Source organism: Rhinatrema bivittatum, chromosome 11 (assembly GCF_901001135.1).
Source record: "Rhinatrema bivittatum chromosome 11, aRhiBiv1.1, whole genome shotgun sequence".
Lineage (NCBI taxonomy): Eukaryota > Metazoa > Chordata > Amphibia > Gymnophiona > Rhinatrematidae > Rhinatrema > Rhinatrema bivittatum.
In genome coordinates, this window is record NC_042625.1 from 100506631 (window position 1) to 100649767 (window position 143137).

The 143137-nt window shown below is 49.2% G+C and overlaps 5 protein-coding genes across 8 annotated transcripts in view; 4 read left to right on the forward strand and 1 right to left on the reverse strand.

The window, feature by feature from the left end:
* The window catches only part of LOC115073384 (myotubularin-related protein 9-like), a 17508-nt gene extending 6362 nt beyond the window's left edge, over positions 1 to 11146 (reverse strand). For 2 of the 3 annotated variants that reach the window (XM_029571768.1, XM_029571771.1), the window contains exons 1-7: positions 11050 to 11146; positions 10645 to 10894; positions 7648 to 7707; positions 7216 to 7324; positions 6732 to 6857; positions 6082 to 6255; positions 5496 to 5713 (exon numbers count right to left, since the gene is read on the reverse strand). In XM_029571768.1, the coding sequence (XP_029427628.1) occupies positions 5496 to 5713; positions 6082 to 6255; positions 6732 to 6857; positions 7216 to 7324; positions 7648 to 7707; positions 10645 to 10835 (878 nt within the window). In that variant the 5' untranslated portion in view covers positions 10836 to 10894; positions 11050 to 11146. The remainder of the gene's footprint in view (positions 1 to 5495; positions 5714 to 6081; positions 6256 to 6731; positions 6858 to 7215; positions 7325 to 7647; positions 7708 to 10644; positions 10895 to 11049) is intronic. The other variant, XM_029571769.1, reaches the window with a different exon arrangement.
* Positions 11147 to 16396: 5250 nt separating this feature from the next.
* On the forward strand, positions 16397 to 20680 carry FAM167B (family with sequence similarity 167 member B). 2 transcript variants are annotated; one of them, XM_029571563.1, is made up of 2 exons: positions 16397 to 16904; positions 19809 to 20680. In XM_029571563.1, the coding sequence occupies exons 1-2, from the start codon at positions 16641 to 16643 to the stop codon at positions 20070 to 20072; spliced, it is 528 nt and encodes a 175-aa protein (XP_029427423.1). In that variant the 5' UTR covers positions 16397 to 16640; the 3' UTR covers positions 20073 to 20680. The 2 variants fall into 2 exon arrangements, with proteins under 2 accessions (XP_029427423.1, XP_029427422.1); XM_029571562.1 differs by having other exon boundaries at positions 16641 to 16958; positions 19809 to 20677.
* LOC115073266 lies at positions 20450 to 23205 on the forward strand. The gene has a single exon (XM_029571561.1). The coding sequence runs from the start codon at positions 20484 to 20486 to the stop codon at positions 21870 to 21872; it is 1389 nt and encodes a 462-aa protein (XP_029427421.1). The 5' UTR covers positions 20450 to 20483; the 3' UTR covers positions 21873 to 23205.
* A 2199-nt stretch (positions 23206 to 25404) lies between these two features.
* LCK (LCK proto-oncogene, Src family tyrosine kinase) lies at positions 25405 to 71166 on the forward strand. Its single transcript, XM_029571463.1, has 13 exons — positions 25405 to 25582; positions 36041 to 36147; positions 36392 to 36467; positions 37453 to 37543; positions 39801 to 39899; positions 42238 to 42341; positions 42670 to 42819; positions 42913 to 43065; positions 50986 to 51165; positions 54831 to 54907; positions 63700 to 63853; positions 68031 to 68162; positions 69419 to 71166. Exons 2-13 carry the CDS (start codon positions 36046 to 36048, stop codon positions 69619 to 69621), a joined length of 1521 nt encoding a protein of 506 aa, XP_029427323.1. The 5' UTR covers positions 25405 to 25582; positions 36041 to 36045; the 3' UTR covers positions 69622 to 71166.
* Positions 71167 to 81362: 10196 nt separating this feature from the next.
* HDAC1 (histone deacetylase 1) lies at positions 81363 to 130619 on the forward strand. The gene is made up of 14 exons (XM_029619842.1): positions 81363 to 81511; positions 83843 to 83955; positions 84405 to 84522; positions 99865 to 99939; positions 105896 to 106034; positions 106135 to 106276; positions 106364 to 106456; positions 106586 to 106694; positions 106836 to 106976; positions 107446 to 107554; positions 116303 to 116433; positions 116662 to 116808; positions 120626 to 120674; positions 129862 to 130619. Exons 1-14 carry the CDS (start codon positions 81463 to 81465, stop codon positions 129887 to 129889), a joined length of 1443 nt encoding a protein of 480 aa, XP_029475702.1. The 5' UTR covers positions 81363 to 81462; the 3' UTR covers positions 129890 to 130619.
* The last annotated feature ends 12518 nt before the right edge of the window (positions 130620 to 143137 follow it).

Consider the following 143137-nt stretch of genomic DNA (forward strand, 5'->3'; position numbering starts at 1 on the left):
GGTGTTGCAGCTGGATGGCAGTGATAGCTCCGGGGCTGTTTCTAGGACATGCCTGGTGTTGCAGCTGGATGCCAGTGATAGCTCCGGGGCTGTAACTAGGACATGCCTGGTGTTGCAGCTGGATGGCAGTGATAGCTCCGGGGCTGTTTCTAGGACATGCCTGGTGTTGCAGCTGGATGCCAGTGATAGCTCCGGGGCTGTTACTAGGACATGCCTGGTGTTGCAGCTGGATGGCAGTGATAGCTCCGGGGCTGTTTCTAGGACATGCCTGGTGTTGCAGCTGGATGCCAGTGATAGCTCCGGGGCTGTTACTAGGACATGCCTGGTGTTGCAGCTGGATGGCAGTGATAGTTCCGGGATGGTTACTAGGACATGCCTGGTGTTGCAGCTGGATGCCAGTGATAGCTCCGGGGCTGTTACTAGGACATGCCTGGTGTTGCAGCTGGATGCCAGTGATAGCTCCGGGATGGTTACTAGGACATGCCTGGTGTTGCAGCTGGATGCCAGTGATAGCTCCGGGATGGTTACTAGGACATGCCTGGTGTTGCAGCTGGATGCCAGTGATAGCTCCGGGATGGTTACTAGGACATGCCTGGTGTTGCAGCTGGATGCCAGTGATAGCTCCGGGGCTGTTACTAGGACATGCCTGGTGTTGCAGCTGGATGGCAGTGATAGCTCCGGGGCTGTAACTAGGACATGCCTGGTGTTGCAGCTGGATGGCAGTGATAGCTCCGGGGCTGTTTCTAGGACATGCCTGGTGTTGCAGCTGGATGCCAGTGATAGCTCCGGGGCTGTTACTAGGACATGCCTGGTGTTGCAGCTGGATGGCAGTGATAGCTCCGGGGCTGTTTCTAGGACATGCCTGGTGTTGCAGCTGGATGGCAGTGATAGCTCCGGGGCTGTTACTAGGACATGCCTGGTGTTGCAGCTGGATGGCAGTGATAGCTCCGGGGCTGTAACTAGGACATGCCTGGTGTTGCAGCTGGATGGCAGTGATAGCTCCGGGGCTGTTACTAGGACATGCCTGGTGTTGCAGCTGGATGGCAGTGATAGCTCCGGGGCTGTTACTAGGACATGCCTGGTGTTGCAGCTGGATGGCAGTGATAGCTCCGGGGCTGTTACTAGGACATGCCTGGTGTTGCAGCTGGATGGCAGTGATTGCTCCGGGGCTGTAACTAGGACATGCCTGGTGTTGCAGCTGGATGCCAGTGATAGCTCCGGGGCTGTTACTAGGACATGCCTGGTGTTGCAGCTGGATGGCAGTGATAGCTCCGGGGCTGTTACTAGGACATGCCTGGTGTTGCAGCTGGATGGCAGTGATAGCTCCGGGGCTGTTACTAGGAGATGCCTGGTATTGCAGCTGGATGGCAGTGATAGCTCCGGGGCTGTTACTAGGTCATGCCTGGTATTGCAGCTGGATGGCAGTGATAGCTCCGGGGCTGTAACTAGGACATGCCTGGTATTGCAGCTGGATGGCAGTGATAGCTCCGGGGCTGTTACTAGGTCATGCCTGGTATTGCAGCTGGATGGCAGTGATAGCTCCGGGGCTGTAACTAGGACATGCCTGGTGTTGCAGCTGGATGGCAGTGATAGCTCTGGGGCTGTTACTAGGACATGCCTGGTATTGCAGCTGGATGGCAGTGATAGCTCCAGGACGGTTACTAGGACATGCCTGGTATTGCAGCTGGATGGCAGTGATAGCTCCGGGGCTGTTACTAGGACATGCCTGGTGTTGCAGCTGGATGGCAGTGATAGCTCCGGGGCTGTTACTAGGACATGCCTGGTGTTGCAGCTGGATGGCAGTGATAGCTCCGGGGCTGTTACTAGGACATGCCTGGTGTTGCAGCTGGATGGCAGTGATAGCTCCGGGGCTGTTACTAGGACATGCCTGGTATTGCAGCTGGATGGCAGTGATAGCTCCGGGATGGTTACTAGGACATGCCTGGTGTTGCAGCTGGATGGCAGTGATAGCTCCGGGGCTGTTACTAGGACATGCCTGGTGTTGCAGCTGGATGGCAGTGATAGCTCTGGGATGGTTACTAGGACATGCCTGGTGTTGCAGCTGGATGGCAGTGACTGCTCCGGGGCTGTAACTAGGACATGCCTGGTATTGCAGCTGGATGGCAGTGATAGCTCCGGGATGGTTACTAGGTCATGCCTTGTGTTGCAGCTGGATGGCAGTGACTGCTCCGGGGCTGTAACTAGGACATGCCTGGTATTGCAGCTGGATGGCAGTGATAGCTCTGGGATGGTTACTAGGACATGCCTGGTATTGCAGCTGGATGGCAGTGATAGCTCCGGGGCTGTTACTAGGACAGGCCTGGTGTTGCAGCTGGATGGCAGTGATAGCTCCGGGGCTGTTACTAGGACATGCCTGGTGTTGCAGCTGGATGGCAGTGATAGCTCCGGGGCTGTTACTAGGACATGCCTGGTATTGCAGCTGGATGGCAGTGATAGCTCCGGGATAGTTACTAGGACATGCCTGGTGTTGCAGCTGGATGGCAGTGATAGCTCCGGGGCTGTTACTAGGACATGCCTGGTGTTGCAGCTGGATGGCAGTGATAGCTCCGGGGCTGTTACTAGGACATGCCTGGTGTTGCAGCTGGATGCCAGTGATAGCTCCGGGGCTGTTACTAGGACATGCCTGGTGTTGCAGCTGGATGGCAGTGATAGCTCTGGGATGGTTACTATGACATGCCTGGTGTTGCAGCTGGATGCCAGTGATAGCTCCGGGGCTGTTACTAGGACATGCCTGGTGTTGCAGCTGGATGGCAGTGATAGCTCCGGGGCTGTTACTAGGACATGCCTGGTATTGCAGCTGGATGGCAGTGATAGCTCCGGGGCTGTTTCTAGGACATGCCTGGTGTTGCAGCTGGATGGCAGTGATAGCTCCGGGGCTGTTTCTAGGACATGCCTGGTATTGCAGCTGGATGGCAGTGATAGCTCCGGGATGGTTACTAGGACATGCCTGGTATTGCAGCTGGATGGCAGTGATAGCTCCGGGATGGTTACTAGGACATGCCTGGTGTTGCAGCTGGATGCCAGTGATAGCTCCGGGGCTGTTACTAGGACATGCCTGGTGTTGCAGCTGGATGGCAGTGATAGCTCTGGGGCTGTTACTAGGACATGCCTGGTGTTGCAGCTGGATGGCAGTGATAGCTCCGGGGCTGTAACTAGGACATGCCTGGTATTGCAGCTGGATGGCAGTGATAGCTCCGGGATGGTTACTAGGACATGCCTGGTGTTGCAGCTGGATGGCAGTGATAGCTCCAGGACGGTTACTAGGACATGCCTGGTGTTGCAGCTGGATGGCAGTGATAGCTCCGGGGCTGTTACTAGGACATGCCTGGTACTGCAGCTGGATGCCAGTGATAGCTCCAGGACGGTTACTAGGACATGCCTGGTATTGCAGCTGGATGGCAGTGATAGCTCCGGGGCTGTAACTAGGACATGCCTGGTGTTGCAGCTGGATGCCAGTGATAGCTCCGGGGCTGTTACTAGGTCATGCCTGGTATTGCAGCTGGATGGCAGTGATAGCTCCAGGACGGTTACTAGGACATGCCTGGTGTTGCAGCTGGATGGCAGTGATAGCTCCGGGATGGTTTCTAGGACATGCCTGGTGTTGCAGCTGGATGGCAGTGATAGCTCCGGGGCTGTTACTAGGACATGCCTGGTGTTGCAGCTGGATGGCAGTGATAGCTCCAGGACGGTTACTAGGACATGCCTGGTGTTGCAGCTGGATGGCAGTGATAGCTCCGGGGCTGTTACTAGGACATGCCTGGTGTTGCAGCTGGATGGCAGTGATAGCTCCGGGACGGTTACTAGGACATGCCTGGTGTTGCAGCTGGATGGCAGTGATAGCTCCGGGACGGTTACTAGGACATGCCTGGTGTTGCAGCTGGATGGCAGTGATAGCTCCGGGATGGTTACTAGGACATGCCTGGTGTTGCAGCTGGATGGCAGTGATAGCTCCGGGACGGTTACTAGGACATGCCTGGTGTTGCAGCTGGATGGCAGTGATAGCTCCGGGGCTATTACTAGGTCATGCCTGGTATTGCAGCTGGATGGCAGTGATAGCTCCGGGGCTGTTACTAGGACATGCCTGGTGTTGCAGCTGGATGGCAGTGATAGCTCCGGGATGGTTACTAGGACATGCCTGGTGTTGCAGCTGGATGGCAGTGATTGCTCCGGGGCTGTAACTAGGACATGCCTGGTGTTGCAGCTGGATGCCAGTGATAGCTCCGGGGCTGTTTCTAGGACATGCCTGGTGTTGCAGCTGGATGGCAGTGATAGCTCCGGGATGGTTACTAGGACATGCCTGGTGTTGCAGCTGGATGGCAGTGATAGCTCCGGGGCTGTTACAAGGACATGCCTGGTGTTGCAGCTGGATGGCAGTGATAGCTCCGGGGCTATTACTAGGTTATGCCTGGTATTGCAGCTGGATGGCAGTGATAGCTCCAGGACGGTTACTAGGACATGCCTGGTGTTGCAGCTGGATGGCAGTGATAGCTCCGGGATGGTTACTAGGACATGCCTGGTGTTGCAGCTGGATGGCGGTGATAGCTCCGGGGCTGTTACTAGGACATGCCTGGTGTTGCAGCTGGATGGCAGTGATAGCTCCAGGATGGTTACTAGGACATGCCTGGTATTGCGGCTGGATGGCAGTGATAGCTCCGGGATGGTTACTAGGACATGCCTGGTGTTGCAGCTGGATGGCAGTGATAGCTCCGGGGCTGTTACTAGGACATGCCTGGTGTTGCAGCTGGATGGCAGTGATAGCTCCGGGGCTGTTACTAGGACATGCCTGGTGTTGCAGCTGGATGGCAGTGATAGCTCCAGGACGGTTACTAGGACATGCCTGGTGTTGCAGCTGGATGGCAGTGATAGCTCCGGGGCTGTAACTAGGACATGCCTGGTGTTGCAGCTGGATGGCAGTGATAGCTCCGGGGCTGTAACTAGGACATGCCTGGTATTGCAGCTGGATGGCAGTGATAGCTCCGGGGCTGTAACTAGGACATGCCTGGTGTTGCAGCTGGATGGCAGTGATAGCTCCGGGATAGTTACTAGGACATGCCTGGTGTTGCAGCTGGATGGCAGTGATAGCTCCGGGGCTGTTACTAGGACATGCCTGGTGTTGCAGCTGGATGCCAGTGATAGCTCCGGGGCTGTAACTAGGACATGCCTGGTGTTGCAGCTGGATGGCAGTGATAGCTCCGGGGCTGTAACTAGGACATGCCTGGTGTTGCAGCTGGATGCCAGTGATAGCTCCGGGGCTGTAACTAGGACATGCCTGGTATTGCAGCTGGATGGCAGTGATAGCTCCGGGGCTGTAACTAGGACATGCCTGGTGTTGCAGCTGGATGGCAGTGATAGCTCCGGGGCTGTTTCTAGGACATGCCTGGTGTTGCAGCTGGATGGCGCTGATAGCTCTGGGGTGAATACTAGCATGTGCCTTGCCTTAGATTTCTAGACTCCCTAGCACTTCTTGCTCTTACCTCTCCAGTGGCCTGTGTAGTCTCTTCCAATGTGGATAATTTGCCTTGGACTCAGTCCCGCCACCTCTTATTCTTGCCTGCTTGGTTGCCTGAGTTGATCGTGTGTCAATGATATATCCCCGCTCGCCTCCATCGAGCACAGCACTGAGCAGCATTTCATCCTCCTTACATCGCTTTCCATTGGGGCCAGTCATGGGCTGGCTGCTCCGCAGCAGGACCTGTGAATTCACAGTAAAAGTTGTGTAAACTAACATCCTGTTCAGGTTTCCTGTGGATGTTGTCTCTCAGACCTTCTCAGTTATTGTAATATTTTCCATACATATCTTCTTATCTAATGTCAGGAAGCTGAGGTTTGCCCTTACAGTGGTGAAGATGGCACAATTCAGACTCGCCGTGCCCTTACAGTTGTGAAGATGGCACAATTCAGACTCACCGTGTTCTTACAGTGGTGAAGATGGCACAATTCAGACTCGCCGTGCCCTTACAGTGGTGAAGATGGCACAATTCAGACTCACCGTGCACTGATGAACTGAAGAGAGGATTCGGCTGAGGAGGAGGAGGCTCTCATCACGTGGATTGCACTTACCGTTCCATTTCTCTTGTGGTAATAACTAAGAACAGGAAACCGGCCCCCATGCCGGAAGCTGGCACATGCCCTGAGGGACTCATCATCCATGCACTTAGGAACAATAAGAAGAGGAGCGTAAGTCGGGCTGATGGTGAAGTCCCTGTTAATGGCACTCAGCCTCCAAGCATCTGTCTGGGAAAGGAACACAGGTTGGTTATCACCACCTTTGGGACAAACACAGGAAGGTTATGTCTCTTAAAACCTTTTTAGGGAGCCAACCCAGATTTAATTCCTGGGCCCCGACTCTGCTCCCTGGGCCATCGGGGGCTGGCAATGCTGCAGAGACCCTAGGGATAGGAGGAGGGAGTCTCAGTGAATGCTCAACAGCAACCCCTAGTGGCCAGACTTGGGATGCACATGAACAAGGCTCCAAAGGAAGCTGGGATCTGGGACCCCTGGCCAAGGACTGCCTCTGCTGTGGCTGTGCAGAAGCATTTTTATATAAGGGGAAAACCCTCTGTACTTGCAAGCAAGGAGCAGGAGGGAACTGCCAAGCCAAAACAAAGAAATCAGCAACTAAGACATGCAAATATTAGGATAGTGCAGACATCACCTAAAGTCTTGGGAGGGATTTTTAATGTAGTGCCATGCTGGTGCCACCTACTTACATCTGCAGCTATTGGCTGGAAATAATCCTCTAAGTGGTACAGGTGCCAGCCGGCCTCTAGTTTCAGACCTTCAGGTCTGAAGAAAAATGGGTACATCAGCATAACCGAGTCCAGAGATGACAGGGCCTAAGGGAAGAGCAGACAGCAAGGGGTGGATTTTCTCACAAGGGAATGTAAAATCAATGACTTGCCTACTGCGAGGCAGCAGCTAAAGCTGTTCAGAAAGCAAAGGGGTTTTTTAAAAAACAAAACAAGGCTTTTTCCATTCCAAAAATGCTAAAACAAACACCCGAGTATTGACTTGCCTTAAAGTAAACAGCTGCAGAGAGAGCTGCCAGCCTGGGACTCTCTCCTGAGAGGGCTGACATCATGTGCCGCTCTTACCAACTCAGGCCTCTGGAGAAAAGTGCAGGAGTGCTCCTTCACACTCACAGGACTCACCTCCGTGGTGGCTGAACTGCTGCAGACTCTCAGTCCTACTCACCTCAATAGAGTTGGCGATATTTAGACACTCCTCCATGCCAGGAATATCCAGCCGAAGCAGCTGCAGATCTTTACATTTTAAAGTAATTGTTCCAGATGAACTTGCAAACCTGCAAAGAAGCCCGAGGAGCAGAGTGAAATCCCCAAATTCCCAAGAGAGCGCAATCCGTCTGTGGCGCTGTATGTTTGTGCACTCATGTGAGAGTGGAAAACCACACAAGTGTTAGGATCAAACCAGAATGTGCTCATGGGGGTGTACTAGGGCTCTCTGTCCATCCCAGAAACAGTGGGAATCCTCTCTCCAAGGAGAGCTGCACAGCTGGAACTGCAGCCCTGGCAAGGGGAGCAGAAAGCCGAAGTCTGGTTAGTGGCAAAGCTCTCTATCTGGGAGTCTGACCGAGGTTATATTGCCAATTTGGGAAGAGATGCAAACCTGTTCTCCTGCTGGAAGCCTTTTGTCCGGCAGCTTTGATACAGACCTAGATTCTGAACACTGATTCCAGAAAAGAAGAGAGGTCAGTAATGAATGGTCAGATAAAATCTCCACCTTATCATCATCACATTAATGGAGGCCAGCAGAGAGAGAATTGCAAGCCAGTGTACGACCCGTCTCCATCATGAGAGGCATTGTCAGCAAGTGGCAGAGAGCACAGAAAGGTCATCACTGAACATTAACTGAGGGACAGAGACAGAGGGAGGACTTTTACTATTCTGGGCCTAAACTATATCTTGATGGATTAAGATCCATAACCTGTAGAAAGAATTTGGCTCTTGATCACATTCTGCGTTTTCAGCAGGTGGAGTCTGCAATATGCTCAGGTAGAATGAGATGGTGACTAACACAGGAGCTGTTCACAGCTACAAGGAATGGATCTGCAATAAATGACCTCAGGGGAAGTCTGGAATCCAGAGAAAAAGAACCTTAAAGAGAATCTACAGAGATAAATAGAAGAGTTTACTTTCTGCCTATCCAAGCATCTGCTCTCTACATGTGTTCCTTACAGCAGGGAAGGCCACATTTTATCAGCCCATGGGCTCAAACTACAGTTCTGTTAAATTTTCAGAAGCCATAGCTTGACTCCTGGACCACATGACCTAACCAAATGCTATATATGCACATACAGTACTATATATGCTATATATGCACATACTATATATGCTATATATGCACATACACTATTATATATGCTATATATGCACATACTATATATGCTATATATGCACATACAGTACTATATATGCTATATATGCACATACTATATATGCTTATATATGCACATACACTATTATATATGCTATATATGCACATACTATATATGCTATATATGCACATACAGTACTATATATGCTATATATGCACATACTATATATGCTTATATATGCACATACACTATTATATGTGCTATATATGCACATACTATATATGCTATATATGCACATACAGTACTATATATGCTATATATGCACATACTATATATGCTTATATATGCACATACACTATTATATATGCTATATATGCACATACTATATATGCTTATATATGCACATACAGTACTATATATGCTTATATATGCACATACTATATATGCTATATATGCACATACTATATATGCTTATATATGCACATACAGTACTATATATGCTTATATATGCACATACTATATATGCTATATATGCACATACTATATATGCTATATATGCACATACAGTACTATATATGCTATATATGCACATACTATATATGCTATATATGCACATACTCTGCAGTTCTGCTTTACAAATCATCAGAGCTTCCTTGTACTCAGCTTCAATCATTTCCATTCTGCTCTCTCTCTCTTTTCAAGTCATCTCCATATTTCCATCTTCTAAAGGTTTTCTTGTCTTATCCCCTTTTCATTCATTTATTTCTTTATTTAAGGTGTTTTGTATACCATCATTCGGTTTCGCCATCAGAATGGTTTACAGAATTGTGAGACAAGGTTAGATAAACATCATCGCAGCAACTTATCATGCATATGGGCTGCGGTTTTGGGATATCAGTGTTAGTTAATTATAACATCTTCTAAAGGGTTTCTTTTCATCTCACCTTTAATTTTTTCCCCTTCTCTTACAGGCAGAGACTTACTTAGGTAAACCTTTATGGCAGACACCTGCAACCACAGCTCTATTCCTGCACACACACAAGCACCCATTCCTGGCCAAAGCCCGATCCCCTGATAGGATATGCCTATCAGGGCATCGGGCATCCCCTGGTGGACCGATCGCTCCAGTCATGGGGACGGCTGTGCGCGGCCGTGACGGAGCCTCGCTCGGCAGACCACGTGACGTGTCCTGGGCGGCGAATACCCAGGCCGGTCCGACATCGTGAGTCTGCCGCTGTCTCACTCACATGCACAGCCTCTCTCTCTCACATTTAGACACACCACAAGCTTTTCTCAACATGCCCAGTCACCTAATCTCCCTCTGTCTCTGTCCCTCTCTCTCTCTGTCTCTCTCTCTCACACACACACACACACACACACACAGTCCAGCTGCTTCTGCTACACATGTACACATATACAAGTCTCCCCTCTTACACACATTTACACATGCCCAGAGTCTCTTTCCCTCTCATAGAGCCGCAGCCTCTCTCTCTCACACACACACACACACACACACAGTCCAGCTGCTTCTGCTACACATGTACACATATACAAGTCTCCCCTCTTACACACATTTACACATACCCAGAGTCTCTTTCCCTCTCATAGAGCCGCAGCCTCTCTCTCTCACACATACACATACAGTGTTGCTCTCCCTGTTGACTCTGCATTCTCCTCCTGCTGAGTCGTCTTCTCCAGCCATTAGGTTGACAAAGTGGCTTGAGAGCCACCAGTCAACGGTCTGTGTCTCACTTTCTGTACTTCCTACTGTGAGATAGATAGGGAGCAAATTCTTAAGATCATCAATTTGGACAAATTACAGGCAAATATGCAAATTGTTATCAGGTAAAGGCAGACTCTGCTCCTTGTGATCTTGATCAAGTCGCTTAAACCTCCATTGCTTCAGCCACAAACTTGAGTGCATGATCAGCAAATCTCATTTGATCTTCTGTCAGGGTTCTTCCACCTCCAATCACCTCAAACTCCCATTTTACATCATATTCTTCTCACTAACGCACTAAGGGATTCTTCCACAAACACAAATGGGAGAAAAGCCTTAATGAATCTGGCCCTTAGATTGTGAACCCTCAGGGGACAGGGAAATACTTTGAAATGCCTGAAAAGTGGAATATTAATCACATAAATAAAATCAGACTTATCCGTGTTTCTATGTCAGAGCTGCTGCTGCTGGCGTCTGACTGGAAGGGGCTGGGGAGAGGGGCTTGAGGGACCCAGCAGCTGAGCGGGCAGCAGGGGACATCCATGGTGGGGAAGGGTCATGCCCTCACCTCTTTTCGATGGCATCCACGTTGCGATGCAGAAGCCAGAGCTCCAGCTCCTCCTCTCCCTCCCCGGGCTGAGGAGAGAGCAGCAGGTGGTGACTGGTGATGCAGAGGGTCCCCTTGACCGGTGGCCCGAGGGGACGGGAGAGCAGCACATTGTCTACCTGGGTGGTCTTGATCAGTTCGGAGAGTTCCATGGCTGTGGCCAGGGACCACTGGTCCGGCGGCTGCAGTCGCCCAGGGCGACGCCTTGTGACTGTGGAAGGCAGCGAGAGAGCGAGAGTGTAAGGGAGAGCTCCAGTCCCTCGGTCTATGAGGAAACAGCTGGGGGAGGGGATGGATCGTCACTGCCGGGCTGCAGACCTCGGCACCGGCACGAATGCGCGCGCACTTCACCGGCCGCTGCCCTACCTGCTGAGGATTGCGCTTTACGCTGCTGCTCGCCGAATATCCGTTCAGGACTTCCTCCGGGGCTGCGGATCGCTCGGGTCCACCTTAAACGTGACAAGCCCTGAGCACAGCTGGAAGGCGACAGCCAATCCGCTTCTGAGAAGGGAAGCCCTGACCAATGAGCCCCCAGAAGGGGCGGGGCCTGTAAGCACAGATGGACGCGGACGTGCGGCGTCGAATTTTAAAACCGCAGCTGTCAAAATAAAGTGCAGAAAAGGTCTGTGCGGGACGTGGCCCTGCCGGACGGGCCTTAGGCGCTTTACCTGCCAGAGGCAGGGGCTGCCTATTGGCACTCAGTCCCCCTCCCCACCCCCTGATTGCTGCTCTTCTTATCCTCCACCCTAGCTGAGCCTCTCCACACTTGTACTTCACTCATTTGTTGTGCCCTGGGCAGCTGCCCCTCTCGCCCACCCCTACTTACAGCCCTGTTGTTTCTTTCATATTAAGCAATGCAGCCCAGAGCTGAGAAGGAGTCCTTCCTGCCCGAGAAGCTGGACAGCAGTTAGGTCCTGACACCCAGCCCCAGCATGGCCTGAGCAGGAAGATTAAATCTCTTACTAAAAAGGAAAAATAAATGTCCCTTTCAAGTGAGCTGGGCAAGTCATCCTCAAGCAGAAAGTACAAACGCAGGAGGCTTCTATCTGCCCTCATCTTCTAGCAAACTGGAAGATACTCACTCTTCCCAGTTATGTCATAAAGAGCACTTTAGAGAGCTGAGTTTCATGTGCAGCCCTCATGTCCCCAGATTCTGCACAGCCGCTCAGGCACTTCTTCCCTTTTGCCTGCCTCCATTACACAGCAAAACAGTAACAGTAATGGCAGCGAAGGGCAAATGATCAATCCAGTCTGCCCAGCGACCTTCTTATGGTAGTAACTGCCGTTCCGTGCAGGTTACCCCCATGTTTCTGTTAAGGGCAGTAACTGCCGCTCCGTGCAGGTTACCCCCATGTTTCTGTTAAGGGCAGTAACTGCCGCTCCGTGCAGGTTACCCCCATGTTTCTGTTAAGGGCAGTAACTGCCACTCTGTGCAGGTTACCCCCATGTTTCTGTTAAGGGCAGTAACTGCCGCTCCGTGCAGGTTACCCCCATGTTTCTGTTAAGGGTAGTAACTGCTGCTCTGTGCAGGTTACCCCCTTGTTTCTGTTAAGGGTAGTAACTGCCGCTCCGTGCAGGTTACCCCCATGTTTCTGTTAAGGGTAGTAACTGCCGCTCCGTGCAGGTTACCCCCTTGTTTCTGTTAAGGGTAGTAACTGCCGCTCCGTGCAGGTTACCCCCATGTTTCTGTTAAGGGCAGTAACTGCCACTCTGTGCAGGTTACCCCCATGTTTCTGTTAAGGGTAGTAACTGCCGCTCCGTGCAGGTTACCCCCATGTTTCTGTTAAGGGCAGTAACTGCTGCTCTGTGCAGGTTACCCCCTTGTTTCTGTTAAGGGTAGTAACTGCCGCTCCGTGCAGGTTACCCCCATGTTTCTGTTAAGGGTAGTAACTGCCGCTCCGTGCAGGTTACCCCCATGTTTCTGTTAAGGGCAGTAACTGCCACTCTGTGCAGGTTACCCCCATGTTTCTGTTAAGGGTAGTAACTGCCGCTCCGTGCAGGTTACCCCCTTGTTTCTGTTAAGGGCAGTAACTGCCACTCTGTGCAGGTTACCCCCTTGTTTCTGTTAAGGGTAGTAACTGCCGCTCCGTGCAGGTTACCCCCATGTTTCTGTTAAGGGCAGTAACTGCCACTCTGTGCAGGTTACCCCCTTGTTTCTGTTAAGGGTAGTAACTGCCGCTCCGTGCAGGTTACCCCCTTGTTTCTGTTAAGGGTAGTAACTGCCGCTCCGTGCAGGTTACCCCCATGTTTCTGTTAAGGGCAGTAACTGCCACTCTGTGCAGGTTACCCCCATGTTTCTGTTAAGGGTAGTAACTGCCGCTCCGTGCAGGTTACCCCCTTGTTTCTGTTAAGGGCAGTAACTGCCGATCCGTGCAGGTTACCCCCATGTTTCTGTTAAGGGTAGTAACTGCTGCTCTGTGCAGGTTACCCCCTTGTTTCTGTTAAGGGTAGTAACTGCTGCTCTGTGCAGGTTACCCCCATGTTTCTGTTAAGGGTAGTAACTGCTGCTCTGTGCAGGTTACCCCCTTGTTTCTGTTAAGGGTAGTAACTGCTGCTCTGTGCAGGTTACCCCCATGTTTCTGTTAAGGGTAGTAATGTAGGTTCCGGGTGAGACCTCACTTGGAATACTGAGATCGCACCTTCAAAAGGATAGAAACAGGATGGAGTTGGGCCAGAGGGAGGCTACTAAATTGGCCAGTGATCTTCCTTCTAAAGCATATGGGGATAGACTTAGAGATGTAAACATGAACACCCTAGAGGAAAGGTGAGATGGGGAGATGTGATAGAGACATTCAGATATCTCAGAGGTTTCCATGCACAGGAGGTGAGACTTTTTCAATGAAAAGGAGGCTCTAGAATGAGGGATCATGGGATGAGGGAGAAAGGAGGTAGACTCAGGAGTAATCGTAGGAAATATTTCTTTACAGAGAGGATGGTGGATGCATGAAACGGCCTCCCCGTGGAGGTGGTGGAGACAAGGACAGAATCTGAATTCAGGAAAGCATGGGATACATACAGGGGATCTCTAAGGAAGTGATGAGAATTATAAAGCTGAATGAATTGGATGGATGGGCATTCGATCTTTTTCCTTCATCATGTTTCTATGTTTCTCAATTAACAATCAAAACCAAGCAACTGTCAAATCCATAACAAAACTACTGCTAGGAACAATTTTACTGGCTGAGGAGCCTTCTTGATAATTCAGTCAGTGCTGCATGTCGTGCTTTGCTTATGCACGTGACCTCGAAGCAGTCCCATGCCTTTTCTCTGAGGTCTGCGTATCAGTACCCTGGGGCCCAGCGTTGGCTGCCATCTGAATCCACTTCCTCTTTTTTCTCTGAATATTTTCACATAATAGCAATGCACGTACTTTCCACAAGAGGGATTCACTGCGGCACTTAAATCTACAGCAAGCCCCTGATTCTCCGAGGGGTGCAGCCTGAACAGCTGCTTGCTGGGATTTCTTTTCTATCGGGCTGCCATGGCTCATCCAGCAGTTCCCTCTGCTTTGTCCCCTCCTGCTGACCTTTCCTGCCTCCAGACAAGCTGCAGGGTACAGACTGCAGACATTATTAATAACTGTAATTATTAATAACATTGTTAATAACTGTAACAGGTTCAATTTTAAATAACCTGCTGAATTAGAAAACTGTATCACTGCATATCATTGACCCTAAATCATTCCTGCTTTTAATCCTCGCTGTATCTTGAGAGTCTCTGCAATCAAACCATTGCAGAATTGAAGCAGACTCAGGGCAGACTTGGAGCAAGTGATGGGAGTAAACTACCGTCCACCTGGTCAAGATGGTGAGACGGACAGTGAAATGCTAAGAGAAATCAGGGAAGCTATCCAGTTTGGCAGTGCAGTAATAATGGGAGATTTCAGTTACCCCAATATTGACTGGGTAAATGTATCATCGGGACACGCTAGAGAGATAAAGTTCCTGGATAGAATAAATGATAGCTTTATGGAGCAATTGGTTCAGGAACCGATGAGAGAGGGAGCAATTTTAGATCTAATTCATACTGGAGTATAAGATTTGGTGAGAGAGGTAACAGTGGTGGGGCCGCTTGGCAATAGTGATCATAATATGATCAAATAGTGATCAATATGATCAATAGTGATCATAATATGATGAAATTTGAATTAATGACTGAAGGGGAACAGTAAGCAAATCAACGGCTCTCGTGCTAAACTTTCAAAAGGAAAACTTTGATAAAATGAGAAAAATAGTTAGAAAAAAACTGAAAGGTGCAGCTACAAAGATAAAGAGTGTACAACAGACACAGACATTGTTAAAAAATACAATATTTGAAGCACAGTCCAGATCTATTCCATGCATTAAGAAAGATGGAAGGAAAGACAAACAATTACCGTCATGGTTAAAAGGGGAGGTGAAAGAGGCTATTTTAGCCAAAAGATCTTCCTTCAAAAATTGGAAGAAAGATCATAAGAACATAAGATATGCCATAATGGGTCAGACCAAGGGTCCATCTAGCCCAGCATCCTGTTTCCAACAGAGGCCAATCCAGGTTACAAGTACCTGGCAATTACCCAAAATTAGTAGATCCCAAGCTACTATTGTTTATTAATTAATAGCAGTTTATGGATTTTTCCTCTAGGAACTTATCCAATCCTTTTTTAAACCCAGTTACACTAACTGCTGTAACCACATCCCCTGGCAATGAATTCCAGAGTTTAACTATGTGCTGAATGAAAAAGAAAGAAGAGGAAGGATCCATCTGAAGAAAATAGGATAAAACATAAGCATTGTCAAGTTAAGGGTAAAACATTGATAAGACATGTGAAGAGAGAATTTGAAATGACGTTGGCCATAGAGGCAAAAACTCATAATAAAAACTTTTTAAAATATATCTGAAGCAAGAAACCTGTGAGGGAGTTGGTTGGACCGTTAGATGACCGAAGGGTTAAAGGGGCTCTTAGGGAAGATAAGGCCATTGCAGAAAGACTAAATGAATTCTTTGTTTCTGTGTTTACTAATGAAGATGTTGGTGAGATACCAGTTCCGGAGATGGTTTTCAGGGGTGATGAGTCAGACGAACTGAATGAAATCACTGTGAAGATGTAGTAGGCAAGATTAACAAACTGAAGAGTAACAAATCACCTGGACCGGATGGTATGCACCCCAGTGTTCTGAAAGCACTCAAATAATGAAATTTCAGAACTATTACAAGTAATTTACAACCTATCATTAAAATCATCCATTGTACCTGAAGACTGTAGGGTGGCCAATGTAACCCCAATATTTAAAAAAGGCTCCAGGGGCAATTCGGGAAACTATAGACCAGTGAGCCTGACTTCAGTGCCAGGAAAAATAATGGAAAGTATTATAAAGAATAAAATCACAGAGCATATAGAAAGACATGATTTAATGGGACATAGCCTGCATGGATTTATCCAAGGAAAGTCTTGCCTCACAAATCTCCTACATTTTTTTGAAGGGGTAAATAAAGGGCTCCTTCAGATAATCAGATATGATTACTCCCAGATCCACTCTTGTTTCAAGATTCTGCTGTACTAAACCCCTTCTCAAGGCCTACAGATCATATGAAGGCTCAGAGTTGTGCAATCTCAGGAACTATGGACTCTTCCCAATAATTCTGGAGTGAGGCTGGAGTTGTGAAGCGGTGCCTTTTTGAAGATGTTTTGTTTGGATTGCTGCTGGCTTTAACTGACTGTGCAAATGTTATTTTCATGTTGTGCAGATCATGGGTGGGAAGAGAGATTGTCCGGAGAAGAAATTACTTTGCATTGTGACAAACTTTTATCTCACCCTTTACAACTTCCTTTTTAAAACTGGGAGGCTCCTTCCAGTTAGCAACAATAAAATAATGCGAAGCACAAGGCACTGCCAAAGGGAAAAGAGCTCACACACACCCTGAGGATTTATTTATGCTCTCTTGGTGCTGTATTCAGAGCCTTTGTGCACTCAGCAATGTCCTTCTCTAACCTGAAGTTCAAAGAGTTGGGGGAAGAGGAGACTAATTATGATGATGACAATCTGGACATGGTGAAGGCTTTGACAGCAAAACTCAAATTACAAACCCGACGCCCTTCCTACCTGGAATGGAAAGACAAGGTGCAGAGCCAGCCTTGGAGCAGAAAAGAGAAGGGGGCTGCCATTTGCCCTCTACCTGAGGTGGTGGACAGGGCCCTCGCTCATAAGAGCAGCAAGAACCAGGACATGCAAAACAGGAAGGTTTGTGGTTTTCGAAGCATGAATGAGGCCTTGGAGTGGTTACGAAAGGAGCTGGCAAGTATCCAAAGACATTTACCAACATGCGGACTTTGGCATGAAGTGGGCATCAAAGGAGAAGGAAAATATAGCAGAGAGTATGAGGAGAGGGGGTGAGAGGGCAAATAATATATGAGGAGGGGGAGAGAGGGCACAGAGTGTAAGAAGAGAGGGGTAAGAGAGGGCACAGAGTGAATGAGGAGGGGGAGAGAGGGCACACAGTGTAAGAGGAGAGGGGTAAGAGAGGGCTCAGAGTGTATGAGGGGAGGGGCTGAGAGAGGGCTCAGAGTATATGAGGGAAGGGGGTGAGAGAGGGCACAGAGTATATAAGGGAGGGGGTGAGAGAGGGCTCAGAGTGTATGAGGGGAGGGATGGGAGGGCTCAGAGTGTATGAGAGAAGGGGGTGAGAGGGCTCAGAGTGTATGAGGGAAGGTGGTGAGAGGGCACAGAGTATATGAGGGGAGGGGGTGAGAGGGCTCAGAGTGTATGAGAAGAGGGGGTGAGAGGGCACAGAGTGTATGAGGGGAGAGGGTGAGAGGGCTCAGAGTGTATGAGGAGAGGGGGTGAGAGAGGGCACAGAGTGTATGAGGGGAGGGGGTGAGAGAGGGCACAGAGTGTATGAGGGGAGGGGGTGAGAGAGGGCTCAGAGTGTATGAGGGGAGGGGGTGAGAGAGGGCTCAGAGTGTATGAGGGAAGGGGGTGAGAGAGGGCTCAGAGTGTATGAGGGGAGGGGGTGAGAGGGCTCAGAGTGTATGAGCAGAGGGGTGAGAGAGGGCTCAGAGTGTATGAGGGGAGGGGGTGAGAGAGGGCTCAGAGTGTATGAGGGAAGGGGGTGAGAGAGGGCTCAGAGTGTATGAGCAGAGGGGTGAGAGAGGGCTCAGAGTGTATGAGGGGAGGGGGTGAGAGAGGGCTCAGAGTGTATGAGGGAAGGGGGTGAGAGAGGGCTCAAAGAATATGAGGGGAGGGGGTGAGAGGGCTCAGAGTGTATGAGGGGAGGGGGTGAGAGAGGGCACAGAGTATATGAGGGGAGGGGGTGAGAGAGGGCTCAGAGTGTATGAGGAGAGGGGGTGAGAGGGCTCAGAGTGTATGAGGGAAGGGGGTGAGAGGGCACAGAGTATATGAGGGAAGGGGGTGAGAGGGCTCAGAGTGTATGAGGAGAGGGGGTGAGAGGGCTCAGAGTATATGAGGGGAGGGGGTGAGAGGGCTCAGAGTGTATGAGGGAAGGGGGTGAGAGGGCTCAGAGTGTATGAGGGAAGGGGGTGAGAGGGCTCAGAGTGTATGAGGAGAGGGGGTGAAAGGGCTCAGAGTGTATGAGGAGAGGGGGTGAGAGGGCTCAGAGTATATGAGGGGAGGGGGTGAGAGGGCTCAGAGTGTATGAGGGAAGGGGGTGAGAGGGCACAGAGTATATGAGGGGAGGGGGTGAGAGGGCTCAGAGTGTATGAGGAGAGGGGGTGAGAGGGCTCAGAGTGTATGAGGGGAGGGGGTGAGAGAGGGCTCAGAGTGTATGAGGAGAGGGGGTGAGAGGGCTCAGAGTGTATGAGGGGAGGGGGTGAGAGGGCTCAGAGTGTATGAGGGGAGGGGTAGATGGAGTGGCTGTGTGCTTTGGGAGGGGAGCTCAGAAAACTGTTTTGGGGCAGATCTGAGGAGGTGAAGAAAGGATCTGCCTGAGTTCTGCAGCAGTTTATATTTCCTGATTTGTGTGTGTGGAAGAAGTTCATAGGGAGAGATTAATTATCCTTTTTTTTTACCATGAGGCTGACTTGGTAGCAGGTTTAAGAAAGTTTTACAGTATTCAGTGATTGCACAATTAAGCTGCATAGTTTGTTGCTGGAGGATGTGATGAAGGTTTACAGTAAAGAGAGCTGGACACATTTCTTGGGGGCACTTATTAGCCAGATGGGGATTGCCAGCTCTTACTTCCCATTAGGACCTGCCGCAGGGACCCCCGCTCCGTGGCTCTTCTGATTTCCAGCGCACACTCAGTTTCCTTTCTGGAAAAGATTCATCCAGTGCTTTCACGTCCATCATGGGACCCCATATTTCCTCAGTAGTGGGACTCCCTTATTCTAGTAAACCCCAGTACCATCCTTTCCCGGCCCTGCTTCCCTGTAACCTTGCTAGAGGTCATTGCTATCTGCAAATGTCACAAGGGCAACAGCCCAGACAGCTACCAGATAAACTGACCAGCGCTGCGTCCAGCTCCCAGCAAACCACAAGCCCCACACCAGAACAATCATTCAGTACTGAAAGGAGGCAGGATCCCTTTCTCTCTGTGCTACAGCCCAGTTCCTTCCTGGCGCTGGCACCTGGGTCTGGTTCCAGGTTTCCACCTCTGTTTGTCCAGTCTGCTCTCATCCTGGCTGTAGCGCGACATGAACCGGAGCTGGGATGATGCAATGAGCCTTCTCTGAGCTGTAGCAGGTGCACTTCATGGCACCGGGACTGAATTTGCTCGGTTGAGCACAGTCTTTCTGCTTTTGGGGAGGTGTTTCTTGGCTTGGTGCTGTTGCTATTACATTTATATTGCAGCTGGATGAGCTGTCTTATTTTGCAATTTGTACATTTTGTCTTGCTTGCCTGTTCTCTCTCTCTATATATATATCATTATTGCTATTTATACATTTTAACAGATCTCTAATGAGAACACTAATTGTATTAGTGCAATATAAATAATTGGAAATCAATAAAATACACGGATAAATGCTGGTGCTTTGTGGAGGACTTTGCTTGTCTGTACTGTAGGGAAAGCTATTCATTGAGCTGGCACTGGCGGGGTTTTTTTAGTTGATTTGTTTTCTGTACACTGAAGTATTTCAATAATTTATGTGCACTGAGACCGTTTAACATTTCTTTTCCAACCACCCACAGCGGGACATGCAAGTCGTGGATCACAAACTGGCCCATCAGCTGATGAGACTGCGGAGTCAGATCCACCAGCTGAAGGTGGAGCACGTTTGCCACCAGCACAAGGAGATGCTGGATGATGCAACCTTCGGGCTGGAGGACTGTCAGCAGGACTCGGATCTGCTCTGCAACATTCCTGCCAAGGCGGCCTTCTCTCTCTCCAGCCCACTCAAGCACATTGGACTTACACGCATGAACATCAACTCCAGGCGCTTTTCCCTCTGTTGACGAGCAGAGGCCGAGCTGCTGCTTTGAATGGAGAGAGGAGGAGGAGGATGAGCACGTTACAGTGAGCAGTGGATCTTCCAGGGCAAGGATCGGTCCTCCTGTGGGAAGTGGTTAGGATTTCATCCTTTAGAACTGTAATTATTCCCAAATATTCCAAATATGATGTGTCTGATGCATGGAACGGGAATATATCATCCTATGTGTTAAGACTAATTAACTTTATGGGGAGTTTCCAGGACCTGTTTTGTACATGTGGATAAAAATCAAATTCATTAAATGTAACGAAAACAAAACCAGTTCCCTCATCTGTTAGTGCAGGATTACACGGAAGACAAGTTTCTATATAGCTAAATGTATAGATAAAAGGTAAGGTCTGTTGCAGGCATAGGAGATGTTTTGATTCTGCCTGTTATGCAGCCTCCCAACCACCAGAGGCCCTCAGGGAGCTGCTCTTACCCTCTCTCCTCTCAGAGTCACTGTGGTCCCATGACTCAGCAGGGTCCAGACTATTTAACCCTGCCCCTGGTTATGCTCAGGGTCTTGTCTTTGAGTCTACTTGCCCCCACATCTTTGAGTGCTCCATGGCTTTCCCCGAGCCTTCTTGTTCCGGCTTTGGCTCCGTGGCTTTCCCAAGCCTTCTTGTTCCGGCTTTGGCTTTGTGGCTTTCCCCAAGCCTTCTGTTCCAGCTTTGGCTTCGTGGTTTTCCCCAAGCCTTCTTGTTCCGTGTTTGGCTCCGTGGCTTTCCCCAAGCCTTCTTGTTCCGGCTTTGGCTCCGTGGCTTTCCCCAAGCCTTCTTGTTCCGGCTTTGGCTTTGTGGCTTTCCCCAAGCCTTCTGTTCCAGCTTTGGCTCCGTGGCTTTCCCCAAGCCTTCTTGTTCCGGGTTTGGCTCCGTGGCTTTCCCCAAACCTTCTTGTTTCAGCTTTGGCTCCATGGCTTTCCCCAAGCCTTCTTGTTCCAGCTTTGGCTTCGTGGTTTTCCCAAGCCTTCTTGTTCCGGGTTTGGCTCCGTGGCTTTCCCCAAGCCTTCTTGTTTCAGCTTTGGCTCCGTGGCTTTCCCCAAGCCTTCTTGTTGCAGCTTTGGCTCCGTGGCTTTCCCCAAGCCTTCTGTTCCAGCTTTGGTTCCGTGGCTTTCCCCAAACCTTCTTGTTTCAGCTTTGGCTCCGTGGCTTTCCCCAAGCCTTCTGTTCCAGCTTTGGCTTCGTGGTTTTCCCCAAGCCTTCTTGTTCCGTGTTTGGCTCCGTGGCTTTCCCCAAGCCTTCTTGTTCCGGGTTTGGCTCCGTGGCTTTCCCCAAGCCTTCTTGTTCCGGGTTTGGCTCCGTGGCTTTCCCCAAACCTTCTTGTTTCAGCTTTGGCTCCGTGGCTTTCCCCAAGCCTTCTTGTTTCAGCTTTGGCTCTGTGGCTTTCCCCAAGCCTTCTTGTTCCAGCTTTGGCTTCGTGGTTTTCCCCAAGCCTTCTTGTTCCGGGTTTGGCTCCGTGGCTTTCCCCAAGCCTTCTTGTTTCAGCTTTGGCTCCGTGGCTTTCCCCAAGCCTTCTGTTCCGGCTTTGGTTCCGTGGCTTTCCCCAAGCCTTCTTGTTTCAGCTTTGGCTCCGTGGCTTTCCCCAAGCCTTCTTGTTGCAGCTTTGGCTCCGTGGCTTTCCCCAAGCCTTCTGTTCCGGCTTTGGTTCCGTGGCTTTCCCCAAACCTTCTTGTTTCAGCTTTGGCTCCGTGGCTTTCCCCAAGCCTTCTTGTTGCAGCTTTGGCTGTTTCGCTCTCCAGCTTTCTGTAGGCCCTCTGTTTTGCCTTGCTCACTGGCCTCTCTAGGTTTTCTGTCTTGCCTGCCTGGTCTAGTCATTGTCTTGGCTGTCCTGTCCTGCTTCAGTGTCCCATGCCTCCTTGTATCAGGTTACAGACTCCAATTCCATGCCTGCCTTGGTTCCAGCCTTGCCTTGGCTCCAGTCTGCAGTCCGGCACTAGCCTCAGTCCAAGCTCCTATCTAAGACTTGCTGGTCGCCAGAACCCAAGGGCTCAACCTGTAGGGGACGTGGCTGGTATAGGCTGAAGATTCCCTAGCTTAGTTCTGTCTTGCCCTGTAGGCCTGGGCTGTCCCATGGAGGTTCCCCAGGTCCTCAACCACAACAGGAGACAGACAGTGCCTGAGAAAATATCAGACTGAACAAGTGACTGCCAACAGAAGGAAGCCACAAGCCAAGTCTCAGAATGTAGGAACTAGTGAGTCATCTGCAGGGCGCTGGCCAATCACCCCAATTTGTGTCCTCCTCTCTTCCCCCACCCCCCACCAGACCAAGGATTGCTCTGGTCACTGCTACACAACTGGAAATACCACTTGGGATACTCAGTGGCCTAGAGGTTAAAGCAGTGGGCTAGGATCCAAGGTTCAGAGGCTGCTTCTCTCACTGGCAGTTTCTTAGTGTTTGGATAATTGCCAGGTTCTTGTGGCCTGGATTGGCCACTGTTGGAAACAGGATGCTGGGCTTGATGGACCCTTGGTCTGACTCAGTATGGCAATTTCTTATGTTTTTATGTTCTGAAGTCTTGGGCATGACACTTCATCTCCCATGGCCTTAGACTGTCAGCTCTTTGTGGCAGGGACTCACCGTACCTGTATGGAATTTGTGGTAACAGGTCAGTGGGGCTTAGGGCAGGTTCAGCCTGGACTGGAGACTCAGGGGTGTAAGAAGCTGCGCGACAGCAGGCTCCACTCGCAGCAGGCGTTAAGACTTCCTTGTATTTCAGGACCCACACACGCCTGTGCGGGACGGACTGCATGGCCCGACAAATCTTTCGCTGGAAAGTTTCAGTTTACATTTTCCAAACAGTAAGCAGTTCGGCAGTGTCTGAGCGCGGTCTTCCTGCCGGCATGGCAGCCCACGCAGAGCTGAACTGGCATCACCGGCAGAGGCTACCACAGCCTGCACATCCGCCCCCCCTTCCCCCCCCTGCAGTAACCTCAAGCCCAGGGGAGGCCTGATGTACCTTACCTTGTGCCTCCCCTCAGGGAAAGGTTAACATGAGAGAGAGGCAAGGAGAAGGAGACAAGCAGACTGTGATACATTGCAGAGGGGAATGGAACAGCTCCCCTATGAGGAAAGGCTGAAGAGGTTAGGACTTTTCAGCTTGGAGAAGAGACGACTGAGGGGGGATATGATAGAGGTGTTTAAAATCATGAGAGGTCTAGAACGGGTAGATGTGAATCGGTTATTTACTCTTTCGGATAATAGAAAGACTAGGGGGCACTCCATGAAGTTAGCATGGGGCACATTTAAAACTAATCGGAGAAAGTTCTTTTTTACTCAACGCACAATTAAACTCTGGAATTTGTTGCCAGAGGATGTGGTTAGTGCAGTTAGTATAGCTGGGTTTAAAAAAGGATTGGATAAGTTCTTGGAGGAGAAGTCCATTACCTGCTATTAAGTTCACTTAGAGAATAGCCACTGCCATTAGCAATGGTTACATGGAATAGACTTAGTTTTTGGGAACTTGCCAGGTTCTTATGGCCTGGATTGGCCACTGTTGGAAACAGGATGCTGGGCTTGATGGACCCTTGGTCTGACCCAGTATGGCATTTTCTTATGTTCTTATGTTCTTATGCAGGAGGATCTTGCGAGACTGGAAGATTGGGCGTCCAAATGGCAGATGAAATTTAATGTGGACAAGTGCAAGGTGATGCATATAGGGAAAAATAACCCTTGCTGTAGTTACACGATGTTAGGTTCCCTATTAGGAGCTACCACCCAGGAAAAAGATCTAGGTGTTATAGTAGCACTTACTTCTTCCTCATTGTAATTAGTTCATGAGTTATCTGTCCCCCTCTATGATCTTCCTTCCCAGTTACATTGTAACTGTTTTATTGTAACTTTAAACTTCCACTAGTTAAGGTTATGTTATTTCTTTGTTCCTTGTAAACCGATATGATATGATATTTTTTCATGAATGTCGGTATATAAAAATGTTAAATAAATAAATAAATAAATAAATAAATAGTGGATAATACTTTAAAATCGTCGGCTCAGTGTGCTGCGGCAGTCAAAAAAGCAAACAGAATGTTAGGAATTATTAGGAGGGGAATGGTGAATAAAACGGAAAATGTCATAATGCCTCTATCGCTGCATGGTGAGACTGCACCTTGAATACTGTGTACAATTCTGGTCGCCGCATCTCAAAAAAGATATAATTGCGATGGAGAAGGTACAGAGAAGGGCTACCAAAATGATAAAGGGGATGGAACAGCTCCCCTATGAGGAAAGGCTGAAGAGGTTAGGGCTGTTCAGCTTGGAGAAGAGACGGCTGAGGGGGGATATGATAGAGGTGTAACGCTGCCTGTTTGATTCTCCTCTCCTCTTCTTTGTATATCACCCAGTTAACCCCTCCCCTGTTCATTGTAATTTCCTTTCCTCTCTCAGTTATTTGTAAACCGACATGATGTGTCCTACGAATGCCGGTATAAAAAAGTGTTTAAATAAATAAATAAAGAGGTCTTTAAGATCATGAGAGGTCTTGAACGAGTAGATGTGACTCGGTTATTTACACTTTCGAATAATAGAAGTTAGCAAGTAGCACATTTAAGACTAATCGGAGAAAATTCTTTTCACTCAACGCACAATTAAGCTCTGGAATTTGTTGCCAGAGGATGTGGTTAGTGCAGTTAGTGTAGCTGTGTTTAAAAAAGGTTTGGATAAGTTCTTGGAGGAGAAGTCCATTAACGGCTATTAATCAATTTTACTTAGGGAATAGCCACTGCTATTAATTGCATCAGTAGCATGGGTTCTTCTTAGTGGTTGGGTACTTGCCAGGTTCTTATGGCCTGGTATGGCCTCTGTTGGAAACAGGATGCTGGGCTTGATGGACCCTTGATCTGATCCACCATGGCAATGTCTTATGTTCTTATGTTCTTAAGGAACGGAGCACGTTCTGATGCTTTGTCTTTCTCTGCCCGCTCCCTGGCAGTTTAAGCTGCAGGTACTCAGTGGGTTGGTGGTTTTTAGGTTTCCTCTGCCAGCCCTTCCAGCACGGCACTTGGCTCTTAGCCCCTTCACTTCTTCTCACCGCCAGCCTGGCCTGCTTTCTTTGCTGTGCTCTAGAATAATTAGCTAAAGTCTTCCCTTTCAGCCCAGCTAATTATGACCCCATACAGGGAGAATAAAACAGGGTTATCCAGGCCTCTGCCTTGGGTTTACCAGGACTAACCAGGTTAAGAGCACTGCCATGTGTCAGAGACCCCAGCAGCCGCTGCCTGAGCAAAGCTTCAGCGTCACTGTCTGTGGTTGTGCGAACACCTTTTGTGGAAGGTTAAGACTGAAGTGCAGAGTCTGCAGACAAGAACGTAGGGCAGGAAGTAAAGAGAGGCTGCGAGAAAGAAAGACACGCACACAGTGCTCCTTTTTTTATTCTGATATGAAAGCTTTGCATTTCTGAGCATCCCAGGACCTTGAAGGACGATGCTCCCAGAGTGTACGTTGTGAGGACTCCTGCTGGACATGGGACTGTGAAAGGAGCTGTCAGAGTGCTAGCAGGTACACCCATCGGCTTGGGATACTTTCTACTTTGTGTTTCATGTGTTTGTGAGCAGAATGGCTGCTCCAACGCCATTAAGAACCTTAACGAGCTTTTATAATGTCACTGACATCCACCCAGAGGGTGAAGTCACAACTCGGGGCAAATCAATTGTTCTGTAGGGTGGTGAGATGTGGGGTGGGACATTGAGAGAGTTCCCTGTCCTGTGGGGTGGTGAGATGTGGGGTGGGAATGGGAGATACCCCTGTGCTGTAGGGTGGTGAGATGTGGGGTGGGAATGGGAGATACCCCTGTGCTGTAGGGTGGTGAGTTGTGGAGTGGGAATGGGAGATATCCCTGTGCTGTGGGGTGGTGAGATGTGGGATGGGAATGGGAGATATCCCTGTGCTGTAGGGTGGTGAGATGTGGGGTGGGAATGGGAGATATCCCTGTGCTGTAGGGTGGTGAGATGTGGAATGGGAATGGGAGATATCCCTGTGCTGTAGGGTGCTGAGATGTGAGATGGGAATGGGAGATATCCCTGTGCTGTAGGGTGGTGACATGTGAGATGGGAATGGGAGATATCCCTGTGCTGTAGGGTGCTGAGATGTGGGGTGGGAATGGGAGATACCCCTGTGCTGTAGGGTGGTGAGATGCGGGGTGGGAATGGGAGCTATCCCTGTGCTGTAGGGTGCTGAGATGTGGGATGGGAATGGGAGATATCCCTGTGCTGTAGGGAGCTGAGATGTGGGGTGGGAATGGGAGATACCCCTGTGCTGTAGGGTGGTGAGTTGTGGAGTGGGAATGGGAGATATCCCTGTGCTGTGGGGTGGTGAGATGTGGGATGGGAATGGGAGATATCCCTGTGCTGTAGGGTGGTGAGATGTGGGGTGGGAATGGGAGATATCCCTGTGCTGTAGGGTGGTGAGATGTGGGGTGGGAATGGGAGATATCCCTGTGCTGTAGGGTGGTGAGATGTGGGGTGGGAATGGGAGATATCCCTGTGCTGTAGGGTGGTGAGATGTGGGGTGGGAATGGGAGATATCCCTGTGCTGTAGGGTGGTGAGCTGTGGGATGGGAATGGGAGATATCCCTGTGCTGTAGGGTGGTGAGATGTGCAATGGGAATGGGAGATACCCCTGTGCTGTGGGGTGGTGAGATGTGGGATGGGAGTGGGAATAGGAGATATCCCTGTGCTATAGAGTAGTGAGATGTGGAATGGGAATGGGAGATATCCCTGTGCTGTAGGGTGGTGAGATGTGGGATGGGAATGGGAGATATCCCTGTGCTGTAGGGTGGTGAGATGTGGGATGGGAGTGGGAATAGGAGATATCCCTGTGCTATAGAGTAGTGAGATGTGGAATGGGAATGGGAGATATCCCTGTGCTGTAGGGTGGTGAGATGTGGGATGGGAATGGGAGATATCCCTGCTGTAGGGTGGTGAGATGTGGGATGGGAATGGGAGATATCCCTGTGCTGTAGGGTGGTAATGTTCAGAACTGAGTTGCTGGAGTTAGCAATCTGTTATTATTTAGGAGAGTTGTGGGTGGATCCTTGGGCCGGTGGCAGATGACCTCGCCCCCGGGGGAAGATCCCGAGAGGGACCATCGGTCAGACTCAGAATATGGAGACAGACACATATTAGTTCTTTTATTAGACAGTATACTGAACCACCAGAGGTGGCAGTAATGAGCTGGAAGTGCCCGGCTGGGCTGTAGTCCCTCAGATACTGGGACAGCGATCCCTGGAGGCTGAGCTGAAGAGAAACTGAGATATAGTGAGTAGGCAGGGTATGCAGAGTTCATGTACTGAACCAGATGGTAACACTCACACAATGTCTCATAGAAGCCCAGGAGTTGGAATGTATAGGCCCTCGAGGAGCGAGTACCTGGTTCCAGGGAAAGCTCTGAGAGAGCGATGGTAACTCACTGATGTAGTTGGCAGTGATGACTTCCAGGCAGAAGAGAGTACCGAGAAAGTCTGGGAACGAGGGCCCTCGAGGAGCGAGTACCTGGTTCCAGACTGTCACCTGAAAAACAAAGGAGAGAGCGAGGCCCCCGAAGAGCGGGTACCTCTGGTAAGTCCGAGGAGGCAGAGTTGCTTAGAAAGACAAAGTGAGTCCGTTGTCAATCCTTGTCAATCCTTGCTAACTCGATGTGTTAGCAAATACTGAGACCTTAAATATCCGTCGCGGGTGACGTCATCTTCGGGGGACACCCCCGAGGTTCACGCCAATGCCAGTCCTTCAGTCGGGGCCGCACCGCGCGCCCCTAGTCCTCCAGGAACATGGTGGATAGCAGCGTCGAGCCGGTCCGGGAACGCCCGAAGACTTGTGGCAGAAGAACGCCGCAGCAGCCAATCTTCACAGGGCTGGAGAGGGAGGCACCAGAGAGGTAAAGATGGTGGAGAGAGGGCATCGGGCACCGACGGACACAACAGGTAAGATGTGAGATGGGAATGGGAGATATCCCTGTGCTGTAGGGTAGGAGATGTGGAGTGGGAATGGGAGATACCCCTGTGCTGTAGGGTAGGAGATGTGGGGTGGAAATGGGAGATACCCCTGTGCTGTAGGGTAGGAGATGTGAGATGGAAATGGGAGATATCCTTGTGCTGTAGGGTGGTGAGTTGTGGGGGGTGAATGGGAGATATCCCTGTGCTGTAAGGTATTGAGATGTGAGATGGGAATGGGAGATATCCCTGTGTGGAGAAGTCCATTAACGGCTATTAATCAAGTTTACTTAGGGAATAGCCACTGCTATTAATTGCATCAGTAGCATGGGATCTTCTTAGTGTTTGGGTACTTGCCAGGTTCTTATGGCCTGGATTGGCCACTGTTGGAAACAGGATGCTGGGCTTGATGGACCCTTGGTCTGACCCAGTATGGCATGTTCTTATGTTCTTATGTTCTTGTGCTGTAGGGTGGTAAGATGTGAAATGGGAATGGGAGATATCCTTGTGCTGTAGGGTAGGAGATGTGGGGTGGGAATGGGAGATACCCCTGTGCTGTAGGGTGGTGAGATGGGAATGGGAGATACCCCTGTGCTGTAGGGTAGGAGATGTGGGGTGGGAATGGGAGACATCCCTATGCTGTAGGGTGGCGAGATGTGGGGTGGGAATGGGAATAGGAGATATCTCTGTACTGTAGGGTAGTGAGATGTGGGATGGGAGATATCCCTGTGCTGTAGGATGGTGAGATATGGGTTGGGAATGGGAATAGGAGATATCCCTGTGCTGTAGGGTGGTGAGATGTGGGGTGGGAATGGGAGATACCCCTGTGCTGTAGGGTGGTGAGATGTGGGGTGGGAATGGGAGACATCCCTGTGCTGTAGGATGGTGAGATATGGGTTGGGAATGGGAATAGGAGATATCCCTGTGCTGTAGGGTGGTGAGATGTGGGGTGGGAATGGGAGATACCCCTGTGCTGTAGGGTGGTGAGATGTGGGGTGGGAATGGGAGATACCCCTGTGCTGTAGGGTGGTTAGATGTGGAATGGGAATGGGAGATACCCCTGTGCTGTAGGGTGGTTAGATGTGGGATGGGAATGGGAATGGGAGATACCCCTGAGCTGTAGGGTGGTGAGATGTGGAATGGGAATGGGAGATATCCCTGTGCTGTAGGTGGTGAGATGTGGGGTGGGAATGGGAGATATCCCTGTGCTGTAGGGTGGTGAGATGTGGGTTGGGAATGGGAATAGGAGATATCCCTGTGCTGTAGGGTGGTGAGATATGGGTTAGGAATGGGAATAGGAGATATCCCTGTGATGTAGGGTGGTGAGATGTGGGGTGGGAATGGGAGATACCCCTGTGCTGTAGGGTGGTTAGATGTGGAATGGGAATGGGAGATACCCCTGTGCTGTAAGGTGGTGAGATGTGGGGTGGGAATGGGAGATACCCCTGTGCTGTAGGGTGGTGAGATGTGGGATGGGAATGGGAGATACCCCTGTGCTGTAGGGTGGTGAGATGTGGGATGGGAATGGGAGATACCCCTGTGCTGTAGGGTGGTTAGATGTGGGATGGGAATGGGAATGGGAGATACCCCTGAGCTGTAGGGTGGTGAGATGTGGAATGGGAATGGGAGATATCCCTGTGCTGTAGGGTGGTGAGATGTGGGGTGGGAATGGGAGATATCCCTGTGCTGTAGGGTGGTGAGATGTGGGTTGGGAATGGGAATAGGAGATATCCCTGTGCTGTAGGGTGGTGAGATATGGGTTAGGAATGGGAATAGGAGATATCCCTGTGCTGTAGGGTGGTGAGATGTGGGGTGGGAATGGGAGATACCCCTGTGCTGTAGGGTGGTTAGATGTGGGATGGGAATGGGAATGGGAGATACCCCTGTGCTGTAGGGTGGTGAGATGTGGAATGGGAATGGGAGATATCCCTGTGCTGTAGGGTGATGAGATGTGGGTTGGGAATGGGAATAGGAGATATCCCTGTGCTGTACGGTGGTGAGATATGGGTTAGGAATGGGAATAGGAGATATCCCTGTGCTGTAGGGTGGTGAGATGTGGGGTGGGAATGGGAGATACCCCTGTGCTGTAGGGTGGTTAGATGTGGGATGGGAATGGGAATGGGAATGGGAGATACCCCTGTGCTGTAGGGTGGTGAGATGTGGGGTGGGAATGGGAGATATCCCTGTGCTGTAGGGTGGTGAGATGTGGGGTGGGAATGGGAGATATCCCTGTGCTGTAGGGTGGTGAGATATGGGTTGGGAATGGGAATAGGAGATACCCCTGTGCTGTAGGGTGGTGAGATGGGTCTTGGAACAATTCCCTGTGTTTTTTGGTGGTGAGACCTGGGATGGGATCTAGGGAGATCTTCTCTGGACACCAAGGAGCACTGATGTGCAGACTCTTGGTCCAAGCACACAACATCACACCTTACCTCCTCACTGCCATTCCAGACAGAGCTCCGGTCCCTTTCCCAGTACCATAAAGTGCCCTGCCCTGAAAGAAAAGGTTTGGATGAGGATGAATATTTGGCAAGGGGTCAAGGTCATGATGCCTCTTATACCCAGGAAAGCAAAATATGAAACATGAGATAAGAGCTTTTATAAAATGCCCTCAAATCTCTGCCCATGTCTTCGCATTACTCCTCTGTTCTCACTAACCCCTCGTCCTTCCAACATGGAGAACTGCAGAAGGAGAAGGGCTGAAGTGCCCTCAGATTGTGAAAGGGACACACAGGCACAGAGACACAAGATGGATAACTTCTCTTGTGTGCTCGTGCTCGGCAGATATTTTTTTTTTCAAAGTGCAGAATAGTGAAAATCGTCAAATAGTGCCTGAAGGCTTGAAAACAACTTGGGACGTCTACGTTGTACAAAGAAAAGGCCACTGGCATGATGCCATCCCTCAGTACAGCTCAGGCATGGGAGGGGCTTCAGGTTATACCCCTCAGTACAGCTCAGGCATGGGAGGGTCTCCAGGTTATACCTCTCAGTACAGCTCAGGCATGGGAGGGTCTCCAGGTTATACCCCTCAGTACAGCTCAGCGCTGGGAAGGGCTTCAGGTTATACCCCTTAGTACAGCTCAGGCATGGGAGGGTCTCCATGTTATACCCCTCAGTACAGCTCAGGCATGGGAGGGTCTCCAGGTTATACCTCTCAGTACAGCTCAGGCATGGGAGGGGGTTCAGGTATTACCCCTCAGTACAAGCTCAGGCATGGGAGGGGCTTCAGGTTATACCCCTCAGTACAGCTCAGGCATGGGAGGGTCTCCAGGTTATACCCCTCAGTACAGCTCAGGCATGGGAGGGGCTTCAGGTTATACCCCTCAGTACAGCTCAGGCATGGGAGGGGCTTCAGGTTATACCCCTTAGTACAGCTCAGGCATGGGAGGGTCTCCATGTTATACCCCTCAGTACAGCTCAGGCATGGGAGGGTCTCCAGGTTATACCTCTCAGTACAGCGCAGGCATGGGAGGGGCTTCAGGTTATACCCCTCAGTACAGCTCAGGCATGGGAGGGGCTTCAGGTTATACCCCTTAGTACAGCTCAGCGCTGGGAGGAGCTTCATGTTATACCCCTCAGTACAGCTCAGCACTGGGAGGAGCTTCAGGTTATACCCCTCAGTACAGCTCAGTGCTGGGAGGGGCTTCAGGTTAAACCTCTCAGTACAGCTCAGCACTGGGAGGGGCTTCAGGTTATACCCCTCAGTACAGCTCAGCACTGGGAGGGGCTTCAGGTTAAACCTCTCAGAACAGCTCAGCACTGGGAGGGGCTTCAGGTTATACCCCTCAGTACAGCTCAGGCACGGGAGGGGCATCAGGTTATACCCCTCAGTACAGCTCAGCGCTGGGAGGAGCTTCACTATAATGAAGGAAGGAAGGCAGGGGGAGATCTTTCCTATCTTCCCCTTGCTTCTGGTTTTGTTTTATATTAGAGTTATTTTTGCCTGCAGACAGTACTGAGAAAGGGTTTGGTATTTGCTAATCTTGCTGTAAGTTCAAGACATGTCCGCCCAGACTTCACACTTTCAGGCCGCATTTGGACGCGTGTTTTCGATTCAGTAAGTAAAATGTGCAGCCAAGCCACACATTTTACTTTCAGAAATTAGCGCCTACCCAAAGGTAGGCGCTAATTTCTGCCGGCACCGGGAAATTGCACAGAAAAGCAGTAAAAATAAAATTTAAAATCAGCCTGTGGCTCGTGGGTTGAAAACTGGACGCTCAATTTTGCCGGGTTAGGAAGACGGACGCTCAGCCATGGATTTGAAAACGGATGCTCAGCCACGGGTTAGGAAAACAGACGCTCAGCCACGGGTTAGGAAGACGGACGCTCAGCCATGGATTAGGAAAACGGACGCTCAGCCATGGGTTAGGAAGACGGACGCTCAGCCATGGATTAGGAAAACGGACGCTCAGCCATGGGTTAGGAAGACGGACGCTCAGCCATGGGTTAGGAAAACGGATGCTCAACCATGGGTTAGGAAGACGGACGCTCAGCCACGGGTTAGGAAGATGGACCCTCAGCCTCGGGTTAGGAAGACGGACGCTCAGCTACGGGTTAGGAAGACGGATGCTCAGGCACAGGTTAGGAAAACAGACGCTCAGCCACGGGTTAGGAAGACGGACGCTCAGCCACGGGTTAGGAAGATGGACCCTCATCCACGGGTTAGGAAAACGGACGCTCAGCCATGGGTTAGGAAGACGGATGCTCAGCCACGGGTTAGGAAAACAGACGCTCAGCCATGGGTTAGGAAGACGGACGCTCAGCCACGGGTTAGGAAGACGGACGCTCAGCCACGGGTTAGGAAAACAGACGCTCAGCCATGGGTTAGGAAGACGGACGCTCAGCCACGGGTTAGGAAGACGGACGCTCAGCCACGGATTAGGAAAACGGACGCTCAGCCACGGGTTAGGAAGACGGACGCTCAGCCATGGGTTAGGAAGACGGATGCTCAGCCACGGGTTAGGAAAACAGACGCTCAGCCATGGGTTAGGAAGACGGACGCTCAGCCACGGGTTAGGAAGACGGACGCTCAGCCATGGATTAGGAAAACGGACGCTCAGCCACGGGTTAGGAAGACGGACGCTCAGCCACGGGTTAGGAAGACGGATGCTCAGCCACGGGTTAGGAAAACAGACGCTCAGCCATGGGTTAGGAAGACGGACGCTCAGCCACGGGTTAGGAAGACGGACGCTCAGCCATGGGTTAGGAAAACGGATGCTCAACCATGGGTTAGGAAGACGGACGCTCAGCCACGGGTTAGGAAGATGGACGCTCAGCCACGGGTTAGGAAGACGGACGCTCAGGCACAGGTTAGGAAAACAGACGCTCAGCCACGGGTTAGGAAGACGGACGCTCAGCCACGGGTTAGGAAGATGGACCCTCATCCACGGGTTAGGAAAACGGACGCTCAGCCATGGGTTAGGAAGACGGATGCTCAGCCACGGGTTAGGAAAACAGACGCTCAGCCACGGGTTAGGAAGACGGACGCTCAGCCACGGGTTAGGAAGACGGATGCTCAGCCATGGGTTAGGAAAACGGACGCTCAGCCATGGGTTAGGAAGACGGACGCTCAGCCACGGGTTAGGAAGACGGACGCTCAGCCATGGATTAGGAAAACGGACGCTCAGCCACGGGTTAGGAAGACGGACGCTCAGCCATGGGTTAGGAAGACGGATGCTCAGCCACGGGTTAGGAAAACAGACGCTCAGCCATGGGTTAGGAAGACGGACGCTCAGCCACGGGTTAGGAAGACGGACGCTCAGCCATGGATTAGGAAAATGGACGCTCAGCCACGGGTTAGGAAGACGGACACTCAGCCACGGGTTAGGAAGACGGATGCTCAGCCACGGGTTAGGAAAACAGACGCTCAGCCATGGGTTAGGAAGACGGACGCTCAGCCACGGGTTAGGAAGACGGACGCTCAGCCATGGGTTAGGAAAACGGATGCTCAACCATGGGTTAGGAAGACGGACGCTCAGCCACGGGTTAGGAAGATGGACCCTCAGCCACGGGTTAGGAAGACGGACGCTCAGCTACGGGTTAGGAAGACGGATGCTCAGGCACAGGTTAGGAAAACAGACGCTCAGCCACGGGTTAGGAAGACGGACGCTCAGCCACGGGTTAGGAAGATGGACCCTCATCCACGGGTTAGGAAAACGGACGCTCAGCCATGGGTTAGGAAGACGGATGCTCAGCCACGGGTTAGGAAAACAGACGCTCAGCCACGGGTTAGGAAGACGGACGCTCAGCCACGGGTTAGGAAGACGGATGCTCAGCCATGGGTTAGGAAAACAGACGCTCAGCCATGGGTTAGGAAGACGGACGCTCAGCCACGGGTTAGGAAGACGGACGCTCAGCCATGGATTAGGAAAACGGACGCTCAGCCACGGGTTAGGAAGACGGACGCTCAGCCATGGGTTAGGAAGACGGATGCTCAGCCACGGGTTAGGAAAACAGACGCTCAGCCATGGGTTAGGAAGACGGACGCTCAGCCACGGGTTAGGAAGACGGACGCTCAGCCATGGATTAGGAAAACGGACACTCAGCCACGGGTTAGGAAGACGGATGCTCAGCCACGGGTTAGGAAAACAGACGCTCAGCCATGGGTTAGGAAGACGGACGCTCAGCCACGGGTTAGGAAGACGGACGCTCAGCCATGGGTTAGGAAAACGGATGCTCAACCATGGGTTAGGAAGACGGACGCTCAGCCACGGGTTAGGAAGATGGACCCTCAGCCACGGGTTAGGAAGACGGACGATCAGCTACGGGTTAGGAAGACGGATGCTCAGGCACAGGTTAGGAAAACAGACGCTCAGCCACGGGTTAGGAAGACTGACGCTCAGCCACGGGTTAGGAAGATGGACCCTCATCCATGGGTTAGGAAAACGGACGCTCAGCCACGGGTTAGGAAGACGGACGCTCAGCCACGGGTTAGGAAGATGGACCCTCATCCACGGGTTAGGAAAACGGACGCTCAGCCATGGATTTGAAAACGGATGCTCAGCCACGGGTTAGGAAAACAGACGCTCAGCCACGGGTTAGGAAGACGGACGCTCAGCCATGGATTAGGAAAACGGACGCTCAGCCACAGGTTAGGAAGACGGACACTCAGCCACGGGTTAGGAAGACGGACGCTCAGCTATGGGTTAGGAAAATTGACGCTCAGCCACGGGTTAGGAAGACGGACGCTCAGCCATGGATTAGGAAAACGGACGCTCAGCCACGGGTTAGGAAGACAGACGCTCAGCCATGGATTAGGAAAACGGACGCTCAGCCACGGGTTAGGAAGGCGGACGCTCAGCCATGGAGTAGGAAAATGGACGCTCAGCCATGGGTTAGGAAAACGGACGCTCAGCCATGGGTTAGGAAGACGGACGCTCAGCCATGGATTAGGAAAACGGACGCTCAGCCACGGGTTAGGAAGACAGACGCTCAGCCATGGATTAGGAAAACGGATGCTCAGCCACGGGTTAGGAAGGCGGACGCTCAGCCATGGAGTAGGAAAATGGACGCTCAGCCATGGGTTAGGAAGACGGACGCTCAGCCATGGGTTAGGAAGACGGATGCTCGTTAATTGAGCTTCCCTTTTCCTAACCTGACCGCCAGCACACCTTTTTTTTAACCTTTTTGTTCCTTCAACTTAATATTGTCATGATATTAAGTTGGAGGATTTACAGAAAAGCAGTATTTTCTGCTTTTCTGTACACGTTTTTGGGATGCTCAGAAATTAGCGCCTGCTGTGGGGCGGATTGGGTGCACTATTTCTTTTTGATCTGGGGAGAATAGCTAATAGCATTTGCATGTGATGAGAGCTATTAGTTTCGCGTTTTGGATGTGCTAATCCCCTTATGGTATAAGGGGTTGTGGTGCACGTGCAAAAGCCACGTCCAACCACGGATTCAAGGGTGCACTCAGCTGAGCGCGCCATATTGTATCGGCCTGTCTGAAGCCTTCTTGCAGCTCTGGCCTCCGGCTTCACTCCCTCCCTTGTCCCACAGCCCATGTGATTGGCTCTCCTTTTCTTTCCGCAGGCACCATGGGCTGTAACTGCAGTTCAGATTATGATGAGGACTGGTTTGAAAACTGTGAGGTCTGTGAGCACTGCCACTATCCCCTGCCAGCAGAGAGTAAGGCACAGGTAAGGACCGGGCTAGGCCCAGCTGAATGTACATTTCATCAAGTCTGTGCAATGTTAGCAGCTTTCCCGGATATTATACACAGGCAGAGAAAGACCTCGTATCTAATGCTATAAGCACTGGTCCTCTAGCTGATACTGAACCACAGGTGAAGGGAGAGGCCTCCTCTGATACAGGGGGGTGAGGGGCTATGGGGATGTAGCAAAGAGCACATTTCTGTTGAACTTGTGTTATGTCACTCCGCAGATATACACTGACTCTGAAATACGGGATCCTTTGGTCTCCTACGACCCGGGCACACCACCCTGCTCCCCCCTGCAAGGTAAACGCCAACATCACAGGGAAAACCTTGAGCTTCCCTGCAAGGGCAGCTTTCACCCTCTCTCAGCTTCCCACTTCATTGGCCTGATAATCTGTTCCTTGTCAAATTATTTTACCCAGGTAACATCATCTGTTGGAAAATGCTCTCTTTCTTTTTATGGGGAAAAGGACCTGCAGTGCAAAGGGCCAGTGCCAGGAGCAGGAGAGGGCAGGACTAACACACCACCTGGGCGGGGTCATTCTGCAGTGCCCTCCTGTGCATTATGATGCCGACAATGCATCAGCTGCAAAGTGAATGCAATGTCCTCGTGGCACCGGCTGACCCTAAATGTTCAAGGGGCACCTGTCAGCCCTCCAGCAATGTCCCATTCTGAAAATCATTCCCAGAAATGAGCGAAAAGAACGGTAAAAAAGGCAGTTCCCGGGTCCTGGTGCTGGTCCTGGTCCGCGTTGGCTCTGGTCATTGCTAGGAAAGAGAGAAGATTGTGTCCAGTCCTCCGGGGAGGTTCTGAGAGTGGGGCTGGGAGTCACAGGATTGCAGTCCCCGTGTCCCTGAAAGCGAGCACTAACCAGCTAAGCGCTCCCAGGATGCAGCTGCTCCGCTGGCAGACTCTGAAAGGCCTGGATCAGCCTCCTTGGTCTGTATTTGGTGAGGGTCTGTCTGAATTCTGCACGTCTGCCTGAGATGAAGGATTCTGCTGGCGGGGAGTTTCTGCGTAGGATCAATACCAATTTTCCAAATTGCACCTCCCAGTAGGATGCATATTGGTGCTCTTGGACTGTTGTAATCTTTTCATAGGGAGGGTTGTTGTGTAGGTGTTTAGTGTGCTTTGTGCATAGTTTTGTGTTACTTCACAAAGTGCCTGCTAGTGCTGCTCTTTTCCTCAGTTGTGCTCTGATTCCAAAACGCTTTGATTCTAGGTTGGACAAAAGGTGCTATTTACTGAGTTCTTGCATAACGAAATGTGTCATGTGACTGCTTGCAGAGAAACTGGTTGTGGCTTTGTACAGTTATGAACCGGCTCACGATGGCGACCTGGGATTTCAGAAGGGGGAGCAGCTGCAGATTCTTCAGCAGTAAGTGTGGCCACCCCTGTGGTAATTCAAAGACATAACGTTCTGTTAAAGAGCGCTCTACCTGATACAGCAATGGCACTTCACCTTAGTTTTATATTTTTATATTAAAATATTGATATCCTACTAATTCAGTAATGTTCACAGTGGGTAACAACCAAAAATATCTAGAATAAATATCAAGACAACGAAACACAAATGAAACATATAAAATAGCAATACAGCAGTAGTAAAACACATATAGTATACACTAGTCAAAAGTGCCCGTCATTGCTCAGATAGTCTGGTCTATAACAGCCTGTGTGTCTGTGCACATTTGTGTGGGTGACTGTGGGGGCTGCCTGTGCCTGCATGTGTGTTTGCCTGTGCTTGCATATGTGTGCCTGTACATATGTGTGTGTGTGAGTCTGTGTCAGTGTGTGTGCCAGTGTGTGCACATGTGGGAGCCTGTGTGCACATTTCTGAGCTTGTGTGCGCTTCTGCGTGCTAGCGCGAGCTTCCGTGTGTTCATGTGTGAGCTTGTGTTCATGCTTGTGCAAGCTTGCATGCGCACACCTATGTATGTATGCCTATGTCTACCTATGCCTATGTGAGAGACAGGGCTTCGCAGAGTATAGTAGCGAACATTACTTGGGTTGTCTGGACAATAACAGTCTGTATATATGTGTGCGTGCATGTATGTATATGTGTGTGTGTATGTCTCTTCCTGTGTATGCTTGTGTGTGTGTCTATGTGGGTGTATGCATGCATATGTATGTGTACTTGTGTGTGTGCTTGTGTATTTTTGTGACAGTACCACAGACAGACATAACAGCATGACCGAGACAACCGACTGACAGCTCAAGCTTTTTATATACATTCAGGTGTGTGCATTCAATCCCTGGGCAGGTGAACGTGTGTACGTACATACAGGTGTGTGCGTTCAGTCCCTGGGCAGGTGAACGTGTGTAAGTACATACAGGTGTGTGCATTCAGTCCCTGGGCTGGTGAAAGTGTGTACGTACATACAGGTGTGTGCGTTCAGTCCCTGGGCAGGTGAACGTGTGTACGTACATTCAGGTGTGTGCGTTCAGTCCCTGGGCAGGTGAACGTGTGTACGTACATACAGGTGTGTGCGTTCAGTCCCTGGGCAGGTGAACGTGTGTACGTACATTCAGGTGTGTGCGTTCAGTCCCTGGGCAGGTGAACGTGTGTACGTACATACAGGTGTGTGCGTTCAGTCCCTGGGCAGGTGAACGTGGGTACGTACATACAGGTGTGTGCGTTCAGTCCCTGGGCAGGTGAACGTGTGTAAGTACATACAGGTGTGTGCGTTCAGTCCCTGGGCAGGTGAACGTGTGTACGTACATACAGGTGTGTGCGTTCAGTCCCTGGGCAGGTGAACGTGTGTACGTACATACAGGTGTGTGCGTTCAGTCCCTGGGCAGGTGAACGTGTGTACGTACATACAGGTGTGTGTGTTCAGTCCCTGGGCAGGTGATCGTGTGTAAGTACATACAGGTGTGTGCATTCAGTCCCTGGGCAGGTGAACGTGTGTACGTACATACAGGTGTGTGCATTCAGTCCCTGGGCAGGTGAACATGTGTACCTACATACAGGTGTGTGCATTCAGTCCCTGGGCAGGTGAACGTGTGTACGTACATACAGGTGTGTGCGTTCAATCCCTGGGCAGGTGAACGTGTGTATGTACATACAGGTGTGTGCGTTCAGTCCCTGGGCAGGTGAATGTGTGTAAGTACATACATGTGTTTGAGTTCAGTCCCTGGGCAGTTGAACGTGTGTACGTACATTCAGGTGTGTGCATTCAGTCCTTGGGCAGGTGAACATACATACAGATGTACATACGTACATACAGATGTGTGCGTTCAGTCCCTGGGCAGGTGAACGTGTGTACGTACATACAGGTGTGTGCGTTCAGTCCCTGGGCAGGTGAACGTGTGTACGTACATACAGGTGTGTGCGTTCAGTCCCTGGGCAGGTGAACGTGTGTACCTACATACAGGTGTGTGCGTTCAGTCCCTGGGCAGGTGAACGTGTGTACGTACATACAGGTGTGTGCGTTCAGTCCCTGGGCAGGTGAACGTGTGTACGTACATACAGGTGTGTGCGTTCAGTCCCTGGGCAGGTGAACGTGTGTACCTACATACAGGTGTGTGTGTTCAGTCCCTGGGCAGGTGAATGTGTGTACGTACATACAGGTGTGTGAGTTCAGTCCCTGGGCAGGCCTGTCCCTTCTAACAATGCCTTGTCTTCTTTTCAGGAACGGGGAGTGGTGGAAAGCTCAGTCCCTGACTACTGGCCAGCAAGGGTTTGTTCCTTATAACTTCATTGCAGCATTGAACAGCCTGGAGCCTGAACCGTGAGTAAGGCTGATGAGGCCTGAGGGAATGAGTGGGTCATAGGAAAGGGGAAGTGGTGAACCTCAGACAAACAGTGATCCCACACTGAGCCCTGGGCATTTGGATCACCTCAGGTCAACACCCATTATAGAGAGAGGTGCTGAGTGCAGTAAATGTTTTCAAACATACGGGCCGATACAGTAAGGACGCGTAAGAAACAGTGCGGCAGTGCCGGGCGCCCGCTCGTTTGCCGCGCGCACATCTTGGTTCACAAGCTGCTCGATTCAGTATTCAAATGAGACGCAAGTCCAAGCGGCATCCAAAGCGCGTCCATGAAGCGGTAGGCGCTCGCAATCCATTTTACTGTATAGAGTGGTATGCAGCACCCATACAGTATCCAGGGTGCGCTGGTACCTGTCATTACAAATGTCATTTCACCAGGTAAGTGGATGGTTTTTTTCTACAGGCCCTGCTGCCTTGAGCGCCCGGCTGGACATCCAAGCTGCGACCTTGGACGTCCGGCCGGGCGCTCAAGGCAGTGGGGCCTACAGGCGGGAAGGTCCATGAACGGACGCCGCGACTTTGAACATCCGGAGCCTCAGGACGCCTAGCGGACGCCCATCTCTCCAGCATCCGTAAAGGCGTCCATGTCTCCGCTGGACCCGGAGCCTCAGGACGCCTAGCAGACGCCCATCTCTCCGGCATCCATGTCCAGAGCCTCAGAGACGCCCAGAGATGGATGGATGGTACAGTTCAACCGAAACATATCACATACCTCCTCTGGTCTTGCTGCTGGGTTCTCCGGTCGGATGGGTTCTCCTTGCTGCTGGGGTTCTCTGGTCGGATGGGTTCTCCTTGCTGCTGGGTTCTCCGGTCGGATGGGTTCTCCTTGCTGCTGGGGTTCTCCGGTCGGATGGGTTCTCCAGTCGGATGGGTTCTCCTTGCTGCTGGGTTCTCCGGTCGGATGGGTTCTCCTTGCTGCTGGGGTTCTCCGGTCGGATGGGTTCTCCAGTCGGATGGGTTCTCCTTGCTGCTGGGTTCTCCGGTCGGATGGGTTCTCCTTGCTGCTGGGGTTCTCCTTGCTGCTGGGGTCTCCGGTCGGATGGGTTCTCCTTGCTGCTGGGGTCTCCGGTCGGATGGGTTCTCCTTGCTGCTGGGGTTCTCCGGTCAGATGGGTTCTCCTTGCTGCTGGGTTCTCCTTGCTGCTGGGTTCTCCGGTCGGATGGGTTCTCCTTGCTGCTGGGGTTCTCCTGTCGGATGGGTTCTCCGGTCGGATGGGTTCTCCTTGCTGCTGGGTTCCCCTGTTCGCCTCTCCAATCTGCCGAGCATTTCGAGCGTTTCTCATTCTGCTTCTCAACCGAATGAAAAATAGCGCCAGAGCAATAATATACAAGTTGTTCATGGCGCTGACCGGTACGAAGCTGACCGAACACCACACTAACGCCAGGGTCAGGGTAGGCGGTAAATATGCAGGTTAAAGACGCGGCAAATAAACTGGTTAAAAAGGTGATAATCTGGGCGCACGTTACTGTATCGGAGGGAATAGCTAAATCGATCATTAACATATCATATACATGCGGTGGGCGGAGACGGATACGCGTCCATTTTGGCAAGCGGTAAGGACGCGTAAAACCGGATACTGAATCACGGGTTAGCCTTACGCATCCAAAATGTGCGTCCAGAGCGGGTTAAAAGCAGGGTAACCGCGGCCGCGCTTTACTGTATCGGCCCGATAGATACTGAAGTATGGGGAAGTACTAATTACTCTTATCACATATTCCGGAGTTACCTGGGGTTGTGCGGGGAAGAGCAGACAGGTAACCGGACTGCACTCACGGAAGACCTAGCAAAGGGTGGAGATGGGGCAGGAAAAGCGTTTGCCCACCTATTTTACAAATGTACACGCAGAAGGTTACATCTGCTCGGGAGCGTCTGTGTGCGCAAAGCAGGTTTAAGCAAATAAATCTGCTTAAGCCGTACAGGGGCAGCTGCAGCTTCGCCTCCTAAAGCTTTTCGTGCACCGTTTCCTCTCGCCTCTTTGAATCAGGACTGGGATCTGACACCATGAGCCTTACATTTTTCCTTCCTCCAACGTACCTAGTCCAGTGATTGGAGTGAGGGTCCTGGGCCGGGGACCCTGCGATCGTGGGCCCTGATTCTGGCCACTAGGTGTCACTCTTGCGTGATGACATGACTTCCCCCTTCCCCCGGGGCGAGCCAGGGATGGGGCCGTCTGAGGGTGGGGGCCAGTTTCCATTTCTCACGGGGCCCGCGCCTCCCTGATTCGACTTTTCGTGGCTGCGGTCAGCGAGAGAGCTTGGTGTTAGAAGAATTACTGGGCTCTTTGATCTTCTTCAGTTGGTTCTTCAAGGAGTTTGGACGGAAAGATGCCGAGCGGCAGTTGTTGGCCCCAGGAAACACGCATGGATCGTTCCTGGTTCGTGAGAGTGAAACTACAAAAGGTAAGGGCCTGAACGCAGCAAAAAACTCGCTGCGCTTTTGCTTTTCAGAATAAGCTTCCCCTGTTTGCGTGAGAGCCCTCCTCCTACCCGTCGGAAAATGTGTGCCAGCTTGTTAAACAAATCTCACTCAAATCAAGCTTGTAGAATACAAACTAGAAATCAAATGTGAATTTCAGTCTGAATTGGGTTCCTGACTCTCAGATTCCTACAAAAATTCAAGTGCCAGGCTCAGCTCCAGGTGCAATCCTTCTACCCCAAAGAGCTCCGCCTGCACGTTTGAGCAGCTGAGGCCCCAGTTAACTTCCAGTCCATTTCTCCTACCATGCAGGCTCCTACTCACTGTCTGTGCGAGACCTGGATGAAAGCCAGGGAGATGTGGTAAAGCACTACAAGATCCGGAACCTGGACAACGGAGGTTTCTACATCTCCCCGCGCATCGCCTTCGCCAGCCTTCACGAGCTGGTGGAGCATTATACACGTAAGAGAAGCCTGAGAGCGTGGGTGTGACAGTGAGGTCAGGGTGTCACTGTGTGGCCCTCTGGTGACCGGGCATTCTCTCTGCCTCCCGCAGTCAGCGCCGATGGCCTGTGCACCCGCCTGAACCAGCCCTGCCAGACTCAGAAGCCTCAGAAGCCCTGGTGGCAGGACGAGTGGGAGGTGCCTCGCCAGAATCTGAAGCTGGTGGAGAAGCTGGGAGCCGGCCAGTTCGGAGAGGTTTGGATGGGTGAGTCAGAGGGAGAGAAAGCTTGCAATAAAGTCACATAAGCAGGACAGGCACCAAGAGTGCAGTAAGGGCAGCCTCCGGAGAAGAACTGAACGATTTTGAATGAGCGAAGCCCCTGGAGAGAGAATTCGCATGCATTTCTTATGAGCAGCTTATAAGTTAGTGGTTAGAGCAGGGGGCTATGAAGCAGGAGACCAGGGTTCAGGTCCTGCTGTCACGCGTTTTGGACGCGCTATTACCTCTCACTGAATAAGGGGTAAAGCTAGCGCGTCCAATCGCGGGTTAAGGGTGCGCTCCATCGCACTATACTGCATCGGCCTGTTAGACCGTGAGCCCTCTGGGGATAGGGAAATACCTGCAGTACCTGAATGTAATCTGCTTTCAAGTCCTGAAAAAAAGTGTGAAACGCGGAATATAAAAATCTAAATAAACAAGTAAGGGCAGGACGAGGAGGCTCCTGAGTTGGCAGGGGCAACTGGTGCCTTGCACTGCCTTCCTCAGCAAGGAACTGCCGAAGTAATTGTGTCCTTGAAGGAGGAAAAGAAACAATGGCAGGCGGTTTCAGGATCTGAGAAAAACAAAGAAGTCCTGGATAAGAATTTAGAAAGAAGGTCAGAGAAGTGGAGCTGAGCCCTGTCCAATGTGAAACGATTGTTGTTATTCTCTGTGAGCCAGGAGAGGAGGCGACAGTCACTTACCTGTAAAATCTGGGGTGAGGAGGGAGTTCCCATCACGTGTTGGGGTGACAGATGGAGTCTGATTATTTGAGGCTTTGGGGGGTGCAGGGTGTCCCATTACCTGCCAGCAAGGCAGTCGCTAGAGAAACTGGTGCCTGGGCAAGAATTGCTTTCAGTGTCCCCATCCCCCTTTGGGCTCACAGCCACACAGACTGAATCAAAAGGTCAGCGTTACACCCGTTTCTTCCCCCCACATCATCGTGCAACATCCCTGCCTGTGAGGGAGAGTGGTGGGGAGACGTCCAATAACCTGAGAGGGAGAGCGGTGGGGAAATGTCTGGTTACCTGTGAGGGAGAGCAGTGGGGAGAGGTCTGGTTAACTGTGAGGGAGAGCGGTGGGGAGACGTCCCATTACCTGTGAGGGAGAGCGGTGGGGAGACGTCCCATTACCTGTGAGGGAGAGTGGTGGGGAGACGTCCAATAACCTGAGAGGGAGAGCGGTGGGGAAATGTCTGATTACCTGAGAGGGAGAGCGGTGGGGAAATGTCTGATTACCTGAGAGGGAGAGCGGTGGGGAGAGGTCTGATTACCTGTGAGGGATAGTGGTGGGGAGATGTCTGATTACCTGCGAGGGGGAGCGGTGGGGAGAAGTCTGATTACCTGTAAGGGAGAGCGGTGGGGAGAGGTCTGATTACCTGTAAGGGAGAGCGGTGGGGAGAGGTCCGATTACCTGTGAGGGAGAGCAGTGGGGAGAGGTCTGGTTAACTGTGAGGGAGAGCGGTGGGGAGACGTCCCATTACCTGTGAGGGAGAGCGGTGGGGAGACGTCCCATTACCTGTGAGGGAGAGTGGTGGGGAGATGTCCAATAACCTGAGAGGGAGAGCGGTGGGGAAATGTCTGATTACCTGAGAGGGAGAGCGGTGGGGAGAGGTCTGATTACCTGTGAGGGATAGTGGTGGGGAGATGTCTGATTACCTGCGAGGGGGAGCGGTGGGGAGAAGTCTGATTACCTGTAAGGGAGAGCAGTGGGGAGAGGTCTGATTACCTGTAAGGGAGAGCGGTGGGGAGAGGTCCGATTACCTGCGAGGGAGAGCAGTGGGGAGAGGTCTGATTATCTGTGATGGAGAGCGGTGGGGACACATCTGGTTAACTGTGAGATCATGAGAGGTCTTGAACGAGTAGATGTGACTCGGTTATTTACACTTTTGAATAATAGAAGGACTAGGGGGCATTCCATGAAGTTAGCAAGTAGCACATTTAAGACTAATCGGAGAAAATTCTTTTTCACTCAACGCACAATAAAGCTCTGGAATTTGTTGCCAGAGGATGTGGTTAGTGCAGTTAGTGTAGCTGGGTTCAAAAAAAAGGTTTGAATAAGTTCTTGGAGGAGAAGTCCATTAACAGCTATTAATCAAGTTTACTTAGGGAATAGCCACTGCTATTAATTGCATCAGTAGCATGGGATCTTCTTAGTGTTTGGGTAATTGCCAGGTTCTTGTGGCCTGGTTTGGCCTCTGTTGGAAACAGGATGCTGGGCTTGATGGACCCTTGGTCTGACCCAGCATGGCAATTTCTTATGTTCTTATGTGAGGGAGAGCTGTGGGGAGACGTCCGATTACCTGAGAGGGAGAGCAGTGGGGAGACATCCGATGACCTGTGAGGGAGAGCGGTGGGGAGACGTCCAATGACCTGTGAGGGAGAGCGGTGGGGAGACGTCTGATTACCTATGAGTGAGAGCGGTGGGGAGATGGCTGGTTACCTGTGAGGGAGAGCGGTGGGGAGAGGTATGATTACTTGCGAGGGAGAGTGGTGGGGAGATGTCTGATTACCTGTGAGGGAGAGCGGTGGGGAGAGCTCTGATTACTTGTGAGGGAGAGCGGTGGGGAGACGTCTGATTACCTGTGAGGGAGAGCGGTGGGGAGAAGTCTGATTACCTGAGAGGGAGAGCGGTGGGGAGATGTCTGATGACCTGCGAGGGAGAGCGGTGGGAAGACGTCTGATGACCTGTGAGGGAAAGCAGTGGGGAGAGGTCTGATTACCTGTGAGGGAGAGCGGTGGGGAGATGTCTGATGACCTGTGAGGGAGAGCGGTGGGGAGAGGTCTGATTACCTGAGAGGGAAAGCAGTGGGGAGAGGTCTGATGACCTGTGAGGGAGAACGGTGGGGAGACGTCTGATTACCTTTGAGTGAGAGCGGTGAGGAGAGGTCTGTTTACCTGTGAGGGAGAGCAGTGGAAAGAGGTCTGATTACCTGTGAGGGAGAGCGGTGGGGAGAGCTCTGATTACCTGTGAGGGAGAGCGGTGGGGAGATGGCTGATTACCTGTGAGGGAGAGCGGTGGGGAGATGACTGATAACCTGTGAGGGAAAGCAGTGGGGAGAGGTCTGATTACCTTTAAGGGAGAGTGGTGGGAAGGGGTCTGATTACCTGTGAGGGAGAGCAGTGGGGAGACTTCTGATTACCTGTGAGGGAGAGCAGTGGGGAGACGTCCGATTACCTGTGAGGGAGAGCGGTGGGGAGACGCCTGATTACCTATGAGTGAGAGCGGTGGGGAGACGCCTGATTACCTATGAGTGAGAGCGGTGGGGAGATGGCTGGTTACCTGTGAGGGAGAGCGGTGGGGAGATGGCTGGTTACCTGTGAGGGAGAGCGGTGGGGAGACATCCGATGACCTGTGAGGGAGAGCGGTGGGGAGACGTCCAATGACCTGTGAGGGAGAGCGGTGGGGAGACGTCTGATTACCTATGAGTGGAGAGGGAGAGCGGTGGGAAGACGTCTGATGACCTGTGAGGGAAAGCAGTGGGGAGAGGTCTGATGACCTGTGAGGGAGAACGGTGGGGAGACGTCTGATTACCTTTGAGTGAGAGCGGTGAGGAGAGGTCTGTTTACCTGTGAGGGAGAGCAGGGGAAAGAGGTCTGATTACCTGTGAGGGAGAGTGGTGGGGAGAGCTCTGATTACCTGTGAGGGAGAGCGGTGGGGAGATGGCTGATTACCTGTGAGGGAGAGCGGTGGGGAGATGACTGATAACCTGTGAGGGAAAGCAGTGGGGAGAGGTCTGATTACCTTTAAGGGAGAGTGGTGGGAAGGGGTCTGATTACCTGTGAGGGAGAGCAGTGGGGAGACTTCTGATTACCTGTGAGGGAGAGCAGTGGGGAGACGTCCGATTACCTGTGAGGGAGAGCGGTGGGGAGACGCCTGATTACCTATGAGTGAGAGCGGTGGGGAGACGCCTGATTACCTATGAGTGAGAGCGGTGGGGAGATGGCTGGTTACCTGTGAGGGAGAGCGGTGGGGAGATGGCTGGTTACCTGTGAGGGAGAGCGGTGGGGAGACATTTGATTACCTGTGAGGGATAGCGGTGGGGAGAGGTCTAATTACCTGTGAGGGAGAACGGTGGGGAAATGTCTGGTTACCTGTGAGGGAGAGCGGTGGGAAGAGGTCTGATTACCTGTAAGGGAGAGTGGTGGGGAGAGGTCTGGTTACCTATGAGGGAGAGCGGTGGGGAGATGTCTAATTACCTGTGAGGGAACGCTGTGGGGAGAGGTCCGATTATCTGTGAGGGAGAGCGGTGGGGGGGACTTCTGATTACCTGTGAGGGATAGCAGTGGGGAGAGATCTAATTACCTGCAAGGGAGAGCGGTGGGGAGAGGTCTGATTACCTGCGAGGGAGAGCGATCAGTATTAAAAGGGTAAGCAGAAATGACAGGAGGCGGGAGGCACCTTATAGAGGAAGCAATCTACTGAGGCTTGAGCTTTCAAGGACAGAGTGCACTTTGTCAGATGCATGAAATGTGGTACAGGAGGTGGGTGAGATAAATGGGGATAGGAGGCACTTTATAGAGGAAGCAATCTACTGAGGCTTGAGCTTTCAAGGACAGAGTGCACTTTGTCAGATGCATGAAATGTGGTACAGGAGGTGGGGGAGATAAATGGGGATAGGAGGCACCTTATAGAGGAAGCAATCTACTGAGGCTTGAGCTTTCAAGGACAGAGTGCACTTTGTCAGATGCATGAAATGTGGTACAGGAGGTGGGTGAGATAAATGGGGATAGGAGGCACCTTATAGAGGAAGCAATCTACTGAGGCTTGAGCTTTCAAGGACAGAGTGCACTTTGTCAGATGCATGAAATGTGGTACAGGAGGTGGGGGAGATAAATGGGGATAGGAGGCACCTTATAGAGGAAGCAATCTACTGAGGCTTGAGCTTTCAAGGACAGAGTGCACTTTGTCAGATGCATGAAATGTGGTACAGGAGGTGGGGGAGATAAATGGGGATAGGGAGTTTGCCTAATTCACTGCCTTCTCTTTGTTCTGTATCCTCCCCACTGCCTGCACTACCCTTCATGCATCTGATGAATTGGACTCTGTCCATGAAAGCTCATGCCTCAATATATTGGTCATCTATAAAGCGCCACCCCAACTCCTCTCATTTGTGCTACACCAGACCAACAGGCCTGCCCCTCTGAAGATCCAAAACAATAAGCAGGATCACAAACATCAGATAAGAGATTCTGACCCCTGACCCACATGCTACAAATCTGCCTTCTGCCCCCATACATCATCCCTCTTCCTCCCCATCTCCTAACCCCATAACCATCATTGCATCCCCGCAGAACTACCTGCCCCCACAACCCCTGCGCGAAGCACCATTTCCTGCCCCCCCACACACGTGAACCCCCCTGTGCTTGAGCACCCTGTTCATTGGAAGATTTTACTGCTAGAACGCAGCAGAGGATGTGCAGCAGAGATAAGAATCAGCAGAGCACAGGAAATGTTTCTGAACTCATGGGAACCCTTTAGCTGCCCTGATACTGCTGTGTGTGCGTGTGTCTGTGTGTTTGTGTGTGTGTGTGTGCATGTGTGTGTGTGTGCATGTATGTGTGTGTGTGTGCGTGTGCGTGCGTGCATGTGTATATATTTGTGTATGTATGTGTGTGTGTGTGTATGTGTGTGTGTATGTATGTGTGTGTGTGTGTGTGCATGTATGTGTATGTATGTGTGTGCTTTTGCGTGTGTGTGTGTATGTGTGTGCGTGCGTGCGCGTGTGTGTGTGTGTGTGCACGGGGGGAGAGAGCGCGTTCCCCAGGGCTGGCTGCATAGGGTGGGTCTCTGTGGGTGTAGTATATCTGCATTTACATGTTTTGGGTGTTTTGCATGTGCACATGTATGTCTTATGTCACACTGGAAATCACCAAGACTTGGTTTTCCTATTGAAAGAAAGGAAAGGCTGCAGCAGGAAAGCAGAAACATGCACAGGGGCTCTTTAAGCAGATTTGGGGATAATGTGTGAGGGGAGGGGGTCTCTTCTGAGCCTTGCAGGGGGCTTTGAGATATCGGTTTTAAGGTGGGGAGTTCCAGGGACGTGGCAGTTGGGGAGGGGTAAGGGAACTATTTATTTGTTACTTTTATTGATTTCTTTTCCACACTTCAAAGCAGATTACATTCAGGTACCGCAGGCTCACAAGGACAGGAACTACCTGCAGAGCCACGGTGGGGCTCTAATGCTCATTAAGCAGCGTGCATTGCGTGATACACGTGACAGTTTACATGCCCTGCCCGGATTAAGCAGCATGTGTTGCGTGATACGTGACAGTTTACATGCCCTGCCCGGATTAAGCAGCGTGCATTGCGTGATACACGTGACAGTTTACATGCCCTGCCCGGATTAAGCAACGTGTGTTGCGTGATACACGTGACAGTTTACATGCCCTGCCCGGATTAAGCAGCACGCGTTGCGTGATACGTGACAGTTTACATGCCCTGCCCGGATTAAGCAGCGTGCGTTGCGTGATACACGTGACAGTTTACATTCCCTGCCCGGATTAAGCAACGTGTGTTGCGTGATACACGTGACAGTTTACATGCCCTGCCCGGATTAAGCAGCGTGCGTTGCGTGATACACGTGACAGTTTACATGCCCTGCCCGGATTAAGCAGCGTGCGTTGCCTGATACACGTGACAGTTTACATGCCCTGCCCGGATTAAGCAGCGTGTGTTGCGTGATACACGTGACAGTTTACATGCCCTGCCCGGATTAAGCAGCGTGCGTTGCGTGATACACGTGACAGTTTACAGGCCCTGCCCAGATTAAGCAGCGTGCGTTGCCTGATACACATGACAGTTTACATGCCCTGCCCGGATTAAGCAGCGTGCGTTGCGTGATACACGTGACAGTTTACATGCCCTGCCCGGATTCCCTCCCCTGTTACTGTGAGCTGAGCAGGAATTTTGCAAAGCAGCTCATGTGGGCGACTTAGAAAGTTGTCAGCCATGTTAACAGGAATCAGGAGCCTCAGGGCCGTGTTGTAGATCTAAAGGGCGATGCAGAATGTAAAAACTCCTGATGCCCTGCTCACCCTAGGGCGCCACTGAGGAAACTCCCGGCTCTCCAGGTCCCCGTCCCCCCCCCCAACCTCTCCCTACTCCCCATCTCCCGACTCATTGATTTCCAGTGTACACCCCCCCCCCTCCGAGCTCCCCCCGCACCCCGAGCTCCCCCCGCACCCCGAGCTCCCCCCCCCTGAGCTCCCCCCGCACCCCGAGCTCCCCCCGCACCCCTAACCGCCCTCTCGCCCCAGGCCTGATTGCACCATTTTTCAGACCTTGTGGCAGGATGGTGGCCACGAGGCCGAGGTGCACTGCTGTACCTGCCCCGGTCATGTGACCAGGGAAAGGTCACATGGGCCCCCACATCGCAGCCTTTAGCAGGTTTGAGGTTAGGGTGCGAGGGGGGAGCCTCGCTGACTCTGTAGCAGGATGTGTGGGTGTTTTTAATAACGAAGAGACTCCCACCCCCCCTGGGGCCTGTACCCCAGTCCTTCTTTAAACATTGGGGGGATATGGGGCTTGGGGAGACTCTTTACTGGTTTATGTTGGGGGTGGGCGGGCCATCGTCACGCAAACCTCCTTTCTATTTTGAACATTTGACTGTCGAGGCTGAATCTGAAGTGGTGGCCCCTGGGGCTGACACGGGAGAGGGGCCCCCTGTCAGGGTGAGTTTCAGCCCCCTCCCCAGCACCACCTCCTTCCCACAGTCCATCGGTTACAGCTTACAGCTGTGGGGGAGGGGGAGGGCAGCGTCGTAGTCACCAGGGATGAGCATTCTTGTTTTTATTGTGCATAAGATATTGTGGTTCATGATGTAGCACGAGGAATCAAGTATAAACCCCCTCCCCAGTCAGCACCAGGGCCCTGTGAGAAGCTCTGAGCTGATGCCACGTAAGCTCTCCCTTTCTGTCTCTGCAGGTTACTATAATGGGCACACCAAGGTTGCTATTAAGAACCTGAAGCAGGGCAGCATGTCTCCTAACGCCTTTCTTGCTGAAGCAAACCTGATGAAGAGTCTTCAGCACCCAAAGCTTGTCCGCCTGTACGCTGTGGTGACCCAGGAGCCCATCTACATCATCACAGAGTACATGGAGAATGGTCAGCCCCCCCCTGAATAGACGTGACGGAGGGCTGGGCTGGGCACTGACCCGCAGGGGGAACGGGAGTAGCCAGAGACCGCGGGAGAGGAGGTGATCAAGTCTCTGGACAGGGAGGTGGATTACTCTGCCCAGTAATCCGAAGGCCTTATCTGCAAAAGGTGGAGGCAGTTCATGGAAGGTCTCCCAAAATGATGCATGATCTACATCATAAGAACATAAGAAAATGCCATGCTGGGTCAGACCAAGGGTCCATCAAGTCCAGCATCCTGTCTCCAACAGTGGCCACACCAGATGAGACTTAAGAATCCAAATATGTTGTATGTCCTAGAGAAGGAGAGAAAAGTCTAGAACGTGAGCTGACAGTATGAGACGCAGGAAGACAGTAGGGAGGATGAGGAGGGGTGCTGGCAAGTTATGGGGCCCAAAACAGAAAGCCAGAGACTTGCCGAGAGGGGAAAGCCAGAGGTCACTGCACCAGGAATGACGGTGGCCAGACTGGATGGGCATTAGATTCTATGGGGTTGCAGCTGGTTATAGCACAGGTTGTAGATTTCCCTCTGCTCTGAATGCTTTCAGTTTATTTGGTTAACTGTTTAGCCAGTTAAGTTAGAGGCATTCCAGGCAGAGTTAAATTAGCATATCCAGCTGTCTCTGATCTTCAGAGTTATGCCAGAGAGGAATCATGAAGTTAGCCGGATGGGTTTATTTGTTTAAGTAGGACTTTATCTGGTGAATATTCAGCAAAGTGCCAATTGCCAGTGCTCCACTGAGTATCCTTCACAATTTCTCTGGCTAACTTTAGCAGGATAAATTGTCCGCATGCCATGATACTGAATATTGACCTTAATTTTTCTATTTTAATAACAGAGCCAATCCTAACATAGATAGAGACTCAAGGATCTACTGTAGGAAGAGATCTAAGAATCCATTATAATCCACTGTACAGAAATGTTTCTGGAGATTCACAATACATCAACATAGAAGATCCAGTAATCTAATGAATGAGATCCAGTGATCTAATTAAAATATCTGTTGACCTAATATAGAAGACCCAGTGATCTAATGAATGAGACAGTCATCTAGTACATGAGATCCAGTGATCCAATGAAAAGATCTGATGATCTAATGCATTAGATAGTCACCCAATATGTAAGATCCAGTAATCTGAAAATATATGGTGATCTAGTATAGGATAACCAGTGATCTAATACATGAGATCCAGTCATCCAAAACAGAAGATTCAGTGATATGCATGAGATCCAGTCATCCCAAAACATAAGAGCCAGTTATATAATGAAAAAAATCTGGTGATCTAATATAGGAGAACCAGTGATCTAATACATGAGATTGTTATCTAACACAGAAGATCCAATGATCTAATACAGGAAGTAGAGCTCTAATGCATGAGATCCAGTCATCCAATACATGACATCCAGTCATTAAAACATTTGGTGATCTAATTTATTTATTTATTTATCTGTGATCTAATGTAGGAGATCCAGTGATATAATACATGAGATCCAGCCATCCATTACATGAAATCCAGTCATAAAACATTTGGAGATCTAATTTATTTATTTATTTATTTGTGATCTAATGTAGGAGATCCAGTGATATAATACATGAAATCCAGTCATCCAATACTTGAGATTCATTGATCTAATCAAAATATCTGGTGATCTAATATAGGAGTCCTAGTGATCTAATACATGAGATCAGACATCCAATACAGGAGATCCACTGATTATTTATTTATTTTAGATTTTTATATTCCTCTTTCCGGCATTTCAAAGTGGATTACGTTCAGGACCTATAGGTATTTTCCTATTCCAGAGGGCTTGCAATCTAAGGTTGTACCTGAGGCAATGGAAGGTAGAGTGATGCATGCGATCCAGTTGTCTAATACAGTGGATCCAGTGATTTAATGCATGAGATCCGGTCAACAATACATTAGATCCAGTGATCTAATTAAAATATATGGAAATCTAGGAGAACCAGTGAACATGAGATTGTTATCGAATACAGGAGATCCAGAGATTGAATGCATGAGATCAGTTGTCCAATACATGAGATCCAGTGTTAAAATGGAAAGATCTGGTGATCTATCAGAGGATCCTGCCATCTAATACTTTAGATCATCATCAAATACAGGAGATCTAGTCATCAGATCCACTAGATCCAGTGATCAAATTAAAATATATAGTGATCTAATAGGGACATTGATCTAATACACTAAATCCAGTCATCCAATACACGAGATCCTGTGATCTAAATACAATATCTGGAAATCTAATACATGATATTCAGTTATATAATACAGGAGATCTAGTGAACTAATAAAGTGGATCAAGTGATCTAATTCATGAGATCAATCCCCCAATACAGATGATCCAGTGACCTAAGACAGGAGGTCAATTAATCTAATACATGATATCCAGTCACATAACTCAGGATCCAGTGATCAAATGAGATGTGTTCCAATATAAGGGATCCAGTGATCTAATACAGGAGATCTGTGATCGAATGAAAGAAGATCCAGGAATATAACACAGGAGATCCTCTGGTCTAGAAAGAGGAATTCCAGTGGTCTTATGGGAGTTTCAATGATCAAACAAGAGGAGATCCTGCGTCCACATGTGTCAACAGATGTAAAGTTATGGTTGAAGGCCTGCCCTTCTATTGAGGCAAAGTTGAGCCTGTTGGGGCATTGATGAGACTTTTTGGCTTGTTTTGTGACAGGATAGCACCCTTCTTTCATGGCTTCTGACATTACTCAGTAAATTAATTTGTCAAGTTTCTAGTTAGATCCTGGCAGGGCTTATTAAGTGCCCCTAGGCACAGGAGTAGGGAGGGATGTGCTGAACTTTCTCACAAGCATGGTCATGGCCTTTCTGACGGGATGGTACTGCCCAGGCTGAGCGGCTGCTCTTACTCCCTGTTAGGATGCCAGTTCTTGAATTTGTTCCATAATAGGGAATGGTGTCACATTTAAAGGGATGGATTCAGAGTGAGAGATGTTCTATTTGGAACACAGAAAGCAACGGGGGGGGGGGGGGGGGGGGGGGGGGGGGGGGGGGGAGCAGGAAACTCCACCCTAGCTGCATGACCCTTCCTTCCCTCCAGCACAAAGGTCAGGCAGGGCTGCACATACTTTGGACTCTCTAGGGGTTGTTACAGGAAAGCCTCCTAAAATAACATTTTCCAGAGATGGAAATGAACACACTCCAGCTGCACAAGGCCAAGAGAGAAATAAAATCCGATCTTTTTCTGACCCTCCACTTCTCTCCCTCCCTTTCCATTCTCATCCCTGCCTGCTCTATTTGTCCGTCTTGCCTCACGCCTTTCCTCTTTCTCTCCTGCGCCTGTGCACGGGTATTCCTCTAATGTGACTATCCTGAGGGAATGTACATAGCGAAACAGTGGAGGGGAATAGGGCGGCTCTGACTGAGCTATAAATATACTTCCCTGATCTCAGATGGAGGACCCAGGAGAACTGGGCTCTGGCAGGAAGGGCTGGAAAGGAGCTGGAAAGTAAAACAGGAAACTTAGCAACAGAAGTGTCCAAGTGCCTGGGGTCCTCTGGAGGGATGGAGGGAGGCAGCCATGAGGTGGGATGGAGGAGAGTAGTCAGCAGTCTGACTGCCTTTTTTTTTTGTATTACAGGGAGCCTGGTGGATTTCCTAAAGACTTCGCAAGGTGTCAGACTGGGTATTCACAAACTCATAGATATGTCAGCACAGGTGAGCCCCATGGAAAGGAGAACTTCTCCTCTACCAATACACAAAATCTATATTATGCACATTAAACCTCTGGGTTTCCTGAAAGAAGGTGACTTCCAGATTTTGAACTATATTCATAGTCCAAGATAATGCTTGGTGTTGGCAGAAGACAAGATTATGGGCCATGAACAAAGAGCCAGTGGGTGGAGAACTGCACTGAGAGGGTATTCTGTGTCACTCAACAAGGAAACAAACATAGGATTCTGTATAAAGCATACCGTATCCTGGTTAGACTATCAATGAAGTAAATCTAAAGAGTCTGGCTAAACCATTGGTGTGATAGGCACTTTGTGCACAGATGTGGTCAAAGGGATATCCAAATTTGAGATTATGTGCCCATATGTGTTGGAGAAAATGGGTGGGTATGAGATTATCTGCCCAGGTGTGGTCAAGGGGATATCCAGATATGGGATTATGTACTCAGCTGTGGTGGAGAAGAGGTCAATTATGATATTATGTGCCCAGATGTGGAGAAGATGTGCAGGTATGAGATTATGTGCCCAGATGTGGTGGAGAGGATGTGCAGGTATGAGATTATGTGCTCAGATGTGGTGGAGGAGATATCTGGGTTTGAGATTATGTGCAAAGAAGTGGTGAAGATGCCTAGGTTTAAGATTATGTGCTCAAATGTGATGGAGAAGATGTCTGGGTTTGAAATAATGTACCCATATGTGGTGGAGAAGATGACTGGGTTTGAGATTATGTACTCAGATGTGGCGGAGATGTCCAGATATGGTATTATGTGCCCAGATGTGGTGGAGAAGATGTCCAGGTATCATATTATGTATCCAGATGTGGTAGAGAAAAAGTGCGGGTATGAGATTATGTGCTCAGATGTGGTGGAAAAGATGTGTGGGTATGAGATTATGTACCCAGCTGTGGTGGAGAAGATGTGCAGGTATGAGATTATATACCCAGATGTGGTGGAGAAGATGTGTGGGTATGAGATTATGTACCCAGATGTGGTGGAGAAGATGTGTGGATATGAGATTATGTACAGAGCTATGGTGGAGAAGATGTGTGGGTATGATATTATGTACCCAGCTATGGTGGAGAAGATGTGTGGGTATGATATTATGAGCCCAGCTGTGGTGGAGAAGATGTATGGGCATGAGATTATGTACCCACCTGTGGTAGAGAAGATGTGTGGATATGAGATTATGTACCCAGCTATGGTGGAGAAGATGTGTGGGTATGAGATTATGTGCTTAGCTGTGGTGGAGAAGATGTGCGGGTATGAGATTATGTACCCAGATGTGGTGGAGAAGATGCGCGGGTATGAGATTATGTACCCAGCTGTGGTGTAGAAGATGCGCAGGTATGAGATTATGTACCCAGCTGTGGTGGAGAAGATGTGCGGGTATGGGGTGGATTTTCAGAGCCCTGCTCGCCTAAATCCGCCCAAAACCGGGCGGATTTAGGCGCGCAGGGCCCTGCGCGCCGGGAAGCCTATTTTACATAGGCCTACCGGCGCGCGCAGAGCCCCGGGACTCGCGTAAGTCCCGGGGTTCTCCGAGGGGGGCGTGTCGGGGGCGGGCCCGGTCGTTGCGGCGTTTCGGGGGCATGTCGGCAGCGTTTTGGGGGCGGGTACGGGGGCGTGGCTACGGCCCGGGGCGGTCCGGGGGTGTGGCCGCGCCCTCCGTACCCGCCCCCAGGTCGCGGCCCGGCGCGCAAGAGGCCCGCTGGCGGGCGGGGATTTACGCCTCCCTCTGGCAGGCGTAAATCCCCCGACAAAGGTAAGGGGGGGGTTTAGACAGGGCCGGGCGGGTGGGTTAGGTAGGGGAAGGGAGGGGAAGGTGAGGGGAGGGCAAAGGAAAGTTCCCTCCGAGGCCGCTCCGATTTCGGAGCGGCCTTGGAGGGAACAGGGGTAGGCTGCGCGGCTTGGCGCGTGCCAGCTATACAAAATCCATAGCCTTGCGCGCGCCGATCCAGGTTTTTAGCAGATACGCGTGGCTCCGTGTGTATCCACTAAAATCCAGCATACTTTTGTTTGTGCCTGGAGCGCAAACAAAAGTAGGCTATTCGCGCTCCTTTTAAAATCCGCCCCTATGAGATTATGTACCCAGCTGTGGTGGAGAAGATGTGCGGGTATGAGATTATGTACCCAGCTGTGGTAGATAAGATGTGCGGGTATGAGATTATGTACTCAGCTGTAGTGGAGAAGATGTGAAGGTATGAGATTATGTACCCAGCTGTGGTGGAGAAGATGCGCGGGTATGAGATTATGTACCCAGCTGTGGTGGAGAATATGTGCGGGTATGAGATTATGTACCCAGCTGTGGTGGAGAAGATGTGCGGGTATGAGATTATGTACCCAGCTGTGGTAGATAACATGTGCGGGTATGCGATTATGTGCCCAGCTGTAGTAGAGAAGATGCGCGGGTATGAGATTATGTACCCAGCTGTGGGAAAGAAGATGTGTGCGTATGAGATTGTGAGCCAAGCTGTGGTAGAGAAGATGTGTGGGTATGAGATTATGTACCCAGCTGTAGTAGAGAAGATGCGCGGGTATGAGATTATGTACCCAGCTGTGGTAGATAAAATGCGCGGGTATGAGATTATGTACCCAGCTGTGGTGGAGAAGATGTGCGGGTATGAGATTATGTACCCAGCTGTAGTAGAGAAGATGCGCGGGTATGAGATTATGTACCCAGCTGTGGTAGATAAAATGCGCGGGTATGAGATTATGTACCCAGATGTGGTGGAGAAGATGTGCAGGTATGAGATTATGTACCCAGCTGTGGTAGAGAAGATGTGTGGGTATGAGGCCGCCAATGAAGAGTGGGTGACTCACCAGAATGACAGCTACTGCCTGGAGACAATACCCTTATTCAATAAACATACACATGCTTACTGTGACTCCAACATCGCTCTAAGCTTCAACAGCAATAGGAAATGTGGAAAAATGGATTTACACTCACAAAGAGGGGAGTAGCTGGCTTGTTACGGCGGTTACTACCCCAAACCAAATAAGGCTGATACTTCACCTTCAATGCATATACAGCATAGTTCTCTGCTTCAACGACAGGGGAGAAGAAAAAAGGGTTTGCACTCACAAAGCGGGGAGTAGCTGGCTTGTTACGGCGGTTACTACCCCAACCAAATTTGTCTGATACTTCACTTTCGATGCATATCCAGCATGGCTCTCTGCTTCAACGGCATGGGAGAAGACTGATACATCTCGCATTTCCAGCATAGCTCCCTGCATTTCCAGCATAGCTCCCTGCTTCAACAGCAGGGGAGAAGAAAAACAACCAATAAGGACTGTATAACATAGTCTGGGTAAAACAAATAAGCATGGGTGTAGCTTGCTTATTGCGGCGGTTACTACCCCTACTACCCCTAACTAATCAAGCTTGATATTTCAATGGTGGGGGAGGAAGGTAAATAGAACCAAGAGCTAAGAGAAACAGATAAGTATGAGAGAAAAAATGTGTGAAGCTTGCTGGGCAGACTGGATGGGCCGTTTGGTCTTCTTCTGCCGTCATTTCTATGTTTCTATGTTTCTATGTACCCAGCTGTGGTGGAGAAGATGTGCGGGTATGAGATTATGTACCCAGCTGTGGTAGATAAAATGCGCGGGTATGAGATTATGTACCCAGCTGTGGGAAAGAAGATGTGTGCGTATGAGATTGTGAGCCCAGCTGTGGTAGAGAAGATGTGTGGGTATGAGATTATGTACCCAGCTGTAGTAGAGAAGATGCGCGGGTATGAGATTATGTACCCAGCTGTGGTAGATAAAATGCGCGGGTATGAGATTATGTACCCAGCTGTGGTGGAGAAGATGTGCGGGTATGAGATTATGTACCCAGCTGTAGTAGAGAAGATGCGCGGGTATGAGATTATGTACCCAGCTGTGGTAGATAAAATGCGCGGGTATGAGATTATGTACCCAGATGTGGTGGAGAAGATGTGCAGGTATGAGATTATGTACCCAGCTGTGGTAGAGAAGATGTGTGGGTATGAGGCCACCAATGAAGAGTGGGTGACTCACCAGAATGACAGCTACTGCCTGGAGACAATACCCTTATTCAATAAACATACACATGCTTACTGTGACTCCAACATCGCTCTAAGCTTCAACAGCAAGAGGAAATGTGGAAAAATGGATTTACACTCACAAAGAGGGGAGTAGCTGGCTTGTTACGGCGGTTACTACCCCAAACCAAATAAGCCTGATACTTCACCTTCAATGCATATACAGCATAGTTCTCTGCTTCAACGACAGGGGAGAAGAAAAAAGGGTTTGCACTCACAAAGCGGGGAGTAGCTGGCTTGTTACGGCGGTTACTACCCCAACCAAATTTGTCTGATACTTCACTTTCGATGCATATCCAGCATGGCTCTCTGCTTCAACGGCATGGGAGAAGACTGATACATCTCGCATTTCCAGCATAGCTCCCTGCATTTCCAGCATAGCTCCCTGCTTCAACAGCAGGGGAGAAGAAAAACAACCAATAAGGACTGTATAACATAGTCTGGGTAAAACAAATAAGCATGGGTGTAGCTTGCTTATTGCGGCGGTTACTACCCCTACTACCCCTAACTAATCAAGCTTGATATTTCAATGGTGGGGGAGGAAGGTAAATAGAACCAAGAGCTAAGAGAAACAGATAAGTATGAGAGAAAAAATGTGTGAAGCTTGCTGGGCAGACTGGATGGGCCGTTTGGTCTTCTTCTGCCGTCATTTCTATGTTTCTATGTTTCTATGTACCCAGCTGTGGTGGAGAAGATGTGCGGGTATGAGATTATGTACCCAGCTGTGGTAGATAAAATGCGCGGGTATGAGATTATGTACCCAGCTGTGGGAAAGAAGATGTGTGCGTATGAGATTGTGAGCCCAGCTGTGGTAGAGAAGATGTGTGGGTATGAGATTATGTATGGTATGAGAAACCTTTCATTCTACGCCAAACATTCCGTCCCCCACCTACCTTGGGAATGTATATATGTTACAATGTATAATTTAATTTATGTTACAATGTTACAATGTTTCTATGCATAAAGCATAAATGTTACAAGGTTTAATTTTAAAAAATTAATGTTACAATGTGAAAATAGTACGACTCGTCATACTATTTCCTCTGTTACAATGTGAACCGATGTGATGTACCCCCACGAATGTCGGTATATAAAAGCAAATAAATAAATGTACCCAGCTGTGGTGGAGAAGATGTGTGGGTATGAGATTATGTACCCAGCTGTGGTGGAGAAGATATGTGGGTATGAGATTATGTGCCCAGATAGTGGTAGATAAGATGTGTGGGTATGAGATTATGTACCCAGCTGTGGTGGAGAAGATGTGTGGGTATGAGATTATGAGCCCAGCTGTGTTGGAGAAGATGTGTGGGTATGAGATTATGTACCCAGCTGTGGTGGAGAAGATGTGTGGGTATGCGATGATGTACCTAGCTATGGTGGAGAAGATGTGTGGGTATGAGATTATGTACCCAGCTATGGTGGAGAAGATGTGTGGGTATGAGATTATGAGCCCAGCTGTGGTGGAGAAGATGTATGGGTATGAGATTATGTACCCATCTGTGGTAGAGAAGATGTGTGGGTATGAGATTATGTACCCAGCTGTGGTGGAGAAGATGTGTGGGTATGAGATTATGTGCTTAGCTGTGGTGGAGAAGATGTGTGGGTATGAGATTATGTACCCAGCTGTGGTGGAGAAGATGCGTGGATATGAGATTATGTGCTTGGCTGTGGTGGAGAAGATGCGCAGGTATGAGATTATGTACCCAGCTGTGGTGGAGAAGATGCACGGGTATGAGATTATGTGCCCAGCTGTGATAGATAAAATGTGCGGGTATGAGATTATGTGCCCAGATGTGGTAGATAAAATGTGCCGGTATGAGATTATGCACCCAGATGTGGTGGAGAAGATGTGTGGGTATGAGATTACGTGTCCGGATAGTGGCAGATAAGATGTGCGGGTATGAGATTGTGAGCCCAGCTGTGGTAGAGAAGATGTGCGGGTATGAGATTATGTATCCAGCTGTGGTGGAGAAGATGTGCGGGTATGAGATTATGTGCCCAGCTGTGCTGGAGAAGATGTGTGGGTAGGAGATTATGTGCCCAAATGTGGTAGATAAAATGTGCAGGTATAAAATTATGCATCCAGATGTGGTGTGGGTATGAGATTATGTGCCCAGATGTGGTGGAGAAGATGTGTGGGTATGAGATTATGTACCCAGATGTGGTAGAGAAGATGTGTGGGTATGAGATTATTTGCCCAGATGTGGTAGGCTTGCTCAATTATAAAGTCTTTTCAAAGACATAACGAGGTCCGTATTCTGACACAGTCCCGCTACCAAAATTATCGTGCTAATTTTTTAGGTATATTCAATAGTGAAACCACACGATTAAATAGAGCTGGCTATTTTAAAGTTAGCCAGCTAATTATAGCCATCTAATTTTAGGTCAGCTCTTTGGCCTGACCAGATTTAGGAAGCTAAATCTTATGGCTAACTATCAGTATCAGAATTAGCCGCTTAGCAACTCCTCCCAGTTATGCCCCAGTATGCCCCTAATTTATCTGGCTACATTGTAGCTGCTTATCTTTTTAACTGACTATTTATTTTATTTATTTATTTTGAATTCTTATATCCCGACATTCCTGTATGAAATACAGATCACAGAACGGTCGCGGGTGGGCGATACATTAAACATGAAGTTACATTAAACAAACATGAGAACATTCCAAGGAACCAATTGGGAGAGGCATTAAACATTGGAGCATTAAACATTGGGGTATTAAACATTGGAACAGTAAAACTTTAAAGCATTAATCATTAAACTTTAGAGACCTTCGCTGACTTCAGAGACAGGGTTAAAGGAATGAAAACAATGAAAAAAATTAGATGTGAAAACGTGGGGTAAAAACAGGGGGTCGGGGAAAAAGATGGATTAATAATGAAGACAGGAAGGCATGAGATAGGGGGTGAGAAGAACGGGTGGAAGTAACTGAGGGGGGTCCTCCTCGAGCCCTGGTTGTGTCCTTTAAACGGTGTCAGAGAGATCTTAGGTTTCCGGGAAAGCTTGTCTGAAGAGCCACGTTTTTAGCTCTTTCCTAAATGTTTGATGGCAGCGTTCTTGGCGTAGATCCAGTGGCAGAGTCTTCCAAAGAGTTGGCGCTGCAGTCGCTAATGCCCGCTTTCTTAGAGGGAGCCTTTGTACGCTCTTCTAACTGGTCTGTCTGAAAAATGTGCACGCAGTTGAGAAGTAAGAATTTTGTTGGATAAGTGCCCAAATATTAATTTAGCTGGCCAACTTCTGAGTTATGCACCAAAAATCTACTGAACCACAAAACAGTGATCTATAATTACAATAAATAAAAAAAAAAACCCAGTCACTGTGACTAATTTTCAAATACAGTTTTCTCTCATTGACTTTATGTTTATAGAGAGAAAACTGTATTTGAAAATTAGTCACAGTGGGGTAGATTTTCAAAGGGGTACATGCGTACGATACACGCGTACCCCCCGAAAACCTACCCCAAACCCTCCCCTGCGCGCGCCGAGCCTATTTTGTATAGGCTCAGCGGCGCGCACAAGCCTCGGGACGCGCGTAAGTCCCAGGGCTTGCATGGAGGGGCGTGTCAGGGGGCGTGCCGCGAGTGACACGGCGTTTCAGGGGCGGGCCCAGGGGGCATGGTGCCAGCCCAGGGGCGTGGTCGAGGCCTCCGGACCAGCCCCCGGGTCGGGTGATGGCGTGCCAGCAGCCCGCTGGCGCGCGCAGATTTACGCCTGCTTTCCGCAGGCGTAAATCTGCCAACAAAGGTAGGGGAGGGTTTAGATAGGGCCAGGGGGGGGTGGGTTAGGTAGGGGAAGGGAGGGGAAGGGAGGGGAAGGTGAGGGGAGGCGGAAGGAAAGTTCCCTCCGAGGCCGCGGCCTCGGAGGGAACAGGCAGCGCGCGCTGGGTTCGGCGCGTGCAGGTTGCACAAATGTGCACCCCCTTGTGCGCGCCGACCCCGGATTTTATAAGATACGCGCATATCTTATAAAATCCAGCGTACTTTTGTTCACGCCTGGTGCACGAACAAAAGTACGCCTGCGCGTACATTTATAAAATCTACCCCAGTGACTGTTTTTTTTAATTTATTGCAACTTCTGAGTTAGGCAGCTAAATACTTATTTTTTGATAGGGTGGGTTCATTTCATTAGGACAAGGACTGATACAAACCAATTGGTTCATCACCTGTTGTTAACAGTTTGCCAATGGATGTTGGGGGCTGGAAGGGTTCATCTTTTCCCTCTAAAACACCATCAGTTATGAAATTGTGAGTTATGTTTGCCAATGGAAAGGTTAAATATTCTGTCTTCTTCTGTAGCTCTTTGGTTGAGTGAATCTTATTTGTTGATTGCAAACCAACCTGCCTGTCTGCATAGTTCTTTCCACACGGATTTTGTCTGCTGCAGGTTACATTTTATTGAATGGGTCAAGAGTACATTTCATGTCTTACAGGCAGATTTATGTGTAAATCCTTTCCATTAAAATCTAAATTTGCAAGAAATGGTTTGGAGCAGTGAGCAGGAAAGGTATTTGGCTCTGAAACTATAGCACTACACATCAGTAAAACTTGTTAGGAGAAATTCCACATAGCATTCAGTAGAAAGAAACAAACCTTTTAAGATACAGCTTTCAGGACTACTGAGGTTCAGGGAAGGGACCTACCTTGTTATCAGAGATGATCCACCCTCTGCCACTGTCCCTGGGCCCTCCCTGTAATGGTGTCTTTCTTTCTTCTGAAGGTCGCAGAGGGCATGGCATTTATTGAGCATAAGAATTACATCCACCGAGATCTGAGAGCTGCCAACATCCTGGTATCTGAGACACTCTGCTGCAAGATTGCTGACTTTGGTCTCGCCCGCCTGATTGAAGATAATGAGTATACTGCCAGGGAGGGTATGTGTTTCATGTCTCTCAGAGACTGCCAGGGAGGGTATGTGTTTCATGTCTCTCAGAGACTGCCAGGGAGAGCATGTGTGACATGTCTCTCAGAGACTGCCAGGGAGGATATGTGTTTCATGTCTCTCAGAGACTGCCAGGGAGAGCATGTGTGACATGTCTCTCAGAGACTGCCAGGGAGGGTATGTGTTTCATGTCTCTCAGAGACTGCCAGGGAGGGTATGTGTTTCATGTCTCTCAGAGACTTCCAGGGAGGGCAGGTGTTTCATGTCTCTCAGAGACTTCCAGGGAGGGCAGGTGTTTCATGTCTCTCAGAGACTGCCAGGGAGAGCATGTGTGACATGTCTCTCAGAGACCGCCAGGGAGGGTATGTGTTTCATGTCTCTCAGAGACTTCCAGGGAGGGTATGTGTTTCATGTCTCTCAGAGACTGCCAGGGAGAGCATGTGTGACATGTCTCTCAGAGACTGCCAGGGAGGGTATGTGTTTCATGTCTCTCAGAGACTTCCAGGGAGGGCATGTGTTTCATGTCTCTCAGAGACTGCCAGGGAGAGCATGTGTGACATGTCTCTCAGAGACTGCCAGGGAGGGTATGTGTTTCATGTCTCTCAGAGACTTCCAGGGAGGGCAGGTGTTACATGTCTCTCAGAGACTGCCAGGGAGGGTATGTGTTTCATGTCTCTCAGAGACTGCCAGGGAGGGCAGGTGTTACATGTCTCTCAGAGACTGCCAGGGAGGGCATGTGTGACATGTCTCTCAGAGACTGCCAGGGAGGGTATGTGTAACATGTCTCTCAGAGATTGCCAGGGAGGGCATGTGTGACATGTCTCTCAGGGACTGCCAGGGAGGGGGTGTGTGGCATATCTCGCAGAGACTACCAAGGAGGGTATGTGTGAAATATCTCTCAGAGACTGCCAGACAGGGGATGTATTGCATATCTTTCAGAGAGTGCCAGAGATAGGGGTGGCTACATATCTTACAGTTGGTGTTGCATTTCTCTCAGAGTCTGCCAGGGAGGCCAGGTATGACATGTCTCTCAGGGACTGCCAGGGAAGGGGTGTGCAACATATCTCACAGAGTCTGCCAGGGAGGCCAGGTGTGACATGTCTCTCAGAGACTGCCAGACAGGAGATGCATTGCATGTCTATCAGAGAGTGCCAGAGATGGGGGTGGCTACATATCTTACAGCTGGTGTTGCATTTCTCTCAGAGACTGCCAGGGAGGCTAGGTGTGACATGTCTCTCAGAGACTGCCAGACGGGAAATGCATTGCATGTCTATCAGAGAGTGCCAGAGATGGGGGTGGCTACATATCTTATAGTTGGTGTGATGCATTTCTCTTAGAGACTGCCAGGGAGGCCAGGTATGACATGTTTCTCAGGGACTGCCAGGGAGGGGGTGTGTGACATATCTTGCAGAGACTCCCCAGGAAGCCAGGTCTGAAATGTCTCTCAGAGACTGCCAGACAGGGGATGCATTGCATGTCTATCAGAGAGTGCCAGAGATGGGGGTGGCTACATATCTTACAGCTGGGGTTGCATTTCTCTCAGAGACTGCCAGGGAGGCCAGGTGTGACATGCCTCTCAGAGACTGCCAGACAGGGAATGCATTGCATGTCTATCAGAGAGTGCCAGAGATGGGGGTGGCTACATATCTTACAGCTGGGGTTGCATTTCTCTCAGAGACTGCCAGGGAGGCCAGGTGTGACATGTCTCTCAGAGACTGCCAGACAGGAGATGCATTGCATGTCTATCAGAGAGTGCCAGAGATGGGGGTGGCTACATATCTTACAGCTGGGGTTGCATTTCTGCCAGGGAGGCCAGGTGTGACATGTCTCTCAGAGACTGCCAGACAGGGGATGCATTGCATGTCTATCAGAGAGTGCCAGAGATGGGGGTGGCTACATATCTTACAGCTGGGGTTGCATTTCTCTCAGAGACTGCCAGGGAGGCCAGGTGTGACATGTCTCTCAGAGACTGCCAGACAGGGGATGCATTGCATGTCTATCAGAGAGTGCCAGAGATGGGGGTGGCTACATATCTTACAGCTGGGGTTGCATTTCTGCCAGGGAGGCCAGGTGTGACATGTCTCTCAGAGACTGCCAGACAGGGGATGCATTGCATGTCTATCAGAGAGTGCCAGAGATGGGGGTGGCTACATATCTTACAGCTGGGGTTGCATTTCTCTCAGAGACTGCCAGGGAGGCCAGGTGTGACATGCCTCTCAGAGACTGCCAGACAGGGGATGCATTGCATGTCTATCAGAGAGTGCCAGAGATGGGGGTGGCTACATATCTTACAGCTGGGGTTGCATTTCTGCCAGGGAGGCCAGGTGTGACATGTCTCTCAGAGACTGCCAGACAGGGGATGCATTGCATGTCTATCAGAGAGTGCCAGAGATGGGGGTGGCTACATATCTTACAGCTGGGGTTGCATTTCTCTCAGAGACTGCCAGGGAGGCCAGGTGTGACATGCCTCTCAGAGACTGCCAGACAGGGGATGCATTGCATGTCTATCAGAGAGTGCCAGAGATGGGGGTGGCTACATATCTTACAGCTGGGGTTGCATTTCTGCCAGGGAGGCCAGGTGTGACATGTCTCTCAGAGACTGCCAGACAGGGGATGCATTGCATGTCTATCAGAGAGTGCCAGAGATGGGGGTGGCTACATATCTTACAGCTGGTGTTGCATTTCTCTCAGAGACTGCCAGGGAGGCCAGGTGTGACATGTCTCTCAGAGACTGCCAGGGAGGCCAGGTGTGACATGCCTCTCAGAGACTGCCAGACAGGGGATGCATTGCATGTCTATCAGAGAGTGCCAGAGATGGGGGTGGCTACATATCTTACAGCTGGTGTTGCATTTCTCTCAGAGACTGCCAGGGAGGCCAGGTGTGACATGTCTCTCAGAGACTGCCAGGGAGGCCAGGTGTGACATGCCTCTCAGAGACTGCCAGACAGGGGATGCATTGCATGTCTATCAGAGAGTGCCAGAGATGGGGGTGGCTACATATCTTACAGCTGGGGTTGCATTTCTGCCAGGGAGGCCAGGTTGTGACATGTCTCTCAGAGACTGCCAGACAGGGGATGCATTGCATGTCTATCAGAGAGTGCCAGAGATGGGGGTGGCTACATATCTTACAGCTGGGGTTGCATTTCTCTCAGAGAGTGCCAGGGAGGGCGTGTGTGACATGTCTCTCAGAGACTGCCAGGGAGGCCAGGTGTGACATGCCTCTCAGAGACTGCCAGACAGGGAATGCATTGCATGTCTATCAGAGAGTGCCAGAGATGGGGGTGGCTACATATCTTACAGCTGCTGTTGAATTTCTCTCAGAGACTGCCAGGGAGGCCAGGTGTGACATGTCTCTCAGAGACTGCCAGACAGGAGATGCATTGCATGTCTATCAGAGAGTGCCAGAGATGGGGGTGGCTACATATCTTACAGCTGGGGTTGCATTTCTCTCAGAGACTGCCAGGGAGGCCAGGTGTGACATGTCTCTCAGAGAGTGCCAGGGAGGCCAGGTGTGACATGTCTCTCAGAGAGTGCCAGGGAGGCCAGGTGTGACATGTCTCTCAGAGACTGCCAGGGAGGCCAGGTGTGACATGACTCTCAGAGACTGCCAGGGAGGCCAGGTGTGACATGTCTCTCAGAGACTGCCAGGGAAGGTCTCAGGCTGCCCGGTGGCTCAGATGGTGATGTGGAAGGTCCCTGAGCTTTAGGTGACTGGAGTGGAACACGCAGGGGGGGCTGTGGGGAGAGTCCTAGTCATTGCGAGCAGCTAAATTCTGGGCTCAGGACTGACAGGACCCGCACTGATAGCAGATCCCAGACCTGGTTCTGACTGAGCTGGAGTTCTCCTTCATTCTCCTAACCCTTTCTCGTACAGAGAGCTCTTCCCAGGGATATTAGGCTTCAGAGACTGTCTCCCCCTAGTTGGGTATCTGAGTTTCCTGGGGATGGCATGGGACAACGCCAAAGACAGCTAAGAAGGGAAGTGCTGCAGGAGAAGGGGCAAACAGGAGAGTTCCCCCTACCGGCAACTTACTGAGTCCCCTCTAGAGTTCATCTGAAGAAAATGTTCCTTATCCCTTTCCCTTTCTCCCCCTCCTCGCTCTCAGCCCTCAGCTCAGTTTGGTTGCTGCAGGTTATGTGACTTTTTCTTCCCACCCCTGTGTTTTCAGGAGCAAAATTCCCCATCAAGTGGACAGCTCCAGAAGCCATAAATTATGGTACATTCACGATTAAATCGGATGTTTGGTCCTTTGGGATTCTCCTGACGGAAATTGTCACCTATGGGCGTATTCCTTACCCAGGTACTGAGCTTGGACAGATCAGAGGGAACACACACACACTCACACACATACCACACACACACACACACACACACCACACATATACCATACATACACACACACACACACACACACATACCACACACACCACACACACACACACACATACACACACACACATACACACACACACACACACATACCACACACACCACACACACACACACACACACATACCACACACACATACCACATACACACACACACACACACATACCACACACACTCACACACTCACGCACATACCACACACACACACACACCACACATATACCATACATACACACACACATACCACATACACACACACACACACACACACACACACACACACACACCACACATACCACACACACACACCACATACACACACACACACACACACACACACACACACCACAAGCTCCACGCACACACACGCCCTTGTGTCAGGGGAAGCAGCTCTGCTTCCTCCAAGGACTGAGGGGGCCATAAGTGATCCATGCAACTGCTGAATCTGTTCTGCTTTCTCAGAGGAGCCAGAACTGATAAACACTGCCGGTTCAGCTCTGCTTTCTCAGGTGCCAGAGTGCGTCCTCGGGTTGTTGTTTTTTTTATCAGACATTAAGCCCTCAGTAATGGAGACAGAAAGGGATTGAATCAGCACAAGTTTGAAAGTTGTGAGCAGTGGTGCCATTCATCACGACCAGGAATGAAGCCTTGAGAATTGGCATTGCTTCTGCTAATTCAAGCCTTTTTGTGCCTCTGTTCTGTGCAGTGTCTGCTTCAGTATCACCCCTTCCCCTTCTGTTCTCTGCAGTACAGGAGACATAACGTGCAGGGGAGGGAGAACAAGAGAGGAGAGCAGGGTGACTGCTGGCTCCTGGGTGCTTCAGCCTCAGCCCCTCCTGCTGCGCTGCCTCTGAAGCCTGCCCTCCACCCCCTTCCCTCACAAGTTAAGCCCTGGAGAGAGTTGAATGCTTTTATTGTATTTATTTATACATTTTTTAACTGTTTCCCCAGGCCAAAAAGGCCACTCAAAGTAGTGTACAAAAAGTACAAATTATAGTACAATAAACATACAACACCACCAAATGTCATAAACCTCAGTTAAGTGCCCACCTTAAAAATGCCAAAGCGTATTAATTTTGTATTTTAATTAAAAACTGGGGGCAGGAAGCTGAGATCCCAGCAGGAATCACTGTAGAGAATAATAATGCACTGAGTTCTGACTGCAGGTATGACCAACCCAGAAGTGATCCAGAACCTGGAGCGAGGTTATCGCATGCCCCAGCCGGACAACTGCTCAGAGGAACTGTATGAAGTGATGATGAGATGCTGGAAGGAGAAGCCAGAGGACCGGCCCACCTTTGAGTTCCTGAAAGCTCTTCTTGAAGACTTTTTCACTGCCACTGAAGGCCAGTACCAAGCTCAGCCATGACAGGACCCCTCACTTCTGTACTGTGCTGAGTATGCTCTGCGGCCATTGATACAACTTTAGAAATCAAGGCAGAGGATCAGTCAGAGACTCTCCTCCTCTAAAAGGTGAAATCCAGCTACCCCACACACAGCGCTGCCAATGCACCTCACTCCTGTCCTGCAACACCTCCTGCTATTCCAGTACTGAGACCCCACACACACTCTACCAATGCACCTCACTCCTGCCCTGCAGCACCTCCTGCTGTCCCACACACAGATCTGCCAATGCACCTCACTCCTGCCCTATAGCACCCCCAGCTATTGCAGTACTGAGATCCCCACACACAGATCTGCCAATGCACCTCACTCCTGCCCTGCAGCACCCCCTGCTATTGCAGTACTGAGATCCCCACACACAGCTCTGCCAATGCACCTCACTCCTGCCCTGCAGCACCCCCTGCTATTCCAGTACTGAGATCCCCATACACACTCTACCAGTTCACCTCACTTCTCCCCTGCAGCACCTCCTGCTGTCCCACACACAGATCTGCCAATGCACCTCACTCCTGCCCTATAGCACCCCCCTGCTAGTGCAGTACTGAGATCCCCACACACAGGTCTGCCAATGCACCTCACTCCTGCCCTATAGCACCCCCTGCTATCCTAGTACTGAGATTCCCCCCCCCCCACACACACACACACACACACAACTTAACCAATGCACTTCAGTCTTGCCCTGTATATCCCTGCTATTTCAGTACTGCGATCCCCGCACACAGCTCTGGCAATACACTTCACTCCTGCTCTATAGCACCCTCTGCTATCCTAGTACTGAGATCTATATGGGTAGAAATCCCATGTGTGTAGGGTAAGAGTATAATGATAGGAGTATACTACCATCCACCTGGACAAAATGGTCAGACAGATGATGAAATGCTAAGAGAAATCAGGGAAGCTAACCAATTTGGCAGTGCAATAATAATGGGAGATTTCAATTACCAACTATTAGCACAAAGAGTCAAAAATATCCACCAAAACCAATATTCTATCAATATTAAAGTGGAATCAAATCAAATCAAATGTGGCTATAGAAGGCGTCAGCAAGCCTGACATTGTGTGACCTTTTTTAAGACACCAACCAGTCTTCTCAATCATTCGCCTTCTTTATATGTTATTAATTCAAAAATATTTTTATCAAAAAGTTTTTTGTTTTTCTTAAAAAGTCCTCTGTCGGTTCAAGATAGACTCTTAATCTATTAATACTTGAACATATTATAGCCCAACACGGCCAGTGTTTCACCCATAAGCTTCGTCAGGGGCATGTAAAGGACATATAACAAGAGTCTTTATCCTATAGTGAGAACAAATGAAACATTTATAAAATCATATCGCAAAGAAGGTAAGAAAATCTTATACTCATCTTAAGAATTAGCTAGATACCCATTCTTCAGGCGAAGAGAGAATTTGAATTGAAGTTGACCATAGAGGCAAAAACTCATAATAAAAACTTTTAAAAATATATCCGAAGCAAGAAACCTGTGAGGGAGTCGGTTGGACCATTAGATGACCGAGGGGTTAAAGAGGCTCTTAGGGAAGATAAGGCCATTGCAGAAAGACTAAATTAATTCTTTGCTTCCGTGTTTACTAATGAGGATGTTGGGGAGATACCAGTTCCAGAGATGGTTTTCAGGGGTGATGAGTCAGACAAACTGAACGAAATCACTGTGAACCTGGAAGATGTAGTAGGCCAGATTGACAAACTAAAGAGTAGCAAATCACCTGGACCGGATGGTATGCATCCTAGGGTACTGAAGGAACTAAAAAATGAAATTTCTGATCTATTAGTTAAAATTTGTAACCTATCATTAAAATCATCCATTGTACCTGAAGACTGGAGGGTGGCCAATGTAACCCCAATATTTAAAAAAGGCTCCAGGGGCGATCCAGGTAACTATAGACCAGTGAGCCTGACTTCAGTGCTGGGAAAAATAGTGGAAACTATTCTCAAGATCAAAATCACAGAACATATAGAAAGACATGATTTAATGGGACACAGTCAGCACGGATTTACCCAAGGGAAGTCTTGCCTAACAAATCTGCTTCATTTTTTTGAAGGAGTTAATAAACATGTGGATAAAGGTGAACCGGTAGATGTAGTGTATTTGGATTTTCAGAAGGCGTTTGACAAAGTCCCTCATGAGAGGCTTCTAAGAAAACTAAAAAGTCATGGGATAGGAGGCGATGTCCTTTTGTGGATTTCAAACTGGTTAAAGACAGGAAACAGAGAGTAGGATTAAATGGTCAATTTTCTCCATGGAAAAGGGTAAACAGTGGAGTGCCTCAGGGATCTGTACTTGGACCGGTGCTTTTCAATATATATATATAAATGATCTGGAAAGGAATACGACGAGTGAGGTTATCAAATTTGCGGATGATACAAAATTATTCAGAGTAGTTAAATCACAAGCAGATTGTGATAAATTGCAGGAGGACCTTGCAAGACTGGAAGATTGGGCATCAAAATGGCAGATGAAATTTAATGTGGACAAGTGCAAGGTGATGCATATAGGGAAAAATAACCCTTGCTGTAGTTACACGATATTAGGTTCCATGTTAGGAGCTACCACCCAGGAAAAAGATCTAGGCATCATAGTGGATAATACTTTAAAATCATCAGCTCAGTGTGCTGCGGCAGTCAAAAAAGCAAATAGAATGTTAGGAATTATTAGGAAGGGAATGGTGAATAAAACAGAAAATGTCATAATGCCTCTGTATCGCTCCATGGTGAGACCACACCTTGAATACTGTGTACAATTCTGGTCACCGCATCTCAAAGAAGATATAATTGCGATGGAGAAGGTACAGAGAAGGGCAACCAAAATGATAAAGGGGATGGAACAGCTCCCCTATGAGGAAAGGCTGAAGAGGTTAGGGCTGTTCAGCTTGGAGAAGAGATGGCTGAGGGGGGATATGATAGAGGTCTTTAAGATCATGAGAGGTCTTGAACGAGTAGATGTGACTCAGTTATTTACACTTATGAATAATAGAAGGACTAAGGGGCATTCTATGAAGTTAGCAAGTAGCACATTTAAGACTAATCGGAGAAAATTCTTTTTCACTCAACGCACAATAAAGCTCTAGAATTTGTTGCCAGAGGATGTGGTTAGTGCAGTTAGTGTAGCTGGGTTCAAAAATGTTTGGATAAGTTCTTGGAGGAGAAGTCCATTAACGGCTATTAATCAAGTTTACTTAGGGAATAGCCACTGCTATTAATTGCATCAGTAGCATGGGATCTTCTTAGTGTTTGGGTAATTGCTAAGTTCTTATGGCCTGAATTGGCCTCTGTTGGAAACAGGATGCTGGGCTTGATGGACCCTTGGTCTGACCCAGCATGGCAATTTCTTATGTTCTTCTTATGTTCTTACACCTCATTCCTGCCCTGCAGCACCCCCTGCTATTTCAGTACTGAGACCCCACACACAGATCTGGCAATGCTCCTCACTCCTGCCCTGCAGCAACTGTGTGTGTTTGCATGTGTGTGTGTGTGTGTGTGTGTGTGTAGCATTGCATCAGTTTAATCTCACCTACCATATTTGTTTTTACCTTCAAAATAGTATTAAATTTTTTTAAAATTAAAAAGGTTGAAGTAATTGCTTCCAAAAATTGTTCTCCTTTTACAAGTATTGGTTATTACTCTGATGTTCAACTACTTGCAAAATATGAATCTATGAAATATTTCTGACATTGTCCTGAGGGGAAAAGCAGCCAGCAATATAAATCTTTAAGAAAAAATCTGAATGTTACTTTAGATGTACTCACCCACATTCATCTGGCAAAAATATTCACAACTAAACTATTCTGATCAAACCAGTCTTCATATGTAATACTGACAGTCGGGCTCTTTACAAGAGAGCAGATCGGAAAAGCAGGGAGGCCTGTGCATTGCTTGCAAGCTATTTCCACCAGAATAACCCAGAGTGTGGTGATATATAGCACTGTAAATGGCCGAGTCCCATGAGGAAAGTGCAGATGCACGTCTATGAGACATTGCACGGACATCATTCCCCAGAGTTCTCCCTTCAGGCCTCACAGTCATCAGAATGGGAAATGCTTATGTCTTGTAAAGCTGGACAATTGGCGCCGGCCATATTGCCGTACAGCAAAATGGCGCCGGCCGTACGGCAACACGATTCGAGTGCAGGAGGTCGTTCCTGGACCCCCGCTGGACTTTTGGCAAGTCTTGTGGGGGTCAGGAGGCCCCCCCAAGCTGGCCAAAAGTCCCTGGGGGTCCAGCGGGGGTCCGGGAGCGATCTCCTACGCTCGTGACGTCGGGGAACAGAAACCTGTCATATGACAGGGCAAAGGAAGCGCCGGCGCCATTTTCTATCAACGCGCCCGACGCCCGAGAGTGGAAGATCACAACAGGACCCCCCCCACTGGACCCCAGGTAATTTAAGACATTTTGGGGGGGTTCGGGAGGGTGGGGGATTTATTTTAAAGGGTCGGGGTGGGTTTTAGGGATGTTTTAGTGTGCCGGTTTTCCCACCCTCCCCCGATTTACACGATATTTAAAAACACAAAACCGTGACGATTTGATTCCCTCTCCCCCCGCAGCCGAAATCGATCGATAAGACGATCGATCACACGATTCACATCTCTAGTTTTCAGTAGTTCCATTCTTTCTCTGGAGCCAGTGGAGTCCAATCCCATGACAATGTTATTTGGTGTTTATTCTTGGTCCATTTCTTTTCATCGTATACCTTGGTCCATTGGTCACCCGTATTCAAGAACATGGGCCTGATTTTAAAGAGCATTTACTCGAATAAATGGCTTTTGAAAATTGCTAGGACAGTATGTTACATTTCCACGCGTAACTCATTTGAAAATTATCCCCTAAGGTTTCAGCCCTTATGCATACGCAGATGACATTCAGTCTGTGGCTTTTACAGAGTCTGACATCCCGGATAATTGGTCGTCTTTAAATCAGTCTTATTGCTATAGCTGAATGGTTAAAAGAATATAGGCTGAAACTTAATTCATCCAAAACAGAAGCACTGTATCTCAGTCGATTGAATCAATCACTCAAAGTTTTTTCAAAACTGTCTGAAATTTTGATTCAATCAAAAGAGTCAGTTAAGGTTTAGGGAGACTAAATAAGCTGTCTGTGAGCGATGAAGTTTCATTTGTGGTCAAAACATGTTTTAATCAGCCTTCTCATATGCGGCTCCTTTCCTAAGGGAACACTCTTTCCCTTCTCAGTTTGAATTGAGAAAAACTATTTGAAATTTCGAAAGGCTTTAAAAGCGTGGTCATTTAAGCAAGCTTATAGTGGGCATTTTTATCATTTTAGTACTAGTATTCTTTTTAAATTTTGTTTAAAATATTTTGTCAATATGAATTGTTGGTTTTATTTTTATTTAATCATTTTTTGCTTTAAGTTTTTAGATTTGTATATGTAATTGTTTCGTAAACTGCTCTGATGGCTGTTAATGGAAGTGCAGTATATCAAATAAATGAATAATAACAATAATACTGGCAAATTCAGGCCAGGGTGTCTGCACTTCCTGCTGATGGGAGTGAGTAACATGCAATGACCTTTCTTATTTGGGATTTGATGGGTGACTTGGACTGGCCACTACTGGACACAGAATGCTGGGCTCCGTGGATTAGTCTGACCCAGCTTGGCATTTCTCATGTTCCTATGTTGTAACTCCCTTGTCTTACAGTCCAGGACTGCCGGAATTCAAACCTTGAATAGATGTGTGGGAGATCAAATAGGTGTGAATGAGAGAATAATGAAGTATTACTTTCCTCATTATAATATTTAAAAAAAACCCTCCCCTGGTCGGCCTCCTACCCACCCCCCTTTAGCGAATCGCACCTCCAGAATTCCCACTGCTCTAAACATGATTCCCCAACCCATCCCTATCATCAAACACTTCAATTCCACATACAAAGCAACAAAGCATTCTCAATTCACCCAACACCCAACACCACAAGGCACTGATCACCATCATGGCCTCACCACTCACACAACTTATTGGACTTACCACTTTCACCATTATCTTACTAAATGCTCAATCTATCTTAAAAAAGGCCACTTTACTACACGACATCCTCTCTGACGAAAGCCCTGACATCTGCGCCATCACAGAGTCAGACTCAGCAATATTAAACCAGCTTCCAACTGAGTCATACAACATTTTCTCTATCCCAAGACGCAAAAAAAAAGGAGGCAGAATTCTCCTTGCTGCCAAGAAGAAGTTCAGTCTCTCCCTACAACAAATCACACCCCCCCATAAATTGGAAATAGGCCTTTTTAAATCACCAGCCCTCCAAATCTGCTTAATATATGCATCCCCAGGCACCCTGGAAAAGGACCCCTCGCCCCTTACTGAATACATCGCTAAACATCTTAACATTTACTCCCCGGCCATAATTCTTGGAGATTTTAATCTCCACATCGACCGCAACCCCCCATCACCCACCTGTGAATCTATTCTGGCCTCATTAAATGCCCTTGGCTTCAAACAGATTATCACCAGTCCTACACATAAAGCAGGGCATACACTGGACCTCATCTTCACCAACTTCCTCATCCAACACGACACTCCTCGTTGCACCCCCATCCCCTGGTCCGACCACTTCCGTGTGGATACCAAGTGCACCTTAAGAAGCTCCCCACTCACCGCACCCACCAAGAAAACCATCACGTTCCGGAAATCTTGTAATACTAAAGACATTATCGAAGCCCTCTCAGAAGAACTCCCCAAGCTTGACCTATCAGATGCCAACACTGCCATCACATCGTGGTTTCAACTCACCAACACGGTGGCAGACAAAATATGCCCCACACAAACAAAAGAAATCCACTATGACAACATCAAAAAGAAAAAACCTTGGTACACTCCAGAACTCAGATCACTGAAAGCTGAACTCCGCAAATTGGAAAAAAGTTGGCACAAAAACCAACTACCTAACATACAATTGAAGTTTAAAACCCTACTCCACACCTACCGGAAGGCCACAGACAAAGCTAAAAAAGACTTTAACGCCATAGGAATTCACCAGTTCCAATACAACCCACGAGCCCTCTTTCAATATGTCTCCAACCTTATTATCTCCCCCCCTAACACACTCTCAGACAAAGATGACCAATCCAAATGTGAAAACTTGGCATTATTCTTCCACAACAAAATTGAAACCATTATGTCTCGCTTTACTACCCCACTCATCATCAACCCCAACAACACCCCACATGCTAGCCCCACATGCAACTCACCCAGGCCGAAAGACACTCAAAATGCCAACTCTGAGGCTTCACTCACCTCCTTCGAATACACATCCACATTAGAAGTTGAAACTACCCTAAAAAAAATCAAGCCAGCATTACATCCCTCTGACTCGATTCCAACTAAGACACTCCTCTCAATCCCCAACATAATAGCAAAACCCATTGCAAATATTCTTAACAAATCAATCTCCCTAGGCGTGGTTCCTACACAACTTAAACAGGCCATCATAAATCCCATACTCAAAAAACCCGACCTTGACCCCACTGAACCAGCCAACTATCGCCCAGTTTCTAACCTTCCTTTCCTATCCAAAATCTTGGAAAAAATCATCAACCGGCAGCTCACTGACTACCTTGATGATCATCACATCCTCTACCCATCCCAATTCGGATTTCGCAGACATCACAGCACTGAAACCCTCCTCATCTCCCTCTCTGAATACATACTCAAAGCACTGGACAAAGGCCAATCCTATATCCTTGCCCTTTTAGATATTTCCGCCGCATTTGACACTGTCAATCATAACACCCTCATTAAACTCCTTAAAGAAATCGGAATCTCTGGTACCCCCCTTCGGTGGTTCCAATCTTACCTCAATGAAAGGCAATACTGTGTCAAAATCGGACAATGCAAATCTAAACCAATTAGACTATCCCAAGGAGTCCCCAAGGCTCCTCACTCTCCTCTACACTATTCAACATTTACCTACTCCCACTCTGCCAACTCCTTTCTAAAGTGAAACTCCCACATTTCATCTACGCGGATGACGTGCAGATCCTCATCCCTGTCAACGAATCACTCCCAAATGCCCTAAAAAAATGGAATTCAGCTCTTACCGATATAAACAAACTGCTCTCAGATAACTATCTGGCTCTTAACTCCACCAAAACGGAGCTACTCATTATATCCCCCCACAATATCTCCCCACACACATCATTTCTACACTCCCAAACATCTCACACTACCACACTCCAACATGTCCGCAGCCTTGGAGTTTTGATTGATAACCACTTCAATCTAAAAAAATTCATCTCTTCAACCATCAAAAACGGCTTCTTTAAACTCCACACCTTAAAAAGAATTAAACCACAGTGTTACAAGCCACGATACTGTCCAAACTCGACTACTGCAACGCCATCCTCCTGGGCCTTCCAAAAAACACTATACAACCCCTTCAGCTGTTACAAAACGCCGCTGCCCGCATTCTAACCAACACACACAAGCACGATCACATTACACCAGTCCTCCAATTCCTTCACTGCCTACCATTCACCTACAGAATAATCTATAAATCCCTCACCCTCATACACAAATCCATACATAATCACAATCTGCTATGGTTCCCAGAACAATTCTCCTTCCACAAGACCATTAGACCTTCCAGAACGCAAAATCAAGCAAAACTCCAAACACCCTCACCCAAATTAACCAAACTTGTCGCCACAAGGCAACGCTCTCTTATCATTGCAGGAACTGCTCAATGGGACAATATGCCACCCAGTTTACGCCAGGAATCATGCCCCAAGAAATTCAAACAAAACCTTAAAACCTGGCTCTTCAAACTAATGCCTTAGTCCAGGCAGTTTCTTCACCCCTAGACATTCAGTCCTCTTAGTTTTCCTCCCCTAGATACCCAACTCCGATAAGTTTCTCCTAACCCGGTTTTTAGTTGCTTCCCGTGCCCCATGTTGCTGTAATCTCAATACGTGTGTGTAGTTACTCTCTGTTCCTCATGTCTTTTAATTACATGAAATTCCAGGAAATTTCCCCCCGCCTACTGTAACTATCTGTATAATAAACAGTGATCAGTGTAAGGTTGTTAGGGTTTACTGGACCTTTGTACCTACGATGCATTTCCTCATATATATATATAAATTATTTCTCTCTTTGCGTTTCCCACCTAACTCCATACATAGAGTTTCTTCCCCTGTATATAGATCTTTACCATGTTTACCTCATACTTGTTTTATTTATAATTGTGCTTTGTAAGCTTGTTGCTGCATATATTTATATATATTTTTTTAGATTTATTCCTGTGCTTTGTTAAGCCTGTTGCTACATTATGTTCGTCTGCATTATGTTCCATGTAAAGCCTGTTGCTGCATTATGTTCAACTGTAAACCGAGGTGATGTTTCTAACGTGCCGCGGTATATTAAAAAAAAAAAAAAAAAAAATCCCTTAAATAAATAAATAAATGTCACTGACAATTGTTTTTCTGACATGCAGTCCCTCTAATGGAAGGAAACTGCCCTGAGAATGCAGTCTTGGATGTCAGTTTGAACTAAGCCAAGAAGCCAAAAATGACTGTCCATGCATCAAATTGTCTCATTTGCATATTGTATGAAACATTCATCCTGGCTCCACAGGATTCAACTGGGAAAAAACCCTCAGTTCTTACATGTAAAAAAATCTCTTATTACAGGGCAAACCTTACAGCAGTAGCTTTACAGCATCATGTTCTACAGTCTTTACATGCAAACATGTATGTAGACCCCCTTCTCTACCATCCCAGTCAGGGTCTCAGTATACCTTCTGTACCTGAATATAATCTACTTCGAAATGTCTGAAAAGCAGAATATTAATCAGATAAATAAATAATTAGATCGGGGTGACAATGGGGTTTCAGTATAAGGGGTAACAGTAAGACCTAGGGATTCGGGTAACAGCAGGGCCTCAGTGTGGGAGTGACAATGGGGCTTCACTATAGGGAGTAAGGCCTTGGTATATGGGTAACAATGGAGCTTCAGTATAAGGGCTAACAGTAAGGGCTTGGTATTGGGGTAACTGCAGGGCCTCAGCATGGGTGGGAGGTGGCAATGGGGCTTCAGTATAGGGGGTAACAGTAAGACCTCAGGATAGGGGTAACTGCAGGGCCTCAGCGTGGGAGTGACAATGGGGTTTCACTATAGGGGGTAAGACCTTGGTATATGGGAACAATGGGGCTTCAGTATAGGGGGTAACAGTAAGACCTCAGGATAGGGGTAACTGCAGGGCCTCAGCGTGGGAGTGACAATGGGGTTTCACTTTAGGGGGTAAGACCTTGGTATATGGGAACAATGGGGCTTCAGTATAGGGGGTAACAGTAAGGCCTCAATGTGGGTGGGAGGTGGCAATGGGGCTTCAGTATAGGAGGTAACAATAAGACCTCAGGATAGGGGTAACAGCAGGGCCTCAGCGTGGCAGTGACAATGGGGCTTCAGTATAAGGGGTAACTGCAGGGCCTCAGCGTGGGTGGGGGTGGCAATGGGGCTTCAGTATAAGGGGTAACTGCAGGGCCTCAGCATGGGAGTGACAATGGGGCTTCAGTATAAGAGGTAACAGCAGGGCCTCGGGGTGGGAGTGACAATGGAGCTTCAGTATAAGGGGTAACTGCAGGGCCTCAGAGTGGGTGGGGGTGGCAATGGGGCTTCAGTATAAGGGGTAACTGCAGGGCCTCAGCCTGGGTGGGGGTGGCAATGGGGCTTCAGTATAAGGGGTAACTGCAGGGCCTCAGCCTGGGTGGGGGTGGCAATGGGGCTTCAGTATAAGGGGTAACTGAGGGCCTCAGAGTGGGTGGGGATGGCAATGGGGCTTCAGTATAAGGGGTAACAGCAGGGCCTCAGCGTGGGTGGGGGTGGCAATGGGGCTTCAGTATAAGGGGTAACAGCAGGGCCTCAGCGTGGCAGTGACAATGGGGCTTCAGTATAAGGGGTAACTGCAGGGCCTCAGCGTGGGAGTGACAATGGGGCTTCAGTATAAAGGGGTAACTGCAGGGCCTCAGCGTGGGTGGGGGTGGCAATGGGGCTTCAGTATAGGGGGTAATAGTAAGGCCTCATTGTGGGTGGGGGATGGCAATGGGGCTTCAGGATAGGAAGTAACAATAAGACCTCAGGATAGGGGTAACAGCAGGGCCTCGGCGTGGGAGTGACAATGGGGCTTCAGTATAAAGGGGTAACTGCAGGGCCTCAGCCTGGGTGGGGGTGGCAATGGGGCTTCAGTATAAGGGGTAACTGCAGGGCCTCAGCGTGGGTGGGGGTGGCAATGGGGCTTCAGGATAGGGGGCAACAGTAAAGCCTCGGGGTGGGAGTGACGTACGGCAGAGCTTGTCCGCCCTAAATTCTGCTTTTAACGCAATAGTAAAATCCTTATGAGAAGGCACCATTATTAGCTTTTCGTGTACTTTGCAAAGTTCAACGAAACTCCTTTTCCAAGGGAAAAATTCTAGAAATTGAAAACTAAAGCAGTAGAGCAATTTCACAATGTACTGAGCACTTTCTGTCTCTGCAAGAGACTCATAAACCGCGCAATTTCCTCCAGAACAATCCGACGTGGAATGACTCCCCCCATCCGGGGAAATGTAGCAACCCGGCCGCTGGAAACCAATCTAACCTGCTAACTCATCCAATGCACGCCTCTTTGACGTCTACAGCCGCTGCTTTCTGTTTTATGATTGGTTGTGATGCTGCCAGTTCTGACTGAAGGACCTCAAACATCACATTGTGATTGGCTCTTACCTCAAAGCCCGGAGATCTAGTATGTGCGTGATTGGTTGCGCTGCAGGTTGGCCTAGTGCTACGGAAGGAAGAAAATGGCGCTGACTCAAGGAACAAAGAAGAAAGTCTGTTATTACTATGACGGTGAGTCAGGGCAGAGCCCACCGGTACTGCAAAGCACGGACCGGGAACCAGCACCCAACCTCTTCCCTTCCCCCTGGGGTACAACATACCTCCGCGCCCAACGCCAGCTCTGGCCTCCTCTCCCATTCCAATGCCATCAGACTTCGGGGCACAGATCCAGCCTCCCTGCACCCCCCACCCCGAGACCCAGACCTAAACCCAAACCCACCCCCCCTCCCTGCACCCCCCCACCCCGAGATCCAGACCTAAACCCAAACCCACCCACCCTCCCTGCACCCCCCACCCTGAGACCCAGACCTAACCCAAACCCACCCCCCCCCCCCTGCACCCCCCACCCCGAGACCCAGACCTAAACCCAAACCCCCCCCCCCCCCCCCGCACCCCCCACCCCGAGATCCAGACCTAAACCCAAACCCACCCACCCTCCCTGCACCCCCCACCCCGAGACCCAGACCTAAACCCAAACCCACCCCCCCTCCCTGCACCCCCCACCCCGAGACCCAGACCTAAACCCAACTCACCCACCCCCCCTCCTTGCACCCCCCACTCCGAGACCCAGACCTAAACCCAAACCCACCCACCCTGCACCCCCCCACCCCGAGACCCAGACCTAAACCCAAACCCACCCCCCCTCCCTGCACCCCCCACCCCGAGATCCAGACCTAAACCCAAACCCACCCACCCCGAGACCCAGACCTAAACCCAAACCCACCCCCCCTCCCTGCACCCCCACCCCGAGATCCAGACCTAAACCCAAACCCCCCCACCCTCCCTGCACCCCCCACCCCGAGACCCAGATCTAAACCCAAACCCACCCCCCCTCCCTGCACCCCCACCCCGAGATCCAGACCTAAAACCCACCCACCCTCCCTGCACCCCCCACCCCGAGACCCAGACCTAAACCCAAACCCACCCACCCTCCCTGCACCCCCCACCCCGAGACCCAGACCTAAACCCAAACCCACCCACCCTCCCTGCACCCCCGACACCGAGACCCAGACCTAAACCCAAACCCACCCACCCCCCTCCTTGCACCCCCCACTCCCCCTCCCTGCACCCCCCACTCCGAGACCCAGACCTAAACCCAAACCCACCCACCCTGCACCCCCCACCCCGAGACCCAGACCTAAACCCAAACCCACCCACCCTCCCTGCACCCCCCACCCCGAGACCCAGACCTAAACCCAAACCCACCCTCCCTGCACCCCCACTCCGAGACCCAGACCTAAACCCAAACCCACCCACCCTGCACCCCCCACTCCGAGACCCAGACCTAAACCCAAACCCACCCTCCCTGCACCCCCCACCCCGAGACCCAGACCTAAACCCAAACCCACCCACCCTCCCTGCACCCCGAAACCGAGACCCAGACCTAAACCCAAACCCCCCCACCCTCCCTGCACCCCCCACTCCGAGACCCAGACCTAAACCCAAACCCACCCACCCTCCCTGCACCCCCCACTCCGAGACCCAGACCTAAACCCAAACCCACCCACCCTCCCTGCACCCCCGACACCGAGACCCAGACCTAAACCCAAACCCACCCACCCTCCCTGCACCACCGAGACCCAGACCTAAACCCACCCACCCTCCCTGCACCCCCGACACCGAGACCCAGACCCAAACCCACCCTCCCTGCACCCCCCACTCCGAGACCCAGACCTAAACCCAAACCCCCCCCACCCCGAGACCCAGACCTAAACCCAAACCCACCCACCCTCCATGCACCCCCCACCCCAAGACCTAAACCCAAACCCATCCTCCCTGCCACCCCCTTACTCTGAGACCCAGACTCATCCTCCCTGCACCCCCCCACCCCAAGACCTACACCCAAACCCACTCTCCCTGCCACCCCCGTACTCCGAGACCCAGACTCATCCTCCCTGCCACCTCCCTACTCATCCTCCCTGCCACCCCCCTACTCCGAGACCCAGGCTCATCCTCCCTGCCCCCCTTACTCTGAGACACAGACTCCTCCTCCCTGCCCCCCCTACTCCCGAGACACAGACTCCTCCTCCCTGCTCCCCCTTACTCTGAGACACAGACTCATCCTCCCTGCCCCCCTTACTCTGAGACACAGACTCCTCCTCCCTGCTCCCCCTACTCCAAGACACAGACTCATCCTCCAGCATTCCTTGCTCTCCCACCCCCGTGAGATTCAGATTCAACCTTTCCCCCCTCCCCCCCAACCCGAGACCCAAACCCAACCTTCAGCTCTTCCTGCCCCTCCCCATCGCAAGACCCAGACCCAAATTGCTCCCCAGATCTAGTTTCCTCCCCCCCAGACCTAGTGACTTTTGTCTTTTCACTCAAAGCTGCTGTTTTTTTTAGGCGATGTTGGAAATTACTATTATGGCCAGGGGCATCCTATGAAGCCTCACCGCATTCGAATGACTCACAATCTCCTGCTCAACTATGGTCTTTATAGAAAAATGGAAATCTACGTAAGTACAAGATCAGATCAGCATTCTGCACTTAGAAGAAAGTGTGACAGTGGTTGTTCTTGAGCATAGTACAATGCTGGGATGGGTGAATCCCACAAATGACAGAGTAAGACCAAGGAAGTGGAAATGAGGTATGGGAGACTTATTTTTACATTTTGCTTTCAGGTGGCTTTTAATTAGACCTAAAGCTTTTTCTGGGGTTTATGGCCTTCTCATATTGATAGTTTGTGGACTTTGTTGCATGATTGTTTACATTTTTAAAGTGATATGTTTACTGTTTAATGTATCTTGTATGATTTATTGTATTTATGATTCTGATTTTCTCTTCTATAATTTTATTTATATTGTTCTCTTGTGATATTTTGTTTGACTTGTACATTTGCTGGAGCAGTGGAAGGGGCGATGAGCACATTGAAATAAACTGGCCTTTGTTCTTCCCTACCTTGTAGCGTCCACACAAGGCAAATGCCGAAGAGATGACCAAGTACCATAGCGATGATTACATCAAGTTTCTGCGATCCATCCGCCCAGATAACATGTCAGAGTACAGCAAGCAGATGCAGAGATGTAAGCTGAGCGTGTTTCCTCCTTCTGAGACTCCCTGTCTTGACAACTTTCCTAGAGCTGCTTGCTTTCTTGGCTGAAGTATGTATGTAAACTCCAAATTCCAGTCTAGCGGTCTCAGGAATGTTTGGCTAATAATAACTGTTGAATATTTCACTGACCTATTGAGATGAAAAATCTCAAAGTATTGGTATTATGATCAGGGGCCTATATATCTGAAGCTGGATACAAAACAAGAGCATTTCCAGATGGTGAGACTTAATTCTTTACTAACTGCTATTGCATGTCATTGTCAGACGCTGTCTGCTTTCCACTGTTTCTTTGCAGTGTGCGTTTTATTCACATTCTCCAAGCACAGGTACAAATATTGTCTTACACAGGATATTCTGCTATCATTACATTAAATACTGACTTAAGATTCGCTTTGAGACGCAGGTACAGTCATTCTTTGCAGTCAGCACATACTGAGTAGCCTCTCTTCTGCTTGTCATGACTTAATAGATTTCTGTACATGACTTGACCAGTGTTAATGTAACTTTTAATTTAAGATTTTTTTTTCCCACCTTTTGTGGTTGGTGGGTTAGAGCAGATCAGTGTGATTAACCCAGTTCACAAGTATTAAATGTAATTTACAGAGAACAGAGTGGGTTGCTGTACAACATGATTAGTTTACATTAAAGATATTTGTATTTACAGACTGTAACCTCTTGTGAAGGCTCATCATATATTACAGTACATTTTCAGCTTGCTGAAGAGCCTTGTTTTTAGTTGGAGCTGAAAACCCAAGTAGTCATGAATGTTTTTGCAAACGGGGAGGGGGTGTGAGTATTTCAGAATTTGGTTGTACACCTTTGAAGCCTCTGCAGCTTGATTTTCTCAGTCTGAGTATTTTTAGGGACTGGGTGGTCAGTTGTTTTGGGCGATCATACATGGATTTTGGGGGGCTGATACCCTCTTTATTTTCTCGGACAGGTAGGGACCAGTGCTTTCCTTTGCCTTGATTATGAGACAGTTTTAAATGTGATAAGAGAAATTGGGAGTCAGTGTAGGGAGATTAAGAGGGGGAGGCATATTCCCATTTTCTATGTGATTGGTCTGGCAGAGACATTTTGGAGAACCTGTAGTTTGGTTGTTGGCCTAGGCAGTTGCAAATAGATGGTGTTACAATAGTCCAACTGTGCAGGTACTAATGATCACATGACTATTTTGTGGTCGGTTGTAGAAATGGGGTAATTGGCACAAAGTACTTTGTTCTGCTAACTGGCGGGGGGAAAGGGGGAGGTATACAATAAGAAAACTCTCACATAGGATTGTGTTTTCAGTATCCGTTTCATTTATTGCAATGTATACGACTGTCATATGACTCCGCTAGGATTTGTTTTGTATTTCCCTGTGGGGATTGATAAAATTTAAATTTAGAAAGAAATGATTTCACTATTGGGAGGAAGCGGAATGTTTTCTTTGTTACTACTGATACTTGGCTTTCCGTGGTCCGAGCAGAGTCAGGGATGACTGTTAAGCTTTTAAGCTGGTGCTGTGGAAGCAGAGAAACATCCTAGCCAGATAATCTCAGATGACCTCCGTTTTGTCCCTGTTTACCTGAACTCCATTGTTAATCATCCAGTTTACTACCTCCAGGAATGCTGCTGTTCCTTCTCAGGTGCTCAGCGTTGACAAGAGGATCTATATGTCGTTAGCGTAAATATAAACTTCACATTTTCTTACAACGGCCAGGAGGGGAACCTTGGGATACACCCCATCTCAGAAGCCAAGATGTGCAGGATACTGTTATTCCAGGTTATTTTGCTGCCTGTTAGGAAGGACTTAAACAAGTTTTTCACATTCCCCAGGAGAACTATTGATAGTTGACCACATGGAATGCAGCAGAAGTTCTGATCCACCTCGATCAATCACTAGCTGCCTGTCATCAATAAGAGAAACTGCTAAGGAATTCTGATTGGGTTGCATCTTGTCAGTCTTTGCAGAGAAATCTCTTGATTGTCTGCTGATCATTAATTGCAAGAGCTTGGTCAATATAGGAGAGTTTAAAATTGGGTGTTAGCTGGGAAGAAATGACATCATCAGGGTGAACAGTCGCAAGAAAGCAAGCTCATAGCTAATCTGTCACCATCCTCACCCGCAATTCTCTAAAATTAAGCACCAGACCACGATCACTTATTGGGGATGTCGGTAAGGAAGAAATTAATCGATATTCGCAAGTTTACATAAAATAAGAAAGCTGGGGAACTGGAGGCCACTGAGGCAAACATGACGCTAGGGGAAGGCCCAGAAGCAAATCTAGGCCATGATTCAGACCTAATAACTCAGATGTTCCCAGCAGCGACGAATTTCGGGGGTGGTTCCGAGATTTGAGAGAGGACATTAAAACTTATAAAACGGAGACAAATGACTTAATTAAATGAGCTGCGTGAAGAAATACCAGATTTAGGATGGAGACTAGATGAAACAGAGATACGCACACGAGGAAGATGTCCGGCGGCTTCGAGAAGAACAAATGGCTGCTGCGTCAGAATCTGAGTGGCTGGCAGAACAATTAGAGGATCTTGAGAATGGCACCCGCAGGTGCAATCGATTCTGTGACATACCAGAATCCGTGGAGTATGCGAACTGCACCGCAGCGATTACCAAACATTCAGGCCGATACAAAAAAAACACGCGGGAGAGCTGGCGAGCGCCCGCTCACCCGGCGCGCACCCAGGCCACTCTCCTGGGCGCGTGATTCAGGAGGGTGGCCTATGCAAATTAGGGCCCGCTGTAAAAGGAGGCACCAGGGACACTAGCGCCTCTTTTTTGACAGGAGCGGCGGCTGTCAGCGAGTTTGACAGCCGACGCTCAATTTTGCCAGCGTCAGTTCTCAAACCCGCTGACAGCCACAGGTTCGGAAAACGGACGCCGGATCGCTATGATGTTAAGTTGGAGGGTGTACAGAAAAGCAGTTTTGACTGCTTTTCTGTACACTTCCCCAGCGTCAGCCGAAATTAACGCCATTACCCCTTACTGTATAAGGTATAATAGCGCGTCAAAAACGTGCATCCAAACCTGGGCTAACAGTGCGCTCCACCGGCGCCTACTGTACTGTATCGGCCTGTGTGCCTGGAACTGTTGCTTATACCAGAGGCCTCCAATGGTGAGGATATACCTACTCCTCAAAATGAGGGCGCACTGAACACTGGGGCCAAAAATCCAGAACAGGCCCCGTGATATAATAGTTTGTTTCCTCTCCTATGTTACCAAAGAAAAAATGTTGATGCAAGCCCGCAAACAAAACCTCTGGCAGTGGGAAGGCAGTGACATTGCCGTGTTTGCGGACATATCCCTGACCACATTAAACAAGAGACAGGAATTGAAAGATGTCACCAGTTTTCTTTGCACTGAAAATATACGGTACAAAAGGCTCTTCCCATTTGGACTCAGTTTTATGTTGCATGGCATTACGCACAAGATAAAAACGACCACGGAAGCGGCCACCATATTAAAAGCCCAGGGCTTTACGACTACCCTACCCCCGACAGCCAAGGCAATGGCAAAGCACGCCATTGATGATCAACCTCGCTGGCAAAGAGTGACAAAAGGGGGCAAGCGGCTGCGAAACGATTCGGCGGGATCGATTTCTTCAGCTAAGAGTAGCCCATGAAAAGGAGAGATGGACTGAGATGAAAGATTTTCCACTAACAGGTTGCATTCTCGCGCTTGTGATATGAAGGGAGAACCTGCAGAGTACTTTGCACGGGACTTGAGGATCAAGCTGGAAGTTGTAAGAAACTTATCCAATGGTGACTGATTGTTAATAGGTATAAATGCCTGGCGAGGGAGGCCGCGGCTGACACTCGCTTATTTCCTCTCTTGGAGTGTCTAGTGAGGAGAGCACACTTCGCTAGCAGGCAAGGATGGGGGTTGGGTAGGTTGGATGGGAGGGGAAATAGTAATCTGGTCTTGGGAGCAGTGGTTATAGAAACATAGAAATGACGGCAGAAGAAGACCAAACAGCCCATCCAGTCTGCCCTGCAAGTTTTGCACTTTTTTTTTTTCTCATACTTATCTGTTACTCTTGGCTCTTAGTAAACTTTTGGTTCTATTTCCCTTCCACCCCCACCATAATATAGAGAGCAGTGTTGGAAGTGCATCTAAGTGAAATCTAGCTTAATTAATTAGGGGTAGTAACCGCCATAATAAGCAATCTACACCCATGCTTATTTGTTTACCCAGACTATGTAATTCAGTCCTTGTTGGTTGTTGTCTGTATATAGATCCACTTTTCTTCATTCCCCCTGCCGTTGAAGCAGAGAGCTATGCTGGATAGGCTTTGAAAGTGAAGTATCAGGCTTATTTGGTTTGGGGTAGTAACCGCCGTAACAAGCAAGCTACTCCCACTTTTTTCTGAATGCAAATCCTTTTTTCCACATTTCCTCTTGCCGTTGAAGCTTAGAGCAATGTTGGAGTCGCATTACCTGAGTATGTTTATTGAATAAGGGTATTATCTCCGGTAGTAGCCGTCCTTCCCACGAGCACCCACTCTTCATTCACGTCCTCTAGACTTTATGGATCCACAGTGTTTATCCCACGCCCCTTTGAAGTCCTTCACAGTTCTGGTCTTCACCACTTCCTCTGAAAGGGCGTTCCAGGCATCCACCACCCTCTCCGTGAAGAAATACTTCCTGACATTGGTTCTGAGTCTTCCTCCCTGGAGCTTCAAATCGTGACCCCTGGTTCTGCTGATTTATTTCCGACTGAAAAGGTTTGTCGTTGTCTTTGGATCATTAAAACCTTTCAAGTATCTGAAAGTCTGTATCATATCACCTCTGCTCCTCCTTTCCTCCAGGGTGTACATATTTAGATTCTTCAATCTCTCCTCATAAGTCATTCGATGAAGACCATCCACCTTTTTGGTTATCATACAGCATGAGAGGGGTGATCAGGACTGTTAATACATACGGGACTCTAGAAGGGGGTACAAGCTATGTGCTATATGAGACACTATGAACACTTGTGAACAAGAATGTCTGACCTAATGAAAATAATATCCATTAATGTTAAAGGGCTCAATACTCCGAAAAAAAAGGTGGCAACTATATAAAGAATTAGACTAGCTGCTCATATTGCCTTCACCTCAAGAAGCAGTATGAGTCACTAATGCATTCAGTGACATATCCCCATAGATTTTTTGCGGCAAGCTCTCGTGCAGCTAAATATACAGGGCTGGGGATATTGATACGAAAAGATGTGGTTTTTGAATTTAAATCAAGCTGTGTAGACCCTGAGGGAAGGTTTATGCTAATCAATATAGTAAGGGGAGGAGCTATATATACGTCTGTCTGTGTTTATGCGCCCAATAACCACCAAGAAAAGGTACTTTGACCAATTGGGACAGGTGTTAGGCGCCATAGTATAATAATGGGTGGGGACTTTAATGTATCACTGAATCCGTCTCAAGATACTTCTACCGGATCGAGTAACACTCCCCGCATAGCTCCTACTGCCTTAAAGCGATTATTAAACCAGGAAAATGTACTTGACATCTGGCGCTCTAGGTTACCCAGATCTCGAAATTATAAGTTTTATTCAGCTGCTCATCAATCATATTCACGCATAAATATGATTATGATACGTAAGGGTTTGGCGAATAACACCAGCCAGGTAGATATAGATCTGATGACGTGGTCTGACCACGCACCTGTCTGGGTTACACTCACCCTGAGTCCTTCAGATAAGGAGGTTAAACGATGCGCTTTTAGAAGATCATGACTTACATAAACAATTAGAAGGGATAATAATTGAATATCTAGTGATGAACACTGATGCGGAAATATCCCCACCTATACGTTGGGCTTGCCTTAAGGCAGTGCTTCAGGGTCATCTGATATCCAGGGCTGCTTATGTAAAGCGTAAAAAACTGGGAGACCACACAAAGATATTACAGCAGATTAAAAATTTGGAACATAACCACAAAACCTCTAGATCAGTCGCTGAGCACAAAAAGCTGGTGGCCTTACGCCAAAATTACACCATCTTGTCTCTGCAGATATCGCACACGCCTTATTAGTTACTCGTTGGAGGTTTTTTGAGGGCGGTAATAAGGCCAGCAAGCTTTTGGCACAGCAACTTCACAAACGTACCCTGCAGAATAATGTCACTAAGATCAAGGATAATAAGGGACATATGTTAACTGATAATCATGATATCAGAACACGATTTACCCAATTTTACAAGGAGCTTTATGCAGCGGATCTGGATACTCAGAACGCAGCTATCGATCAATATCTAGATCAGGTGAATTTAATCTCTTACAGATGGGCAAAAAGAATTTTTAGATAAGGAGATCAGAGGCTGAGGTCGCTAATACCATAAAAGCTCTAAAATTGGGAAAATCACCAGGCCTAGATGGCTACACCCCATATTTCTATAAAAAATTTAGCACTATACTAACGCCTTCGTTAGTGGAAATGTTTAATTCACTGAGAACTCAGATAACTTTAGCTCCGCCCTCTAATATAGTGGGTATTACCATTCTAGCTAAGCCAGGCAGGGACCCAACAGCTTGTGGATCATATCAGCCCATCTCCTTGCTAAACATTGATCTCAAGTTATTAGCCAAAATATTAGCCTCCAGACACTTGTTTTATAGCAGCCCTTATACATGCTGATCAGGCAGGATTTATACCTGGATGTATGGCCGCAGACAGCGTCCGGAAAATAGTGGATAGCATGTGGATAGTGAAAACCCGCAATATCCCAACGCTCTTTCTATCATTGGATGCTGAGAAAGCGTTTGACTTAGTGCACTGGCCCTTCCTATTCCAGGTTCTCCAGAAAATGCAATTCGGTTATTTCCAACAATGAATTCGGCAACTGTACCACTCCCCCAAAGCAAGCATAAAAGTTATTTCCTGGCGTGTAGCAGATGGACTCAGGACCCGTGGGTATAGTGTACTCCTGATAGCAGTTGGAGATGGATCAGATTTCAATCTGACGTCAGCCCCTAGTACATATACCCCTGCAGGAAGTGCAGCTCTTCAGTATTTTCCGTCTCCAGAGCAGTTCGGGACTCTATGCACGCTCGCACAGTATTCTAACCAAAGAAATCCAAAACAAAAAAGAAAACTTACCTTTACAGACGAGCCCCGCTCTCCTGCGGTGATACCTAAGGGTCCCTCCCCCAGTCGAGATTCCTGAGGTGATTTCCGCGATTCCTTAGAGGTTGGACTTGGTCCGGCAGCTGGTTCCCGGCGTGGACCTAGCCCCCGGCAACGGGTGCGGCTGAGAGACAGCGGGTGCAACACCGAGTGCGGCAGTGAAGGTACTTCCCTCTCCCCCCGCAGCTAGAGACCGACCGGGAAACGCCGAGACAAGGTAAGGTAGAAAACTTCCTAAAAGTATCCGGTCTCCGAGGCCCGAATAGCCGCACAGGTCGCCAGCCGGCGTCAGTGTTACGGGGTTGATCAGCCTTTTCTGGGCTAGACCCCAGTCCGATACGAGGGTCCTCCCACATGGAGCCCCTCCAAGGGGGTAACCATATTGCTCGCGTGGTCGCTGTCGCCATTTTCACTTGATCGCTGCTCTGCCCGCCGATTTTGATCCGTGCGCACAGAGGCGAGCCGTGCGCACACCGGCGCGCGCATAAGTGCCATGCGCACAGTGACGCGCACAGCCACACGCTTCACTGTGCCGGGCGCATAAGTAAACCCGTGCGCACAGCGGCGCGTGCATCTTATTGAACGTGCATCTGACCTATACGCACAACTTCGGCGCACCCGGAGCGCATAACTAAGCCTCCCGGCAGACACCTGAACGCACAAACCAGAGTTTTCGGCAGTCTTACACGCACAAACCATGGCACCACCATGGTGCCATGCCCAGCATGCCACATCAGAGCTTTGCAGCACGAAGAGGCCACAGCCCTGTGTCTACAGTGCGAGGAGGCTCTGGGTGACCCAGGCCAAGGTCCTCTCCAGATGGCACTGGGATCTGGCTACCCCCGGTGGAAGCCTCCCTCAAACAGGGCTCCCCGGGGACGCGGCGCCTCCCAATTTAGACCCAGCATCTTTCTCCTGGATAGAATTCTTCAAAGGCCTACAAACCTTTGTCCACATGCAACCGGCGCCCCCAATGACACAGCCACAGCCTGTCCCAGAGGACCCGAACATCCCGGGACCCTCTAAACCCAGAGAAGTGCCCCTCCCGCCTCAAAGCCCCAACTTTGAGGACATGGACACCTCAGACGAGGATCAAGACTCCCTGGAGGAAGGGAAAATCCCTCCAGGAACGGACCCTTACCGAACCATGAGGCGTTTCTTCGCCAAGGACGAACTATCAGACCTCATGGCTCACAGCCTGAAAGAGCTCGCTATCCCAGGCACCAGTGCCACAGGGGAACTGAAGACGAACCCCCTCCTCGAGGAACTCCGTCAGGCCTCCCACCCTTTCCCTTTGCTGCTGGCCGTTCAGCAGCTGATTGACCTGGAATGGGAGGCACCGGAGGCCACGTTCAAGGGGGGACGGACCCTGGCAGCCCTATACCCCCTGGACCACGCCACCAAAGACCTCCTGTCATTCCCCAAAGTGGATGCCATGGTCTGTGCGGTCTCAAAGCGCACTACCATCCCAGTCGAGGGAGGAGCGGCACTCTAGGATGCCCAGGACAGATGTCTCGAATCCATCCTTAAACAGTCATTCGACGTTTCAGGTATGTCACTACAGATCGCAGCCTGCTGTGCCATGGTGACACGCGCCTGCTCATCAAAGACCAGGAACACCACCACACCCATCAAAGCACTAGAACCAGCAGTATCATTCCTCACGGATGCAACCTCCGACCTGGTGCGCACCGCAGCCAGAGGCGTCTCGTCCGTTGTGGCAGCCAGAAGACAACTCTGGCTCAGAAGCTGGTCAGCCGACGCGACGTCCAAGATGAGACTCACGAGATTGCCCTTTAAGGGATCCCTCCTGTTTGGAAGTGAACTGAAGAAGTTAGCCGACAAATGGGGCGAATTCCCAGTACCGCGGCTACCGGAGGACAAGAACAAGAGAAGCCAGCGCCCCTCCCCCCCAAACATCCAAGGGCAGGGGATCACAGCGCTTCAAACCGTACCGAAGTACATATCAAGCAACTCGCCCCGCAGGCAGGGGCCAGTCCTTTCGGTACAAACACAATAAAAGGGGAGCCGGCGCTGGTCCAAGCCCCAGCCACACCCCGCGATGAAGATCAGCCAACCCATCCACAGGAAGAAGCCATAGGGGCAGGCTTGCCCGATTCTACCAAAGATGGGTCGAGAGAACTTCGGACAAGTGGGTCCTAACCATCATTCGAGAAGGATATTACCTGGACTTCCACAATCAGGTTTAATTTACACACCTAGTTTATTATTTTACATTGTTACCGTACTATGATGGCACACGAGTAATTTGTAATCTATACCACCCATATTTCTCTTTATCGTGCCCTTCTGTAAACCGTTGTGATGGTATTTAACTTAACGACGGTATAGAAAATCTTTTAAATAAATAAAATAAACATCCCTCTGGACAAGTTTGTGAAATCTCCCTGCCACGACCCTTTCAAGAAGACAGTAGTGTAATCTACACTGACCAAATTGTTCGACTTAAAGGTCATAACGCCAATGCCCACGCAACAAGAAAATACGGGGTACTATTCCATCTATTTTATCGTTTACCAAGAAAGAGTGTACGTTCCGGCACATCGTGGACCTCAAGTCCATCAACCGCCACCTGAGGATACCTCGCTTCCGCATGGAAATCCTACGCTCGGTCATAAGGGTGATACAGCCGGGAGAATTCCTCTCATCCCTGGATCTGTCAGAAGCCTACCTGCACATCCCGGTCCATCACGAGCATCAGCGTTTTTTATGCTTCGTGATCCTGGACCACCACTACCAGTTCCGGGCACTACCCTTCGGGCTAGCCACAGCACCCCGAACGTTCACCAAAATCATGGTTGTAGTGGCGGCGACATTGAGCAAAGAAGGAATCCTCGTACACCCATATCTGGACGATTGGCTGATCAGGGCAAAATCCCCAGAGGAAAGTTCATCAGGCGACCACCAGAATCAAAACTCGACTGGAGAATCTCGGGTGGGTGATCAACACAAACAAGAGCTGTCTGCAGCCCTCCCAATCTCTGGAATACCTGGGAGTCTGGTTTAACACCAGACAGGACCGGGTCATTCTGACTCCTACAAGGAAAACAAAACTGATGAACCAACTGAGAAACCTGTTATGCAGTCTTCACCCCAAGGTGTGGGACTACCTCCAAGTCCTCGGTCTCATGTCATCCACACTGAAAGTGGTCCCATGGGCAAGAGCTCACATGCGACCCCCTACAGCATTCCCTACTGTCATGATGGAATCCGATGTCCCAGAATTACTCCATTCGCCTCCAGCTCCCAGAGGAAGTTTGAACCCAGCTACAAGAAGACCATCTGAGCAAGGGAGTAAAGCTATCCCCACCGACCTGGATCCTGCTCACCACGAATGCGAGTCTACGAGGGTGGGGAGCCCACTGCCAGGAACTGACCGCCCAGGGGCAATGGGATAAGGAAGAGTCTGGATGGAACATCAACCGACTGGAAGCAAGGGCAGTCAGGCTAGCCTGCCTACGGTTCAGTCACAGACTCCGGGGCAAATCGGTCAGTCATGTCGGACAACGCCACAGCAGTGGCCTACATCAACCACCAGGGAGGAACCAGAAGCCAACAGGTGTCACTGGAAATAGAACCCCTAATGGCGTGGGCGGAATCAAACCTACAAGAGATCTCAGCCGCCACATCACTGGAAAAGACAACGTCACTGTGGATTACCTCAGCAGAGAAAATCTAGACGCAGGGGAATGGAGGCTGTCGAACACAGCCTTCCAGTTGATAGTAAACCGCTGGAGAACACCAGCCTTGGACCTCCTGGCAAGCCGGTCAAACGCCCAAGTTCTCAAATTCTTCAGTCACAGATGGAAACCACAATCCCAAGGGATTGATGCTCTCGTCCAGACCTGGCCACAGGAAATCCTGCTATATGCCTTCCCACCGTGGCCGCTACTGGGCGGAATCATCTGCAGGATACAACATCACAGGGGACCAGTACGTCTAGTGGGCCCAGACTGGCCAAGCAGACATGCGAAGATTACTGACAGGGAGCCCTCTCCCTCTACCTCCTCAAAGGGATCTGCTCCAACAAGGCCCGATCCTCCACGATGACCCAAACTCGATTCTCTCTTACGGTCTGGCCATTGAGAGGAAATGCCTGAAGAAGAGTGGATACTCTGGGGCCGTGATTGACACTCTGCTCCGAGCACGCAAGTTTTCCACATCTCTAACCTACATTTGAATATGGAGAATATTCGAAGCCTGGTGCGAAGACCGCGACATCCGCCCGCAGACAGTCAAAATTCCCACGATTCTGGAATTCCTGCAGAACGGCTTACAGAAGGGGTTGTCTCTCAACTCCATCAATGTGCAGGTGGCCGCGTTGGCCTGCTACAGAGCCAAGGTGGGGGGCGGCAGCCTAGCCTCTCACCCAGACGTCTCCCGCTTCCTGAAAGAAGTCAAACAGATCCGACCACCCCTGAAGTGGCTGGTACCTTTATGGAATCTCAATCTAGTCTTAGACTTCCTAGCAGGAGCCTCCTTCAGACCCACCCGCGGTTTGTCCCTCCGATCACTAACACTGAAGACTGCATTTCTAGTGGTAGTCTGTTTGGCCCATCGTATCTCCGAGCTTCAAGCACTGTCCTGTTGAGAACCGTTCCTCAGGTTCACACTGGGATCCATACAGCTACGCACGGTCCCCTCCTTCCTCTCAAAAGTGGTTTCTCACTTCCATCTAAACCAAACCATCTTGCTGCCATCACCAGATGAGCATAAGGACTCTGAAGAATCTCGCCGCCTTTGCCATCTTAACATCGGCAGACTCCTAGTCCGATACCTGGAAAGGTCGGAATCCGTACGGAAGACGGACCACCTATTCGTCCTTCACAGTGGGAAGAAACAAGGGAAAGTGGCCTCACTGGCAACCATAGACCGCTGGATCAAAGAAGTTATCAAGGCGGCCTACGTAGAGGCAGGCAAGCCTCCACCTCTACAAGTCAAGGCCCATTCCACTAGAGCCCAGGCAGTGTCCTGGGTGCAAACCAAGTGGATGTACCTGCCGAGATCTGTCGGGCGACGACATGGTCCTCCATCCACACCTTCTGTAGGTTCTACCGCCTGGATGTTCAGGCTCAGGAGGACACAGCATTCACAAGGGCAGTACTAAGTGGGCCATGGGCAGCCTCCCACCCAGTTCAGGAGTAGCTTTTGTACATCCCATTGGTCCTGAGTCCATCTGCTACACACTAGGAAATGGAGAAATTACTTACCTGATAATTTCGTTTTCCTTAGTGTAGACAGATGGACTCAGCATCCCACCCTTGGCTGCCGTCACGCATGGTCCTTCAAATGATTCAAGGGTAAGCCATGTTTTCATTTACCTAGGGCATCCACCCTGCCGGGTGTCGACGCTTTCCGGTTGAGTACACTGGCGGTCTTCAGCTATATCCACATCAACCAGACCAAGTTAATCAAGTTGTTCAGTCATACATATATCCACAATTGCTTTTGGAGGAGAATACTGAAGAGCAGAGCTTCCTGCAGGGGTATATGTACCAGGGCTGATGTCAGATTGAAATCTGATCCGTCTCCAACTGCTATCAGGAGCACACTATACCCATTGGTCCTGAGTCCATCTGTCTACACTAAGAAAAATGAAATTATCAGGTAAGTAATTTCTCCAATGGGGGCTACACGGACCTGTTCGAGGCAGGGGTGCCCACTTTCCCCTATTTTATTTGATATCTTTCTCGAACCACTAGCCTCAAAGATCAGGGATAATACCACCATTACAGACATTGAAATTGGTACTTATTCCTCAAAGCTATCCCTGTTTGTGGATGAAGTGCTCCTCACACTTACCAAACCTAAAATATCATTACCCAATACAGTTCAAGAGCTAGAAGCATTTAGCACCGTGGCTGGGAGAAGTCAGAAATTCTTAACATCACAGTCTCCCGTAAGAAGTACAGGCCCTCAAAGCTCATATGTCATTTAAATGGGCTGCCTCCAAAATTAAATATCTAGGGATTTATATAAACGCACAGGAAGACCTCTTCCCAATAAACTATACGCCCCTTCTGCTAAAATTAAGCAAGGACATGGAAGAATGGTACAGGTACAGCATTTTGTGGCTGGGATGCATAGCGACTATAAAAATGAATATACTACTTCGCATTGCATATTTATTTCAGACCCTTCCCATCATTGTCCCAATGAAAACGCTAAACGTCTGGCAAGTTAAGCTGCTGAACTTCATCTGGGGAGGCAAAAGGCCAAGAGTAGCTAGGATAATTCTATATCTACCCAAATTAAGGGGAGGCCGCACAGTTAAGAGGGATTATAGATTGGCATTATAGGGATATACCTAAAGCAGGCCTGGACAGGGAAATGCCGATTGTCCTCCCAAGCAATTGAGGCAATTACCCAAACAGAATCCACCGTGGAGGAATGGGAGAAGTGGAAGCTTACCTTGGTGGGGGCAAGTGATTATTATTATAGCACTTCCCTCTGTGACCCACAAACCCTGCATTCACACAGTGGCAACCCCTGGGGATCACACGATGGGAAGATGTGTGGAATTTAGTTGGTATGGCCAGCTTCGTGGATCTGCAACACAAGTAGGACTTACCTGAACAACAGGCATCTGCGCCATTTTGCAAACCAAATTAAGATTCATGAACAGCTTTGTCAGGGAGGGTCATACTTTGAATCCTTATGCAGATCGGCATGACCCGTCAAGGGTCTAATGTCAGAACTATATAATTTTCTAAACAAAGATCTACCGGCCTATATTAATAGCTGGGAAGAGGATTTAGACAAAGGGTGCACCGCAGAGAAGTGGCTAGCTATCTATGCTAACTTGGCCAAGGGACTCATATATCCTCCCAACTGATCGAAAGCAGTTATAAAGTCCTACTTAGATGGCATTTAGCACCAACGCGTCTGCACACATTTGATACTAAATTTTCCCCAGAATGTTGAAAAAGGTGTTGCACAGCAGGTACCTTTATGCATCTGTGATGGGAATGCCCTCTTACACGCGACTATTGGAGTACGATACAAACTGGATAGAACAGATATGCACAAGCAAATTGAGTTACATCCAGAAAATGTTCTGTTGCATGTACCGGTGGAACATACAGGGAAACATGAACAATCCTTAGTTAGAGCCTTTTGTATAGTGACCAAGAGAGCTCTAGCATTTCATTGGGAAAACCCTGTTGGTGATTTCTTTACCCTATACGCAAAATAAAGTAGATCATCTTTACGTGCAAACCTGCATAAATGGGTACCGAAATTTCAGCGCATCTGGTTGCCCTATGAAATTTGGAAACAGCAATAACAACAATAAATGAGTATTTATTTTATTTATGTATTTGTTTTTATATACCGATGTTCGTTTTTACATATCACAACGGTTTACTGACAACTGAGAGGAGCAGGAAACTAGGGAACGTTTATATCAGTTAAAATAAAAGTTAAACTAAATGTCACTTGTCACAAGGTTTACGATTAGCTGAGTAGTGCGGGGAGCCAGGCGTTCCCTTTTGTCTAATACATCGAACATTTGTTACAGCTTAAAGATAAGAAGTTAAACAAATGGTAAACATATTATTGACCGATGGTTAAACAATCCCTTTTGTAATGGCATGGGGGTGCCTCCAACGCGGGGAGAAGAGACGACATTGCACACACTTCTAGCATAAGGTGGTCATGAACACAGCTCAATTTTTCACCCCTGTATACTGTACCTTTTATTTATTTATATATATGCTGTATGCTGCTTTATCTGATTTCAATGTATATTACGATGCTTAGTCTCCCAGGAAGTTATTGTTATTGGTAAAGAATGAAGATGATACAGGATACTGAAACATTTTTATTACACATCTTGTACTTATGCAATTCTGTTATTGTTTTGTTGGTATTCTGGAACTGCCTATTATGGAAATAATAAAAATTTGAGTTACAAAACAAAATAAAAAATTGGGTGTTAGCTGGCACGCTGTGAGGACTTTTCATGGGCTGAAGATAGCAGCATAGTCAAGAGTGGCTACTGATGGAAGCAGAGACTTTTTCCCCCTGGGATTCTGAGTGCCTGCCTGAAGATCAGGAGACCTTGCAGCTGCTATTGCTTTGTGTTTGGCAGTACAGGTCAAGGCTTTATTCCAGTCTTAGGTCTGGGGTGTGCTGTTTGGTCCAAGTAACATCTGTAATCTTTTGTTTTCAGTTAACGTTGGGGAAGACTGTCCCGTGTTCGATGGTCTGTTTGAGTTTTGTCAGCTTTCCGCCGGCGGCTCAGTGGGTAAGAAAGTGGCAGATGATTGTACAGACTAAGGCTAAAAGTGCGTCGGCTAACTGCATGGGGATAATGGAGGTCAGTGTGCTAAAGAGGTTCCTTTGGGTTTACCCCTACTGGGGCTATGCTGGATCATATGGTATACAGGGTGTTTAATGCAAGCAGACATAGTGCTGACTGTCAGTTGTAAAATCCTCTACTGAACAAGCTTGAGTCTGCAACAAGTTGGGTTGCAGACTCAAGCTTGCTCTTCCCCCCCCCCCCCCCCCAAGCGTTTTTGTGGGGAATTTAACAAATACAGGAATATTGTGCAGTACCTAGGTATGGGAGGGATAATATTGGTTCCCTGTACGTACCAGGATCAGTCCAGACCGCTGGTTATACCTCCCTTCCAGCGTATGGAGTCAGAGAAAAGCTGATAACCCGGTGTGCCACCTGCGATCCTTCAGTATTTCTCTGACTCCAGCAGATGAAGGATGGCATAACCTGCGGTCCTGATCTTTTGCAAAATTCTTTCTTTGATTGATTAACAAGTGAAGGGGGTATCCTAACCTTAGTAGCTTTTGATTAGATCAACTTGCAGTAAGTAGTAGGGAAAAAAAAAAAAGGGAAGACTGAGATGACTTTGTAATAGCAGTCAAGGCTGGGCTCCTGCCCTTCGCCTTAATACCTGGAGAATATTGACAAAGCCTGGTGATTTGGGGGGGGGATTTACCGGTGGGCTGGTCCCTCCCCCCCATACAGTGCCAGAGACGTCTTAATTCCTCTGGTGGGAGCTACAAATTGTATATTAAGCCCAGGGACATCCATTCCCCTGGTTGAGTAGCTCTGAAAAAGAAAAAATAAATACATAAATAAGAGAGGTTCCCTGTACGTACCCGGATCAGTCCAGACCGTGGGTTGAGCCTCCTGTCCAGCAGAAGGAGACAGAAAAACTGAAAGGATATCCTATATCAGGACAGTGCTCACCCTGCGTCCCTTCAGTATTTCTCTGTCTCCCAGCAGATACAGGCAGCTGAACCTGCGCTTCCCCTTCTTCTTATTCTTACCTTCTTTTCCCTGCGGGGATCTTATACTTTTCTTTGTCAGGATCAAGCGAGTATTAGTTCTTGGTTATATTATAAAAATTAACAAACACTTTGAAAGATTTCTCTTAATGTGTCTGGGAGACCGTTCTGTCTCCTCGCTCCGGTGGGGGCCTGGCGGGCTTTGCCCCTTGAAATCTTCAGCCTAGGCCCCTCATTCCCGGTGACCTATTGGGGTGATACTGGTGGTCCAGTCACACCCCCTTGGCTAGCAGTCCACATTTAAAAAGTGCCATTTCTAGGGCTTGGGAAAGGAGAGTTTCTTCTGCACTTGCTGTGCTTTTAAAAAAAAAAAAGGAAGAGAAGATTTTTTAAAACTCAGCCTTTTTAGTTACTGATTTAAGAACTGTGGACAGCTCCAGCAGGGTTCAGTCTCTGCCTCGCTGACCAGCCCGCTCTGCTCAGCTGTTTTTCCCTTCACAGAGATTTTGTTTTCTTTAGCTGATGCCCCGTTCAAATGCGTGTACCACCTGCGGAGAGCCTGCCATACGGCTCTGCTCCGGGTGCCTGCCGGGTGAGGAGGGCCATCCTCGGCACCCTCGACGACTACGACCCTGGGACGAACTGCACGACGCATGGCCAGGCCGTTCCTGACTCGAAAAACCGCGGGAACGGCGGCCATTTTGGGTGCACTTTCTAATGCTGAATCGGGGCTGCAGGAGGAAGCTGAGCCCGATTCTTTAATTTCCCCTCCGGATTTTAGTCCCCCTCATCCCCCGGAGTGGGGGATGAGGGGGCTCCATAATTGGTCGGCTGATGTCTCTTCTAAGTCTCAGCTGGACGCCTTTCCGTTTAGAGAAAAGCTATTATTTGGAGATGATCTGGAACAACTGGTTAAGTCCTTAGGGGACAATAAGGTTTACAAGTTCCCATAGGACAAGCCCTTTTGGTGCGAACCGGGATTGTTTTCAGGGTCAGCGCAGTTTTCGTACAGGTAGGGTCTTGTCTTTTGCCCCTTGGCAGTCGTCGGCAAGGTCTCAGGCTTGGGCTTGTTCCTTTCGTGGTAGACGGCCTCAGCGCGACGGATCCTCCCAAGGATTTTCCTCCAACAAGGCTTCCCAATGAAGGTGCTCTGGCCCATTCCGCCGTTCCCGAGATCGGGGGTCGGTTCTCCCTGTTTCGCAAGGAATGGGTCAAGATTACTTCGGACCAGTGGGTTCTAGATTCATAGAACATGGTTACGCTTTAGATTTTCCTCGCCCGCTTCGGGATCTGTTCCTGGTGTTTCCTTGCGGGTCTCAGGCAAAGCAACAGGTCATATTCCAAACCCTGTCTCAGCTCAAGGCTCTGGGAGCAGTTGTCCCGGTGCCACCTAACGAATGTCGGACAGGCAGGTACTCCATTTATTTCGTAGTCCCCAAGAAGGAGGGCTCCTTCCAGCCGATATTGGACTTAAAAAAGGTCAACAGAGCACTACGGGTCCCTTGTTTTCGAATGGAGACGTTGAGGTCCGTCATTGCAGCCGTCCACAAAGGCGAATTTTTGGCTTCTTTGATCTGACGGAGGCTTACCTTCACATAGGAATCCGAGAGCATCATCGAAGTTTCTGCGGTTCATAGTCTTGGGCGAGCATTACCAGTTTCTTGTACTGCCATTCGGTTTAGTGACAGCTCCCCATGTCTTCACCAAGGAGATGGTGGTGGTGGTGGCAGCGTGTCTGTGGTGGGAGGGGATCTTAGTTCATCCCTATCTGGACGACTGGCTCATTCCGGTGAAATCGGAAGAGCTCTGCAAGGTGGCGGTGCAGTCTGTTTTGCATCGCCTCCATTCGCTCGGATGGGTTGTCAATTTCTCCAAGAGCCAATTGATACCGTCCCAGGTGTTGGAATTTCTGGGAGCATGGTTCAATACGTCTGTGGGCAAGGTTTTTCTGCCTCAGGAGAGGATGGGCAAACTGTCTCAGGTTCGTCTTTTGACCCTTCCGTTGCCCAAGGTTTGGGACTATTTGCAAGTTCTTGGTTCTATGGCGAATACTCTGGAGTTGGTTCCAAGGGCATTTGCTCATATGAGGCCTTTGCAGAGGGCTTTGCTATCCCGTTGGGACCCCAGGTCCGAGGAGTTCCACTAGCCCTTGCCCCTTCTGGATCCAGCCAAGGCAAGTCTAGAATGGTGGTTGATTCCCAATCACTTACAGCAGGGAATGGATCTAGAGCATCCACAGTGGATGATCGTGACAATGGATGCCATCCTTTCCGGTTGGGGGGCAGTCTGTCAGTCATGATCAGCACAAGGTCAATGGACAGCACAGGAGGTCAATGGACAGCACAGGAGTCCAAGTGGTCCATAAATCGGTTGGAGACAAGGGCCGTTTTCTCCCGCTAATCTGGCATCGTTCAGTAAGGATCCTATCCGACAATGTGACAACCATAGCTTACATAAATTGTCAAGGGGGGAACAAAGAGTCAGCCTGTGGCCGCAGAGGCAGACAAGTTCATGGTCTGGGCAGAACGCAATCTGCTCCGGTTGGCGGCATCTCACATAGCCGGAGTGGACAGCAACCAGGCAGATTTTCTCAGTTGGCAAAGGCTAGATCCCGGCGAATGGGAACTGTCCGAGGAGGCGATGTGGCTCTTGACTTGCCGGTGGGGAGTCCCCCGGCTGGATTTGATGACGACTCGGCTGAACGCGAAAGCGGCTCATTTCTTTAGTTGCAGAAGGGAGCATGGGTCGGAAGGGGTGGATGCCCTGGTCCTTCAGTGGCCTCACGACGCGCTCCTCTATGTGTTTCCTCCTTGGCCGTTGGTGGGGAAGGTCTTAAGGCGAATAGAGTCCCACCTGGAGCCGGTTATTCTCATAGCTCCGGAGTGGCCGCTGAGGCCGTGGTTTGCAGACCTGATCAACTTGGTGGTAGACTGTCCCTTGCATCTCGGTCACCTACCGAATTTACTCCGACAGGGTCCAGTATTTTTCGATCAGGTGGCTTGCTTTTGTCTAGCGGCTTGGCTTATGAGAGGAGACAGTTGAGAAAGAAGGGCTATCCGGATGAGGTGATTACCACTCTACTACGCGCATGAAAGATCTCTATTTCTCTCACCTGTGTGAGAGGTGTGGAAGGTTTTCGATTCCTGGTGCAGTGGGTTGAAGGTGTCCCCGTGCCAGGCAGCTATTGTGCACATTCTCACGTTCTTGCAGGAAGGCTTAAAGAAAGGACTGGCATATAGCTCACACCGGGTTCAAGTAGCGGCGTTAAGCTGTTTAAGAGGTAAGGTTGATGGTACATCCATTGCAGGACATCTGGATGTGGCGCGTTTTTTGAAGGGAGCCAAACATTTTACACCCACCGGTACGTGCAGTGTGTCCTACGTGGAGTTTAAATTTGGTTCTCTGTGGGCTCTGCGGTCCTCCCTTTGAGCCTATCAAGCGGGCTAAGTTGAAAGAAAGATTTAACACTCAAGGCAGTGTTCCTCGTGGCTATCTGTTCGGCCAGACAAATGTCTGAGATTCAAGCGTTGTCCTGCAGAGAACCGTTCTTGCGGATCTCAAACTCTGGGGTTTCGCTTCGGATGGTGCCTTCTTTTCTGCGAAGGTTGTATCGGCGTTTCACCTAAATCCGTCAGTTGGGTTACCAGCTTTTCCAGATTTGGATAGGAATTCTCCTCAGGCTCAGGATTTGAGGAGAATGGACGTCCGCAGGATACTTCTGCGGTACTTGGAAGTGACTAATGCTTTTCGTTTATCAGACCATCTTTTTGTCTTATGGAGCGGTCCTAAGAAGGGATGTAAGGCTTCCAAGGCTACTATTGCCCGATGGTTGAAGGACACTATTGCTTCGGCATACATATGTCATGGCCGGCAAGTGCCAGATGGTCTGAAGGCTCATTCGCTCAGATCTCAGGCGGCATCTTGGGCAGAGAGCCAATGTGTTTCGCCGCAGGAGATTTGCAGGGCAGCTACTTGGAAATCTTTGCACACGTTTGCTAAGCATTACCGTTTGGACGTCCGGGCTCCGGATGTTGATTCTTTTGGCAGCAGTGTGCTTCGAGCGGGACTCTCCGGGTCCCACCCCATTTAGTTCAGCTTAGGTACATCCCAGCGGTCTGGACTGATCCTGGTACGTACAGGGAAAAGAAAATTGGTTCTTACCTGCTAATTTTTGTTCCTGTAGTACCTAGGATCAGTCCAGACGCCCGCCCAGGGGTATAGTGTTCAGGAGAGTCTGCTCAGTTGGTTTTATTTTTTCTCTCTGCAGTTTTTAGACGAATCTGAAGATTTTCAAGCGAGCTTATCCATGGAAGCATTTCAATCTGTACTATTGTCCTGTAATTGGTTTTCACAGGTTATTGTTCAGTGGAGTTCTCTTGATCCAGTCATTGGTTGTTTAAATTTACTTCATTCTGCTTTGATATTGATTATACTGAAGGATCGCAGGTGGCACACCGAGTTATCTAGGGGTGCTTTTCAGCTTTTCTCTGTCTCCATCTGCTGGAAGGGAGGCATAACCAGCGGTCTGGACTGATCCATGGTACTACAGGAACAAAAATTAGCAGGTAAGAACCAATTTTCCTATATGGGTTTGTGATACAGCTACAGGGACTGGAGCAATCTTATTGGATGAGAGTTATGTGGTAAGGTAAGCAGGGATGAAGAGCTCTTATTGAATATGGGGCAATATGATACAGCGCCCAGGACCAGGAGGGATGTAGTACGGTACAGGGGATATGGTACCACCGCTCAGGGACGGGAGGCGCTTATTAGATACAGGGAATGTGATACATCATCTAGGAGCAGGAGGAATATGGGGGGATGTGGTACAGTGTTGAGCTGGTTAAGTTACTGTTGCGTGGCAGATAGGTGTGGTCCTCATGTAGACTGTGGTATCCGTGTTTTTTTGTGAGTGGGTGATGGAATTTCATGCTCGGATTCCTTTTCCTTTCCAGCCAGTGCCGTTAAATTGAACAAGCAGCAGACAGATATAGCCGTGAACTGGGCTGGAGGCCTTCATCATGCCAAGAAGTCCGAAGCTTCCGGCTTTTGCTATGTTAATGATATAGTCTTGGCCATTCTGGAATTGCTAAAGTATGTATCGTCTCACTTTTTCCCACATGCTGTTTCAGTTGCCCCTCAGTCTCGAGAGAAGGCACAGTGCCTGGGTAATGAACTGCTTTCTGTGTCTCAGGTACCACCAGAGAGTGCTGTATATAGACATCGATATTCATCATGGTGATGGTGTGGAGGAAGCTTTCTACACCACTGACCGTGTCATGACGGTGTCCTTCCATAAGTATGGGGAATACTTTCCTGGAACTGGAGATCTGCGGGTGAGAGACTGCTGTGCTGACTGCTGTTAGAATCCTGCATGTGTTCTTTGAGCCTGCCACTCCCTGACTCCTGGTCTCTGTGTGTAGGACATTGGTGCTGGAAAGGGCAAATACTATGCTGTAAACTATCCTCTTCGGGATGGAATTGATGATGAATCCTACGAAGCCATCTTTAAGCCGGTAGGTGCTGTCTTCTTGCCTGAGTAGTGATGGACACTGACTCCGCTGGGTCATGGTGGCTGCCATGTCTCTCCACCCCCCCCTCCCCCCCGCTCCATTTTCAGCGAGTTACCTGCTTTCATTCTGCAGGTGATGACAAAGGTGATGGAGATGTACCAGCCTAGTGCAGTGGTCCTACAGTGTGGAGCCGATTCTCTCTCTGGGGACAGGCTCGGATGTTTCAACCTAACCATCAAAGGTAGAGATGGATAAGACTGCTGAGAGTGTGTGTGTGACCCAACTTAAGACCACCTCCCTCCTCAGCCACGGGCTCCTGCTCCTCCTCCTTCCTGTGTGATATAGTTTCTGTCCATTATATCATGTGCCCCACCCCACACAGGTCATGCCAAGTGTGTGGAGTTCATCAAGACGTTTAACCTGCCATTATTAATGCTGGGAGGGGGTGGCTACACCATCCGCAATGTGGCTCGTTGCTGGACCTTTGAGACCTCCGTGGCTCTGGACGCAGAGATTCCAAATGGTAAGAGCACGTTTACTTCATTCACCGTATTACAGAAGGTATCACGGCTTCGGACAACTTGGCTTATCTAACTGTCCCCCCACCAAATAATCTTACTCCAGTACCAAACAGGACTCGCTCACAGATTCTCCAAGGGTAGACCATTCCTGGAGTCTCATTTATCGAAACAAAAGGCTCCCATATCTTACAACATTTAGAGAGCAGGCAGCATGCTTTCCGCTGTGATCCAAAGAAATCATCCACTTAAACCAACATGCGTGAATTCACTCCTGAAATGGAGGGACATGAGCAGTTTCAGCTGCTGGAGTTTCTTTAGCAGCACCAGCAGAAAGATAAAGGCAGAACTTTGGGGAGTAGCTGCAGGCGTCTGCATGGGATGGAGGGGGGAGGGGGGATCTCTGCAGAGGGTGTATAACAGGGGCCGCTCGATGCCAAGACTGTGACATGTAACTTCATCATCTCTCCCTAGAGCTGCCATACAATGATTACTTTGAATACTTTGGCCCAGATTTTAAACTTCACATCAGTCCATCGAACATGACCAACCAGAACACCAACGAGTATCTGGAGAAGATTAAGTGAGTGTGTGGCCGTGTCTGGAGTTGTTGCCAGGAGAGGGTGGGGTAGCAGGGAACTGGATTTTCATGGGGATTAGCTGCCTTGGTTGCTACCAAAATGCGGCACAGACGTTCCAGCTGTTGCTGTGGGAATTGGAGGGGCCAACACTCTCTTGTGATGAGCTCCTTTTTTTGGCGACCAGGTGTGCTGCAGAATTCACCAATTGGAGGGAATCCACTGAGACCATGATATGAATACTTAGGAGGTGCATTGTGATCACTGGTTCATTTCACATAAGCCACCTTTTATTAAATACAATATTCAGGATAAATAGTACAGAAAAGTCAAGCAGGACAATTTTGAACTAACCAGTTGCTGCAAGTAATAAGAGGTAGGATAAATGCAGAAGTCCTAGCGTGTAGCAGATGGACTCAGGACCAATGGGTATAGTGTGCTCTCGATAGCAGTTGGAGACGGGTCAGATTTCAATCTGACGTCAGCCCTAGTACATAGACCCCTGCAGGAAGTGCAGCTCTTCAGTATTTTCCGTCTCCATAGCAGTTAGGGACTCTATGCACACTCGCACAGTGTTAGAGTAATTTTACAAAGAAAAACCCAAAACAAGAAGAAATCTTACCTCTACAGATGAGCCCCGCTCTCCTGCGGTGACACTCATTGGGTCCCTCCCCCAGTTGAGAATTCCCAAGGTGATTTCTGCGATCCCTCAGAGGTAAGCCTCGGTCCGGCGGCCGATCCGCAGCGGGGACCTAGCCCCCGACATCGGGTGAGGCTGAGAGGCAGCGGGTGCAACCTAGAGTGCGGTAGTGAAGGTATTTTCCCTCTCCCCTCGCCGCTGGAGACTGCCCAGCATGAGACCGGGAAGCGCCAAGACAAGGTAAGGTAGAAATCTATTTAAAAGTCTCCGGTCTCCGAAACTCGAGGAGTTGCACAGGTCGCCAGCCGGCACCAGTGCCACCGGATTGATCTGCCCTAGCAGGGCTAGACCCTGGTCAGATCCGAGGGTCCTCCCACGTGGAGACCCTCCGAGGTGGTCGCCATATTGTCCACGTGGTCGCCTTCACCATTTTGATCTGTTCGCCGCCCTGTCCGCCGTTCCGATCCGTGCGCACAGAGGCGAGCCGTGCACACAAATACCTTGTGCGCACAACATCGCACACCCAAGTACCGTGCGCATAAGCGACGTGCATAGCCACGCGCTTACTGTGCCGGGCGTATAACTTCGGTCTGTGCGCACAACAACGTGCACATCTCCCTGAGCTCACACCAAACCTACGCGCACAACTTCGCACCGGAGTGCACAACTGTATTTTACGCGCACAAGCCATGGCACCACTGGAAAAGAAACTCAAGGCTCAGGGCCTTTACCCAGTGTGCCACATTAGAACTGCACAACATGAGGAGGCCATGGCCCTGTTTATACAGTACGAAGTTAGGGGATCCAACTCATGGCCTTCCCCAGCCGGTACCGGGTTCCAGCCTCTCGAGCAGTACGTCAGACCTAGCATTGCACAGCGGGACCCCCCCTCAAATGAGGCTCCCCAGGGACACGGCGCCCCTTAGTCTAGACCCAGCATCTATCTCCTGGGTAGAATTCTTCAAAGGTCTGCATACCTTCGTCCACATGCAACCGGGGCCTCCTATAATACGACCACAGACTCCACCAGAGGACCTCAACATCCCGGGACCCTCTATGCCCAGGGAAGTGATCCCACTGCCCAGAAGCCCCACCTTCGGGGACACGGACAACTCGGATGAGGATTCAGAACCCCTGGAGGAAGGGGAACTTCCTCCGGGGACAGAACCCCACCGAACCATGTGATGCTTCTTCAGCAAGGATGAGCTTCCAGACCTGGTCACACATAGCTTAAAAGAGCTTGCTATCCTGGGCACAAGTGCCTCTGGGAAACCTAGGACGAACCCCCTACTAGAGGGACTCCGTCAGACTTCCTGCCATTTCCCACTATTACAAGCCATCCAACAACTAATTGACCTGGAATGGGATGCCCCGGAAACTACGTTCAAAGGGGGTCGGGCTCTGGCAGCCGTGTACCCTCTGGACCCAGTCGCCAAAGATCTCCTGGCATGTCCGAAAGTGGATGCCATGGTCTGCGCAGTCTCGAAGCGCACTACTATCCCGATGGAGGGAGGAGCAGCACTCAAGGATGCTCAAGACAGATGTCTGGAATCTATCCTCAAACAGTCCTTTGATGTCTCCGCTATGTCTTTACAGATCGCGGCCTGCTGTGCCGTGGTGACGCGCGCCTGCTCATCACAGACCAGGAACAACACTCCTGGGGAGGCCCTGGAACCAACAAGTATCATTGCTCGCGAACGCCGCTTCTGATTTGATGCGCACCGCAGCTAGAGGAGTGTCATCCGCCATGGCAGCCAGAAGACCACTCTGGCTCCGAAACTGGTTAGCCGACGCATCCTCCAAAACGAGACTCACAAGAATGCCTTTCAAGGGAACATTCCTGTTCAGAAGCGAACTAGAGAAACTAGCCAACAAATATGGCAAGTCCCCACTGCCGCTGCTACCGGAGGACAGGAATAAGAGAAACCAGAGATCCTTCCCCCGAACCTCCAGGGGCAGAGGATCACAGTGCTTCAACCTATATAGAAGCACATATCAAGCGGCCCGCCCCGCAGGCCAAAGCCAGTCCTTTTGGAACAAGCACAACAAAAGGGGAACCAGCTCGGGCCCAGGCCCCAGCCACACCCCACAATGAAAATCAGCCGACCCGTCCAAAGGAAGAAGCCATAGAGGGCAGACTTGCCCTATCCTACCAAAGATGGGTCGAGATAACTTCAGACAAGTGGGTCCTATCCATCATTCGAGAGGGATATTACCTGGATTTCCACCACCTCCCTCCGGACAAGTTTGTGGAATCCCCCTGCCATGGACCCTTCCAAGAGGATGGCAGTGGAAGCTACACTGACCAGATTGCTAGCCTTAGAGGCTATAACACCGGTGCCTCCACAACAAATAAATACTGGACATTATTCCATCTATTTTATCGTCCCCAAGAAAGAAGGAACGTTCAGACCCATCCTGGACCTCAAGGTGGTCAACCGTCACCTGAAGATTCCTCGCTTCCGCATGGAAACACTACGCTCGGTAATAAGGGCGATACAACCGGGAGAGTTCCTTACATCCCTGGATCTGTTGGAAGCCTATCTACACATTACGATCCATCAAGAGCATCAGCGTTTTCTACGCTTCTTGATCCTGGACCGTCACTACCAGTTCTGGCACTACCATTCGGGTTAGCCACTGCACCCCGGACGATCACCAAGATCATGGTGGTGGCAGCAACACTGAGGAAGGAAGGAAGGAATCCGCGTGCACCCTTATCTAGACGATTGGCTGATCAGAGCAAAATCCCCAGAGGAAAGCCACCAGGCAACCAACAGAGTCAAAACTCTACTGGAGAGCCTCGGGGTGGGTGGTCAACACAAACAAGAGCTGCCTGCAGCCCTCCCAATCTCTAGAATACTTGGGAGTCCGGTTCGACACCAAACAAACAAGGTCATCCTGACACCGACAAGGAGATCAAAACTGATGACCCAGTTGCGAACTTCGCCCCACAGCATGGGATTACCTACAAGTTCTCGGCCTCATGGCATCCACACTGGAAGTAGTGCCATGGGCACGAGCTCACATGAGACCTCTACAACGCTCACTACTATCACGATGAAATCCACTGTCCCAGAACTATACCGTACGACTTCAGCTCCCGGACAGAGTTCGGGCCCAACTACGATGGTGGCTACAAGAAGGCCATCTGAGCCAGGGAACAAGACTATCCTCACCAACCTGGATCCTGCTCACCACGGATGCCAGCCTACGAGGATGGGGAGCACACTGCCAGGAGCTAACTGCCCAAGGGGCAATGGAATAAAGTAAAGTCAGGATAGAACATCAATCGCCTAGAAGCCCGGGTAGTCAGATTAGCCTGCCTACAGTTCGGTCACAGACTCCGAGACAAAGCAGTCAGAGTAATGTCGGATAACGCCATAACAGTGGCCTACATCAACCGTCAGGGAGGAACCAGAAGCCAACAGGTGTCTCTGGAACTAGACCCCTTAATGCCTTGGGCGGAAGCAAATCTTCAAGAGATCTCGGTCATCCACATCGCCGGGAAAGACAACGTCACTGCGATTACCTCAGCAGAGAAAGTCTAGACCCAGGAGAATGGAGGCTGTCGACCACAGCATTCCAATTGATAGTAAACCATTGAAGAACACCAACCATGAGCGTTGGACTGATTTGCCAGGAGGTCCAAGTGTCCAGTTTCTTCAGCCACAGATGGGAACCCCAGTCCCAGGGAATCGATACCCTGGTACAGACCTGGCCACAGGAGACTCTGCTATACACCTTCACGCCGTAGCCCCTATTGGGTGCAATCATCCACAAGATAGAACACCACAGGGGACCAGTACTTCTAGTGGCCCCAGACTGGCTAAGAAGACCGTGGTACACAGACATGCGAAGACTGCTGATAGGGAGCCCCCCTTCCGCTACCTCCACACAAAGACCTCCAACAGGGACCAATCCTCCACGAGGATCCAGCTCGACTCTCTCTTACAGTCTGGCCATTGAGAGGACTTGCCTAAAGAAGAGCGGATACTCGGGGGCAGTAATTGACACCCTACTCTGAGCACGCAAGTTCTCCACATTCCTAACATACATAAGGATTTGGAGAGTATTCGAAGCCTGGTGCGAGGACCGCGACATCATACCACGCTCAGTCAAAATTCCTGCGATTTTGGAATTCTTGCAGAACGGCCTATGGAAGGGATTGTCTCTCAACTCCATCAAGGTACAGGTGGCCGCATTGTCATGCTACGGAACCAAGAGCAAGAGCTGCAGCATAGCCTCTCACCCGGATGTCTCCCGCTTTCTGAAAGGGGTCAAGCAGATCCAACCATCCCTAAAGTGGCCGGTGCCTCTTTGGAACCTCAACCTGGTTCTAGATTTCCTAGCAGGAACCTCCTTCAGACCTCTCCGCGGCCTGTCTCTCCGACTATTAACTTTGAAGACGGTCTTCTTGCTGGCAGTCTGTTCGGCCCGTCGTATATCCAAGCTACAAGCACTGTCCTGCCGAGAGCCATTCCTCAGACTCACCCCGGGAATCATCCAGTTACGCACAGTTCCGTCGTTCCTCCCCAAAGTGGTGTCTGACTTCCATCTCAACCAAACCATCTCGATACCATCGCCAGATGAGCATAAGAATTCAGAAGAGGCTCGAAGTGTACGCCATCTCAACATCAGCAGGCTCCTAGTCTGATACCTGGAAAGATCGGAATCCGTACAAAAGACGGACCATCTATTCATCCTTCACAGCGGGAAGAAGCAAGGGGAAGTGGCCTCGCGAGCAACCATAGCCCGCTGGGTCAAAGAAGTCTTCAAGGCAGCCTACGTAGAAGCAGGCAAGCTACCGCCTTTACAAGTCAAGGCCCATTCCACTAGAGCCCAGACAGTATCCTGGGCAGAAACTAAGATGCTGTCACCCACCGAGATCTGCAGGGCGGCAACAAGGTCCCCCATCCATCCAGGTTTTACCGCCTGGAAGTTCAGGCTCGGGAGGACACAGCATTTGCAAGGGCAGTACTAAGTGGGTCACGGGCAGCCTCCCACCTGGTTCGGGAGTAGCTTTTATACATCCCATTGGTCCTGAGTCCATCTGCTACATGCTAGGAAATGGAGAAATTACTTACCTGATAATTCGTTTTCCTTAGCATGGACAGATGGACTCAACATCCCACCCACGGCTGCCGTTACTCATGGAATTCTCGGGCGACATCCCCGGGAGCGAGTGTTTCACGGTTAAGCCATGCTTTCCTTCAGCTAGGACACCCATCCTACCAGGTGTTGCCATTTCTCGGTTGAGGGCACTGGCGGTCTCCAGCTATAACCAATTCAACCGGTTCAAATTAATTAAGTTAACCAAGTTAACACGGCTGCGAGAATATTAACTAACACTCGGAGAAGAGACCACATATCACCAATCCTCAAAGACCTGCACTGGCTGCCAATTCACTACAGAATCATATATAAATCCATAACCACTATCTTCAAAGCTATACATCAACACTCTCAGCTCAACCTTCAAATTCCTCTCAAAAAATTTACGTCCAACAGACCAATCCGAGAATCCTATAGAGAAACCCTACAAGTACCACACTCCAAATCCATGAGGCACATAACCACCAGAGACAGAGCTTTCTCCACTGCAGGACCAACACTGTGGAATTCCATCCCACCAGATTTGCGACAGGAACCCTGCCTTCCCACATTTAGGAAAAGACTCAAAACGTGGCTATTCATGAAAGCCTTTCCCGAACTAAACTGAACCTATTCCATTATTAAATAGTCGCTCAGACTTTGCCTTAATCATGGTAATTAACATCCCTACCTCATAAGGGCAATTCATTAATGCTTCAAGCACATTGTCTGACATATATACTCTCTCTATTTAATCCCCTGCTTCTTTTTCTATGCTCCAAGTTGTATTACTCCCTTGTTTTATTGTAACTGCATTCCTTAGCCTTTCTCTTGTTTAATGTGTTAATGTTTTATCATTACTATTATTAGGATCAATGTTATTTTTTACCTTTTTGTTCCCTATCCACTTGTTAAATGTAAACCGGCATGATGCGATATTTATCGCGAATGCCGGTATAGAAAAACTTAAAATAAATAAATAAAATAAATAAGTTATAAAGTTAATCAAGTTATTCAAATTATTCAGTCATGCATATATCCACAATGTTTTTCGAGGAGAATACTGAAGAGCTGTACTTCCTGCAGGGGTATATGTACTACAGCTGACATCAGATTGAAATCTGATCCGTCTCCAACTGCTATCAGGAGTAAACTATACCCATTGGTCCTGAGTCCATCTGTCTACATTAAGGAAAACGAAATTATCAGGTAAGTAATTTCTCCAATACGCCAAGCAGCTGAGTTTGAGGGTGGATATCTGTGTTCCCTGTACGTACCCAGATCAGTCCAGACGCCTGGGATTATGCCTCCCCTCCAGCAGATGGAGACAGAGTTTCACTGACGCTGCCATTACAGTATAACCTGGAGTGACACCTGCAGTCCCTCGTATTTCTCTCTCTCCAGCAGATGGAAGAGAGTGCGATCCCTGCAGTATGAAGGATAAAAAACAAAAACCGGAAAGATCACTCCTAGGCCCTGGTGGGGGTATTCCTCCTAGTATTGATTGGAACGAGCAGGGTGTTGGGAACCCTTATCTGTCTCGGGTTGTTGGCCACCCATGGAGGGGAAGAGCTGGTAGGGCCAGCTCCCTTCCCCCCCCCCCCCCCCAGGAGAACAAGTGGACATTGGCAGCTCAGCGCTCCAATCAGGAAAATAACCTTTTTTTTCTTGTCTGTCTGTCTTTCTCTGTTGAATAAAGTTTAAAACAAAAAAAGAAAGAGAGGGTAAGGAGTCAGAGAGAGCAAGCAAGGTTGTGCAGCAAAGTTTTTGGCAGCCAGGAAGGTGGTTTTTCTGCCGGAGGTTGGTTCCTGGGTGGCTATCTGTACCACCATGTAGCACAGCAGGGCTGCTTGGACATGCGGTCGGGCTCGATTTCAGGGGGCGGCTCTTCTGGTGATGGCACACAGCACTTTGTGCCACTCTTTTGGCGATGCGCGTGCCTGATTGTCACGAGCTGGACTGTGTTCCTGCCACCTCTCTGGCGGAGAGAACGGGTCAGGAGCAGTAAATGCTGCATTGGTGCGACTGCCAAAGCACGTCTCTGAAGGAAGCTGCCCCTCCCTCACCAGCCACAGGAAAATCGGTCATTTTGTCTGGGGCCAGGAGGCTCACCAGGCTTGTTTGGGGGGGAGGACCTCCCTCCCCTGTTGTCTCCGTTGGGACAGGGTGCTGTGCACAGCAGGGCGAATGATTCAGATGATGATGGGGAGTTACCTGGTCAGGGATTGCAGGCTTCCACCCCATTCTCCTACAGAGTTTGTCCTGTTTATGCATGAGACATATTTGGCTTGCCAGGCAGCTGGTCGTAGGTCCTCTTGAGAGGCTGTGTGATATGCAACCGGACAAGAGACTTGGGGGGGGGGGGGGGATTTGGAGAAAGGGTGCTCCGAGCGGGCATCCCCGGATCCCATCCCAGGTAAGAGAGCTCTGGTACATCCCAGGAGTCTGGACTGATCCAGGTACGTACAGGGAAAGGAAAATTGGTTCTTACCTGCTAATTTTCGTTCCTGTAGTACCACGGATCAGTCCAGAGTCCCACCCACTTCGCATGCAGGTATTGGAGAGTCCGCTCGTTTAGCATTTCTTTGTTTTTTGGGGTCTGCAGATTGCATTGGTTTTTCAACAGGTTCTGTTCCCACTTGGGATTAGTGAGCCAGAGAAAGGGTGTAATTTGTATATAGTTAAGTTTGGATTTGATCCATTCTGCTTTGATACTGATTCATACTGACAGACTGTAGGTGGCACCTCGGGGATTAGGGCAGAGTCTGTTAAAATTCTGTCTCCATCTGCTGGAGGGGAGGCAAAACCCCAGGAGTCTGGATTGATCCGTGGTACTACAGGAACGAAAATTAGCAGGTAAGAACCAATTTTCCTATGCTGGGCTTGATGGACCCATGGTCTGACCTAGTATAGCATGTTCTTATGTTCTTAATTTTCCTATTTTGGGGGGGTGGGAAGTGGTCCTGGGTAGTCAGATTGGAATCGATGACCGCATTCTTGTCATGCTTGTGGCTTGCAGGCAGCGTCTCTTTGAGAACTTGAGGATGCTCCCTCATGCCCCTGGTGTGCAGATGCAGGCCATCCCGGAAGATGTACTTCCAGATGACAGTGGGGACGAAGATGAGGAGGATCCTGACAAACGCATATCAAGTAGGTGTCAGTAAGGCTTTCAAACACTGTGCACTTGGTGCTCCAAGAACAAAGGGTAAAAGGAACCCACAATAGCACTGCTTTTCATTCAAATGCAGGAATGAATGCCACGGACAGTTATAAGGCAAAATAGAATACCTCTATCCTGCCACTGGACACTGCTTCTTTGAAGCAGAAATCTATTGTAGATGCCTCCATGAGGAGTTGACTTGCTTTGTTTGTTCACAGTTCGCTCTTCTGATAAGAGAATAGTTCGTGATGAAGAATTCTCTGACTCCGAAGATGAAGGCGAGGGTGGTCGCAGAAATGTTGCCAATTTTAAGAAGGCAAAACGTGCCAAAACTGAGGATGAGAAGGCTGGAGAAGAGAAGAGTGGTGAGAATATCCACTGGGGGAGCTGCTGGGGGGAGCGGCTATGTCTGGTCTAACACAGGCTGCACATCAGTAAGCGTGGAGATTGTTTAAAAATATCATCGTAGATGTATTCCACGCATGATTAAAAGGTGACGTGAAAGAGGCTATGTTAGCGGAAAAAAAAATCCTTCTCAAATACAAAACTCTAGCAATCATACACAATTCAACTCCCCACCATTAATATGACAGCATTAACACCCTAATCAAAACTCGCCACTCTCAACGCAACACCAGATCATCAAACAAAGCTTGTCTAGAGATCCCATCAGCATCCACAGCCAAACTCACCACTACCAGGAAAAGAGCTTTCTCAATAGCTGGTCCACATCTATGGAACTCCCTTCCAACATACCTAAGAACCAAAAGAAATACCATATCGTTCAAGAAACTGCTCAAAACTTGGCTCTTCAAACAAGCCTACAAGGATGGGATAGGCTAAACCAACCATTGCACAACACTCTCCCTTATCTCCACAGCCCCCCTCCCCACTGAACAAACTCCCCAACCTTCTCCTTCTATTTACCCTACAATCCCAACCTATACCCTCTCTTCAGCAATGCGACTCAAGCCACCTCACTTACCCTGCTAGAATAACTGTTTTCCCCTCAAAACATCAGTTTCTTTTCCCTTATTTATCCATCGTTTTTCTGTTAGGTTTGTTAACTCTTGCTACAGCTATCATATGTTCCTAATGTTCACTGTTACCAAAATCCTCTTATGTTTTTTATGTATAATGTTTCTGATTTTTTGTATTATGTTGTTTCAAATGTAAACCGGAGTGAAAGCCAACACTAATACTTCAGTATATAAAAACAAACAAACACACAAATAAATAAATAAATACATTGGAAGAAGGATCCATCTGAAGAAAATAGGAAACAGCATAAGTATTGTCAAGTTAAGTGTAAAACATTGATAAGACATGTGAAGAGAATTTGAAATGAAGTTGGCTGTAGATGCAAAAACTCATAATAAAAACTTTTTAAAATATATCCAAAGCAAGAAACCTGTGAGGGAGTTGATTGGACCGTTAGATGATCGAGGGGTTAAAGGGGCACGTAGGGAAGATAAGGCCATCGCGGAAAGACTAAATTAATTCTTTGCTTCAGTGTTTACTGAAGAGGATGTTGGAGAGAGAAACCACATCACAGTGAACCTGGAAGATATGTAGTAGGACAGATTGACAAACTAAAAAATAGCAAATCACCTGGTCCAGATGGTATGTACCCAGGGTTCTAAAAACTAAAAAATGAAATTTCAGTTTCCTGTACATACCCTGATCAATCTAGACTCCTGGGTTTTGCATCCCTGCCAGCAGATGGAGACAGAGAGAATTTTACTGACACTGTTATTTAACCCAGCGTGCTACCTGCAGTCCCTCAATATTTCCTTGTCTCCAGTAGTGGAAAAGGGTAAACAGTGGAGTGCCTCAGGGATCTGTACTAGTGCTTTTCAATATATTTATAAATGATCTGGAAAGGAATATGACAAGTGAGGTAATCAGATTTGCAGATAATACAAAATTATTCAGAGTAGTTAAATCACATCTGGATTGTGATAAATTGCAGGAGGACCTTGCGAGACTGGAAGATTGGGCATCCAAAAGGCAGATGAAATTTAATGTGGATAAGTGCAAGGTGATGCATATAGGGAAAAATAACCCTTGCTGTAGTTACACGATGTTAGGTTCCATATTAGGAGCTACCACCCAAGAAAGAGATCTAGGCGTCATAGTGGATAACACATTGAAATCGTCGGTGCAGTGTGCTGCGGCAGTCAAAAAAGCAAACAGAATGTTGGGAATTATTAGGAAGGGAATGGTTAATAGAACGGAAAATGTCATAATGCCTCTGTATCACTCCATGGTGAGACTGCACCTTGAATACTGTGTACAATTCTGGTCGCCGCATCTCAAAAAAGATATAATTGCGATGGAGAAGGTACAGAGAAGGGCGACCAAAATGATAAGGGGAATGGAACAGCTCCCCTATGAGGAAAGACTAAAGAGGTTAGGGCTTTTTACCTTGGAGAAGAGACGACTGAGGGGGGGGGGGATAGGATAAAGATCTATAAATTCATGAGAGGACTAGAATGGGTAAATGTGAATCGATTATTTACTCTTTCAGATAATAGGATTAGGGGGCACTCCATGAAGTTGGCAAGTAGCACATTTAAAACAAATCAGAGAAAATGATTTTTCCCTGTATGTACCTGGATCAGTCCAGACTCCTGCATTTTGCCTCCACACCAGCAGAGGGAGACAGAAAGTTCTGACAGACTCTGCCTTATATACCTAGGTGCCACCCACAGCAGGTGGTAGGAGTGCTCAGCCCACAGTCTGTGATTACTTAGGGTAGTTGTTAGTTAGCTTCAGGTGGCCAAAGTAAATTTTGGGTTTGCTTTTAATTTCCATTTGAGGGGAATTTTTTTTTTTTTTAAAGAAGAGAGATGGCACAACAACGAAGGATCTCCTCAGCCTCCCAGGGGAAGAGCCAAGCCCCCCTGGTTCATTAGGCAGCTGCGGCTGTGGTCGAGGACCCGATAGCCATTTCATAGCAGCTTAGGGGTTGACACTGGGGATCCCGGCTCACTCACCCCAGGAGTCCTAGCAGCAAGACCTTACCTGTACTGGGCAAGTAAAAAAAAGAAAGAAAAGAAAAGTTACTGCTTCTGCTCTGTGTCTCGGCTCGCCCTTCCCTCCGGCGGTGCTTACTTTGATTTCTCTCTCCCGATCGCGGCAATTTAAAAAAAAAAAAAAGCAAGAGGGGTTCCCTGTAGGTACCAGGATCAGGCCAGACCGTGGGTTATGTCCCCCTTCCAGCAGATGGAGTCAGAGCAACAACTGAGAGGGCAGTCCCTCCTGACTGGTGCGTCCTCTGTAAACCTTCAGTATTTCTCTGACTCCAGCAGATTCGGGTTGCACCTTCGGTTCTCCCATTTCCTTTCTGTGAGAATAGTCTTTGCTGATTTATTTCTCCTGTTGTCTTGTTAACACTTTTTACTTGGATGGATCTTATTTAAAAAAAAAAGAAAGAAAGGCAGAGGCTTTTCATTGTAGCTTTGCTCTACTTTCTAAGGGCTGGAATTTTTTTATGGATTGATGCGGCTGCTTGTTTCTTTACCCACTACAAGCGGATAAAAATGCTTTCTGAAGAAACAAGCAGCCGCGTCAATCCATAAAAAAATTACGGGACTAAAAAGAACAGAGAGAATTTTTTGGATTCTGAAATTTGCTGATTCTAGCCCCTGAAGCAGCAGCTTTGCGAAACATGGTACCGTGTTGGGCATGAATTCATTTCGACTAATGGGGAAGTAGTGCACTTTTTTAAAAATAAATTTTTGTGAAATGCTTTAAAAAATAATCTTTAAAAAATTGGACCAATGATTAAAACCACACCCCTTTGATTTATCGATGGAGCATATTTAATGCTCTAAAAGATATTAAAATCTGGGGTTTATATGATGGTCCCATAGAAGAATATTATTCATGTGTCATTTTTGGTGAATACGTTTTTCTTGTAGTTTATTATTCTTTCGTATTATCCACTAAGGCTTTTTCTATACTATTACTGGCATTAGTAGCATGGGATTTATTTAATGTTTGAGGAGTTGTCAGGGTCCTGGCCTGAATTGACCACTGTTGGAAACGGGATGCTGGGCCTGATGAACCCTCTGTCTGATCCAGTATGGCAGCTTTTTATGTTCTTAATTGTACAAGAAGGAAACGGGACAGTAATTGATGGTGTTTTACTATTTTCACACTCACTTTCTTTTGCAGATTTGAAAGAAGAAGAAAAAGTAAGAGAAGAGAAAACAGAGCCCAAGAGGTGAGTGGAAGACTCAACACACATTAGGTTGGTGAATTAGGCCCAAGTTTGAATGTATTGGTAAAACAGATCAAAGCCTTGTAAATTTCCCGATCCCTCCTCGGGAGGCTTGGAATGCACTGACGCCGTCCTGTCCTGCGTGAGAGGGGTGGGCCTTTATCCTGTAATTATTCTGTATTTGTGTGGGAGGAGTGGTCGGTACCTCTGTACCTGCACTGGGGATGTGGGTGGTGCCCCGGTCCTGTAATTATTCTGTACCTGCACCGGGGATGTGGGCGGTGCCCCGGTCCTGTAATTAATCTGTACCTGCACCAGGGATGTGGGCGGTGCCCCGGTCCTGTAATTATTCTGTACCTGCACCGGGGATGTGGGCGGTGCCCCGGTCCTGTAATTATTCTGTACCTGCACCGGGGATGTGGGCGGTGCCCTGGTCCTGTAATTATTCTGTACCCACATGAGAGGGAACACCAATCTGTGACTGCAGTTAGTTCAGTGGTTTGGGGTTTAGGATCTGGAATTGTTCTGTTTGGTCCTTTTGTAGTTAGAATCTAAGCACAGGTTAGGGGGCCGCAAGCTGAGGACAGTCCCTTTGCCTCGCAGCTGACATTGAGAACCTGTGTAATGTCAGAGGTTAACACCCTCCCATCTAATCCCACTGGGGCAGTCGAGCATTGAGTATGGCAAAAGCAGCAGGATTAAAATTCTTGGGAAAACAAAATAACGTTTTCCTTGAATTGCTTGCTGGGAACATTGCATGCTTTATGGAGACAGGTAATCCCAACCTTGCTTCCAGACCATTTTATTTATGAAGACTTTACATTCTGCCTTTTCCCATAGCAGATTACGTTAAATGTAAATGAACAGAAGCATTAGAACAGCTTACAATCGAATCAGAATTTGCAGTTTCCTAGCGTTTAGCCAAATGGACTCGGGACCAATAGTTATGCTCTCCTGCCAGCAGATGCAGACGGAGTCAGGTTTCAAAGCTGACGTCACTCTTCATGCACCCCTGCAGTGACCTCAGCCCTTCAGTATTTCTCCATCCCCAGCAGATGGTGGACGTGCTTTCCCTATGGGGATCGCTGTACTTTTGGAAGAAGAAATTCTACTTTCAAATTGGAGAAAAGATTGAGCCCCGCTCTCCTGCGGTGATACCTAAAGGTCCCTCCCCCAATTGAGAATTCCTGAGGTGATTTCCGAGATCCCTCAGAGATGTGCCTTGGTCTAGTTGCCGGTTCCCGGCGTGGACTTTGCTGCATAAGCAGCTGAAAGGCAGCGGGTGCAGGAAGCTGAGTGCGGCAGTGATGGCCAAAGCCCTCCCCCCACCCCCACCCCCGCAGCCAGAGACTGTCTCTGTATTCAGCCGGAAAGCGCTGAGCCCAGGTAAGTTTAAAAAAAAAAAGATGATTTACCTCCCAGTTCAGAGACATTTGGAGGGGTTTCGGTGAGACTTCTTCCGGTCTCCTTGCTCGGCGCGCTGTCCCATCGTTCCCAATCCCATTGGGGTAAGGGGAAGTGGGCTCTCGAGCCAGTTGAGCAGCCTCCCAGTGGGCTAGGTCCTGCTTTAAGCTTGGTCGGCACACCGCGTGGTAGGCCACGGCGGTGCTATCTTGCGCGTGTCTTTGTGCGGCTGTATTGCCCTCCATAGTGTTGGTACACGCTGTGTGTATTACGCTGCACGCGTACATATGCACACAACTTACTAGGAGTAGAATACAAAAAAAGCCGAGTGCTTGGGGCTGTGTGTGCGCCTCGCCACGGCCTGCGCATGCGCCCGAAATCTGTGCTCATAAAATTTTAAGCGCAAGCCAATTGAAAGCGCAGTTACCATCGCTAATGGCTCCAGCAGCAAAGAAACACAAGCGCCTTTCTCTCTGCACTGCTTGTGATATTAGGGCTGTGCAGTCTGACCTGGGTTCTTGCTTATGTCAGCACTATGAGGAAACCCAGGGAGAGTTGGCCTCACCGGACATTGCTTTCCCCTGCTCCTCCAGTTCAGAGGATGGGTCAGCCACAGCCTTAACTGGATGTACCCCGGGACTGGGTCATCCATGAGAGAGGGAAATTCGGCGGCACCTAACCCAGTACCTCCTTGGGCTAGACATCGACCTGGCTGCCTTCTCTTGGGTGGAAATTTTTCAAGGCCTTCAAGCCTTTGTACAGGCGCAGTCTGCTAACTCACTTGCCCCTGTCCGGACGGAGCCTCAGCCGGTAAGCGCGTCCTCTCCCAGTCCTATTGGCAGACCTTGAGGCATTCTTCACCTCACCAAGGGTGTCCCTGGCAGAGACCCGGATGGCACAGATGAAGAGGTTCCTTAGAAGATGGGGAAATTCCCCCTGGTTTAGAACCGTATCAGATCATGTTACGGTGTTTCCATAGAGACGAATTGCCGGCCCTGGGACAGACTCTGACGGAACCAAAGAAGAATCCCTTTCTGATTTCTCTACGGAAAGCCTCTTGCTACTTTCCAGTACTGAAAACCATCCAGGAGTTGATTCACCTGGAATGGGACACCCTAGAAGCAAGTTTTAAAGGTGGACAAGCGTTAGAAACTCTATACCCTTTGCAAAGACATCTTTGCAAAAAAAGACCTTTGCAAAGACTTCTTTGCAAAAAAAATACACAACTTCTCATTCGACTCCAAAGCCTTATTTTCATTTGTATCATCTCTAACAAAACCATCCCTACCTATCATCCCTGACGAACAAGCATCCAACAAAGCCATGGAACTAGCAATATACTTTGACAAGAAGATCACCAACCTTCTCAAGCCTATCTCTTCTCTACAGCCGACAGCAATGCTCCTCAACACCGACCAAGAAATTCAGCCTGTCATCCTTCGAAACCCCATCATCAGTGGAAATCGAAATCATTCTCAATAAGCTTAAACCCTCCTCACATCCATTGGATGCCATACCCTCCAATCTTCTACTAGCTATTCCTAACACCATGTCCAAAGCATTAGCAGACATCATAAACTGCTCTTTAACTCAAGGAAAAGTCCCAGAACAACTAAAAATAGCCATACTGAAACCCCTAATAAAAAAAACCTAACCTCTCAACGGATGACCCTGCAAACTACCATCCAATCGCTAACCTCCCCCTGATCTCAAGAGTGATGGAAAGATTTGTTAACAAACAACTGGCCGAGTACCTAGAGGAGAACAACATACTCTCCCCTTTCCAGTTCGGATTTAGGAAATCGCAAAACACAGAAGCGCTACTCGCATCATTATCTGACACTATCCTCCTAAATCTTGAAAAAAACCAACCATACCTCCTCGCGCTTCTTGACCTATCCACCGCCTTCGACACAGTTAATCATTCCATCCTTCTCGAGCGGCTATCTGATATAGGAATTCAAGGAGAAGCTCACAGCTGGTTCCAATCATTCTTGGAGAATAGATTCTATAAAGTCAAGATCAATAATGAAGAATCAATTCCCATCAAATCAATCCGAGGAGTCCCGCAAGGATCATCTCTTTCCCCAACACTTTTTAACATTTATCTGCTACCACTCTGCCACCTACTCTCCAGCCTTAATCTAAAGCATTATATTTTCGCTGACGACATTCAGATACTTCTTCCCATCACAGAATCCCTGCAAAAAACTTGGGCACATTGGAACAACTGCTTACAATCTATCAATACTCTGCTATCCAGCTTGAACCTCATACTCAATCATAACAAAACTGAAATCCTCATCTCACCGGATGAAAACCATATTCTCACCAACTCCCAAAACGCAACACAATTCGCAAAATCATACATTAACCACTCCCCATCTGTCAGGGACTTAGGGGTGTGACTCGACAATCAATTTAACCTTAAATCCTTCGTCCACAATACCACTAAAGAATGTTTTTTCAAACTTCAAGTGCTCAAAAATCTGAAACCGCTGCTTCATTTCAGCGACTTCCGATTAGTAATTCAGTCCATAATTCTGTCAAAATTAGACTACTGCAACTCCCTTCTACTAGGTCTCCCTGCCATATCCACAAAACCGTTACAAATGGTGCAGAATGCTGCGGCGAGGTTACTCACCAACTCAAATAAAAGAGCACACATCACACCAATTCTACATGGCCTTCACTGGCTTCCTATAAAATCCAGGATCACCTTCAAGACATTAATGATGATGATTCACAAGGACATTATGGGCATCGCCCACCTTCATCTAAACACGCAACTCCGCCCTCACACATCACAAAGACCCATCAGATACAATTACAAAGGATCATTATATGCTCCTCCGGTCAAATCCCTATTAAGAAAACGAGCACTCTCTACAGCAGGGCCCACCCTCTGGAACTCATTACCTCCGGAACTTCGCCTAGAAACATGCCATCAAACTTTTAAGAAACACTTAAAAACATGGCTCTTCCGGCAAGCCTTCCCGGAATCGAAGGAGCACTCAGAGGCAATATAGAACAATACAAATCTCTTGAACGCCCCCAAACCCCACTGCACCTGATTACGCCTTATACGGACAATCCACAGGTTATGAAAGTCACCACTGTAGATGCTCTAGTTCATCAGCTCTCGTTATGCTCAGATCTTACCATTCAACTTTGTACACTGTTACCTGATACACTCAATTATTTCACTATTTATTGTAGATATTTTTTTACGGCTTTTGAACACTGTTTGACATGTTATTGATATCTATTTAATAGTCACGTTCTTATGTTCAGAAACTCTGTTTAATATTTACGTTCTCATGTTCTAAAAAACTCTGTTCTATGTAACGCCTTAACAGCAACTGTTTTGTTCTGTGGAAACCGACCTGATTTGATATGTGTATCGAGAATGTCGGTATATAAAAATTCTAAATAAATAAATAAATAAATAAATATACCCACTGGATACGGCAGCGAGAGAACGTTTGCATTTCCCTAAATGGATGCGCTGGTCTGGGCCATCTCTAAGCGAACCACTATCCTAGTGGAGGGAGGAGCAGCCTTAAAGGATGCACACGATAGGTGGATGGAGTCCATCCTTAAACAGGCCTTTAACAATAGGGACGAATTCCAGAGCTGTTATGGAACCTGCTGCCGCCTTTTTAGCTGACGCGGGCTCAGACCTAGTCCGTACCTCGGCCAGAAGAGTGGCCTCAGTGGTGGTGGCCAGAAGACAACTATAGCTGTGGAATTGCTCAGCAGATGCAACCTCCAAGGCAAATCTCACAAAGATGCCCTTTAAAGGATCACTTCTCTTCCCTGTAGGTACCGGATCAGTCCAGACTCCTGGGTTTTGCCTCCACACCAGCAGATGGAGACAGAGCAAAACTTGACAGGCTCTGCCATAAATACCAGAGTGCCACCCACAGCTTGTCAGTATTACTCTGTCTCCAGCAGATGGTCCGGGTGCACCTCCCACAGTCTGAATTGATTTAAAAAAAAAAAAAAAAGGCGAATTGAAAAAGCTGACCTGTAAAGGGGGCGAATCTCCAGTTCCCTGGCTACCAAAACATAAGAGAAAGCAGTTTCAGCACCCCTCGCCTAAGAGGGGTCGTTCCAAGGGCTCCCATCGCTTTTGCCCCTACAGAAATTCGACATTTCAGAGGTCTTGGTCCTTTCGGAGCCGACAGCACAAGAGGGGCAGGCTTGGGTTCAGGTTCATCCTGAACCCTCCCCTCCCCCACCCTCGGAACAAGGAGATAGGGGGTCAACTGTCCCTCTTCTACTAACGGTGGGTCAAGATCACTTTGGACAAATGAGTACTGGAGGTCATACTGAGAAGGTTATGCACTGGAATTTTGCAGCACTCCTCAGGACATATTCATGATATCTCTTTGCCATTCCCAGCACAAGAAGCAGACAGTGGAGACTACCCTGTTGAGGCTCCTCAGGATGAGGGCTATAATCCCAGTACCTGTGCCCCAGGAAAATATGGGGCGTTATTCCATCTATTTCATAGTACCCAAGTAGGAAGGTTCCTTTCGCCCCATCCTGGACCTCAAGACAGTCACCCGACATCTATGAGTGATTCATTTCCACATAGAAACCCTACGTTCTGTGATAAGGCCGTACAATCAAGAGAGTTTTTAACTTCCCTGGACCTATCCAAGGTGTACCTGCATATTCCAATCCATCAAGAACATAATTTCCTACACTTTGCAGTGCTGGGTTGCCATTATCAGTTTCGGGCACTGCCCTTTGGCCTGGCCATTGCCCCCAGAACATTTTCCAAGATTATGGTGATTGTAGAGGCAGCGTTGAGAAAAGAGGGAATCCTGGTGCACCAGTACTTAGACGACTGGTTGATCTGGGCAAAGTCAGTGGAAGAGATTCTCCAGGTGACCAACAGGGTGACCTCCTTGCTTCAGGAACTTGGTTGGGACAAAAGCAGTCTCAAACCCTCCCAGTCCTTGGAATATCTGGAAGCCCAATTTGACACCAAGCAGGGCAAGGTTTTCCTTCCGACTACACAGATAAGGAAGTTGATGTCCCAAATGCATCGATTGATGAGCACAATACGCCCAACGGTTTGGAGCTATCTTCAAGTTCTCAGTTTAATGGCGGCAACCCTGGAAGTAGTGCCGTGGGCGAGGGCACACATGCGAACTCTTCAGTGCTCCCTGCTGTCACGTTGGAACCTGCAGTCTCAAGACTATTTGATTTGCCTCCACTTACTGATGGAAATGTGCTCTCGGCTCCAGTGGTGGCTGCAGGAAGCTCATCTGGGCAGGGATGTACCCCTGTTCTCTCCGAACTGGCTGGTCCTCACGAAAGACACGAACTGACAGCCCAGGGACGTTTTACCAAGGAAGAGGCCCTCTGGAACATTAACCACTTGGAAGCCCGGGCAGTCAGATTGACATGTCTACAATTCAGCCACATACTCCAGAGTCAAGCAGTCTGTGTAATGTCAGACAACGCAATGACGGTAGCCTACATCAACCGCCAGGGTGGAACCAAAAGCCAGCAATTGTCACAAGAGATAGGCCTCCTTATGGAATAGGTGGAAATACATCTACAGATCTCAGCCTCCCACATCGCAGGAAAAAACAACATCAGAGCAGACTTTCTAAGCAGGGTGAATCTGGATCCAGAAGAGTGGGCGTTGTCAGCCAAAGCCTTTCAGCTGGTAGTAGATCGCTAGGATCTCCTCCTGTCCATCGACCTGCTGGCCGCATCGAAGGGTTCCTGATCCTCTTCAGTTGCAGAAGAGATCAGTGGTCCCTGGGGATCAATGCTCTCGTTCAAACCTGGCTGGAAGAGGAACTGCTATATGCCTTCCCTCCGTGGCCCCTTCCTGCGCAGAGTCATTTGCAGAATTGAGCGCCAAAAAGGATTAGGCCTACTAGTAGCTCCAGAGGGGCCCAGGCGTCCATGGTATGTGGACATGCAGAGACTCCTGGTGGAGACCCCCCTGTGCCTCCCACCGCACAGGGACAGGGTCTGGTCCTTCACGAAGTCTGGCCCTTGAGAGGGTTCGCCTGATGAAGTGAGGATATTCGGCGACAGTAATTGCCACCTTACTCCACGCGAGGAAGTTCTCTAGGTCCCTAGCGTATGTGCGGGTCTGGAAAGTATTTGAGGCATCGTGCAAGGAACGCGGTGTTTCCCCTCTGACAGTCAAAATCCCACTAATTCTGGAATTTTTGCAAGATGGCTTGAATAAAGGTTTGACCCTTAACTCCTTGAAAGTCCAGGTAGCGGCGCTCTCCTGTTTCAGGGGCAAGGTTAACGGAACCCACCTGTTGGCTCATCCGGACATGGCTGTTTTCTGAAAAGGGTGAAGCACCTCCGGCCACCACTACGATAGCCATTCCCTTGTGGAATCTTAACCTAGTATTGGAGTTTTTGTCAGGGCCTCTTTTCAGCCGTTTCGCAGTCTTTCCTTGTGTTTATTAACCTTGAAAACGGTGTTCCTGGTGGCTGTATGCTTGGCACGTCGCATCTCTGAACTACAGAGAACCGTTCCTCCGGATGACTCCAGGAGGTTACAGCTTCATACCGTTCCATCCTTCTTGTCCTCTGTAGTCTTGGACTTTCATTTGAATTAGTCCATTTCATTACCATCCCTAAATAAGCACAAGGATGTGGAAGAATACTGCCGCCTCCATCATTTGAATGTCAGTAGACTTTTGGTGTGGTATATGGAAGTTTCAGAACCGATCTGAAAATGGGCTGCCTGTTTATCCTTCCCGGTGGAAGGAAGCAGGGCGAACCAACTTCACGGGCTACCATAGCTCTCTGGATTAAGGAGGTAGTCACGGGAGTCTATGTGGAGGCAGGAAAGCCATTACCTTCTCAGGTTAAAGCTCATTCCACTAGGGCTCAGGCAGTCTCATGGGCGGAAGCTTAGACTGCTGTCTTCCATCGACATCTGCCGAGCAGCGACGTGGTGCTCCTTACACATCTTCTCAGGTTCTATCGCCTGGACGTTCAGGCTCGGGAGGACGCAGCCTTTGCAAGGGTGGTGTTAACCGGACCGCAGGCAGCCTCCCGCCCCGATCGGGAGTAGCTTTTGTACATCCCATTGGTCCTGAGTCCATCTGGCTCACGCTAGGAAATGGAGAAATTACTTACCTGATAATTTCGTTTTCCTTAGTGTAGACAGATGGACTCAGCATCCCACCCGCGGCTGCCCATGAACAATGCCAAGGAACCACCCATGAATCTCAATCCCAAAGAGGTTACGGGTAAGCCATCACCCTATCCCTAGATCTGGGCATCTAAGATATTGCTGGGAATTCAGCGCTTATGTTTGGTTGAGTACAGTTATGGTCACCAGTTTTAATCAAGTTCTTAATCAAGTTATTAAATTGTACTCAAGTTTTTCAATAGTATGACCACAGTGGCTTTTGAAGAGAATCCTGAAGGTCTGAAGTCACTGCAAGGGTCCATCTAGGGTGACATCAGCTTTGAAATCTGACTCCGTCTCCCATCTGCTGGCAGGGGAGCACAACCCATTGGTCCTGAGTCCATCTGTCTACACTAAGGAAAGCGAAATTATCAGGTAAGTAATTTCTCCATTATAGTAGCATTGGGATCCAACACAGCAAAACCCATTTGTAAACAGTTTCTCAAGATAGTCCCTCGTCGGGGTTTCAGGAATTTGGGCTGAAGACATGGGTCTTGGGGATTAGAAGGTATCGAGATTGGTATGGACATATTTATTAAACCAATTTGTTTCCATCCCTCCCTGTCTGAGTTTGGCTTTCTCTTAATTCTGCAGGTTAAAGGAAGAGACAAAATCTGCTTAAGATCTGCCTGAAACTGGACCTCTCCCTGCCTGCTGGGGACATGGAAGGAGGAGCTTTTGGGGAGGGGGGGGGTTGGAATCAGACTCCTCCTTGCCTGCTTGGGACATGGAGGGTGGAGTTGGGGGGTGAGGGTTGAGTGCCTTCCGGTCTATCTCTGGGCTGTACTGCACCCCCAAGGTGGAGAAGTGGTCAAGCAGCTCTGAAGAGGGAAAGGGTTTCCCAGTGACTCGGTGAGAAGAGGGTCAGAGACCCTTATTTATGTCTTATATGTACTCATGAAGCCAACGGACCTCAGCCCCTTCTTTGTGTCCCAAGCAGGGGCCTTGCACTGCTACCTCCTCTGTTCTTTTAAATTCTGGAGCCCCTGGCAACTTGTTTGAAGCTGTGCTGGTATTTTTCTGGAGTTGTCTTCCTGGTTCTGCCTTCTCTCGCTCTCTCTCTGTTGTGGTGGCCTTTGCAGAAAGCTGAGAGGATGTTGCCGTTTCTGGGCAGTTTTCAGCCTAATAAATGCTGCTAACTTCACACAGGTCTTGTGGGGGCAGGGGCCATGTGTAAATTTTGTACAATCTTTGTGGTGCTGGGTTGGATGTGTGCAGTCAGTGGCACACAGGGCATGCCCATGCGTCCTGTGAGAGAGACTGCTTGGGAAGACGTCATGCTTGGCTGGTTTTCCCTCAGATAGTTTTATTTTCATTTTGGAAATCTTTGTAATAAAACTGGCTTATTTCTACCTGGTTGTGTGCCGTGATTGAGATGCTGCTGTGCTCACTGCCGGACTTGTGCCTGATTATTTCTATATTTTGAAGGTAAAACATGCTTAGTAGTGACTGCAGCCCAAATTAGTGATGTGGCTTGGAATTGCTTAACCTGTGCTGTGCTCCCCAGGCTCTTGCAGGTGTAGCCAGCAGCAAGCAGAGAGATGGTTCTCAAAGGGCCATCCTTTGCTCCTTCCATGTGACCGGGGTTGACCAATGGCACCGGTAGCCCCTGTCACATGGTAAGGACAAAGGGCCACGGCGCCATTTTGTTTACTGGCAGCCGACGGCCCGAGAGCAGGAGATCGCTCCCGGGACCCCTGCTGGACCACCAGGGACTTTAGGCAAGTTTTGGGGGTCGGGAGGGGTTGTAATTAACTACATTTTAAGGGTTGGGGTGACTGTTTTGTTTTTTTTTTTTGGGGCGAAAATTGCCGAGAAAAAACAAACTCCTTGGAAAACAGTTTTCCACGAGTTGCCTGACCCGACATAAAAAAAACAAACTATGCACATCCCTAATATATATCTCGTGCAGCTTTCCAGCAGTCCTCCCATAAATCTGGTCACAGACCCTGTGGTGTTGACTCAGGAAGAGGGGATGTTGTACCATTCCAAGCTTTCAGCTCTCGACCTCACAGCTTGGATGTTGAACACTTACTCATCGCTGACTCCACTTACCTACAGCGATTGTGAACAGACTAGTTTCATCTAGGAAGCCTTCAACTTGAAGAAATGATGTCTTCAAATGGCACAGGTATGCCAAGTGGTGTCAAATTTGTAGACCCATTTGTGTGCAACCCTAAGTATCTTCTGCAATATTTGCTCCACCTTTCTGACTCAGGCCTCGAAGCTGCTTACCACATGCAATTAGATAGCAAGTTGATCTCTACCTACCCACTGCTACCTCATTTCATGAAAGCCTCCGTACAAAAGGCACCTGAATGTAGTCCTCTCCCAACTAATAGCCTCCCTTTCAGCCACTGGAGTCAGCCTCAGGGAAGTTCTTGCAGGGAAGATGGTGTTCCTTGTTGCAGTGACTTCAGGTAGGAACATGAACAAACTCCGCGCTCTCATCCACTATCCTCTCTGTACATGCAGTTCTTCCACAAAAGGGTGGTTCTCCATACTCACCTGAAGTTTCTGCTAAAGGTCACCTTGATTTTCTATATCAGTCAATCCATCGTATTGCCTTCCTTTTTTTCCTAGGCCTTATCTGCATGAAGGTGAAAAAGCCCTACATACTTTGGACTGCAAAAGGCCTTAGCATTTTATGCTAAAAATACTCAGCCACATTCTAAAACCTCCCAACTATTTGTTTTGTATGATCCTAACAGGCTAGAAGTAGTGGTTGCCAAGCATATCGTAACTAACTGGCTGGCTGAGTGCATTCACCACTGCTACACCTTAGCAGCACCGCAAGTCACAGACTTTGTAAAAGCTCATCACGTGAGAGCCATGACTCCTCCTAGCTATTGAAAATATTTGCAGAACTGCAGCTTGGTCTTCCATTTATACCTTATGTCCTACTGCTATCTTGATAACCTATGGAAGACTGAAGGTAAATTTGGAGAAATAGTTTTGCAAAATCTGTTCCTTACTGTAGTCCACTCCCCATGGTGGGAGCCCATTAGATTCTGCTCTGCTGCAACCCTCAGCTTGGGCCTCTCCACATATAATAACTAATTCAGCCTGCTTTTTGATGGAGAAACCAAATTTGATTTTCCCTGTATGTACCCGGATCAGTCCAGACAGTGGGTTGTGTCCCCCTTCCAGCAGATGGAGTCAGAGCAAAATTGTAAGGACGGCCCCTTATAGGGTAGAGCACCCTCTGCGTCCCTTCACTATTACTCTGACTCCAGCAGATGAAGGTCACACCTGCGGTTTCCCTTTTTCTTCATAGATTTTCTTTCTAATTTTCTGTCTTGGGATGGATCATTAAAAAAAAAAAAGAAAGAAAGAGGGAAATTCCTAACTTAGAGGATCTGTGAAGGACTTCCTCCTTCCACTGTGAAACTTGCAGTCAGAACTTGGGTACTCCCAAATTGTCTACTTTATCTTTGTTTTGGGGTAAGTTCTGTTGTTTTCTTTTTACTTCTCTGCCAGCTGGGGTGCACATTGGTGGTCCAACCTCTTCCCCTCCGGCCGGCTGCTCTGAGACGTCGTCTTCCTCGGAACAGCCCCCACAGGCGCCATTCCTCTGTGCTCCTCCTGCCTTACCTAGCCAGCGCAGGTTCCGCTTGTGGCTGCTGCTATTTCCGGAGGGTGGTTCTTGCAGGTCCCGTTTCCCCTACGATGCCGCGCCCAGCGAGATGCTGTGCCTGCGGGGAGCCCGGATTGTGGCTCTCCCTCGAAGGCCTATGTTCCAGCTGCCTCTCCAGCGGGGAAGGCACCTCGAGCCCAGGGGGCCGTTCTTCTTCGCGCACGACCTCAGACAGGCCAGCCCCGTTCCCGTCCAACACGGGAACGGTGGCCATCTTGCCGCCTCCTCTGCCTGCCCGGAGCAGCCAGACTCCGTTGCTGATGGTGGTTTTCCACTAGCACCGCCGATCCTGACTCCCGTGATACTCCCAGCCCCAAAGCCTCCTTCGGGGCACCCTTCAGAGAACCCCCCACCGGGACCACCCCTGCACTTCTCCGTGGACTTTATCCTTTAATGCATACTTAGCTCGCATGGACCCTGCCTCCGCCCCACCGCCTGCCAAGGTTTTCAGGCTGAATGAGCCTGGGAATACTGGGGCTCCCCTCCAACCCCCCAGGGCTTCCATGAGGCCTGGGGCCCACCTGAGGGCCAGTACCCCCAGTGTCCAAGGCTCCATCTCAAGGGTCCTCCCGGGTGCGGGTGGTCTCTCACCTGTCCGTTCCCAGTCTCCCTAATCAGGATCCGGATATTGACCCTATCCTGGACAAACCCCTTCCCGCCCATGCCAGTCGAGGGTGATGACCCCCCGAGTGTTACGTCTTTTTTTCAAAGGGATGAGTTAGATCCCCTTATTCCCCATGTGCTTGACGAACTGGACATTGAGGCCCCACAAGACACCTCAGGCCCCAGCACAACGTCAAGGAAGGGAGATCCTGTCCTGGCGGGCCTCTGTCCACCAGCCAAGGCGTTTCCTTTTCATCCTATGCTCCTCCAGCTGTTGTCTTGGGAGTGGGATACTCCGGACGCTTCTCTAAGGGTCAGCAGAACAATGGACAAGTTGTACCCACTTCCTGAAGACTTGGATCTTCTCAAGGTCCCCAAAGTGGACGCATCAGTGTCGGTGGTCACGAAAAGAACAACTATCCCAGTCACTGGGGGTGTAGCACTCTGGGACATGCAGGATCGCAAGTTGGCGGTATACCTCAAAAGGGTCTTTGAGGTGTCCGCTCTGAGGGTCAGGGCAGCTGTCTGTAGCTACCTTATGCAAAGAGCAGGACTCAGATGGGTGCAGCAGCTTCTCGGTTCACAAGAGCTATCTTCGCAAGAGGCACAGCAGGCAGAACGTCTGGAAGCAGTCATAGCTTATGGGGCAGATGCCTTTTACAACCTACTCTGGGTACTGGCCAGGTCATGGTCTCAGTAATCTCGGCCAGGTGTCTGCTTTGGCTCCACAACTGGTCGGCGGATTCCTCTTCCAAGTCTCAGCTGGGCTTCCTGCCTTTTAAAGGGAAGTTACTGTTCAGGGAGGAACTGGACCAACTCATCAAGTCCCTGGGTGAGAATAAGGTGCACAAGTTACCCGAGGATCGTCCTCGCAGTACCAGGACTTTCACTGCTACTTGCTCCCAATTTTGGGGCCAACGTCATTTCCACCAGTCACGGACACTCCTGCAGAGGACTCCCTCCTCCAAGTCACAGTCCTGGTCCCATTCCTTTCGGGGACGGAGATCGTCCAGGGATAGCCCCTCTCAAGGGGCTTCCGCCAAGTCCTCTCAATGATGTGTTGCTGGCCCACTCCTCGGTGCCCAGGATAGGGGGTCGGCTGTCTCTCTACTACGAGGAGTGGGTCAAAATCACCTCAGACCAATGGGTCCTGGATATTCTAAAGCACGGCTATGCGTTAGAATTTGCTCGACCTCTAAGAGATCGAGTTGTCTTCTCCCCTTGCGGACCAGTGCCCAAACAACGCGTAGTTCGCCAGACACTGGATCATCTCCTGGACTTGGGGGCCATCCTCCCGGTGCCCTTGGGAGAACAAGGGTCAGGCCATTATTCCATCTACTTCGTGGTTCCCAAAAAGGAAGGCTCCTTTCGTCTCATCCTCGACCTCAAGATGGTCAACAGATCCCTCAAGATTCCCAGTTTCTGGATGGAAACCTTGAGTTCCGTGATAGCGGCGGTACACGAAGGGGAGTTCTAGCTTCCTTGGATTTGACAGAGGCCTATCTACACATACCCATCCTCCGGGATCATCAGCACTATCTCCACTTCAAGATCCTTGGCCTGCATTTCCAGTTCCAGGCTCTCCCATTTGGACTGGCGACTGTGCTGCGCACGTTCACCAAGGTGATGGTGGTAGTAGCGGCGGCACTCCGGAAGGAAGGAATCCTGGTCCCACCCCTACATGGACGACTGGCTTATCCATGCGAAGTCCAAGGATATGTGCTAGCAGACAGTTGACAGAGTCCTCCAGCTCCTCCGTTCCCTCGGATGGGTCATCAATCTGGCAAAGAGCAGTTTGGTCCCTTCACAGACAATAGATTTCTTAGGGGCTCATTTCGACACCAGTCTGTGCAAAATCTTTCTTCGTCGGGACAGAGCGTGAGCCCTCCTTGCCCAAATACAGCGCTTCAGTTGCCTTCCACTCCCACGTCATGAGACTATCTCCAGGTCCTGGGCTCTATGGCTTCCATAGAAGTTCCTTGGGTCTTCGCACATATGCGTCCTCTACAGTGTGCATTGCTCTCTCACTGGAATCCAGTCTCTCGAGAGTTTCAAGCACAACTACCATTGCCGGACTCGGCCAGGGACAGCCTGCTCTGGTGGCTTCTTCTGGATCACTTATTGCGGGGAGTGGATTTGGAGATTCCTCAATGGGTGATCGTCACCACGGATGCCAGCCTATCCAGCTGGGGGGCCATTGCGAGAGACTGTCGACGCAGGGTCAATGGACTTCCGACCAAGCACGATGGCCAATAAATCAACTAGAAACCAGAGTGGTCCACCTCGCGCTGCAGCGTTTTCTTCCCCTGGTCCAGGGTCGAGCGGTACGGATACTCTTCGACAACGCAACAACTGTGGCCTATGTCAACCGTCAAGGAGGGACAAGAAGCCGTCACTTGTCCCTGGAAACGGACAAGTTGATGGCGTGGGCGGAACTCCACCTCGCCCGTCTAGCAGCCTCTCACATAGCGGGAATAGACAACGTTCAGGCGGACTTCCTAAGCCGTCAACGCTTGGATCCCAGAGAGTGGGAACTGTCTGACGCAGCAGTTCAGCTGATTTTCCGTCGATGGGGAACTCCTCTTCTCGACCTCATGGCCACTCGACAAAACACGAAAGCCCAATGCTTCTTCAGTCGCAGAAGAAAGCACGGCGTGGAGGGAGTGGATGCCCTGCTTCTTCCCTGGCCACAACACCTTCTCTACACGTTCCCTCCGTGGCCCCTGGTGGGAAAAGTGCTTCGACGAATAGAGGTCCACCAAGGGCCGGTGATTCTCGTGGCACCAGAGTGGCCCCACAGACCATGGTTTGCGGACCTAGTCAACATGGCGGTGGACAGACCTCTGCGGCTGGCTCAGCTTCCGAACCTTCTACGTCAAGGACCAGTATTTTTAGACCAGGCAGATCGCTTCTGTCTTGCGGCCTGGCTTTTGAATGGCGCAGGCCGAGACGGGTGGTTACCTGATACAGTGGTTTCCACCCTCCTTCAAGCCTGAAAAACTTCTACATCTATTGCTTATGTGCGAGTCTGGAAGGCTTCCAAAGCCACCATTGCGCATTGGCTAAAGGCCGCAATCTCTTTTGCGTATATCGGGGCAGGTTGTGTTCCTCCGGTAGGTATCAAAGCTCATTCACTTCGTGCTCACGCTGCCTCCTGGGCAGAAAGCCAGGCCATTTCACCTTGGGAAATATGCAGAGCGGTGACCTGGAAGTCGTTGCACACGTCACTATCGCTTGAATGTACAGCCACCAGTGTTTGGTTCTTTTGGTGCACATGTCCTTCGAGCTGGGCTATCCGGGGCCCACCCTACGTAGGAAACTTTGGTACATCCCACTATCTGGACTGATCCGGGTACATATAGGGAAAAGAAAATTATCCCTTACCTGCTAATTTTTGTTCCTGTAGTACTGCAGATCAGTCCAGACGCCTTCCCTGAGAATCTATGGGACAGGGATTGCTCTCAGCTCGACTACTTGTTTTTCACCTTATTCTGTTATGTGCCTACTGGTTCATTCTTGCAAGTTTCTGGGCTACCTTGTTGCTCAATACCAGTTTTTTAAGGTTCAATGTTAACCTGTTTCATGATCCATTCCATGGTGTTCTTAATGGCTTGGATATTCTTAATACTGAAGGGACGCAGAGGGCGCGGGGCCGTCCTTACAATTTTGCTCTGACTCCATCTGCTGGAAGGGGGACACAACCCACTGTCTGGACTGATCCGGGTACTACAGGAACGAAAATTAGCAGGTAAGGACCAATTTTCTTGTCATAAACGGTGCTTTCCATAGATAGCAGGATTAATTAGCCTTGGAATACCCACCTGCCTTCCTGCAGAATTTACAACATACGGTAGCTAGTTTAGCTCTGATATAGACAAGGGATGAGCAGCTATTGCGGTGGTAAATGCATACCTTCCCAACTTTAGTACACATAGGAAATCAGATAATATGCATGATTCTCATTATTAAAAATACATGCCTGTTATCCCTCTTTCACATGACCTAGAAAGTCGGCAAGGTATGTGGGTCCCTGCCGCAGCATATTATGAATATAGAGCCCTAGTATTGAGTGAGAAGAGCTCAAAGCTTGGAGCGACGCGGTGTTCGGGTCTGCTGGATGACGTTACCTACATGTAATGGCCGATTCATCCTACGATCTAAGGAAAGCACTGTTTATGCTAAGTAAACTTGCTTCCCATTTGAGCTGGGGAAGTCATAAGCACCTTTTAGGGGGACAAATCCCCACTTGCGAAAGAACTCCGCACATTACTCAGAGAAAGGGCAGTACCGGTGTTTAAGTAACCTCCTTAATAAAAGTGTTAGACGCAGCCAGTAGTGAGACGGACAGAGCCTCTCTTCCCATATCTGCCCCCAGAGGTATCAGAACTGGCACTTCCACCCCTTTCTCAGCAATCCTGTCCCCTTTTGTTGCCTTGCAGTCGCAAGCTTGGAATAGAACATAAGCACATAAGAACATGCCATACTGGGTCAGACCAAGGGTCCATCAAGCCCAGCATCCTGCTTCCAACAGAGGCCAATCCAGGCCACAAGAACCTGGCAAGTACCCAAACATTAAATAGAGCCCATGCTACTGATGCCGACAAGCAGTGGCTATTCCCTATGGATTAATATCAGTTTATGGACTTCTCCAGGAACTTATCCAAACCATTTTTAAACCCAGCTACACTAACTGCACTAACCACATCCTCTGGCAACAAATTCCAGAGCTTTATTGTGCGTTGAGTGAAAAAAGAATTTTCTCTGATTAATCTTAAATGTGCTACTTGCTAACTTCATGGAATGCCCCCTAGTCCTTCTATTATCTGAAAGAGTAAATAACCGAGTCTCATCTACTCGTTCAAGACCTCTCATGATCTTAAAGACCTCTATCATATCCCCCCTCAGCCGTCTCTTCTCCAAGCTGAACAGCCCTAACCTCTTCAGCCTTTCCTCATAGGGGAGCTGTACCATCCCCTTTATCATTTTGGTCGCCCTTCTCTGTACCTTCTCCAGTGCAACTCTATCTTTTTTTATTATTATTTATATTTTATTTAAATTTAATTAACAAGCACAATCAATTGAGAGTGAGACATACAACTTTGAATGTCATAAAATACAAAAAAACCAAAACTGGTATAACTCTTGACATCAGTGTGTTCTCATTTATAGATTAACATGAGCTGTAGAACTCAAAATGCAACTCTATCTATTTTGAGATGCGGCGACCAGAATTGTACACAGTATTCAAGGTGTGGTCTCACCATGGAGCGATACAGAGGCATTATGACATTTTCCATTTTATTCACCATTCCCTTTCTAATAATTCTTAACATTCTGTTTGCTTTTTTGACTGCTGCAGCACACTGAGCCGACGATTTCAATGTGTTATCCACTATGACACCTAGATCTTTTTCCTGGGTGGTAGCTCCTAATATGGAACCTAACATCGTGTAACTACAGAAAGGGTTATTTTTCCCTATATGCAACACCTTGCACTTGTCCACATTAAATTTCATCTGCGATTTGGATGCCCAATCTTCCAGTCTTGCAATAGCTTACAGCCAGGGACAGAGAGAGAGAGACTCTGTGATCTTCCCAGGGGCCTGGCAGTGACAGATTTAGATTTTGTTGCCCCTAGGCAAAGTTGCTGCTGTCACTACCTCATCTCCAGAATGGCAGACAGGGAGTAGAAGGTCTAAAATACAGCCCCATAGTTTCCTACAGAATGCATATACCGTATTGCTCTCTGCTTCAACGGCAGGGGGAAATGTGGAAAAGAGGATTTGCATTCAGACAACAACCAACACGGACTGAACTTCACAATCTGGGTAAACAAATAAGCGTGGGGGTAGCTTGCTTATTACAGCGGTTACTACCCTAAACCAATTAAGCCTGATACATCACTTTGAATGCATATACAACGTTGCTCTCTGCTTCAACAGCAGGAGGAAATGTGGAAAAGAGGATTTACATTCAGACAACATCCAACAAGGCAAAGATCTGTGTAGTCTGGGTAAACAAGCATCGGGGTAACTTGCTTGATGCGGCGATTACTACCCTTAACCATTAAGCCTTATGCTCACCTTTGATGCAACTCCAACATTGCTCTCTGCATCAATGGCAGGAAACTTGAATCAAACAGTTACCAACAAGGGCCCTGAAATTGGTGGTGGTTGAAACAGATACATATGGGAAAATAAGTGTGGGAGCTTGCTGGGCAGACTGGATGGGCCGTTGGTCTTTTTCTGCCGTCATTTCTATGTTTCTATAGAGTAGATTCTGTGGTAAGAATTATAAAATTCTAACGCATGGTGTCAGACATTTTTATTTTTTATATTACATTATAAAATGTTTTCCAACCTTAGTTGTGTCTGAATAATTTATTTTATTTTTATTGGATGAGGAAAACAGCTTGGGAGAGGGGGGAAGGAGAAGGGGAAAGATCAGGAATGGGGAATGGGACAGGAAGGGGATCAGGGTTTGAGCTTGAGCTCCATAATCTAGGAGCTAAAGCATAGAGCGGCTGTGACCCCGGGCAGGGTATGGGGGTGGGCCCTGCTGAGAGTCTGGTCAGGGTATGGGGGTTTGAGGGTGGGCCCTGCTGTGACCCTGGGCAGGGTATGAGGGTGGGCCCTGCTGAGAGTCTGGTCAGGGTATGGGGGTTTGAGGGTGGGCCCTGCTGAGAGTCGGGGCAGGGTATGGGGGTGGGCCCTGCTGAGAGTCTGGTCAGGGTATGGGGGTTTGAGGGTGGGCCCTGCTGTGACCCTGGGCAGGGTATGAGGGTGGGCCCTGCTGAGAGTCGGGGCAGGGTATGGGGGGTTAAGGGTGGGCCCTGCTGAGAGTCGGGGCAGGGTATGGGGGTTTAAGGGTGGACCCTGCTGTGACCTGGTCAGGGTATGGGGGTTTGAGGGTGGGCCCTGCTGTGACCTGGTCAGGGTATGGGGGTTTAAGGGTGGGCCCTGCTGTGACCTGGTCAGGGTATGGGGGTTAAGGGTGGGCTCTGCTGAGAGTCAGGGCAGGGTATGGGGGTTTGAGGGTGGGCCCTGCTGTGACCTGGTCAGGGTATGGGGGTTTAAGGGTGGGCCCTGCTGTGACCTGGTCAGGGTATGGGGGTTTAAGGGTGGGCCCTGCTGTGACCTGGTCAGGGTATGGGGGTTTAAGGGTGGGCCCTGCTGTGACCTGGTCAGGGTATGGGGGTTAAGGGTGGGCCCTGCTGAGAGTCGGGGCAGGGTATGGGGGTTTGAGGGTGGGCCCTGCTGTGACCTGGTCAGGGTATGGGGGTTTGAGGGTGGGCCCTGCTGTGACCTGGTCAGGGTATGTGATTTATGAGAGGGGGCCCTGCTCCTGTGTATTCTGAGCTATGCAAGTGCACTAATAACTTGGCAAAGTGGATGTTGCAGTGGCTCTTTTCTGTTATAATCTGCTCTATTTCTGTCTTCCTAAAGATTTTGTTTTCTCTTTTATTGCCTTCCAAACAGAGAATCTGATAGCAGATAAGAACCATAAAGGCCATCTCTCTTCCAAATTTGCTTTCTGTCTCAGGGCCCCAGTCCCCAGCCCCCAGCCGACCCCTGACTTCCCCGCGATGTCCTCGGTGCCTGTCTTAGGCTTTCTCCGTTCTGTTTTTCTTTCCATCTCATCACCATCCCTGCGAAGCTGCTCCATGCACTCGGCAACATTTCTGTGAAGAAATATTTTCTAATGTCGCTCCTGATTTTGCTCCCTGTGAGCCTCTTGCTTGCTCTCACTGAAGTCTGGGTCCTGGTTCATCATTTACATCTCTGACTTCCTGGAAAGTCTTCCCCTTGTGTTCGTTGAGCTGCCTGGGGAAAGCGGGTGAATTATTCCTGTCATTGCCTCCCCAGCAGCATCCGGACACCATCAGGAAAGAGGGATCTGAGGCAGTGGAACAGGAAGGGAAAGGATTAATTTACTTTCCATGAATTTGTCTAATCAAAATAAAGAGTCACATAGTAGATGATGGTAGAAAAGCAACGACCGACCCAGCCAGGCTGCTCGGTCATTCCTGTCCACACCGCCAAAGTTATGTCCCAACTGCCAGCCCAAGCGTGAACATCAATCCCTATGCAGGGCACTTCTCGTCTTCTTCCTTCAATGTCTTCTGTTTAGATAGGGCCTGGTGAGGTTCATCCCAGGATACTGAGGGAGCTCAGAGATGAGCTGGCGGCTCCGCTGTGTGACCTGTTCAATAGATCCCTGGAAACGGGAGTGGTGCCGAGAGATTGGAGAAGAGCGGTGGTGGTCCCGCTTCACAAGAGTGGGAGCAGAGAGGAGGCTGGAAACTACAGGCCAGTTACCCTCACCTCAGTGGTGGGAAAAGTAATGGAGTCACTGCTGAAAGGAGAATAGTGACCTATCTACAGTCAGGAGGATTGCTGGACCCGAGGCAGCACGGATTCAGCAGGGGAAGGTCCTGTCAGACAAATCTGATTGATTTTTTTTGATTGGGTGACTAAAGAATTGGATCAGGGAAGAACGCTGGATGTGATTTACTTGGATCTTAGTAAAGCTTTTGATATGGTCCCACATAGGAGACTCGTCAATAAAATGAGAAGCTTGGGAGTGGGTGCCAAGATAGTGGCGTGGATTACAAACTGACAGGAGACAGCGCGTGATGGTAAATGGAGCCATCGCTGAAGAGAGAGCGGTGTTAAGCGGAGAGCTGCAGGGATCGGTGATGGGACCGGTTCTGTTCAATATCTTTGGGAGCGAGCTGGCAGAAGGGATAGAAGGTAATGTTTGTCTATTTGCGGATGATACTAAGATCTGCAAAGAGTGGACACGTCTGAAGGAGTAGAGAGAATGAAATGTGAATTAAGGAAGCTGGAAGAGTGGTCGAAGGCTTGGCAGCTGGGATTCAATGCCAAGAAGTGCAGATTCCTGCATCTGGGGTGCAGAAACCAAAAGAGCTGAAGGATCTGAATATATATACCCTGGAAGAAAGGAGGTACAGAGGAGCTATAATGCAGACCTTCAGATACCTGAAAGGTTTTAATGATGCACGAACTTTGAACCTTTTCCATTGGAAATAAATCTGTAGAACTAGGGGTCACGAAATGAAACTCCAGGGAGGAGGACTCAGAACCAACATCAGGAGATATTTCTTCAGGGAGAGGGTGGTGGATGCCTGGAACGCCCTTCCGGAGGAGGTGGTGAAGATGAAAACAGTGAAAGATTTCAAAGGGGCATGGGATAAGCACTTGGATCTTGAAAATGAGGAAAAGGACTGCATGGGGGTAACTTGCTGGTGTGGTGGTTACTGCCCTTAACCAATAAGCCTTCCTACTGTTGATGCAACTCCAACATTGCTCTCTGCTTCAACGGCAGGGGAAAGGGGAAAAGGGGAATTTATTTCAAGCAACCAACGAGGGTCCCGACTTTTACAGTTTGGGGAACAAATAAATATGGGGATAACTTGCTGATGTGGCTTTTACTACCTTTAATCACCATCAGGCCAATACAATATGGATGCACTAAAAAAAAGCGAGTCTGCTTCTGCCACGCACACACACACCCCTCTCTTGGGCACGTGATACAAAATGCGAATGAGGGGACGCACTAAAAGGAGGCGCTAGGGGAATTACGCGCCCAGGAGCGGTGGCTGTCAGT

Excerpts from the sequence above, each read along its gene's own strand:
- FAM167B (XM_029571562.1), top strand. The coding sequence starts at position 16,641 with ATGTCCTTCTCTAACCTGAAGTTCAAAGAGTTGGGGGAAGAGGAGACT. Across the intron at positions 16,959-19,808 it reads AGTGGTTACGAAAGGAGCTG|CGGGACATGCAAGTCGTGGA; the intron begins GCAAGTATCCAA and ends AACCACCCACAG.
- LCK (XM_029571463.1), top strand. The coding sequence starts at position 36,046 with ATGGGCTGTAACTGCAGTTCAGATTATGATGAGGACTGGTTTGAAAAC. Across the intron at positions 43,066-50,985 it reads GTTCGGAGAGGTTTGGATGG|GTTACTATAATGGGCACACC; the intron begins GTGAGTCAGAGG and ends CTGTCTCTGCAG. Across the intron at positions 54,908-63,699 it reads TCATAGATATGTCAGCACAG|GTCGCAGAGGGCATGGCATT; the intron begins GTGAGCCCCATG and ends TTTCTTCTGAAG.
- HDAC1 (XM_029619842.1), top strand. The coding sequence starts at position 81,463 with ATGGCGCTGACTCAAGGAACAAAGAAGAAAGTCTGTTATTACTATGAC. Across the intron at positions 99,940-105,895 it reads TTCCGCCGGCGGCTCAGTGG|CCAGTGCCGTTAAATTGAAC; the intron begins GTAAGAAAGTGG and ends TTTCCTTTCCAG. Across the intron at positions 106,977-107,445 it reads GGACGCAGAGATTCCAAATG|AGCTGCCATACAATGATTAC; the intron begins GTAAGAGCACGT and ends ATCTCTCCCTAG.
- LOC115073266 (XM_029571561.1), top strand. The coding sequence starts at position 20,484 with ATGCAGCCTCCCAACCACCAGAGGCCCTCAGGGAGCTGCTCTTACCCT.